The sequence below is a fragment of the Dermacentor variabilis genome, chromosome 3 (assembly GCF_050947875.1).
Source record: "Dermacentor variabilis isolate Ectoservices chromosome 3, ASM5094787v1, whole genome shotgun sequence".
In the NCBI taxonomy this organism is placed as follows: domain Eukaryota; kingdom Metazoa; phylum Arthropoda; class Arachnida; order Ixodida; family Ixodidae; genus Dermacentor; species Dermacentor variabilis.
In genome coordinates, this window is record NC_134570.1 from 88,642,443 (window position 1) to 88,780,931 (window position 138,489).

At 47.7% G+C, this 138,489-nt stretch overlaps 2 protein-coding genes, 1 non-coding gene and 1 pseudogene across 5 annotated transcripts; 2 read left to right on the top strand and 2 right to left on the bottom strand.

The window, feature by feature from the left end:
• Positions 1 to 46,947: 46,947 nt before the first annotated feature.
• Positions 46,948 to 47,766, bottom strand: LOC142574605 (ubiquitin-conjugating enzyme E2 Z pseudogene; annotated as a pseudogene).
• Positions 47,767 to 60,360: 12,594 nt separating this feature from the next.
• On the bottom strand, positions 60,361 to 60,433 carry TRNAK-CUU (transfer RNA lysine (anticodon CUU)). The gene has a single exon. It is a non-coding gene; the product is annotated as a tRNA-Lys (tRNA).
• Positions 60,434 to 60,948: 515 nt separating this feature from the next.
• On the top strand, positions 60,949 to 64,502 carry LOC142576011 (uncharacterized). 3 transcript variants are annotated; one of them, XM_075685887.1, is made up of 2 exons: positions 60,949 to 61,104; positions 62,308 to 64,502. In XM_075685887.1, exon 2 carries the CDS (start codon positions 62,314 to 62,316, stop codon positions 64,231 to 64,233), a length of 1,920 nt encoding a protein of 639 aa, XP_075542002.1. In that variant the 5' UTR covers positions 60,949 to 61,104; positions 62,308 to 62,313; the 3' UTR covers positions 64,234 to 64,502. The 3 variants fall into 3 exon arrangements, with proteins under 3 accessions (XP_075542002.1, XP_075542003.1, XP_075542001.1); XM_075685888.1 differs by lacking the exon at positions 60,949 to 61,104 and adding an exon at positions 61,188 to 61,475; XM_075685886.1 differs by lacking the exon at positions 60,949 to 61,104 and adding an exon at positions 61,572 to 62,238.
• Positions 64,503 to 65,543: 1,041 nt separating this feature from the next.
• On the top strand, positions 65,544 to 116,839 carry LOC142576012 (peptidyl-prolyl cis-trans isomerase FKBP8-like). Its single transcript, XM_075685889.1, has 12 exons — positions 65,544 to 65,652; positions 65,945 to 66,326; positions 70,012 to 70,159; positions 78,487 to 78,574; positions 82,274 to 82,384; positions 83,269 to 83,343; positions 84,151 to 84,181; positions 88,698 to 88,784; positions 92,537 to 92,626; positions 93,911 to 93,988; positions 104,011 to 104,151; positions 114,740 to 116,839. The coding sequence occupies exons 2-12, from the start codon at positions 65,961 to 65,963 to the stop codon at positions 114,827 to 114,829; spliced, it is 1,305 nt and encodes a 434-aa protein (XP_075542004.1). The 5' UTR covers positions 65,544 to 65,652; positions 65,945 to 65,960; the 3' UTR covers positions 114,830 to 116,839.
• Positions 116,840 to 138,489: the final 21,650 nt, after the last annotated feature.

Below are 138,489 nucleotides of genomic sequence, written 5' to 3' on the forward strand. Positions count from 1 at the left end.
TACGTTTCGCGCTATTAACCCCAGGATAATGTATTGTGTCATCACAGAAACTTGCTAACGTTAAGAATACTGGGACATGAACATTGTTTTATATTAATTGGGATAACTGCTATTCATTATGCGAAGGCTATTCGAAAAGCATTCGACATTCGATTCTATTCACTTCTGGCACTATTTGATTCGTATTCGCTTCGGTCTCAAAAATCACTGTTTGCACTTCCCTTCTTATAAGCTATACGCGGTGTTATTTTTATTGGTATAGTTTGTGTAAAATTGTCTTTCCTTGATTGCTTGATTTATTAATAGATTCATTCATTCATTCGTTCATTCATTCACTCTCATTCATTCGTTCATTGATTCATTCAATTCATTCATTCATGCATGCATTCATTGTGTCACTGTGCTGGTCCATTAGGTCCTTCGCTGACAACAAGAAAAAACAAAGGCAGTCAAAGAAAAGAAAAAGTAGGGCTTGTGTGTTCGCATATAGCGCTATTCTGACACGTTGGAGAAATTGCGGCGTAGCTAAACATCAAACATAATGTTTGTTTGCTAATTATTTATCTCAGACAAAGTCTGGAAGTAATGACGCCATGCACATCCATGATGAATCCTTGAACTTGCAGGCGTTTCACTACACACATATCTGATGAACACTGTCTACACCGTCTGATGAACCATTTCGACGCTCCCCTTAGTTTCGCCCCGGAGTTGGCTAAGGAACCGTTTTCAAAATATGCAAACGTCAATGCATTTTTTTTTTTCGCGGCTGATTCTAGCCTCACGTCTATTTCACCTGATGAAACGTCTTAAGCAGAGACCTTCTTCAGTCCTGCAATTTAGGCATGAGCTGTAATGGCGCTAATTGAATGTTAAAGTGCTATTTTATGAATTAGTTGATAACACGTCGCAACGACGTGAAAGTAATTTTTCTCCTTTTCAAGTAGACGGACTGAACGAGCGGATTGTGTTGTCCGTGATATGACATAAAATTGCGAGTCATGGCAAGTGGAAATGGCTATGAAGGACCAGCACGCGGGGTAAATTGCGCAGTGTTATATAAAAATTGCGCAGAAACCATCGACGATGATGATGAGCGTGAGCGAATAGCCGAACTCATCTAGGAAGCTATTCGCTTTATTGATGCGCCTGAAGGCGTACGTTCGTCGCAGTGAGAACATTTAGGTAGCGTTCTTTCATTGCGTGATCCCCGACGGATCCGTTAACGAGCACACCTGTATAGCACTTGTGTATAGCCTATTATAAGCCTATTCATCTAATATGCGCTGTCTCCAGCGAAGCGAACCGCGTGAGCGCTCCTATAGACAGCATGCAAGCTTTGAGAAGTGCCAATGCAATCGCGCCGCACAGCTCGTGTTTCTCAAAGCGCAATAACATAGCCGGCGTTGCGCGACGAAATGCACCCCTGCAACTCAACTGCGCGTTAGCACGCGCCGTTTGCATCGGCACATTTGTGTCGGCGCTGAAATCCCGAACACCGCCTACCAGAAAAAAACACCGCAAAAACTGGCCAAAGAGAGCGGGAAAGCCATAAGCTTGAAGAAGCGAGAGAGAAAGGGACGTATAGTGGCGAACTTCGCTAACCCGTTCATGACGCTTTTTTTTTTTATAGCGAAACCTCTTCTCCCCGAGGTACCACTCTCAAGATCAATCTCAACGCGCGTTTGACCTTCAGCCGCCGGCGCGCAAGCATGCACTAGTGGGAATTTGTGACGTCATGTCACATTATCCGCTGCGGAGAGGCGTCGCAGCTGCGGTCGCCCCAGCCTCGCTGCTGTGTAACACGTGACTAGGCGAGGGTTTACCAGCTGCTTCGCCGGTGTGTGGCCGCTCAGTCCAGTCTCGCCATGGACGAAGCACTCGCCGGTGCGAGCGCCTCAACTCTTGGCCGCAGGCGCCAATGAAGCCTTTGATGAGCAACAAAATATTCAAAGAAGCAAAACCGCGCCGTACCACGCTTAAGAGAGCTTTCGCTCGCATAATTAGGTTCCAGCCGCGTTGAACCCCAGCCACTTTTTTTTTCTGACTGTGGCCGTACTGTTTTCTAAAAGAGAGAGAGAAAATGATAAATGAGAGGTAGGGAGGTTAACCAGGACTGAGCCCGGTTGGCTACCCTACATTGGGGAAAGGGAAAGGGGGCGGAAAGATTAAAAGAAGAGAAAGTCCACTGGGGATATCAGTCGGTCACTCAGTCCGGATCACAGACGCTGACTCAATCCGGTATCTTTCAAATATCGCAGCAGCGCTTTCGTGGCCTTTTGTAGCTGTGATATGCGAGGCCATGGTCCCAAGATCTTGTTCAAGGTGAACGGCTTTCCATCTAGCTAATTGAGAGCTGTGCTGAGGTCTTGCCTTTCATCTTCAAAAGATGGGCAGTAGCACAGTAGGTGTTCTATGGTTTCCTCGACACCGCAGGCATTGCACTCGGCGCTATCAGCCATTCCAATCAAAAATGCATATGCATTGGTGAATGCGACGCCCAAACGTAAGCGGCTCAGCACTCTTTCCTAATTTCGCGGAAGACCTGGTAACAGCCGCAGTTGCATAGAGTGATCTAGGGAATGCAATCGATGTTGAGTGAATTCAGGTGTGTGCCACTTCTCCAATGTCAAAGAGTGCGCTAGCTTGCCTAAGTGTTGGGCTGCGTCGGTCCGCGATAAAGGTATAGAAACAAGGGTTGCTCCTTCGTGTGCTTTCCTAGCAGGTTCGTCAGCGAGGTTGTTGTCGGAGATACTGAAATGACCAGGCAGCCACTGAAACACGACGTCGTGTCCTTTCGTGATCATGTGATGGTGCATTTCTCGTATCTCCGACACGAGTTGTTCATATGACCCGCGACGAAGAGATGACAGAACACATTGTAAGGCCGCCTTTGAATCGCAGAATATTGCCCACCGATTAGCCGGTTGGTTATTAATTTAATCAACGGCACCTCGGAGGGCAACAAGCTCCGAACCGGTCGATGTTGTAAAGTGAGAAATCTTGTATTGGATGCTTAGTGATCGTGATGGTATAACCACTGCGCTGGTGGAGCTGGTCTGAGTGGAAGAACCATCCGTATATATGTGGACTCGATAAAAGTAGAAAGTGTGCAAACAATCCAGAGCTGCTTGCTTCAAGGCCAAGGTAGGCAGGTCGGTCTTCTTTCTTATCCCTGGAACCGTGAGACGCACTTGAGGTTGTTTTAAACACCACAAAGCTAAGGTTGAACGTGCTGAGGGTGTGAAGCCCGATGGTAAGGAGGCACGATGGATGCCGACGTTGTTGGAGAAGGACGCCTGTGGTCGTCGTTCTGGAAGGCACGCAAGAGAGTTTGACTGCATCCGTGAAACATGACGAATATGGGCTTTAAGCGTTTCGGTGCTAATGTAAGTTGTGATCGCGTGGTCTTGAGCCATTATAATGGTTCCTGCTGTTGAGGCGCTCCGCGGAAGGCCTAGGCAAACACGTAGTGCCTGCGCCTGCACGTTCTGAAGTTCTCGAGGATTTGACTTGCATGTTTTAGCAAGCACGGGAGAGCTATAGCGTAGGAATCCGATGAAAAGTGCTCGATATAACTGTAGCATGGAGCCCACTGATGATCCCCATGTTTTGCCGGCGATGAACTTGAAGACGTGAACAATAGATGTGAGCTTCTTCTTTAATTGGGCAACCTGAGGGCTCCAAGTGAGGTCCCGGTCTACAATGACGCCCAAAAAGCGGTGATTTCACTTGTAGGAGATAGGCTGACCATTGATGCATACTGGATAACGAGTCATCGCTTTTCGCGTAAAAGCGACTAAGGCGCATTTTTCTGATGAGATGGTAAGGCCTTGTGTGTGAAGGTAGTCAGATGCCTGTGTTGCTGCTTTCTGTAGCCGTGCGCGAACCTGCAGGCGAGTGACCGCTGATGTCCAGATGCAGATGTCGTCGGCGTAGATTGAGACACTCACTATTTCTGGTAAGGATTCGGCCAGCCGAAGAAGCGCGAGGTTGAAAAAATGGGATCAGAACACCGCCTTGGGGAACGCTTCGGCGTGTGTAGTGGTCGGTAGTCGGACCATCTTCCGTACTTACGAACAAGGACCTTTGTGTCAAGTAGTTTCTGATCCATCGATATACTCGCCCTCCTAGTTCAATTGTCAAGAGTGCGTCTAGAATGGTTTGATGGGAAACGTTGTCGTAAGCGCCTTTCACGTCAAGAAAGAGTGCTACTGATAATCGCTTCCGAGATTTTTGTTGTTCTACAGATGATACTAGATCAATGACACTGTCAATCGATGAACGACCGCGTCGAAATCCCGCCATAGAGTCAGGGTAAATTTTGTGGTGTTCAAGGTACCATTCGAGACGCATGAGGATCATACGTTCTATGAGCTTCCCGACGCAGCTGGCAAGAGCTATAGTTCGATACGATGCCAGTTCGAGTGGCGACTTTCCTGCTTTTAGAAGCGGTACCAGGTGGCTGCGTTTCCATTCCTGTGGGACGACACCACTCTGCCATGAACTATTAAAAAGGCTGAGAAGTTCTGTTCGCGCTTCTCGACCTAGGTGGCGCAAAGCAGTATATGTTATGCCATCGGGCCCTGGTGAAGACGAACATCTACAGAGCGTCATAGCAGCTTCTAACTTTTCCATAGAGAATGGAGCGTCCATACCTGCACCTCGTGGGCCGGGGGTGTTGCCTAAAGTCATGTCAGGGACCAAAACTGTGCCGCCGGTGACTTTCGCACAAAATTCCTCTGCGACGTCTATCTCACGGCGGTTTTGATAGAGAGCAAGGGCGTTGAAAAGGTGTCGTTGCTGGGGACTTGAGCAAAGGCCCCGTAGGGTACGCGACACACGGGACAATGGCTTGCGGGGGTCCAGTGAGTCGCAAAAGCATTTCCATCTTTGATCCGCTAGCTTATCCATTTGGCGTTTGATCTTCTTTTGCATGCGCCGAGCTTCTCTAAGGTCAAGAATTAACTTCGTGCGCCTGTATCTCCTTTCAGCTCGGCGACGTAGAGCATGAAGCCTTTCCAATTCAATGTCATTCTCTGTACGCTTTCATGAATGTATGAAGCAGCGTGTACAATCTTGCATAGCGTCTGCAATAATGTCTTCTAATCTGCGTGTGATATGCGTCTTGCATGTGTCTTCTACACGACCTTGAAAGACTGACCAGTCGATTTGGCGGGAGACAAACCGTAATGCGGCGTCTAGGCCATCGATTCTCACATAGGTCGGAATATGATCACTTCCATGGGTTTCAATATCAGTGAACCACTGCACGCTCAATGTCAGGCAACGTGACACCAGAGTCAAGTCAAGGCAGCTGCTGTACGTAGTTCCTGGCAGAAATGTCGGGCTTCCGTCATTTAGAAGACACAGGTTGTGGCCTGATGCAAAGGATATTAGTGACCTGCCCCTCGAATTTATCCTGGAGCTTCCCCCCTGTTTTCTAAAGAGCTTCCCTTCGCCTACTACGTGCAGGTCAATCCGGCGCCTCATCAATTATGAGTCCTTCGCGCCCTGTCGCCGATGTCTACAGGAAAGCCGAAGAGAAGCTGCGGGCTAGTCTTGTCGGGTGAGTCTTCGGGTGCCTATTAAAAAAAAAGAAAGCCCCGTTGGCATCCACGAGCATGACCTCTGGGAAAAGTATGGAAGCCAGCGATCGCCACTGAGGAGCGCTGTAGTACTCCAACGTGAATTGAAATTTTCGACCGAGTCATCAATTTAATTATTAAAAAAATACGAAATGCATCTTTGCTGTGAGAGGGTACCCGCCGCGGTGGCTCAGTGGCTATGGTGATGCGCTGCTAAGCACGTGGTCGCGGGATCGAATCCCGGCCGCGCCGGTTCCGTATCGTCGGGGGTGAAGTGCCAAGAAGGCCTGTGTCCCGTGCACTGGGGACATGTCAAAGATCCCCTGGTGCTAAAAATTAATTAGGAGTCCCGCCACTACCGCGTGCCTCAAAATCGAATGCCGATTTTGGCCCGTAGAACCCCAGAATTCGATTCAATCTTTGGTGTCACAGGTCTTCCCCATAATTTGCACTCATCCGTAGCTCCCAAAGTCGAACGCTGGTCTCGCCATGCGAAGAAACTGGCGCGAGATGACGCTGCTTATTTTTAGGAGACCAAAGAATGGGGAAAAAACGTACGCTATACCGTGAGTACGTTTTTGTTCGTGTTCGTTTTTCGCGCCGTCCTGTCTCCTACAACTACGCACCTCTATTTGGCACCAATACTATTCTAACTTGTCCAAGCGCAAGCCTCAACGAATCAACTGCTCCGGCGTTACAGGTGTATGCGTTTATGTTCGAGACTTTCGGCGAATTCCGGCTGGCGCTCACAGTTGGAAGCCTGAAGACGAGTTTTCTTTGTGTATTTTGCCTTAAAGCCTGTAAAGGTGAAGCAGCAGTTATCGCCACGCGATGACGTTTCTGACAGGCGTGACTGTTCACGCGGTGTTCTTAGAGAAAGAGCGGCGCAGGCTTCCCACGTTGACGCACATAAATGGAGTGGGTCGGGCTTGGCGTCCTCGCACCAGCGCGCTCGCTTGCGGCATGTGACAATGAGGGCCCAATGTTGCTCGGCCAACGCTTGGTGGCGACTGCCTGCATCGAAGACAAATTTGTTTAATGTTGTTGAGTTCGTTTCATATGGCGTGCACTCTCCGCGACGGTTTGTAAAGCTCGGTTGCGAAAGTTATTGCGCTTCGTTCTCGCCAACAGTTCTTGCTGCCCGCTTCTCCCGGTGCACGCTGCATTACGCCCTGCAAAAAGCCAAGTCGGGTCAGACTTGAATAATTATCCACTTTAATGATTCACTTAAAAATGCCTTACATGGCCTCTTAGCATTGAATAAGGGGACATCGAGCAGGTTACACATAAGAACAAAAATGATTTTAAACACAATTCAGTAGACATGTGTCATGAGGTGGAGAAAATATAAAAAATAGGAGTAGTGTACTAGGCAATCTTTCTCATTTAAAACACGCACCTGTATTTGCTAACTAAGACCTGTATACCCTCCACAAAATTCTGCCTTGAACCCTACGGTCCATATTAGAAGACATTGATAGAGCCGCTATATGTATATATTAGTCCAAGTCAAAATGTAGGCAAGGCACCTCTTTGACGGCTGACGAAGCCCGAAGAGGAAAAAAGTTCAGATGGAATCGCTACAGTGTGCTGGCCTGTATCCTATAGGGGCCGCTGTCCATACATAGTGCACGGACGTATTATGACCAAGAAGAGAAGTATTTAAGAGGACAAAGACACCCTTTAAAGCCTAAATATATTTTTGAGATGTGGCATACCGAGCGGTTCTACATTTCTTCCCGTCTGCGGAATGCGTTCTCTCAGAAGAAGGATATTTCGCAAGCCTGTACAAAATTTCTGGAAACTTCATCAGTCAAACTGAACGCATTAGTGGATGTGGGCAATATGCAGACTTATGGCCGCGGACATTTAAGTAATTAATCAACTGACACATAACTGCCTAGAGGATGTCACGTAAATGAAGGAATGTTAAGTGAAAAGGCGAAGTAATCTGTAGACTCTCCAATATCCTTTATCTATATAATCGTGAAACCTGTCTGCACGATACTAACGTAGGTATTTTTGCTGTCCTGAAACTTCAAAATGTGTAAGGACTCTGGGGCACCGGCTTCGTTAATGCTAATCTTTAAACCTTCTGGTATAGATACATGGCCACGCACTCCAGATCACTTTCACTGTTTCAATTCGCGCATCACGTTTGGTGAACTTCAATCTGTCCAGCTCTGATTAGCGACGCATGCGCGACAACGTCTTTGAACGAAGTGTTCAGCCAAGGGTCTTGACGAACGCTCTCTTGCGTTGCGTCCACGGCAGGCTGGGTCACGACTCCTTGATCAAACTGCGGCGGGAGATGATGGTGTCCGTGGCCTACGCGTCCAGCATCGGAGGAACTGGTGCCCTCATGGGAACGCCGAGCAACAGCATAATGATGCGGCTGTACGAAAAGTATGGCACCAGTAATTCACCGGCAATAGAGACGACACCGGTTGTAAACGCCCCACTGCAACGAAATTTCCCGTTACCATTTTGGTTGTAAATTAATAGCGTGTAGCATTAAAACAATCCCATCAGAGCCGTGGGGCGGGTAGTTACCCTCGTAGTCACATTATGGTAGTTACATTACGCAGTTGCCGGCAGCAACTGCGTAACTAGGAAATCGACGAGGAGGAGCCGCACGTTCAGTCTCATGCGTCAATTCCAACGAGCAGCAGTGCGGCATTTCTTGTTTTTATGCTTCAGTATCAGAAACGCCCCTTTTTGTTGCGAGCTTCTCGTGACGCATCCACTCGTACTTCAAATGTAACATCTTGGGTGGAGGCCCTGCGCGTAATCTATAGATTATCTGAAACTAAAATATTTCTCGCTGACTAGAATTTTGTTGTAATTGGCGTTTAAAAGTGTTTGACAGTGACAGTTTCTGATTATCTCGTGTAATATTTTTTTTTAAGAAGTACTGGCTTTGTATGTCCAATTTCCAATCGAAATGTTCTCGCTTATAGACGTAGAAAATAGAGCATGAATGTGAAAGGTGGCCATAAAAAAATATTCTGCGCCGAATTCGCAAAGCTATTCGTTCGTATGACATGTTTTTCCGATATCAGGCAGCTTTTGTTAATATCTCGAGAATTACGATTGGCTGGCACTTGGGGGGCTTGTTCTGTAAGTGTCCACCCACAGGGCTGGACATTTCGGCTGCTCTTGAAATGCTGATTGGGTGGACTGGGGCACGACGAGAACGAGGCAGGCTCCTCCAGCTTGCCTCCTTCTCGATCATAAAGCTCCAGCGAATCAGTGCCGACCCAAAATAGATAGCCCAATAGGTGGACACTTACAAAATACCTCGCCCTCCACTCGTCTTCTAAAAATTATGGGGTTTTACTGGCCAAAACCACGATCTAATAATGAGGCATGTCGTAGGGGGGGACTACGGAAATTTCGACCACCTGGGATTCTTTAGAGTGCACTTAAATGAAAGTACATGGGTGTTTTCGCCTTTCGCGCCATCAAAATGGCGGCCGCCGTGGCATGGATTCGATCGATCCCGCGACCTCGTGCTTAGCAGCCTAACACCATAGCCACTAAGCAACCACGGTGGCTGCCCCCCCCCCCTCTTTTTCTTATACGGTTCTAGCACAAGGACAGCGTGGTGAATGGCCCCCAACTTACTTCCTTTAACAAACGCAATGGCGCTTGCAAGTTCGTTGAACTAGACGGCTCTTAAATTAACAAAAAGTGAAAAGTCACCAGAGCGCCTTTCTGGGTCGCACTGATGACTTCAGATAGCTGGCAGACCATGCTCTTGAGCTCTATAGCAGGAGACAGTAATATCGTGTATTCCGCCACAATAGGACGCTCTAAGAAATCGTATGCCTAATTCTCGAATCAAATCGATATGAAACAGGAGCACCCAATTCCTATCAGAAAACACGTATGCCCACGTGGTCCTCCTATACCCGGCCTACATTCGCAATGTGCGGAAAGCTTCAGCTCTCGTTGTCTGCGCAAACCTGCGCAGTTGCGGTGATTGGCATTAGAAAGTAATGACCGTGCCATACTATAAATACCTACTTGAAGGCACAGGCGTGGTGCTCAGGGGAACGAGATGCACGAATGAAGAAAATATTGAATTTTGCTGTATAGACTGGTATAGACAGGTGGGGTAACTCCCTTGCTATAGTCTGTGCTAACTCCTTTCAACACTCCAAGGGAGCGAGCACAAACTGGTAGCTCGAGAAACCGGTGTGGCTAAAGGCTGTTGTTCTTTCTTTTATTTTTCTTTCGATGATCTCTGTATCGAAAAAAATGGACTGAAAACGTAATGCCCTGAAAAAGTAATTGTGGCTGTGACCATTCATTACTCAATGCCCAAAAGCTTGCAGGCGTGACTTTGTCGTGCTCAAGTACGAGTAACTTTCTTGGCGTTTTTAAATATACAACTTATTAGCCTAGGCCAGGAATTGCTATATTCTGAGTTTACAAAATGTTTTTCTTACGAACCTAACGATATGTTGCCACCCTTCTTTGCCATTTCCAACGTTAAGAAGCACACCAAATCTACCGCAACATTAAATGTTAACTCACATCCCCCATCCACCTTTACTAACAGTACTAGTTTTAATAGTTTTAATTATTAGTTTAATAGGTTTCGAGACTGCGCTTTTTGATACCGTCGCCAAAGTGTTGTTGTTGTTTCTCGCCAGCAACTTGGCCTGTTGTAGAATTTGAGTGCCCTTCAATACTGTATGAATAAAGAAATGTGTACGCTACTACGAATACCTGCAACGACTGGTTCAGCTGCTGGTCAATACATCTGCTTTCCTTCATATCAGTCAATATCGGCATGCAATTCATGACGGAATGGCCAGCCGGAGTTTTGTGCAATTCGCGCTGGAAATGTGTACGCAGACAAGAGCTCCCTTTAGAAAAAAGCGCACACACGCACGCACGCACACATGGTTGCCTCAGTGCATGCTCTATCAATCATTTAGGGCTGTTGTGGTCGCACCGCTGGCGCGAGTTGTTGGGAACTCGGCGCTGACGCCCGTGGTTGCACCTGGGTCGCAAGCCCCAAGGGTAGCGTTGGCCTGGCGGCCTGGGGTACAACTGGAAGCATCCGAAGGTCCCGGAAAAGCATGAGTCGACTGGTAACAACAAAACAACTTGTTTATTCTAACATCGCAAAGAGTTGGCGGTCAGGTTGACCGAAGTAGAGAGACGGGAGTGCACTTTACTCAACAGAAGAAATCGGAGCCCTCCTTTTTCGTCCGGGGGCAGCTGCTTTTATACTCTCGCAGTTGAGGGCAAGAAGGAACCCCTCAATAGACGAGCACGTGACTGTGCCTGCTCGGGCACAATGGGATAAGGTGACGCATACTGTCGTGTCGCCGCCGGTCGGGCACAACGGGGAGGAGAAGGTGACGCATACTGTCGTGTCGCCGCCGGTCGGGCACAATGGGGAGGAGAAGGTGGCTCACACTGTCGTGTCGCCGCCGGTCGGGCACAATGGGGAGGAGAAGGTGACGCATACTGTCGTGTCGCCGCCGGTCGGGCACCCTCGCTTCACAGTTGTTGGGAGCTCCTCTCCCCGGCTGCCGCGCTTCGACAAGCGTGGGCACCAATATGCACATACACTCACACACGCACATGAAGACACGTGGCATCGGAACATGCCTGGACGCGCTTGGCGGGGAGTCGTAGCGGCGACGCCGAACGGGCCAAAATGTCTGCCGCTTTGCTCCAGCCGCGCCGGCTAAACCGCGCGTCGTAGGCGAAACGTAACAGACCGCCCCGCCGGGGGAAGGAGATCCCGATGGACAGGGGACTGCATCCGCTGTCCGGAAGGATGTCGCTCGATGATGCTCATAACCGAAGTCGGGCGTCCCTCGACGTTTCTTGAGCGCAGCGCACAGAGAGGGCCTCGTTCTCTCGTTCAGGTTCGCACAGGACACTGCAAAGTGACTTCGGGAGAGTTCACATTTTTGGTTCTCGTTCCCGGCAAGCGTTAGAACTACGCTGAAACTCAACCGCTCAGTCAGCAAGCACGGCACAACCCTCACTAAGCCCTGCCAGGCTCTTTCCCCTTCTATACCACTGCCTAGTTCCTTACAGTAGTCTAGCAGCACTTAGAACGCGTCCACAAATTGGAAAATTACACTAGAAAGCATGTCATCACTTTGAAACACTAAACGAAAGCAATATGTTAAAAATCCTGCCTCAGGAAGAAAAACATCAGTAACAAACAATTTTGAGGCTGATTCCTACGTTAGGGGCTTCGACTTAAGCCATCGGCGTTACCGTTGAGACTCCCCTTTTTGTAACGCACCTCAAAGGAATATTGTTGCAAAGCGAGGCTCCAGCGCAGGAGGCGGCCATTTTTGGGAGAGATGGTCTGCAGCCATTGGAGAGGGCAGTGATCCGTCTCAATGATAAACCTCGAGCCGGCTAGATAGCATGACAATTTCTGAACGGCCCACACGAGACATGCACACTCTTTCTCGGTGGCGCTATACGCCTGCTCACGACTGGTCAGCTTACGACTAGCATACAGGACGGGGTGTTCTACTTCTCCATTTTCCCGTTGGCACAGTACAACGCCCATGCCTCGCTCACTAGCATCGCACTGAACAACGAACCCTTTTTGTATAGTCTGGCGATCGTAGCACAGGCTGGCTTGTTAGGGCACTCTTTAGGGCGCTAAAAGCTCTTTCCTTTGTCTCGTCCCAGACGACTGTTTGAGGCTCTGTTTTTCTTAGAGCATCCGTCAGGGGAGCCGCGATAACAGAGTACCTGGGGATGTACCTCTGATAGTAGCCGGCGACACCTAAGAACGACCGAATATCGGTCTTCGTGCGCGGTTGCGGGAAGTCTCGCACAGCGGCCACCTTCATTTCAGAGGGGCGGCGACGACCCTGACCAATCACGTGACCGAGGTAGACAACCTCGGCCTGTGCTAACTGGCACTTAGGAGCCTTGACTGTCAAGCCCGCTTCGCGCAGGCGGGTTAGCACTGCCCGCAAGTGTGCCATATGCTCAGACCAGGATGCGGAGAATATCGCTACGTCGTCTAGATACGGTAAAGCGAATTCTTGCTGTCCCCGCAACACTTTATCCATGAGGCTTGAAAAACAGTATGGCGCGTTCTTCAAACCAAAACTCGACACTTTAGGACGGAATGTTCCCATTGGTGAAATGAACGCCGCATACCTACTAGCCTCTTCTGTAAGTGGAACCTGCCAATAACCCCTGACAAGATCTAGGGTGGAAATAAACTGAGCGCTACTAACTTTCTCAAGGCGCTCCTCGATGTTAGGGATCGCATAAATTTGATCCTTAGTGATGGAATTAAGCCTGCGGTAGTCGACGCAAGGACGAGGTTCCTTGCCCGGTACCTCAACTAAAATCAAAGGGGAGGTATAATCACTCTCACCTGCCTCAATAACACCGAGCTGTAGCATTTTCTTTACCTCAGCCTCCATAATATCGCTCTGGCGGGGTGACACCCGATACGCCTTGGATCGTACTGGCTCTGGGGAGGTAAGTTCTATATCATGAGTAAGTACAGAAGTCCTACCAGGCCTCTCAGAGAACAGACCTTGAAACTCTTGTAAGAGCTGGTGTAGTTCGGTTTTCTGCTCAGGCGACAGCGGTGCTTTACTGATAAGGTCACTAATGACTTGACCGGTGTCTTCCCTGTTCGTCACTGAGCCTAGTCCCGGAAGCTCGACCGGAAGCTCTTCAGGAACGTTTACCATCATGCACACCACTGCTTCCCGTTGTTTATAGGGTTTGAGCAGATTACAGTGGTAAACTTGCTGTGCTTTCCGCTTTCCTGGCAGACTCACCACGTAGTTAACGTCCGACAGTTTCTGAACAATTCGTGCTGGGCCCTCCCACTGCACGTCTAGTTTGTTGTTTAGCGATGTGCGCAAAATCATGACCTCATCGCCCACCTCAAAACGACGGGCCCTGGCGGTCCGATCATAATAAACCTTGGCCCTCTGCTGGGCCTTTGTCATTGCTTCACCTGACAACTCCTGTGCCCTTCTTAAGCGTTCGAGGAGCTTAAGCACGTACTCCACCACGACTGGGTCGTCGCCCCTGCCTTCCCACGATTCTCGAAGCATGCGAAGCGGAGACCGAAGCGAGCGACCGTACACCAGCTCAGCTGGCGAAAACCCCGTAGCCGCATGCGGCGCGGTCCTTAATGCAAACATCACCCCAGGCAGACACAGCTCCCAGTCAGTTTGATGTTCAAAACACAATGCTCTCAACACGCGCTTCATGACGGAGTGGAGCTTCTCAACGGAATTCGACTGTGGGTGGTACACTGAGCTGTGTAACAGCTTTACCCCACACCTTTCGAGAAAAGTTGTCGTCAAAGCGCTAGTAAACACTGTGCCCTGATCTGATTGGATTTCCGCAGGGAAACCAACTCGCGCAAATATGGACAGTAGTGCATTGACTATCTCAACTGAGCTGAGTTCTTTAAGCGGTACTGCTTCAGGGAACTTTGTCGCTGGGCAGATCACAGTCAAAATGTGTCTGTACCCCGTGGCTGTTACCGGCAGAGGTCCCACTGTATCAATAACGAGCCGTCTGAAAGGCTCCGTAATGATAGGTACCAATTTCAACGGCGCCCTCGATTTGTCCCCTGGTTTGCCCACCCGCTGACAGGTGTCACATGTCCTCACGAAATGGTCTGCGTCCCGAAAACACCCTGGCCAATAGTACTCTTGCAAGAGACGGTCCTTAGTTTTCTTAACTCCTAGGTGTCCGGACCACGAACCCCCATGCGACAAGCGCAACAGATCCTGACGATAGCATTGAGCAACGATCAGCTGATCGAACTCCACTCCCCTGCGGTCTAGATACTTCCGGTACAGGACTCCACCTCGTTCCGCAAAACGCGCATTTTTCCTGGCGATACCTTCCTTGACATTGCAGCGCACGTTTTCTAGGCTGCCATCCTACTTTTGCTCGGCTATCAAAGCCGACCGGCTGACTTTTAGCAACCTATTAAGTCCGTCTGACGTAGGCGCGATGAGCAAATCTGCAGATAGCTCTTCTAACTTTCCCGCATCGGGAATTTCCTCTGCAGTATCTGGTGCCTTTAACGTTACAGACTCAATTTTATTCAGTTCAGGCGTGCTCTGAATATCAGCTTGCTGCGCCTCTGACCCTTTTTCATTGTTTGACAACGTCGGCCCCGCAACTACCGCCTTTGCAGCGAGCTCCCGAACCTTCGACCTGGTTAAGGCCTGAACGCTAGCCTCACCAAACAAAAGCCCCTTCTCGCGCAGGAGGTGATCGGACCTGTTCGAAAATAGGTACGGGTACTGGGGGGGCAGCATAGATGACACTGCCGCCTCCGTCTCAAGCGCTCCGAAAGGTCCTTCAATAAGCACTTTTGCTACCGGCAGACACACGCTATGAGCTTCCACGGCTTGCTTGATCCATGCGCACTCGCCCGTGAACATATGGGGTTCTACGTAAGACGGGTGAACTACATCCATTGTAGCTGCGGAATCGCGAAGCACTCGGCACTCTTTCCCGTTCACGAGGAGGTCTCGCATGTAAGGCTCGAGAAGCTTCATGTTCTCGTCAGTGCTGCATAATGAAAAAAACACAACTTTTGGTGTTGTTTCCGGAGACAGCGCCGAAAAGTGACCCGGCTTCTGGCACGTATAACAAACGCGCGCTTGCCTCATCTCGAACCGCTTTCTGCGTTCGGCTTCGGCTGCCGCCGTCTCCTTAGGTTCGGTCGCACTGCTTTCACTCGCATCCGCACTACGTGTGTTCCCCTTTGCTCTCATGGGTGTGAACTTCGGCCTCTCAAACTTCGAGCCAAATTCACCCTTTTGACCGTCCTTAGCTCCGCGAGCCCGACGCGTCACAAACTCCTCGGCTAGCTCAGCGGCTTTAGCCACCGTACAAACGTCTGGCCTATCCAAGACCCAGTACCTCACGTTCTCAGGTAACCGACTATAAAACTGTTCTAGCCCGAAACACTGCAGAACTTTATCGTGGTCACCAAACGCTTTCTCTTCTTTGAGCCACTCCTGCATGTTTGACATAAGCCTGTACGCAAACTCTGTATATGACTCACTTTTGCCTTTCTCATTTTCCCGAAACTTCCGACGGAACGCCTCCGCTGACAGCCTGTACTTTTTTAGCAGACTCGATTTCACTTTGTCGAAATCCTCTGCCTCCTCTCTATCCAAGCGAGCGACTACGTCGGCCGCCTCGCCGGGTAACAAAGTGAGCAAGCGCTGTGGCCACGTTTCCCGAGAGAACCCCTGCTTCTCGCACGTTCGCTCAAAGTTAACCAGGAACAAACCAATGTCCTCTCCAAGCTTAAACGGCCGCATCAGGTCAGTCATTTTGAACAATACGCGTTCTCCTGCACCGTGTGCCTGACTTCCATTACGAGCGCGTTCCATCTCTACCTCAAGACGCTTCATTTCCAAAGCGTGTTGACGGTCGCGCTCTTGTTGCTCTCGCTCTTTCTGTTCTTTACGTTCACGCTCTTCTTTTTCTTTCTGTTCTTTACGTTCACGCTCTTCTTTTTCTTTCTGTTCTTTAAGTTCGCGCTCCTGTCTTTTTGCAGTCTCCCTCTCCTCAATGGTCTCAAGGCATTCCGACAGCTCGTCATCCTCAGCTTCTAACTCAAGAATAGCCTTTAGCAGTTCAGGTTTTCTGAGTTTGTCTGAGACATCCAGACCCAACTCTCTTGCAAGCTCCAACAATTTCGGTTTGCGCAACGACTTCAAATCCATGGCTGCTCTGAATGCTGCTTTCTCTACTGCCTAATATTGTCTTGCCGCAAACTAACCCGGCAGCAACGACAACCACAATTACCAGCTCTGTTTCTGACACTAACAAAAGCCTGGCAAAGCTCAGAAGAAGAAAGTCCCGCACTCACCAAACCTCGCAGCCAAGAGTTCAGCGCAGTCGTTCCGCTGCAGGCAACCAGTCATCACACAGGGCTCGTTGCACTGCTCCCGGATCGTCGATGAGCTGCTCAGCATACAGTCAACTGCATATCTTTGCTGCTGGCCTCCGTTGTCGCGATCTCACCGCTGGCAGACAGTTGTTGTGGTCGCACCGCTGGCGCGAGTTGTTGGGAACTCGGCGCTGACGCCCGTGGTTGCACCTGGGTCGCAAGCCCCAAGGGTAGCGTTGGCCTGGCGGCCTGGGGTACAACTGGAAGCATCCGAAGGTCCCGGAAAAGCATGAGTCGACTGGTAACAACAAAACAACTTGTTTATTCTAACATCGCAAAGAGTTGGCGGTCAGGTTGACCGAAGTAGAGAGACGGGAGTGCACTTTACTCAACAGAAGAAATCGGAGCCCTCCTTTTTCGTCCGGGGGCAGCTGCTTTTATACTCTCGCAGTTGAGGGCAAGAAGGAACCCCTCAATAGACGAGCACGTGACTGTGCCTGCTCGGGCACAATGGGATAAGGTGACGCATACTGTCGTGTCGCCGCCGGTCGGGCACAACGGGGAGGAGAAGGTGACGCATACTGTCGTGTCGCCGCCGGTCGGGCACAATGGGGAGGAGAAGGTGGCTCACACTGTCGTGTCGCCGCCGGTCGGGCACAATGGGGAGGAGAAGGTGACGCATACTGTCGTGTCGCCGCCGGTCGGGCACCCTCGCTTCACAGTTGTTGGGAGCTCCTCTCCCCGGCTGCCGCGCTTCGACAAGCGTGGGCACCAATATGCACATACACTCACACACGCACATGAAGACACGTGGCATCGGAACATGCCTGGACGCGCTTGGCGGGGAGTCGTAGCGGCGACGCCGAACGGGCCAAAATGTCTGCCGCTTTGTTGCAGCCGCGCCGGCTAAACCGCGCGTCGTAGGCGAAACGTAACAGGGCACATAAACATAAAGCTTGGCGAGTACTTACAAAGTGAAAGCACCGCGCGCAATAAATAGCGGAAGCATTAAGCATCAAAGGTTGTTTATTTGCGAAAAAAGTGGAATGGCTATAACGCCTGTGGGCTTAGATTTAAGTGAGCCCCGTATGGTCAGATTGAATATGCGCGTAGCATTCTACCACCATGGTAATTATAGCTCCAGTGTTGTTTATAAGGAACGCTATCAAATTACAGTACTAAGTTGAACGATATCAGGACTATAAAGAAGAAGGCTATATAAAAGTGAAGGTTCTTCGGGCGTTCCAGCACTTTCTTTTTTACTTCCCCTTAGCCATACCTATTGTAAAACCCCTGCCGCGCTTGCTTCTAAATGTCGAAAAGCGCAACAACCACTACAACCCGAATATTCGATACTATAGTGGTTATTCAGTCAAGAATACATTTCTGTATGCGAAGTTCCACAGAACGTCGAATACGCTGAGATGCAATGGCTAAGCATACGTTCATTCTTCTTTCTTTTTACTCGTGTATTGCAGTCGGTTCCCCAGTGCTCCCAAGTTAACACCAGTGACTTGGATGTCGGTCAACGTGCCAACGATGATCACCTGCCTGCTTGGTGCTTGGTTTTGTTCCTATCGGCGCCTGAAACACATAATGTAAGCACGAAGACAGAGGAAGGCCCTGAAAGGAATTGTGTGAGCAAGTCACCAATATTTCGTAAATAATCAGCTTAGGTTTACCTCAGCGTTCGGGTCTGGTTGTCTGCGTTTTTGCGAGACCATCGATGTTTATGGAGCTTGAACATTACTGAGTTCAGTACCAGCCACTACAGCGGTAGGAGTATGCAGAAGGAAAAGCAGCATAAAAAGCATAAGTACAGAAGAAACCAGAAACACGCGCTAAACAGCTTTAGGTCAGGTTTACGCCCAATTTCACTATTGAAACACAACGGCAAAACACAGAAATGCTCTTAATAAACAACCGCTGGAAACATTTGAATAGAATTTGGCGCATTCAAAAGAAAAAATTTGCGTTTTCTTTATTGCAGAGCGAGACTTCTTATTTAAGGTGTCATGGCCACTAACAAAAATTGCCGTAAATCAGCAAGTCAAAAAAAAATCGAAGCTTCAAGTTGTGTGAAATGAAGTTTGGTCGCAATTCTCTAAACTGCATCTGTTAAAGCACCTAAATTTGAAACAGGTGCTTGAGATGAGCATAGCGCTAGTGCGATATTTTCACCATGTTTACAAGGGTCTTGCAAAAGTGGTACTCACAAATTAATCGTAAAATTCAGAGCGGTGTATAACGCATTGATTATGTCCGCTTTAGTTTCTCCATCTAGAACTAGAGCTTGCCGAACTGTGATAATAATTTTGTTGGTGATTGAGCTGTAAACTTGAGGTTTAGTTTTTCTTTCTTTTTCTTCTTGTGTTGCAATTTTCAATGATTCATGTAGAGATATTCATGGCCTTAATAGAATATATGGTCCCTATATTAAGTAGTTTTTTTAACATTTTCTTTGAAATGAAACAAACCTCGTCAAATATTATATAATGAACGCCGAGCAGAAGGACTGCTTCTTCACGTATTTAGATAGGAGCTCCAGTGGTAATGTTTCCTCTGAGGCTCACCTCATTTGCATTTTTTTCCTCTTCTTTCTTGCGATACACAAAAAACTACCTTGACGATACTTGACGATTGATGTGGATACTCACCCGTTCACTCTTATTCGCACCAATTCCCTATTCTCTACACCATGAGATAGGCTTTAGCGCATTGATGTTGTTTCAACATGTTACTGGCTGTCATTACATGCGTCATGACCATTGCATTATCGCATTCTGAAAAGGTACTTTTCCTTCATGCGTATATTTCTGTTTCCAGAAATTTCTGCTTAAACCGGGGGGTGTCTTTCGCCAGTCACCCTTTTTTTTTATCCCACTGTTCTTCAGATACGACAAAGCTGAGCAGTATGAGACGACGCAGGGAAAGACTCAACGGGAAGTGGCACGCCGGAATGAGGAGCTCGGTAGAATCAGGTAAGAAGAGCGGTTTACACCCCTCGTGGTCTGTTGTCTCTTTCTCACGTACAGGGAGTGCACGTGAAGCAGTTCGAAAGCTATACACTGCTGTAGCTGCTGACAACTCACGGCCACTGTGGGGCTCCCTGTTGTACTCAACGAGAGCATTGACGTGGACTAGCTGGTACATGACGGAGTCAAAACAGCGCAAAAGGGCGGGAAGAAAAACAAAATTGAAAATGATGAATCCCCATTTTCTTATATTTTTGCTCTTAGCCAACACATTTTGTAGCTTAAGAAATTTATCCGGCAAGTCATGTGCCCGTTTTGCACGTTGTGTGTGCTTCCCATGAATCTGCAATATTAAGCTAAAATCTCATGTTCTTTAAAACCTTTAGCACTGCTGTCACATTCAGAGCTGTTCTGTTGGTGAACGGGCTGTCTGTTAGAATCGTCAGGCTGCAGGTAATCTTATCTGCATCACTCAGTTACTGCGGATAGAGCCAGACACTTATCCCTTCTGGGTGGGCGCGTTGTCTACGTTCTGGATGCTTGTCTTGCCCATGTCATCCCGGTCCAGGGTTCGATCCCCGGACTGGGACAAACTTTGCTTCAACTGCAAAAGTTGTTGTTTTTTTTTTTCTCGGAAACCCGAATGCGTTTTCTTTGCAGCTTGCTGTTACTCCCCAATGGACGATTCACCCTGATAGCTTTATGCTCATGCACACTGTAGGGGCGGCCGCAGTATACGTACACGTCTTTGGAACATGCGGCAGCTGCCGTCTGCATAGCAGTATTATTTATCCACGCTACCTATGAATTACTGCAATGTTCGCGCTGCTCCAACAGTACTATACTTCTCCCGTTCGCCGCTTTGCCTGCAGAGGCGCTGAGCTCGTCATGGCGCTGCTGCTCGTGCTCCTGGTCTACCTCTGGTTTTTCAACTCACGCGACTCCACCTTCGGCTGGCTGAGGCTTCTTCCCTCGGACGCGTAAGTGTAGGCGTTTGGTGGAACAAGTGACCGAGAGTTCAGAGATCGGAAACACGGCTCATTGGGAGTGCATAGTGCCGAGCGTGCTCCGAAGTAAATTGGGTCATCGGCCACGTACGTCACGCTTAGTCGGCTACGTGCCGTCGTATCACCGGTTCTAAGCAACGCTGGCCGCGGTCTGACGAGTGATGCCGTTTCGGAAGGCCGGCCGCAGATTAGGGCACGCAAAATTGTCCGTGCACCTCCATACCTTGAGGCGGGTTAGTACGTTTCCTGACAAGAATTTTCTCTCCGACGCTCTCACCCCTTCAGTCCCGCCACAACAAGCTATCAAACCGCTACTGTGGCACTCTGGCGGTGGAGTACGGCTGCTGGCCGCGGAGGCACCATTCGACACTGGGTTCAATGCAAAAAAAAAAAAGCACAGATCTGCCGAAATTTCTCTAAGCAGTTAAAAAAAATGGCTGTGGCTTAGCTAAGGTTAAGCCCAGGATGCGAAGCATACTAGCCTTTATTTTAGTTGTTGAACCACTGTTTAGCCTGGTGAACTGCTGTTGCTTGGCTATATTTGGTTCGGCTAGACGCAGAAACAACTCATGCAGGCGAGCGCACGAGCTGAGACCCGGCTATGTAGCTACGCGGCCGCAAGCGAGCGCACGAGTTGAGCCTTCGCTTTTGCAGCTGTTATAACGTCATATGGTAGCTACGCGGCCGCGCGCGGCGCAGCAAGAAAGAGCGTGGTTGTGCGGCTAGTATGCTTCGCATAAAAAAAACAGGTGGCCAAAATGAGTCGTCAGCTTTACACCATACGCGGCCTCTCATATCTCTCGTGCTGCATTGAGACGTTAAGCCCAGACATTGTAGGGGAATGCTGCAAATATGAGACGTACTGGTGTAAACACGTTAATTATGCGAATAAGAGTCTAAGCTACGATGTGACGGAAAATATGTAGAATGCGTTTTGAAATGAGAGATCAACTCCTATGTATGATTCACACTGAGCCCGCGCAAACAATGAATCAAAGAAGCGAATGATGTAAGTTTGCTTACACTGTTCTTGGCGCCCTGTATCTGTCTCGCGATTGGTATAAACGAGAGGGTGAATCAAGGGGGTCCCTTATTATTAGTTCTCAACCATATGAAGCCTACAAATAATGAAGCCAACGTTGGCTGGAAGGGCATGTTGGTAGTGTTGCTTCATTTGGCAGCAGCGCGACGATCTACATGGGAAGCACGATAAGTGACAGGAAAGAGCGCTCATTTACAACAATTTTCATTCCGCACATAAACCAGACTTGAACTGGGCTACTAACCACATAACCACATAAATCAGTCTGCTAGCCAAAGAAGCCAAGAAAGGTGTAGGATGGATTGACGAGCACAGTTAGACACATCTAATGCGCGACGTTTTTTTTTTTTCGATTGCAGAATGCCCGGTGCTGTCACAACCGTCCTCATGGTGGTAATACCTCTGTTCGCTATCCCGAGCTCTCAACAGCGCTCAACCGGCTACCATCCGTCGAAGCCGTACGAACCCATCTTGTCGTGGCAGGATATGGCTTCCACATGCCACTGGAGCCTCGTTTTTCTTATCTCTGGCAGCCTGGCGTTTTCCAAGGCGTCGCAGGTAAGTCCCAAGACTTGCCTATAGCTCCACACCCGCCGTGGTTGCTCAGTGGCTATGGTGTTGGGCTGCTGAGCACGAGGTCGCGGGATCGAATCCCGGCCACGGCGGCCGCATTTCGATCGGGGCGAAATGCGAAAACACCCGTGTGCTTAGATTTAGGTGCACGTTAAAGAACCCCAGGTGGTCAAAATTTCCGGAGTCCTCCACTACGGCGTGCCACATAATCAGAAAGTGGTTTTGGCACGTAAAACCCCAAATATTATTATTATTATTATAGCTCCAGCTCCAACTACCATTTCGCGCCGCTAGATGGGTTCTCTCCATAGAGAAAAAGAACACGCTAACGTGGTAGATATCGCCAAAGAAAAAAAAAAAAGATTGCAGTTTCTCCCGGAAGGCGAAGCACCAATTGCGATAGCATATTAGTAAACAGCTATACAAAGTATAGCTGTCTATACTGTATAGCTGGATAGTGGCGTTGTCGGTCGCATAAATAAGTAAACATTCACTTACAGAATAAATTAACAAGCATGGTGCCACGCGCGCGTAGGACAACATAAACACATCATCATCGTCGTCATCATCACCATCATTATTTATTCCCTTAAAGGCCCATGCTTGGGGTATTATGTAAGAGATCTACATAATACAGTAAAATTGGTTAGCAATACAAAGTGGGGAGAAACGTGAGAAGTCATTGACTCAATAAAAAGAAGTTAAAAAACAGGATACGCATGGTCAAACATGGATCACTAAGACATACTAGAAAAATAATATTACACAGCATACAGACGCTGGAGCGAAAGACAATACAAGAACGCTTGCTACAGGGAAGCAAAATTGAGAAGCAAAGCATGGTTGAAACAAATTAAAAGAAAGGTGAACTGTAGTTGATACAAGGTTTGCATAGATTCTGTGGATAATAAATCACAAAATTTTACATAATCGCGTTCGATGAGGACCAATTCGGGTAGTTTATTTCATTTCACTATAGAAATAGGCAATAACGAGTTGTTAAAGCGTTAGTAGAACCGCGAAGACGCTGAATGCTTAATTAATTGAAAAGACAACGAGAAGTGCGGATCGGTGGAAAAAGGGGCATTCCATGCAAACGTGCAAATGTGGAGTATGGAGGAGGAGGAATAAACTTTATTAGTTGAAATGAGCTGACGGTAAAATCGTCCGAGGTGGGCGGCGTCCCTAGTCCAGGATGCCGTGGGCTTGAGCTGATAGCTTGGCCCTGCTCACCAGGCGATGCTGGTCTTCAGGGCTCGAGCTTATCAGTTGGGCCTCCCACTGCTCGACGGTTGGTCTGGTGATGGGCGGTGTCGATGGATTTTGTTGACATTCCCATACCATGTGGTAGAGGGTATTAAGCGTAGAGCAGAAGGCGCATTTGTGAGTATAGGTCGTAGGGTACATTGCGTGTAGCAGGGTGCCGTGCGGGAATGTGCCGGTCTGTAGTTTTCGGAAGATCACCGCCTCTTCTCTTGTCAGCTGGGGATGCGGGGGTGGATAGATCCTTCTACCCAGTCTGTAGTGGCTCAGGATATCGGCGTATCTTTTCGGGACGCTATGTTGTTGGTCTACCGGTGCTCGTGAACCTGGTGGGATAGCCCGGAGAATGTGATCTCGGGCAGCGGCATTAGCCGCTACATTACCCGCCAGGGACTCGTGTCCCGGGGCCAAGACAATGTACACCTCTGGAAAATTGTCTCGCTTTTCGAGGATGCTCAGGGCTTGTTTGGAAATGCAGCCCTTTTGGTAATTTCTACATGCTGTTTGTGAGTCGGTGATGATCGTGATTAGATCTTCCTCTCGCTGGCCCGTAGTGGCCGCCAGGGCTATCGCCGTTTCTTCCGCGCAGTCGATGTCTGGAGTGCTTACCGAGGCCGCTGCTACCTCTTGTCCTTGGCCGTTGATCACGCTGATAGCGTGGGCCGCTCTGTTCTTGTACTTCGCCGCGTCGGTGTATCGGACTTCTCCTTGTTTTGGTCCTTCGTAGGCCTTACGCAGAGCTTTCACTCTCGCGCGCCTCCTTTCTCTGTGGTATTCAGGGTGCATGTTTCTCGGGATGCTGGCCACCGTGATCTTCTCCCTCAGGGGTAGAGGAACCCGCTGTTTTCTGGACTCATATTCGACTGGGTAGCCCAGTCTTATTAGCGTGTCCCTACCCGTGCTGGTGAGCTTGAGTCGCTCTATCTGGCTCGTCTTGTGGGCCTCTACTAGTTCCTCCCAAGTGTTGTGGATGCCCAGGCTGAGTAGCTTCTCCGTCGACGTCGTCGGTGGAAGCCCCAGTGCCAGCTTGTAGGTCTTTCGTATTAGGGTGTTCAATTTGTCTCTCTCGCTGTTCTTGAGACCCAGGTACGGGGTGCCGTAAGTGACTCTGCTGATTACCAGGGCTTGTATTAATCTGATTGTGTCCAGCTCTTTCAGGCCGTGCTTTTTGTTTGTCACTCTTCGCACAAAGTGCGCGACTTGGGTAACTGTCGCTTGCAGTTTTTTAATGGCGGCGAGACCGGCACCGTCCTTCTGGAGAGTGAGGCCCAGAATACAGAGTTCGCAGTTGGTATGTTGTAGGCTGTTTAGCACTGCTTCGTGTGAGACGTTGTCGAAGGCTCCCTTCACGTCGAGTGCCAGGATGGCACTCTTGTGGAATGTGCTGAGGCCGTCGATGACTTCTTCTTTCAGCTGAAGTAGAATGTCCTGGGTGGAGAGGTTAGGCCGGAAACCGAACATAGTGTTCGGCAGGTGCCCACCTTCTTCCAGATAGGGCGAGAGACGATTGTGGACCATGTGCTCGAAGAGTTTTCCCGCGCATGACGTGAGAGAGATCGGACGCAGGTTCTGTAGGTTGATGGGCTTGCCGGGTTTCGGGATCATGGTTACGTCCGCGTGTTTCCAGGAAGCCGGTATACTGCCGTTCTCCCAGCTTTCATTGATAAACTTTAGTAAACTCTCCGTTGCCCCGTCGTCCAGGTTACGGAGGGTCTTGTTGTTAATTTTATCCCTGCCGGGCGTCGTGTTTCTTGTCAGATTTCTTAAGGCTGCCACGATCTCCGACTTGGTGAAAGGTTGGTCTAAATCCGGATTGGGTTCCCCCTCGTACTCCGGGTGAATGACCGGCTGCGTCTTCCGTTGTTGCTCGTCGCCGATGTATTTCTCGGTGATGGCTTCGAGCGCTTCTTCTTCAGTTCCCTGGAAGTTGTGTATAAGTCTTTGTATGTGTTGCCCCGTGACAGTTTTTGATTCCGTCTTCGCTAGAAGGGTCTTTAGAATGGCCCAGGTCTTTCGGTTGCTGAGGGTTCCCTGTAACTGGTCGCACATTTGATTCCAGTTCTGACGTCCGAGTTTTTCAGCATACTCCTCCGCCTGCCGTGAGACTGCGGCAATGCGGATCTTGAGTTTGCGGTTTATCTTCTGCTTCTTCCATCTCTTCAAAAGTCCTCGCCTGGCCTCCCAGAGGTGAAGTAGGTGTGGGTCGACTTCGGGATTGTCCGCAGTGAGTTGGATGGTCTTTGTGTACTTGGTAACCAAGTCCATCACGTTCTTGGTCCACTCCTCGATGTCCTCTAGGCTTCTGGGGTGTTCGTCTTTCCGGAAAGCAGGCCAGTCCGTAATTTTGGCCTGACCTAATCTCACAGGGGTTTTGTGGTGCATGATTTCAGTCTGGATGATATGATGGTCGCTGCCCAGAGTCTCGTCCAGTCTCGACCATTCGACTTGCCTTAAGCCAGTGGAGAAGGTCAGGTCTGGGCTGGTGTCTCTGGAGACACTGTTGCCGATTCTAGTTGGTATTAGAGGATCGGTCCACAACGTCAGCTGGTGGTGTTGCGCCGCGTTGTGCACGTCCATACCTTTCTTGTTGGTTGATCGGTAGCCCCAAGCCACATGTGGAGCGTTAAAGTCACCCACCACGAGAAGTTTTTGACCGTTGGTGACTTTCTTCACTTCTCTCAGGAACTTGTCCAAGTCCTTTAGTGTGTCGCGCGGAGGACTGTATACATTCAGGATGTAGAGGCTCTGCAGGGTTTTCTTGGGAGGAACCAGCTCAATCAGAGTGTGTTCGATTCTGTGGTTGATTTGGTGCTGCTGCGTCGTGTAGTGCTTCTTGATGAGGACGGCGGTCCGGGTCCTTCCTTGGGCAATGTACGTTTTGTAGCCGCGCATCGTAATATTATTTGTTTCTGTTTCCTGTAACGCGATGACGTCAGGTTGGTGTAGGGTGCATAGCTGAAGTAAATTTTGCCGTTTCCGATTTATTCCTCTGCAATTCCACTGCCAAATTTTGAGGGTTTCGGTCGCTTCTTTCTTCTTTGCTATCTTATTCGCCATCTTGGCTTCCCAGAGCTTCGTTCATCTGGGCTTCTCTGATGGGGTATTTTGGCTTTTTCCTTGCCTGCTCTTTTTCCCTTTCTAGAATGGAGATGCGTTGGTTGAGTTCGTTGCCCATCTGGGTGATCTCCTGGCGGAGCGTTTGTACGGCTGCTTGGACGGTGGCTGCCACAGATTTGCTTATGGTGTCGACGGCCTGAGCCAGTTCGGCTCGGAACTCATTTCTCAGTTCGGCCTTGTCTTCGGTTCGGGCCTTGTTCATCTTGTACTCTATTCCCGAATCGAGGTCCTCCATCGGGGGAGTATGTTCCCTCGGCGGCGTTGGTGTTGTGGTCAGTTTCTGCTGTTTTTGCAATTCGTCAAAGAGATGTTGGAGCTTCCTCTCCAGGGCTTGTTCCCTGGCCTGAGCTCTTCTGTCGCGTTCCTCCTGGCGACCTTCTTGCTCTTCTAGACGTTTCATGAGCACTTCATTCCGCTTGATCAGGTCGGCGTTTTGCCTTCTAAGAGAGGAGATGGTTTCCTCGTATCTCGAATTTCGCTCTTGTGTCGGCTGTGAGGGAAATGAGTCGGTTGTCGACTTGGAACTGGCTATCACTTCCGCCCAGGTGATCTTCTGCTGTTGTTGCTGTGGCTTACTTGTTCCATATTGCGAGGAGCTTGAACTTGTCTCCCTTGTTATAGGTGGTTGTCGGCCTCTTGATTGACTTCTCTCCCTCACGTACAAGGGTGGGGGTCTTGGCTTGAGCCTTTTCTCGCACTCCTTGCTTGCCGTCTCGTGAGGTAGTCCACATAGTTTGCACTGCAACTGGCAATCATGATCTGCTTGTGGGTTCTGCACCCCGCACCGGTTGCAGATATGTTTGTCTGGGTTGGGGCATACGTCCTGCCGGTGGCCGATTTCTCCGCAGGCCTTGCAATACTGTACCGATCTGCGGTATGGGCGACAACGTGTGTACGAGCCGGCCACCTTCACATAGAAAGGGATGTGCGGACCTTCGAAGGTGATAACTGCTGAGGTGGATTTGCCGAGCATCCTCGCATGCAGGATGCCACAGTTGTTGGCTGCCAGTAGTTCCGCAAGTCGTTTCTCCGTCGTACACGCAGTGATACCGTGCACGACTCCACGTACTGTTCCTGGGAGCGGTTTGATGTACGGCGTCATCTCGTATGTGGCCGCCCCAAGTTCGATGCTGCTGATGGAACCGAGCTTCAGTGCGTAGTCCTCGTCTGCGGTGCTGGCAATTATCAGGTTCTGCTTCCACTGCGTTTGGATGGTTACGTTCGCGCAAAATTCTTTGAAAGGAGAACCACTTGCCCTTGCAAGTCCTTCGGCGATCTTCTCGTCCGGCCAGCTGGACAGTTTCATGCCGGTTCTTGGTCGGTAAACCACCTTGTAATCATTCTCTGGCAGCGGCGGCGTCACGCGTCGCGGCGGTGGCTTGCCGTTGGTTCGGCTTCCCTGATCTTGCTGCCGTTGGTGGTTGCTGTTGGCTTGCATGCTTGCTTCCACTCTCGGGTTGCTCCTCGCGTTCAGTCCTCCTTGCTGGTTCTGGGGGTTTTCTTGCTTTCCTCCCTCTTGTATGCGGTCCTCGTTCAGCGCCTTCTTGTTTTTTCTTGCCTTGATTGCTTGGAACCATGGGCCAGCTTGACTCAGCGTCTTGCCGCTGTTCTCGTCGAATTCCATGTTGCTCTGGACCGCTGTGGAGTCTTGGCTATTGTTCTCTATGTCCATTTCGTGAGCACTGCCGTTCGTTTCCCCTGCCATTCTCGGTGCTCGCGAGGCCACGCGGGCCCGCTCCTGGGGCGCGCGCGGCGTTCGGAGAACGGTGTTCGAATATGTCGAGGTGCTCGTTGCTCGGTGTCTCAAGGTAAACAAATCCACTCACCGCGGTAATTCTGGCGACTTTCGATGCCGATTGCCTTGTCGAGTTCAATGACACAAAATCGTGAAGTTTGGTTAAGGTTAACTGCAATAACTCGCGATAAAAGCAGCAGCCCATGCGAAGCACGTCCGCTCCACTCGGCCCCCTGGTGGCTTTTTTCAATGTGGAGTATATCCTGTGAAATAAAAGAGAGTAGGGGAATTCGACGTCGGTATGCTAGAAAAGAGATACTAAGGTTGTCTTTTTTACTGTTTTACTGGTGTTGTGCTTGTAGTGAAATTTAAAACATGTAAATTGTGAGGCGCGGTTCTGGACTGCTTCAATGATCTTAATTAAGTAAATTTGATGGGGGTTCCAAGAACACGCAGCATACTCAAGCTTTGTGCGTACATAAGTTTCGTAGGCCAGTTGTCTAACAGAGGGCGGTGACAAAAATGGATTTCTTCTGGTGAATGCCGGTACCCTCGACGCATTTGCTGCGACCTTCATTATGTGTTCTGCCCAGGTTAGTTTTGTAGTAATTAAGCCGCCAAGCTAACGATATTCCTGTACTTGCGATACCAGTGTCAAGTGCAACGAGTGCGTATAAATTGAGTTAAAGCATTTTAGTTAAAGCACAAGTTTACATTTCGAAAAATTAAGCTTCATCATCCACTTCGAGCACCAGCTTTCAATTAGGTTTAGGTCATTTTGCAGATGTATGTGATCTTGGTAGTTATTGATGCGGCGGCAAAGTACGCTGCCATCTGCAAATAGACGGATTTTAGATGAATTTCCGTTAGGTATGTCGTTGACGAATATTAAGAAGAGCAGCGGGCCATGAACCGAGCCTTGGAGGATACCGGATGTTACTTTTGTTGTTGGAAGAATGCTGACCTCCTATGACAGTAAACTGCACTCGGTCTGTTAAGAAGCAGTTTATTTACGATAAGATTATTGGCTCGAGGCTCACTCGGTGAGCGCGGACACTCGCTGTCCAAACGGTGGCGGGAGGCAGCAGCAGCGAGAGAAGTGACCTTCGTGCTGCCTCCCGCTTCAGCGCGTACTGAAGGGCGAGAAAACAGCGCAGACTAAGCTATGAGCGCCCGGCGCACGGAGTCTCTGTGCTCATTGCAGATCGCTGTCAAGACAGGGCCCGCGCGGCTGCGCCATATACGCAGCAGCCGACGGAATAAAACACTAAACCCTCCCCCCAGTGCCTTGCGCGCGACGGACGACAGCGTGCTTCCTTCCCGCTTTCACCCCCGTTTACGAGCGAGATTTAGCCGCCATCGTAAGCTCACCCTCTCTCGCTTTGACTCACGCATACAGCATACAGCACCCCGCGAGGATGTCATCGCACTAATACTTTATCAGGAACTTCACACTGACGGCGATGGCATCAATGTGCCTGGAGCGCCCATAAAATTGCTAACTCAATAAATGACTTGTTCTGCGTACGTAAAGTAACGTGTGCGGAACCATTATACTTCGTAGGCAAATGGAGATGAAGCAAGGCTATAGCTGCAGAACTATATTTAAAAGCGGCGAAAAAATGACGCCAGACTTGAGTGACCTTGGAGAATCTCAATCCGATTGACAGCGAAGCTGATTCCTTCGAGCAGGTGCAATAAATATCTATGTTCCTGGAATAAACCACGTAATTTAAAGCACTGCCCGCATTTGACTGTTTAGTTCCAAACCATGCCCACATATAACGCTTTCGACAACTTGCTAAGGAATTTTTATTGCGATAGCAATTATATGGACTGTCCAGGCGTATTTCTGCCGTTGGTACCGTCGCCGTCGCCGTGAGGTTGCGTATAATGTCAAGGGCGACAAAGCCATCGCTGCGCGCCGTATGCTGTATGTGTGAATGAAAGCGTGTGAGGGTGAGCCGGCGAAGGCGGTTCAATCACGTCTGCGCGAGCGAGGAACGCAGCCCGGATGCGTGCCTTCTCCTGTCGCGCGCGAGGCAGGGGGGTCAGGCATGTGAGGAGAGGTGCTTTTCTCCGGTGGCTGCTAGGGTGCCTCGATGTCCTCCTCGCCCACCACTCCGTACAGAATGGAGACAACCGCGGCGTCTAGTGCGGTGTTGGTCACGCGAAGCGCGGACGCCATAGTAGAAGCGTTTGGCGGAACCCGCAGCGACGCGTTGCCGGCGCTCGTGTGTCTTGAAAGCGATCTGCGACGTGGCCAAAGTGCGCGCCCACGCGGGCCTCATCTTCGATGCGATCTTCGATGTTGCCAGAGTGCGCGTAGTGCCGGTAGCTTCGTGTGCGCTGAGCTTTCGACGTTTCTTTCGAGTTGAAGTGAGAGGAGCACGAAGGTCAGTTCGCTTGCTGCTGCCGCGATTCCTCACTCCAGAATTGGGACAGCGAATTTCCGTGCTCATCGAGCGAGTTGTGTTCATGTTTGCATCCGCGCGCGTGACACCACGCTGGTTAATTAGTTATTTACTTGAACGTTTCTGAATCACGTGCTATATCATCTGTTGCTGTATATTTATTGTACAAAATATTGATCCAATACATGGAGCGCCTTGATATGTATTAGTGCTTCTGCCTTGTTCGTTATTTGAAACAAACTGCATCATCAAATTATCGTTTCAAACAGAAATATCACGTTAGCAATACGGGCTAAAGAAATTCCTAATCTCGCTGCATCCTGCTTGTATTGGGCCAAACTAGTGCCCATGGTCCATTTTGATTGAATTTGTCTCGAATGGTTTCCTTCCAGGCTTCCGGATTGTCCAACGTCATACAGGACGGTTTCCTTCTTCTTGGAGGGCTTCCTCAGACACTGACTATGGCGATTTTATGCTTGTTCGGGGCTGCTATGACACAAGTGATTGCCAACGCGGCTGTCACTGAGATGTTGACGCCTGTTGTTTTGGAGACAGTACGTAATTATTCCTGACTCGGCTAATTTGATGCATAATTTGTTGACTGTATCGCAGATACGAAATGCCTTATCTAGGCTATCCCTACGCAAATGCCATAGAGCGTGAGAAGTGAGAACTTCGCGTAGTTAGCCTAAACTCGTTATGGACATATTATTGAACAGCAAGAAATTGCAATGGATTCGTGAGCAGCGCTTGTATGTGCAGCTTTACAAATGCTTGAAATGTGCTCTGCGACGCAGGTTCGGGGCCGTTAGCTGATCCCGTATGAAATGAATTAAAATTTGAGTGGCACTGCTTGATGTTAAGATGATCATCCTTATCTATAGCCTTCTTATGTGACAGCCTGGCCGGCGGATATTTTTTAGTGCTTGCTTCGCATCCTTGATTTTTTGCCTCAAACAAGGCCGTGACAGACCGTTGAAATTTGCTTATATTTCCTGCGTTGTAGAGAGCTTACGTGTATATCTCCTGTCAAGGAGATATCAAGAAATCAATCTGACCTTACCTAATTTGTTGTGTGTCCAAACGAAACTTTATCGGAAAGCGTCGCACGCAATTGAGCGGACGCCGTGAAGAAGAGTCTTACACTATCTGCCTCTCCAACAATCACTACAAGGTTAAGTTGCCAGAGCGTATCGCTGTGACACTGGAGTGCCGAGCACGATATGAGCCAGCCTTTAGCGCAGGCCGCAGCGAAAGAATTCGCGTAAAATTGTCAACGCTGCGACCTATGACGAATAGGCCTGGCTAGCGCTACACGATCCGTAGTGTAGCGCCACTCTGAAATGGAAGCTGCAGTGTGCGCGAGCCAGTCAGAGCACCACTATGCGAACGAAGCGCAATGTGCGACGGTAGTGCCGCCCTAGCGGACATGCCGTCGTGTCTCGGTCGTGTCAAGTATGTGACGTGTCGATTCGCTTAACTTTAATGGGCCGCGTGCATATTCAAGCTGAGGCCTGTGCCGCGAAGTATATGCAGTGGTCGTGTAGCGCTCGTTACGATATTGCAGGCTGTGCAGCTCAGGGTGCACCCGATGTCGCTGGCGATGCCATTAACCTTGTCCTCTTCGTTCGCCTTCATGCTGCCGGCGTCCACCTCACCGAACGCGATCGTCCAAAACATGGCGCGAATGGGCGTCCGCGACATGGTGCGTCACTTCGCGCGATGGGAGAGCCGAGCTCCCCGTAACTGTCCTAACCTAACTTAACCCGACCGTATGTGCGGAAGGTATCCAGCGACGCGCACATAGAAGGCTTTCAATGAAAATCGCACATTTTTGCCGTCATGTGTCTAACTGTGTGCACGATACTCCGCATGGCGAAGGTGTGAGGGAGAGAAAGACCCCAGTAGAGAGAGGGAGAAGATAAAATTCAAGAACCAAGGAATACAAAGAAAATTAAACAAAACAAAATGAAGCGGACGAGACCAAATATGATGGGCGTGGTATTTACAAACGGCGCTACGGAAATACAGTGTGTACAAATATTTCTCTTTTAAGTTGTGGATTACTGTCTAAAAATGAGAACTGCACTCACTGTGATGAGATAACCATGTCTTTCAGAGTTTGTGAAACAAACCACCGCTCCGAATATGAGCAAGCAAAATCGACGTTCAATGTCTGATGGTGTCTAGAAGGACAAGGCCTGGTACCTAAAGTGATTTTAACCGTTAGCGGACTTTGATAATTTGTGTCCAATTATTTGACATGGAAGTGACAGGTGCTGGCATTGCCCGTCCTACCAATCCATAGTGCCGTTTATGCATGTTGCTATTACCTATGTTAGGCAAGCTGAGTCCCTCAAGAATTGTACTTTTAATTTCGTTGCATCGATGTCAACTTTCTGCCTTCACGTGTGACTTGTCTGAACCACTTTCTTCGTTCTTATGAGCTACGAGCACGGCTAAGGCAAGACGTTAACACTCAATAGCTGAAGCAAACGATACTTGGTTGGCCTACCATAATTTTACTAATGCAGCCTGCACACAGTGCAGAAGGGAGCTTCACGCAGCTTGAAGAGCGGCGGCCAACACTTTTTTTTTTTAGAGTTTCTCCAATTCCATTTTATAAGAGTAGGTGGCGCGAACATTTCACGACTAAGTCAAACAATAGGCTTGACGAACTGTCGCATTCAACAATATAAACTCCAGCAGGAAATTCACTTTACTCGACCATATGGCATTCAGCTCGTCAGTTCATGTTGTCTGAAGAGGCAGCTTTATTCAAATACATGAAAAACGCAGAAATTCTTTTCTGCGATAACAAGTGGGGCGATTTTAAGTACATTTGTTGCGTTTTAGAGAGAAAGTCAAATTCGAGGGACAGTAGAAGCGGAATATTGATTTAGTGCCTGCAATGTTTTACAAGAATTTTTTTTTAATTTGTTTCAAAAAATTGGAAGCCCGAAGTTTACAAAATGCTCCGTAACTGCATCCGTTATCGCATGTAAGGCGGACAAATTTTATATATGAATTCATAAGTGTATTTGTTACAATGTTTACAAGGGTTTTGCAAAAGTCATACTCACATAAGAACGGTGAGTATTCTGCACAGCGGTGTATAATACACCAATTTTGTCCTGTTTAGATATACTGTTATAAGCAATTTGCATAATTGTGATATCATTTGCCATTGCTAAGTTACAGAGTTGTAAACCTGATAGTTTCATTTTCTGAAAACAATCTTTATTAAAAAATTGATGGCATAAATGATAAATCCGCTTCCAACGGTCAGTAGATTTCAAGTTTTTCTTTTAAATTGAACGAACCTTTCTAAATTTCGTATGCTGGTTGCCGAAAGAACGATTTCACATTTACCATGTACTTAGATAGAGCCCCCAAGCTAAACCTTCCTCTTAATGCAGGAAACTAGCCTGAAATTATGCACTGATCCAACATACCAGCTGTATAACGAAAATTTTCACCAAACGTTGCGATGAGTAGCACGATTAAAAGCAGAGACGAAATGAAAGCTAAAGCGTAGGTGACACAAATATTTTTATTTGGAAGTGATGAAGCACTTATGCAAACATATATGTTCAGTCGAATAAGAAATATGACTGAAATGAGCGTTTGTGGGACAAGCCTATTTGTGGTTCGTGCAGCCCTCTCAGGATACGTTACGACTGTCCTTGGTTATCGTTCTTTTTGTCTCTAATTACTTATGGCAACGGCTTTAATGAATATGTACCAACCCAACTTGTGTTGACTTTTCGTACAAAAAATTGCGTGAGCTTCTGCAGAAGTTCATTGGCGGACCAACCTTTATTGCGTGTTTTTCAACCATTCGTATATCAAGCCAACAGACGGCATGCGCGTTTGTTTCTTCATCGTGATCTTTTTTTTTTTTTTTGAAATGACTGCAACTGTCTTCCTCCAAGTTGACGATTCCTTTGTCTTAACGTTCATCGTGCTCTTTCTGATATGTTTTGCTGATCAGGCCGGGCACGGTTTTTTCCTGGCTCTCATCTGCGTCGCCGTGGCTATCCTGATGACGCTCACTTGGGGGCGCTTCCTGCTACAGCTTGGAGAGTTTCCGGAGTGGGCCGCTGACAATGCGACGACAACGGCTGAGCTCAGTGGACTGTAACCGAGAACTGGTCATACGGGACGCCTCCTAGTGCCAGTAAAGCCAGTTGATTCGTCCGTACATGCACCACTCATAAGCTAGCGAGACGACATTTATTATTATCCTTCTTTAATATGCATTGCTTCGTCTTGTACTTACTTGATAAAACACGATGAAAATCCTCAGACAGGATGCTCACTCCATTTCTTCAATATGAATATTTCGCGCTTAGCCCATAGTAATTGTATTCTTCAAAGCCTCAATGTTAGCCACTATAATCATTATCACATTACCGTATGCATCGAGCAGCACACACAGATAAAACGTCCTCGTAATCGTGGTAGGTTAGTACGGAACGGTAATGCCGTACCGTATACCGCTTTTACCGTACAGTAATACGGCTCTGCTAAAACTCTCTATTCACTACTTTCGCGACTGCGTCGGTTCTGGCTATTCTCTGCCTCCTCTCTATCATTCTGCCTCCCCTCTGGACTTGCACGTTAGTGGAAAAGTAAGTGCTGCAATTTCTGCAATGCTTTTGCGTGGCATCACGGATAATTACAGCTGTCAAGATAAGTACAGCAAATCTGGCGACGCCCAAGGAGCTCCAGTGGGAATTGCGCACATGCAATGCGACGGGAAAGTCCAAAGGAGTTTCTCGCGTCGCCTTCCCTCTCTGCCATGCTCCTGCCATGTATATGCAGGCTCTCAACCACCCGACGACGCATCGTGCAAGACAGCCACTGCAGCAGCAGCAGCAGTGGAAAAGTTGAAGGAAGAGGCAAAGGAAGCTTCGCTTTAAAATTGCAAATGAGTAGCGTCTTCTAGTGAAATGCATTGTGGGCACTATTGTAAAACGTCGCCAAGCCACATGAAAGATGTCAAAATTACTTCTGATACGCCATCCAGTTGCCCCTCTTGAATTGTTAGAATAGTTGCTAAAACGATTACATTTTCTCAATGAAATATTAAATTAAATATGTGCCCCATTATGTAACGGCTGCTTCTGTTCGCTTTACCACAACTCATTTTACTATAGGTACGTTCCATTCACCTGCACCACCTGAACCAGTTCACTAGGTGTGGCACTTTGCCATTCGTTTCAGTTGTGTAGCAGTTGCGCCCTCTGAACCGCGCCGTTTGTGACAAAAGGTGCCGGTAAGGTGCAGGCTCACGATTTTGCTGCACCCTCTCTACAATAGGTCTATTCGATTCAGCCAAGTGTGTCTGCACCTTCTGCACCTCTTCACGGTGCTTTGTACCTATTCCTTTGATTCCTCAAGGTGCAGCGGTGCACCCTGCACCACGGTGCTCGATTGAACGGGGTGAAAGACAAGGTGCCGCCGCGGCGCAGTGCACCATTGAAGCTTGGAGTTAGTGGGTGCAGCCCGGCACACCATAACTGGCACCTCTTGCACCTTTTCGTTTGTTGTGCCGTGCACCTTTTTTCTGAATCGAACAAACCCAGTTGGTGCCGACTTGGTACAGAGTACAGGTACGAAGCAGCACCGCAGCAGACGACACAGCACACATGTGCAAGCGCCGTTAAAACCCCGCTTACTTGCGCCTGCTGTGTTTAAACAAGCGCGGGTGTACTTATACCTCAGGAGCCGATTAGACAATCAGTTCAGGATTTCTCACACTTACGCAATCTGTGCACATTACTCGGACAAAGCATAACGTCTGCACCGCGTCGGCCCCTTGATGTTCATTTTGAGTGATACGCTAGGTCTGCACCGCAGAGATCGTACTGCTCAATTTATGAACTCGTGAACCGCAGTAAACTGGTTCTCAGTGGTGCAGGCGAATCGAACATACTTTGTGTCCAACTTTTGTTCGTGTCTGTCACGAACATGTCCACGTGACTAGTGCAGTGCAGTGCAGTGCAGTGAATGCAGCCTGTCCCCTTTGTAGCAGCATAGTAAAAATACATCTTGCAGTTCATCCCCGTCGATAGCTAATTTGCTAGAGCGGTGGACTGTAGAGGTTTCGTGCTATAGGCCTGTATATATCGCTGGTTCGAATGCGGCTAGACAGTGGAGCGTTCTGTTTTTCTTCTTTGCCTCACCATGTGCATTCTTAAAACAACAGTTATCGTGTTCGCGGCTGGGAAAGGGCGGAGGGAGGCAGTGATGTTGTCTTATAGTGGGCGAGCAGTATGTCTATTGCCAAGACGTTTGCTACGTCAAAACCGATCAAATTGGTAATGTGGGTGTCTGCTCACTAACCTTTAGGTGGGGGCTTGTCTCCCTGACCGTTCAACATTGGTCCTTTAAAAAAGTACACGAAGTCAGTTTTGACGCTGACGAAATATTATTTAAATCTCTGTTTACATTACATTGTTGGCAAAAATGCTGATTATTGCTGTGGAAAATGAAAGGCATACTTTCGTTTGCTAGGATTTTCTGCCGAAACCAATCAGCACTTTTATACGTCAAGTATAACGTCACGCATGTCATCGTAGTCTCTCGTGTCCGGGCAGTTTTGGCGCAGGAGGAGAGAGAGAGAGAGAGAAGAAACTTTATCACAAAGTGAAAGGATTTATGTGGTTGGGGCCCTTAGTCCTGGGCCCCAATGGCTGTCGCTACCGCTCGTGCTCGTCGTATCAGGGCCAGCCGGACCTGAGGCTCGGAGCGACGGAGGATCGCCTCCCACTGCGCATATGTTGGTTGGGGGGATTGTAGAACAAGGATATCCTTTGGTAGTTTTTGGCACTCAGTCGTGACGTGGAACGTGGTCGATGGTGCACCGCAGCCTGGGCAGGTGGCACGATATAATTTTGGGGAGGACTTGTTGAGATGGAGGAGGTTCGGATATGAGTTAATGCTTTGAAGCCGTCTCAGAGATACGGCTTCATTCCGGGAGAAGGATTTGGATGGAGGGTGATATCGCAAGAGCCCTAGTGTGTAGAAGTCTAGAGTGCCGCAGTATGTGTTGGGAAAATTCTGGGAGGCTTCATACGGGTTGCTCGCTGCCCGGCAGGTTAGCTGTCGGGCAGCCGCATGAGCGTGGTCATTTCCCGACAATGAGGCATGAGAAGGTGTCTAAATCAGCCTGATGCGTGATATTGAGGGATCTGGAATGGCGGGGAGTTTACGTTTGCTGCTGAGAGCGCGATCAGCTTTCTGAGATATATGACCCCTGAGGTAGGCTCGAAATGCGTCTTGGGAGTCTGTAATGATGCTGTGGTCATGTTTTGCCGATCTCTTCATGTCACTGACGATGTGGTTGATGGCGAGTGCTATGGCCAACGTCTCCCCTGTGAGCGTAGCCTTGGTTTGGATGCTACACGAGGTGACGATATTACTCTGATCGCCCGCCACCACCGACACTTGTCTTTGTTTCTGATCGCAAGAGCATAGTGGGCAGCGTCGGTATAGATGGTGCCCTGCGGCTGGGCGTTGAGGAGTTTCCGAAGGTATCTAACACGTGCATCCCGGCGACCATTATGACGCTCTGGATGCATATTGCGCGGTATGGGCGCTATGGTGAGTAAGGTTCGGATGTTTGAGGGGACTGGGACATGCTCTCGCGTAGAGGGTGAATGCTGTGAGTAGCCCAGCCGTGATAGCAAATGCCTGCCTGTGGAGGTCAGTCTCAATCGTTCGAGTTGCGCCATTATGTGTGCTTCCATGTGTTTCTCGATGGTATTGTGTACGCCGACAGCAAGTAGTCGTTCCGTGAAAGCATTTACAGAAATTCCGAGTGCTTCTTTAACGGCAGTTCTAATCATTGTGTTTATACGGTTGGTCTGGGAGAGCGTCAGGTTGTGGTATGGGAGGTGATAGGTTAGCCGGCTTATAATGCATGCCTTGACAAACCGCAGCATATCGGTTTCCTTGAATCTTGAGCGGCGGTCACTAACACGCCTCGCCATACCGATGATTCGCTCGCATTGTCGTCCAAGGAGATCTACCGTGAAGTGAGCTTCGGCATTGGATTGTAGGTAATAACCAAGGATTCGTCCCCTTTGTGCAGTGGGAATTGGTATGCCTTGTATTTTCACTTCAACGACTGGAATTCGCATTTCAGAGCTGCTTCGGGGTCGGATTAGTAATAGTTCTGATTTATGTGGCGCACATTCGAGGTCACCAGTCGCGAGGTACGCCTGCACTATATCCACCGCCGTCTGTAGGCGGTCCTGAATGTCTCCATCCGAGCCGGTGCTCGTCCAGAGAGTCGAATCGTCAGCATATATCGCGTGGTATAGCCCTTCGACCTTCTCCAGTAACTGAGGTAGTCTCGCCATAGCTATGTTGAACAGCGTCAGCGGGAGCACCGACCCCTGAGGTGTCCCCGCTCCGGTAACTTTAATGTCTGATGACCAATATGGGCTCATTCCCACTGTGGCTACATGGTCCTTGAGCCACAGTGGGAGTGGGCCAGGTTCTCAAGGATGAGACCATGGGAAACGTTATCGAAAGCTCCCTTGACATCAAGTGCCAAAAGAGCTCTCGTCTGCGCCCTGATGGGGGGTCAACGAGATCCTCTTTTATCTGAAGAACATCGCGAGGGGGAAAATGGGGGATAAATTCAAACTGTATGTGGGAGAAGGAATTTTTCATCTCCAAGAAAGGTTGAAGACGTTTTAGGATTACGTACTCAAGCAGCTTTCCAATGCAGTATGTGAGGGAAATTGGCCGTAAATTCTGGATCGTCAGAGGTTTTCCGGGCTTGAGCATGAAAGTGATCTCGGTACATCGCCATTCCAGAGGGAGAGTGCCGGCGTGCCAGTGCTGATTGTAGATAGCACAGAGCGTTTCCAGGTCCTCATCCGGGAGATTTCGCAATAGAGTATACCGTATCCCGGCCGCTCCGGGTGCCGCGTTCCTATGAATGTCTGAGAGTGCACTTTTGATTTCGTGGACAGTTATGCCTGTGCCTAGCGGGTCCCTTTCTTCTCTATACGGATATTCCGAATAGCTTGGCTTAGAGCCACGGGAGAGATACGTTTGTTCAAGGTCCCTCGGGAGCTGGTCTCCGTCTCCTCCGTACTGGTGGAGGAATATTTGAAGCTGCCTATTTTTATGGGATTTCGTATTTCGATTTCGGATTTCGTATTAGCAAGCGAAGGATGGCCTAGGTTCTCGCGGTGCCCAGCGTACCACTTAGCTTACCACAAAACGTTTGTCAGTTAGCAATGGTTAGCTGGTCTGTGTATTCCTTGGCTGCTCCCGTAATTTGGGATATTCTGTAGCGAAATTTTCTATTGAACTCTTGCCGCTTCCATCGCTTCGTGAGACCTCGGCGCGCGTCCCACAGATGTAGGAGATGCGCCTCAACCTCGGGGGTCTCCGTCGTCGTGGTTATGCGGCGTGTGGTTTTGTTTAGATCGTTGCGTAAATCACTGAGCCAACTGGCATAATTTTGGGGGCTTTCATCTCCTGTGGCTCGATCCCTGCGGATGTTGCGGAGTTTGTTCCAATTTGTAATGCAAGTTTTCTTTTCAGGGCGTTTGTAACTTGCGCGATTTATGCTGATGATGAGAATGTGGTGATCGCTACCCAGCGTCTCACCAGTATTGCAGCCATTCGCCTTGGACCCCCCTCGTGAAAGTGAGATCCGGGCAAGTGTCTCTCTCGACACTATTTGCCTGGCGACTAGGCTGGGTAGAATCTGTTATGAGGGTGAATCGGTGATTATGCGTGAGGTCCCAAAGTCGGGTGCCCTTTGGTGTGTTACTGCGATAGCTCCAGGCCACTTGTGCGGCATTGAAGTCACCGCACACTACGTACACTGGGCCCATCTTGATTTCCAAGAGTAGGTATTGAAAGTTGTCCCACCAAGCACGAGGTGCGCTGTATACATTTAAAGTGTACAGGCTATTTTGCCGCGTGTCCACGGGGACAATCTCAATGATTCGATGAGGGATGTCTGACGTGAGAGTAGCATGGGTATAGGTGAGTTTCCTGTACACGAGCGCGCACACTTTCGCCTCGTATGAGCCCCTCATGGTCTCGTAGCCACTGATAGGAACAAGTGTGGCGCCCAGCTCTTGCAGAAGTATGATTTCCGGCGGTTCTGACACTGCGGCCACGTACTGCTGCAGCGAGCCCCGTTTATATCAGTACCCCCTGCAATTCCATTGCCACAGCGTCAATCTCACAGTTCTAGTTTGCATTTGCATTGCAGGAGCCATCATTATGTAGCTGGACTGAGCTAACGTACCGGTGAGTGCGCTCGCTTGTCGCTAGTGACGGCGCTGAGGTTGGTGTAGCGCGTGCGACTAGTGAGGATGAGGAGGAGGATTTAGAGGGTAAGGGTGGTGCCGTGAGCTCTCTCACGCTCTGCTTGAGTTCGTTGGTAATTTCATGTAGCATTGATTTCAGCACGTAGGTTTGGAAGTCTACAATGGCGGCTTCGATCATTTCCTAGACCTCCGTGAGAATGCTTTCTCGCATCTCCTGTATAGCTCGGCGCAATTCTCGTCGAAGCTCATGCTGGAGGTCGCGGCACAATGCAGTTGTGGACTGAAGAGGAACCTTGGCGCGAGGCGCCTGTGATTTGGATTGGGTTTGTGGTAGGGACTGAGGTTCGGATGAGAGTGAGGGAGATTTGCACAGTGAAGGTGGCGGGCCCTCCGCCCAACTTATCCCTTTAGTAATTGGAAACGTTGGTTGCGCTTTTTAGACAATCACAAGGAAGGGAGACAGGACAGGCGCGAACTAACAACTGAGGATTATTCAAGAAAAACACTTAAATATCAGACCAAGCCAGCGCAGGCGCTTCAGGGTATCAGCAGCATAAAAAGAAGAAAAACCCAAAATCAGAAAAAACCAATAGCGTGGCTCACCTAAACATACTATCTAGAAAACGTGCCTCCCTATTGTAAAGTATGACCGATGTGTCGCTGATACATGCTTGTCCCTTCTTTTTTATATAGTATGACTCAAGAAGTTCTCGTGCTTTTTCATTATTGCACTTGCGCAGGATCTTAACCTGGTTGAGCAGAGGCCTGCATTTATGGTCTAAGCAATGCATGGGTAAATGACGTTGCTCCCAGTTTATAATTGATCTTTCAATCCCTTTAGGTCCGGCTGGCCCTTCGGGCGCTGCTAATGGTAGCCGTAACGGTAGTGGTGGCGGCTTCTTCTTGGCCGGTGGTGGTGCTACTGGTGGTGGTGACGACGGTGGCGATAAGGATGATGATGAATATGGTGGTGGTACCCGCTCGCGGGTCTTAGAACAGTTGTCAGGGCCTCGGCCCCGAGATCGTGACCGGTATCTGGACCGGTATCGGGACCGCGATCGGCGTCGTCGCTCTCTAGATTGGGCCAGAGTACGATGCTGTTGCTGTTTTTGTTTCTCGAGTTCCTGGCGCACTCGTTTCTTGTTGGGTGACTTTCGTGTCCTGCCCGGACAGCTGGGATCGGTTGTCGGGTGATCCACTTTGCTCGTCAGGCGCCGGGGCTGGCACTGGTGAGGTTCGGTGGTGGATCGGTTTTCAGTCCCACATGTGGTGCAGCGCTTGATGCTTGGCGTGGGGCAGACGTCCGCACGGTGGCCCGCTGTAAGGCACATGCTGCACACCTGGGCCCTCCGGGTGTGTATGTAGCATCGGTACTCGGCCCCATAATACCTCACGTAACGCGATACCTTGAGGCCAGCAAATGTAACGATGGCCGTGGTTGTTCGCCCCATCATGCGAGCATTGAGGATTTCCTCCCCAGGTGCCAACAGGTGATCTAAACGCTCGGTTGGTGTAGTCCCTGTGTCGGGACCCGTGATGATTCCTTTGCAGTAATTATTGGGGGAGGCGATTTATGTTGAGATGGGGTAGCGATGCGGGCCAAGTGTAAGCGATGTCATCTTGTTAAGGCTGGTCGCGATTCTTTCGCTTGGCGAACTGATGAGGGCGATGTTTTGAGCGCGTTGAACACGTAGGTGAAGTTCTTCGACCTCTTGTTCCTTGAGGCTCACCTCGATGCCGACGGCGCAAGTCAGATAGCGGCGAGGCCACTCAGGATGACTTTAAAATCATTGATGGGCGCAGGATGACTTTAAAATCATCGATGAGTAGAGGTGGGGGCCTCCGGGGTGGTCTTGGTACAGCTTGGTTCGAATGCTGCGTCTCTTGGCGGAGGGCTGTTGGGTCAGACTTAGCGTCGGCGCGGCGTCCCCGCCGGCCGCGACCGGTGAGCCATGAGCCATCCGCCGGGTCTTCTGGATATCCTCCTGTTGCTGGATCATCGCCGTTGGTAGCTTCCACCCCCATGAACACTTCCATGGGTGTTCGCGGTGTTGGACAAGTTCGGCAGTCCCTGGAAGCCGATCCTGACCACCGGCGCAGGAGCAGTTATTCAGTCGAGTGTCTGTGTGTTTTTTATTTGTGAAGAAAGCTGTGTTCCGTATTACCCATAAACAATGAACCATACTGAAGCAGATGTTATGAAAATCAAGAACATCGCGAAGAGCTGATGCGTATATAAACTTCTAGTCACCGTAGTCATCTGTCTTTGAAATTGTTTGCAGCATTCTTTTCTACCTTACCAAGCTTTTCCATTGCATGTAAGTGGCCCCTGTACTATTTCTGGGACATAATTTACTAGAGTATCCGAATTTAGTATAACTTTTCAATTCTCCTTTTAATTCCTCCAATGTTTTAGAAAAGTTGACCAACGCCTTAAAATTTCAATGCACTGAAACGAGTGGCGACACCGCTTTGGTGTTTCCGCAACAGCCAGCCGCGACGTCGCAGATTTTGACGTCGTCTGCTCTGGCCTAGTTACGTTCTTCTCGGTAAAGGTCGTCTGCATCGCGTCGCATAAGAGCCAAATACTTCACAGGTTTGGAGAACACTTGCAATGCCACAACGGCAGAAATAAAACAGATATGCTTTGAAATTCATGACGTCGCACGGACCTGCAGAAGATGGGGTTTCGTCGCGAAATTCAATCTTTTTTTAAACTTTGGCGGTAATTTTTATTCTAATATTCAACACACCACTGTGAAATTAAGCGAAATACGATAAATAGTTTATCCGTTTCAATTGCTCCATTTTCACCGTTTAGTGCCTTTTTAATCTAATGTGTGGGGAGACCTAAATTTTCCTGGCTGAATTATGAGCATTGCAAATAATTATTGAACCCTGCTTTTCTCGCCACTTGCACGTGTTATTTCAAGTGTTCGCAGTGTCCTTCGTGATCTAAACAAGACACCTTGCTTACATTTCGTGGAAACACGTACTTGGCAGCTTATAGGTAATATATTGGCAACGTTCAACACTTGCAGGTCCATTGCGACCTTTGCATTAAATAACGTATGTAAGTCCTTCGCAGTGTTCTGAGAGCGCTTCAGGAATGCCCTATAGGCGGCGTGCACGTCGATGGCCGCGCCACTGGTGGCGGCCTTGCGCGGAACGCATGGGAGAGGAGCGAGCCGCGCGCCGTAGCACGCCGTAGTTTGTTGCGTCGCTGATAGTGCTTCTCCGTCTTGTTTGTGTTTTGAGAGCAAAATAGGCAACACCCTTCGCATGTGTGGGATGGCCAAAGCTTCCGAAGAATGTCGAAGAAGAATTGTTGCAGGGTGGGGGGCTCAAATACCGGCGAAAACGTGCCGGCGATAGGGTTCTAATTATTCCCCGCAAAGCCTCATCAGCAGGAGCAATGGTGGCAATGGATCGTCGCTTCGGCGCGAAATTTCTTGTTCTCATCCTTTCCTTCGTCGCTTCGTTTTTTTTTTCTTTTTTATTATTATTTTTTTACTCGATTGTAGTTAGACGCGTAAGCGATGAGTCCTTCTGCAGTGCGGCATGTGGTTTAAAGGAATTTCGCTAAAGTTCGGAATGCCGTTTGCCGCTTATATTGTTTTCCGCTTCTTTACCGCGTTGGGCTAGCTATAGGCAGCACGACTGAATGAGTGCATTGTGTTGTATGTTAAAGCTACAGAAGTTTGCATGAACTGAAATTGTTAGTTTTATGTGGCCCGGTAAATCCTCGCACCAGCTGTCGCGCGCTTCATGTTTTTACATCTATTTTATGCGTGGCTTCGCACATGTTTAACTGTTGCTAGTTGCTTCATGCATACCCGCCGTGGTTGCTCAGTGGCTATAGTGTTGGGCTGCTGAGCACGAGGTCGCGGGATCGAATCCCGGCCACGGCGGCCGCATTTCGATGGGGGCGAAATGCGAAAACACCCGTGTGCTTAGATTTAGGTGCACGTTAAAGAACCCCAGGTGGTCAAAATTTCCGGAGTCCTCCACTACGGCGTGCCTCATAATCAGAAAGTGGTTTTGGCACGTAAAACCCCAAATATTATTATTATTAGTTGCTTCATGCATAACTCTTGATTCTTTTGAGCTGCGAGGTTTTCACCCTGCCTCGTTTGTAAAGGGTATAAATCACGCTGTGTCTTATCGGAATGACACCAAGCAAGTGCTTCTTTAACAGCTTTATTCATTTCGCCCGAGGGCATCTTAGATATCGTGGTTTTTTGGGAAATGTGTTTAGAAAATAGGTAGCTCAGGGCGAGAATTGCTAATAGTTGCTGCATATGGTATTTTGTTCCATTTTTCGCTGATCCATTTTTCGCTGAATAGTTCGCGTCACGTTTGGTAAGTCATCACACCTTGATGCTGTCTGAGCAGACTTAACACGCCGAGTGATTTGTTTGTTTCACAACGTAGTCGCTTCTTGCAAGTGAATTTTTTACTCAATTAAATTATTTCTTATTATTATGCTTACGCCGCATAGGACTAAACCTGGCCTTGCCGCCAGCGCTGGATCTAATTGGACTGGCGCTGCTCTGCCTTTAAATATATCATGTGGCACCTCTCTCTAGTAACATTTAAAAAAAGTACTGCAACGTTAGACTATAACTTTGTACGTTTCCAAGCAGCTCCCTTAGGGAATTTAAAATTGCAAAAACTGCAGCGCGAACGGCAGTTCTCGGCGGTACAGCGCTAACACGCGCTTTTATTAACCCGTGCGTTTGGTGGCTTCGTTGACTATAGTGTACGCGTTTCTATCAATAAATTCGCAATTATTCTTCTTCAGGCGACTTTCACTACACTTATTCGGCGGCGTCACATGTATCCATCGGCAGAAAAATCACAACGGCATATATGCAGACATCGCACCGTGCGGATTTGTTATCTAAGCCTGCACTAACGACGGGTGCTTATTATTGAGGTACAGAAGCAGCATTACGGCAAGGGTAGAATTAAAAAAAGAACACGGTCGAGACATCGCATTAGTCAACAAAATTTGTCGGCTAGTTTACATGAGCTCCACTTCATGTAAATGGTCTTCATGGCGTTTGTCTGCGGGACGCACTTGGCGCGCGTGTGGACCATGTTGCCCCCAACACCGGTAACATCTTGTTCATACCCGCCCCCACAGAGGTCTGCGTCTTCCCTACCGCTGTCACCGCAGAAGTAGCAGTCTGGCGCCCGAACAAAGGACAAATCGCAGCCGCGAGCTTCAGTCAACCTTGCTGCAAAGCGTTGTCGTCTGCTACTGCTCTCGCGCGTATTGTTGGAAGCGCCCGCTAGGTGGCTATCAGTGGCGCCTCTATAGGCGGTGCACGAGGCCTATAGTTCAAGTGGCTGCACTGGAAGAACTATACCAGCCACCGAAATAATATTTCTCGGAAAAGTGCGTGCGTGCGTGCGTGCGTGCGTGCGGAGGGTGGGAGAAAGGGCAAGGGTGACGGTACGACGTATGTGCACGGGAATTTAAACGTGTGTGGGCGAACAGCGTCCTTTGCTGTAAATTCCTTCAAGAATTGATCTAAAGCGCTTTATTCCGCCAAAGTTTCAAAGGGTGATTATTATGCGGAAGCGTTTTAAAGTGAGGGAATTAAATAAAAGCAGCTGAAATGCTGAATGTAACTGCTCGCAAAAGCCAGCTTCGCTCAAAATTGAGCTCTGATTCTGCAACGTCGCACAAGTCTGGCGTCTTCTCTTTTCTCATATTCGCATTCTTTTGTTCCTAAATTAAGAACTTGCTATGTGGGGGGGGGGGGGGGAGGTATACATGTGCACCAATTGGAAAGCTCCAGCAAAATGAAGACTTTATCAATCATCGTCTCGCTAGTTTATTTGTTTGAACACATGCTTGCATCAGCCTTTCGCACTGCCGCAGCTCTTTAGTTTCGCTACGAATTGTTTTCAATGAGCTCCTTTGCACCGTTTTGTTCAAAGTTAAACGGCTCTGTCGAACATGTCATAGAGTCAACTGTTGAAGTACCATTATACTGGTTTTGACTCTACTCATAAACAGCCGCTGCAGAAGCCACACAGGCAGCCGCAGCAGTTTCGGCCGCCTTTCTCTCCTGCACCTTCTCCTTGAGGCTCCGCAATCGGAGCAGCAGCGTATCGTACTGCGCGGTCGTGTACTTGTAGCCGAGCGGGTCCCACAACTGCCAGCCCGTCTGATGGAGCCGAGCCTTGACCGCGTTCTCGTGCTTTCCAGATAACTCGAGGAACGACTCGAGTATGACCTTCCGGAAGGTCGGTGGGCACTGGGGGTGCTCCCCGAGAGCCGCGTCCACTTGGTCGCACACGGCCACCCGGATCGCCTCGTGCTGGATGAAGACGTCGTAGTTCGCCGCGTCGCCCACCCTCGCTTCCCGCATGAAATCGTAGAGAGGGCGCTCGCCCAACAGTTGCTGTATGGATACGAGCGTGCTAGAGAGCGACTGGGCGGGATTCCAACCCGGTCCGGCGTTCCCCGTGCCCAGGGCGCCGAGGCACACCATGCCGATGGTGCAGAGGTGCGGGTGAAATCGAACTCGGCCTTCGTCCGTGGTCAGGAACCGCACTCGGGGCGGGCTCACCGGGTAGTCCGGCGGGCACTTGACAAAAAACTGGAAGGCGCCTCCTTCGTACGGTGAACCCGGTGCGCCAAGCATTAGCACGTTAATCCTCGTGATGTCGCTTTCCTCAGGGGCGATGAATATCCTCGGCGGTCGATTCGTGACGAAGTCGAAGATGTCCCTCTTCAGCCTTTGGAGGCAAGCCGGGGTCGGCTGCTCCTCAAGGTGCTTCAACGGGTCCCAGACGCTGACCTCCTTCGTCGGCAGCATAATGAAGCGTTTTTGGGCACGGGCAAAGCAAGCCGCAGAATTTTCTGAAGCGAGACCAGTCCGCGATGTGCCCGTCCTACGGCGGAGCGCTCAACTTGTTGATGTCGATGTGGATTCCTTCTCTTCTTCTTCTTGTTCCTCAGTGAAATGACGCAACCCACTCTGGGGGATCGGACATGAGTCGGGTGGTGAGGAAACTGTGATTATTATGTTTCCTTTAGAATAAAGTGAAATGAAGTAGGTAACCGTAAATGCTAAATAAAGTGTCAACTGTTACAGAGATGAATGATCAAATATCTAAGTACTACAGTAAAATTATGTGATCATATGAAGCAAAGGAACGATTTTAGCATGCAATTCTTTTTGTTTCGCGCAGAAAGTTGCAAAGGGCTTCACAAACGTTCCTATGGCTATAACGCAGTACCCTAGCGCCAAAGGAAAGAATTAACGGAAGAGTCAAATTCAGGCTAAAGTTTTGGAACGGTTCCAAAAATCTTTCACTTTGAGTGATGAAGCGGCGACAGGTCAAGAAAGAAGTGTTGCAGAGATTCAATTTCATTGCACAAAGGACACAAAGCTAAAATCACAATACCACACCTGTGGTGGTTAAAGTTCATTGGGGGGACTCGGCACCCTAGCCTCGTAATCCTTACTTCGATTTTTCTTCTCTTTCAAATTTTGGCACGTACCCATAATGGGGTATTGGCCATAGTTATTCGTGGAAACATAATATGAACTTCTTGCTTCCTGTTGATTTATTGATCTGTACTATTCATACTTAATTAATAGTAAATACAAATTATTTTGTTTCCGCATCTTGAATAGTGGTCATGCCGATTATGACGAAGACGCTATATTATGAAAATACCGCGACTGAGCGTTAATAATGAGGAAAATGTGCTTAACATAATAGTCTCCTAGTTGCAATGACTTACTCACATACTATCTGACACACTTCCTTTCGGGTTCGGCCAAGGGTACTTGCCCCAAAAGATGAAATGTTAATCACTGAGAGAGGAAGGCCCATACGCGATAGGGGCTGCTCTAAGCAGGTCTTTCTTTCGGAATTATATTTTCGGCAACATAGGAGGAAATAGTCAAGTGATTCTATATCGCCGCATGATGCACAAATGTTCGATGGTGTGAAGCCACATCTACTGATCAGGGGCAAATAATGCCCGGGGGGGGGGGGGGGGCGATTCTCGGCCTTCAACCTCCCCCCTCCCCCCCCCCCGAAATTTTATCGTGCTGTCATGCACCACCGACCGAAACAACCCTCGGCACTGGAGATCATTCTGGATTTTGTCTAGGATGTCTTTTTCACGCTCGAAAAGACATTTCAGCGCGAACATTGCGAACTCGGGCTGGATTTCGCGGCAACGCCCATGCACCTGAGTCACATAACGCAATGAGCCCCGTCCGAGCACAAAGTTTCCAGGGCGTTTTGACGGCCAGTGGGCTCGTCGCGGCATCCGGCTGAGGCCGTGGAATATACGGAGTGCATGGATTTCAATTCCGAAACATTATGGGTGTAAAGATCTTATAAACTTTTGATGCGAAATGTGCACTGATATTTCCAAAGTCGTGCTCTAGATTTCAGTTCCGAAACTTTGCGGGTTTATTGTTATAATCATTTGACGCCAAAGGTGCATTGCGTTTTCTTCCGATTATGGTTGCTCAGTCTTGTGTGTGCAAGGGGGAAAAGCGGGAGGAAGCGCGCCTCCTTCCGTCGCGCGCGATACAACAGGGGGAATGGAGAGAGGGGGGGGGGCGAGCCTTAGGATATTGTGATCTGTGAATCTGTGATTGAGCAACATGTTTATTTGCATTGTTTGACGCGTCATATACAGTGACTTTTCCTTGTATATACGTACATTAATCGGAGACTTATACGCATATTTAAATATCTTGTTGCGACGTTTTGAGTATACGCCCAGTGAACGTGGTTGCCAGTGACCCTTTTTTGCCGTTTATCAAGTTATATCTTCGCATTTGTATATTCCATTGTATCTGCACATTTGTAATGTACGAGGGCGAGTAAAATGAAAGTGAGCCAACCCACCCCGCGCAATGATGGTTCGGTTCGTTATCTGCGAGGCATGCGCGTAGCACACAGACATCTCTCATTTACAAAAGTGACACGCAGGTGTCAGGATAAATGTTCTTTAATGCTCTCGTACACGTGATTGAACATGGTTGCGTGAAATACTGGACGCTTCAAAAGTTGAACAGCAAGGTGCCGTGAGGTTTTTGACCAGCTCAAGGTGTTTCACAAAAATATTTGTCGCCGTATGGCTGCCGTGTACGGCGAACCTTGCATTTCATTGGCCACTGTGAAGCGTTAGAGCAAACGGTTCCTAGAAAAACGTGAAAGTTGCAAAGATGATCCAAGACCGGGTCAAAGCCACCGTGCAATCACCCCTAACACAATTGCAAAAAATGATGAGCTGATTAGACAAGAACGGAGGATGAGTATCGATGAACTGGTAGAGCGTGTGAACAACAGTCACGGTTTGGTTCACACCATAATTCATGAACATCTCGGTTATCGGATCTTGTGTGCGCAATGGATGCCCAAGATTTTGAACCACCGCCTGAAGACTGAGAGGTCCGGCGCTGTCTTGACTCATCTGATCCGGTATCACGATAAGGGTGACGGCTTCTCTGCAGTTGTGATAGGGGACGAATCATGGTGCCACTACTACGAGCCTGAAACACGACGGCAAAGCTTACAGTGGAAACATTCGAATTTGCCACCCCCAAAGAAAGTAAAGGCAACCATTTCCGCCGGAAAGTTCTTCTTGACTTTCCTTTTTCCGATCGTCAGAAGCCATTACTGATCGAATTTGCTAAACCTGGAGAGACTATCAATCATTTCCGATATTGTGAAACGCCTGTTTGGCTATGTGTCGTCATCAAGAACAAACGAGGTGGAAAACTGAAGAATGGGGTCATCTTGCTCCACTACAATGCTCGCCCCACGTCTCTGATGTGGTTAATAGAAAATTGGCAAAGTTCAAGTGAGAAACGCTGCAACATGCGCCATACAGCCTGGACATGTCGCCGAGCGACTTCTACATTTTGGGGGAATTGAATGAACCACTACGCAATGCCTCATGACCTCGAGCGTACCCGAATCTTGGAACAACGCTAACATAATCCTAATCCATAAGATAGGGGACGCCAATGACTTGAAAAATTAAAGACCGATCAGCTTACTGTCCGTTTCCTACAAAGTATTTACTAAGGTAATCGCAAATAGAATCAGGAACACCTTAGACTTCTGTCATCCAAAGGACCAGGCAGGATTCCGTAAAGGCTACTCAACAATAGACCATATTCACACTATCATTCAGGTGATAGACAAATGTGCGGAGTATAACCAACCCTTATATCTAGCTTTCATTGATTACGAGAAAGCGTTTGGTTCAGTCGAAACCTCAGCAGTCATGGAGACATTACGGAATCAGGGTGTACACGAGCCGTATGTAAAATTACTGAAAAATATCTATAGCGGCTCCACAGCCACCGTAGTCCTCCATAAGGAAAGCAACAAAATCTCCATGAAGAAAGGCGTCAGGCAGGCACATACGATCTCTCCAATGCTATTCACAGCGTGTTTACAGGAGGTATTCAGAGACCTGGATTGGGAAGAATTTGGGATAAGAGCTAATGGAGAATACCTTAGTAACTTGAGATTCGCTGATGATATTGCCTTGCTTAGTAACTCAGGGGACCAACTGCAATGCATGCTCACTGACCTGGAGAGGCAAAGCCGAAGGGTGGGTCTAAAAATTAATCTGCAGAAAACTAAAGTAATGTTTAACAGTCTCGGAAGAGAACAGCAGTTTACGATAGGTAGCGAGGCACTGGAAGTGGTAAGGGAATACATCTACTTAGGGCAGGTAGTGACGGCGGATCCGGATGATGAGACGGAAATAATCAGAAGAATAAGAATGGGCTGCGGTACGTTTGGCAGGCATTCTCAGATCATGAACAGCAGGTTGCCATTATCCCTCAAGAGAAAAGTGTGTAACAGCTGTGTCTTAGCAGTACTCACGTACGGGGCAGAAACCTGGAGGCTTACGAAAAGGGTTCTACTTAAATTGAGGACGACGCAACGACCTATGGAAAGAATAATTATGGGTGTGACGCTAAGGGATAAGAAAAGAGCAGATTGGGTGAGGGAAAAAACGCGAGTTAATGGCATCTTAGTTGAAATCAAGAAAAATAAATGGGCATGGGCAGGACATGTAATCAGGAGGGAAGATAACCGATGGTCATTAAGGGTTACGGACTGGATTCCAAGGGAAGGGAAGCGTAGCAGGGGACGGCAGAAAGTTAGGTGGGCGGATGAGATTAAGAAGTTTGCAGGGACGACATGGGCACAATTAGTACATGACCGGGGTAGTTGGAGAAGTATGGGAGAGGCCTTTGCCCTGCAGTGGGTGTAACCAGGTTGATTATTATTATTATTATTATTATTATTATTATTATTATTATTATTATTATTATTATTATTATTATTATTATTATTATTATTATTATTATTATTATTATTATTATTATTATTATTATTATTAAACAGCTCAAGGGAACCAGATTCGTGTCGGACGATGACGTGAAAGAGTCAGAATTTTTGAAGCAGCAACCCAAGGAGTTTTATGAGACGGGAACCATGAGACTCGTTAGTCAGTGGGATAAATGTTTAAATGCTCATGGAGACTACTTTTAAATTAAATACCCCATTTTGTCATATATTCGCATTGGCTCACTCTCGCTTGACTCGCCCTCGTATATTTTGATGAAATCCTTCTTTTTATATGTGCTCTCTCTTGCGACTATAATTTCGGTGCAGTTATAGTACACGACCGGTGACAGCTGCTCCTGCGCAATACATTGTAACAAAGGACAGCGTCATTGAGCTTTTCCCCTGGCCGTTGCATATGTACAAAAATGTAAACAAGGTTCTTGAATGACAAAGTTTCATTAAATTATTTGTCCTCAACTTGTTCATGCCATGGCCTTTGCATTGTTTTTATATCAGCGGCACGCATTTCATTGCTGGTTTTGAACTGATATTGTCCTAAAGTTCGTGTGATATTTTTGTTTACTCGTTAATAGACAAAACACATGGAAGCATTGATATAAGTTATTTCGGGCACAATTTTTAGTGACATACGAGTATATTCTATTATGAAAAAATGCATATTTTACTTGTCTTGACAGTGCGTAGCGTTCAAGAATTCGTTTGCAGCATCTTTCGCAATGGCAATGCAGTTATTATTCATGTATTTCATACCTTGACAAATTTTACAAGGAGGAGGTCGAGCTGTAGCGTGAGCCCCCCTCCCCCAAACGAAATTTATGGCTACGCCACTGCTACTCATGTACAGATTTTGTTGTGGTATTCGACATAGTAATAGCGTATTGGAAACTTCGCATTGTTGAAAGGGACAAGACCGGACATTCCAGGGGAACGCTTAATGTTAGTAATCCGGTGCAGCAAGCAGGACATCCTTTTTTCTACCTGGACATCTTGTCGCCTTCGAAATCTTGTTACCGCTTACAGAGTAAGGCTGGGTATAAAGAAACTCCCTGGACCACCAAACGCTGTCTTTCGCAAGTGGTCTGCCATCTCATTAAGTGCTAGTCCACAATGTCCAGGTATCCACAAAAACTGAATTTCTTTAACATGATGTGGAATAACAAAGTGTACCGATCGCTGCAATAGTGAATTATTTGTTCTTTCCGGTGACATAAGAACTGACAGGCAGTCTGCCAGCAATATCATGCGTGACATATTTTTCGAAATTTTGTGTACGGCCATGAATTCAGCCACATAAATTGGAATGTAATCGGGAAGACGGATGGGGAATCTACTTGTTAGTGTTTGAGAGCAAATGGCAATTACTGATTTCTAATCTTTTAGTGAGGCGTCCGTGGACGCAACATTGTATGGCGGAAACTGTTCCAGATACTCATTCAAGAGTACGAGTAGTGCCTGTTTAGCTACGAATTTATCACCCTTTGGAAATACGTTATCAAACTTACAAGCATTACATGCTATTATTGAAGTGAAACATTGAACTGATCGTAGGTTAACGTTTATATTTGCTAAACGACTCTGCGTAAACACGACTTGGGTGAGCTTGTATCTTGGCCACATAGAATAAAAAGAAAGAGTGCCGGTTGTGCGACAAACACCGGGCAACTTGTCCCGGGAACATGTTCATATGCTCTAAGAAAAGTTTTTACCGTTAGCAGCTGAAATCTCGATGCTAAATCTGGCATGTTTGCTTCTATATACAGCACAGAGTTCACAACATACTTGAGAACTCGAAGACACTGACGTAGGGTCCGTCTCTCTATCATAAATAAAGGCTACCATCTATCATTTGGAGAGCCAGATATCAGCACAACGAAATTCCAGAACAGGTTTTACATAAGCGCGATAAATGTAGAGTATCCCTACGCATACCAAACTTCCTGTTGCATTTTCTCGTCAACCGATCAAGAGCGATTTCAGTTTTTCTCACAACGTTTTTTACATGAAGACGCCAATCTAGGTCAGGATCGTAAATGACTCCCAGGTACCTTACACTGTCTACCTGCAGAATCAGTTGATTCTGATACACAAGGGATAAGGAAACCGATTGATGCGTAGGGAATACAAGAAGGGCACTTTTGTTAATATTAAGCACCAAGCGCAAATTATCCAGCCAGACCACAAGGAGATTTAAATACGCTTGCAACTTTTAGTAAAACATGTGAATTTCCTTAGCGCAAGTAGAGAAAACATTGTCATCCGCATACACATACACCGTGACATCCTGCATTATTGGAATATCATGTAATAGTATATTAAACAATAGTGGGGAAAGCATTGAACCCTGAGGAACACCTGTGGTCTGGGAGAACCACTCGAATGTTGCTTTCCATTTGTGCAGAAAAATGTTCTTCCGTGCAAGAAGTCATTGATCCAAGCGATGGTATACGATGGAGGGTTTAAGGTAGCAAGTTTATTCAGGAGAATGCTATACTCTACGCTGTCGAAAGCTTTTCCAACATCTAATGTTACGAGGGCCGAAACTTCCATGTTTCTTTCATCTAACCGTCTCTTGCTTGCTAGATTAATATGCACGAACCAAATAAAACAACTGCTGCGAAGTCCAATCTGAGCGGGGCTTAATGCAATAATTTTATAAAAGTGCTGTAATAAACGATAAACTCCGGCCGCACAACCGATTTCACTCACCCAGGCACCCGCACTCGCACCCGAGAAACTCCCTCACAATTCTTGCACCAAACAGCAAGTGTGCGAAGCGAAATGGTAGAGGAAATGGCGACTGCTTTGAGAGCGGAGATGCAAAAAGCGAAGGAAGGTATCATGGCCGTTGGCAAGCACATGCTGTAACAGATCATACAACAAGCCATGACTGACATGAAACAATTCATCAGCGCAACCTTCAGCGCAATTTTCAGCTATCAAAACGACTCCCTCCCACATGACACTAACGCCACTCGAGGCCCACGAAGGTCACACCCTTATACCCGTCCGGCTCGCACAACACCACCTGCCCTCACCAGCGAGGCGGTGTCAACTAATCATGGCCAGCAAACCTAAGAGACGCGCTACCAACCCCTTCCGAGTTGGCAATGGAACTGTAGAGGGTACCGAAGGAAGAGGGGCTCCCTCACACAGTTCTTAGCCACACAGCCTCACCCACCAGACGTATAGCACTTCAAGAAGTACATTGCGCTCCCGCACTCACTAGATACAATGCATACAGCGACAAGCATGACACTACCAAACCACCACTAGCTACCACCCTTGTGTCCAAACAAATCACAGTGATCGAGCACACGCTCGACAGCTCCCATATTCCCCATGTGCCCTTAGAAATTGTACCCAGGAATCGATATCAAACCAGCTTGCTTTTACTTAATATCTACAGTGCACCTAAATCGCCACGAGACGACTTCGGACGACATTTTTCGGCCGCCAGCAAACAAGCCAAAAAAATTTATTATTCTGGGAGATTTCAATGCGTCCCACCCAGCCTGGGCGCACCAAACAAGAACTCCAGAAGGCAGGCGTCTAGCCCACGCCATGAGCCTTCATCGATTCCCTCTGCTGACAGAACCTGACACACCAACCAGAATGGGTAACAGCGTAGGCAGGGATACCAGCCCTGACCTAACAAAGATCAAGGGCTTGTTGACTCGATGCTCCTTGAACAACCTAATGGAGAATCTAAGCACTGACCAAAGCATTCTAGCCACAGAAGTCTAACTGGTGGTCATACGCACCCCAAAACGTGCAATTAGGATAACGAAGTGGGGCGCCTTCCGGTGCAACAGATCCAAGTCTATGCAACACAACGCACCATCTCTACACGAATGGACACAACAGCTACAAGCAGATTTTAAAGCTCCTGCTAAGCAACTTACTGCAACAGCGGAGACTCCGGATGTGGACTGACATCTGCTTCACCTTTGAGATTCTTGAAGAGGCCTGACCAAACGATGAAAGAGGCAATGGCACAGCCGTAGGCTGAAACAAAGAATCGCCCGGATCACAGCAGAAACGGAAGAATACACCACCAGCCTCACTAATAACAATTGGCACAACCTCTGCGAGCGCCTTAATGGCACACTAAGTGCTTCGAAAACGTGGTCCGCCCTCAGAGCACTACTCAACCCAACGCACCCAACCAAAACCGTCCGCACCATCATCCACAAAGAACAAATGGATGATGACGCTCTCCTCGAAACATTGCAACAGAGATGCAATGCTACAGTTCACCGACCAGAGTACAAAGACTATCCACCCGAGGAAGAACCCCAATTGTACGGCGATATTATAGAGACAGAAGTGAGGGCAGCCCTACACGGCATAAGACACAACACGGCGCCCGGAGCAGACGGCATTCACTATGCACTACTACGCAACCTCGACGATCAGGCCATACGGCAACTCGATGCATACTACAACGACAACTGCAAAAACGGAATGCTTCCACAGGAATGGCGACACGCCGATATTACTTTAATTCCGAAACCCTGCGAACAATTCTCCTTCCAAAATCTCAGACCCATTTCCCTGATTTCGTGTATCGGCAAACTCTTCGCGCGTGTAGTTCTAATGCGCCTCCAGCCTCACTTCGAAGCGAACCACTTCTTCCCCAATACCTTATTCGGCTATCAGCCAGGTCTGTCTGTGCAGGACATACTCCTACAACTTAAGGAGGATGTTGTTTATGGTCCAAGTAAAGCTCAAACAAGAGTAATTCTGGTGGTGGACCTCAAGGGGGCTTCGACAACGTCTCAAATGACCTCATTCTAAACAATTTTGCATCCTCCCGATGCGGAAAACACATCTTTGATTATGTTCGAACCTTTTTATCTGACCGTACGGCCACCATCGGCCTAGGTGATGTTCGGTCAGATATCATGAAACATTCCGGCAGAGGTACTCCCCAGGGTTCGGTTCTCTCACCCACCATGTTCAGCGTGGCGATGGCAAAGCTACCACCACTCCTCGACAAACTTCCGAACGTGCAGCACGCCCTGAGCGCCGGTGATGCAACAGTCTGGGTGACCAAAGGGTCGGACGGCGCCATTTAAGACGCACTACAGGAAGCAGTAAGTATAGTACAAGAGTATGCAACAGCCGGAGGACTCACCTGCGCAGCTGAGAAGTCGGAGCTCCTGCTTGTATTCAAAAAACGCAATAAGGTCGATATTCCACCAGCCATCACATTGCATCACATGGCAAGATTATTCCAAGGGTAGACAGACTACGTGTACTAGGCCTTCACATGCAACACAACGGAAAGGCCACACATACGCTACACATGCTCCACCAACAAATTACCCAAGTAACGCACATAATAAAGCGCATTACAAACAATCGACAAGAACTCCAAGAAAAAGATGCACTCTGAATCGTGCAAGCCCTCATAATTAGCAGATTAACCTACCACGTACCTCCCCTATCATAAGCTGGCTCAGACCGGGATGCACCAGATGGACACCCTCCTCCGTACGGCACTAAAGGCAGCGCTGGCACTACCCCAATATGCGTTCACGCAACTCCTGCTACGACTCGTGGTGCACAACACCATCCGCGAACTAATAGAAGGTCATCTTAACAGCTGATTGCAACGTCTCCAACGAACATTGCAGGGGTACCTCATTCTATCCCGGCTAGGATACCAAACAGCAAGAAAACCGCAACAGGAAGACAGCACGCTTCTTGCACTTAGATTTCGCAACGAAACTCACGTGGCCCCAATTCCCCGGAATATGTACTCTGACCGTCATAAAGGCCGAAGAAAGGCAAGAGCACAAGCCCTGGCTCGACTCTTTGACGATTATACATCGAACACACCGGTGCTACACACCGACGCGGCCCACTACCCACAGAGGCGTGCTCTATGTCTAGTCGTATTATTAGTACAGGCAGTCTGAGGGCTTCGGCCACTCTCACCAGTGTGGACAGTGGCACGACGGAAGAGGCTGCCATCGCCCCAGCCATCGTACATGCTTCAACCATACCGGCACCGGGTGGACCCCTCAAAGTGGTCACTGATTCACAGACCGCCTGCAGGGCTTTGGCACAAGGGAGGGTGACACCCTACATACACCGCATCATTACATCATTACACCCACAGCATTACGCAGTGAGCGTATCGTCTGGGCGCCTGGACATGGCTCTCTCCATGATAATGAACGCGCTAATGTGGTAGCCCGAGAGCTCGCTAACCGGGTGCCATTGAAAAAGCTGTCCAACTCAGACGACGCACCGACAGAACCACTGAACTACACTGAAACTCTACAACATTACAGAGATAGCAGGAGGCACTTCCCCCCACCACATGTTTCCCTTAACCGAGAAGATGCCATCGCGTGGCGACCGCTTCAAGCTAACTCATTTCCCTGTCTCTTTTATCTTCATCTCTTTCACCCCACACAATATCCCTCATACTGTCCCTACTGTGGAGCAAAGCCGAAAGTATATTATTGCACCTGGGAATGCCCACACCCTCCGGTTTACTCCCACATTCCTTCACTTTCACCATCCTCCCGGGAGGCTGTGCTGACCAGCCCACAAGAGCAACGACGGCTCATCCGGCGGGCACGCGGAGTAGCGCGAGCCAATGGGGCTCCGAGGCTCCACCCTACGAGGAAGTCACCCCACCAGACTAAAGGAGTTTTACACCAGACCCCACCGGTGTTCTGTCACCCCACCTCATAAGGATTAAATGTCTTTCTCTCTCTCTCTCTCTCTCTCTTGTACAAATATGGATGGATGGAGGATGGATGGATGTTATGAGCGTCCCCTTTCGAAAGGGTGGGTTGGGCCACCAAGCTCTTGCCTATATAATGTCCTACCTAGGTTAAACAAGAAAAAAAAAACACTATGAACTCGCACAAGTAAATTTGCTGATCCCTTATTCCTTATTGCGAACTGTGCTTTTGTACGTCTCCGTTTTTGTCGTTTCCCTACTTTTCTTCCACCAATCCCCTCTTATTAATCCCTATTGCGGACATGTTTATTTTTCCACTGCTCTCGCTGAACCCAAGGGTTTCAAGGAGGCCAGTGGTGCCTAAATCGACCGCTAGGTAGACGTTTCACATTCTAATAAAACATGCTCCATAGTTTCCCTAGCTTTACCGCAGCAAGCACATGTTTATTCTTCCTTCTTATATCTCGCTTTATAGGTGTGTGTTCTAAGGCACCCTGATCCCGCTTCTAAAAGTAATGATTCTCCCTTTGAGTTATCATAAATTGTTTCTTTCCCGATTCCGTCTTTTTTTTTTTTTTTCTTCCGAGATGCCATTGCCACCTATTGGCAAAGTCAGGAGATAGGCACGACGACCTCCTAGGGCCTCTGAGATGACAAGATTTTGTAAGCTACGCTAGAAAGCTTGGACACCGATGTATACATATAATATTTATAGATCGGCGCACATGGAAAGCAAAAGTACAAATGCAACGCGCTCCTGGCGCCCGTTGCGCTGCCTCTTTAACTTCCCGGATGCACACAGAGACAGAATCAGCACTATATATGCGAAATTCAAAGCGTAATTCAATAGCGTCCCGCACGTAAACTACGTTATCACGCTATACTAAAACTCGCTTTCCGCAAAGTTCGTTTGCAGAACGGTTGCGCTATTTCTCTTAACCCCACTATTACGCTAACGTTAAACTAAAACTGTCTACTGCCTATCGCTGGTTCAAATCCGCTGAGCACCGGCCAAATTTAAAATTTTTGTTTTTTGTCATTAAAGAGCGGCACATACCAATGTGGCACACATCCAGTTACCCAACTTTGCGTCAAAAGGGTTAATTAAAGAGAGGAATATGCCCAGTCACACAAGTTAGGCCGACGGTTTCCAACCCTGTTCCTTCGGCACATCAGCCTGATGTGTTCTACCCAGTGAATCAGTCATCCAAGTAGGCCGGAAAACAGTTATGCTGCCAAATATGTAGAAAGATAGATCCGCGAAGTTCCCAAAGAATACTAATCACATAAAAGGGGAAAAAAGGAAGGAAAGAAAACAAAATGCGGTATGAAAAAGTGACGCCCAACGTGGGGCTCGAACCCACGACCCTGAGATTAAGAGTCTCATGCTCTACCGACTGAGCTAGCCGGGCACAGGAAACCGGGGCTCAAATTGTCTATTAAATATCAAATGTTGCTTATTTTGTGTTGAGCTCATTTTTTTTTATTAATTTGTGGCACCACGTTACCAACTGAAAGTTGTCCGAAATGTTGTTATTGCTTGTATTTATGTTATGACTCCGTTTTACTCAGACCAATCGGTTCATTCACGCACTGCGGTTGGTTGTTTACAACAAAAGCGAGCATGCTGTAGAAACAGAAATCGTAATCAGTATCCCGCTTTCAGGAATGAAAGCGAGGCGATCGGCACCTACATGCGGCCCTGTTCCGTCAGCACCGTTAACAAACGTGGTAAAAGTGCCTTAACATTTTGTCGTAGGACAGCAGCGGCCTGGCTTTCTACCGGTGCTGAGAAGGCCAAACGCAAACAATGGTAGTTTTTCACTACAAATATATTTGTTTCGATTCGTTCTTTCGTTTCGGTCGTCCAAAATAGTGCAAACCTCCGAACGGTGGTATAAAGCACTTTCAACAGATGGCGTATGCCTCGTCCCAGCGTCACGCAGGCCGCCGTCACGTGAGGGCGAAAGAAAAAAAAATGCCCAAAACAGCACCGGGAATTAGGCTTATCGTGCGTTGCTGATGTTGCCGACGCGTTCGGCAAACTAAAATAGCTTTAGTTAGTAATCTCCTTCACACAAAGGTAAGAAAATGCCGTATTTGCCCAATGTCCTAGATTTCTGGGAACTCCGGTCTCTCACTCTGAACCACGCGTGCCTGCAGCGCCGAAATGGGGCGATGGCAATGCGCTTGCTGAAATCAAGTCGGCATTGCCCTTGCGAATGTAGTTGTGGGCGCAAGCAAACTGTAGCGTTGTTACTATACATGCCGGTGTCTGAAAATTATTGACGCGTTTATTTTGCTTCGGGAGCGGTTTTGCTAGGTTTTACGAAACGGCATGGTACTGGCCATCAATTTTGTTGGTGAATCGTCGTCTTCGCTCTGCGCAACAAGAACCGAACGCACCTTTGCAAGGCGACAGCGCTGGTCCCGAAAATGTGATAAGTATCCTATGTACGCACACGTCAATTTCCTAACAATTTAGGAAAGGCTGGTCAGCTGTCACGTTGTAGTAGCAGGTCATCATTCCGCACAGAGGCACAGTAACGGCGTGGTCAGATCGCTGAAAAATTCATCGACACCACGATATATTGGTAGCACTGGCGATTCTTGCGGGGCGGTCGAATTGACATCGAGGAACGCTTCTGGCGCTGTACAGAAACACCGGTCGGCCCTTGCCGTCTGTGCGGCGTTAGCGGGAGTCCGACGTACTCGTTGCCCAAGCTGCATATTGCGAATGGCTTCCTTGTCCCCTTTGCCGTTTTCACGCTGTTGCCAAAGGCGTCAGCGTCGTTGGTCCTTTAGCCAAGCGATAGAAATTCGACATCGTGATGCCTTCCCACTGATTAAGCCCACACAGGCGAAACGATAAAACGAGCGTTGAATGCAGCTAAAATTTTTGTTCCAAATACATGATAACGCTTTCTGCATTATTTTCGCAACGTGTGCAGATTTTTAGTATTGTCTAATCGTTTGTATTGTGTGTAGTAGTATTCAGTATTGTGTGGATTTTTAGTAGGCGTTTAGTAGTAAACACAGCTTTCGGTTTGCGTTTCTCTCGCCTGCATTTGATTGGCTCACGCTGTGTCGTGTGACATGATGGTGGTTCTGAAATTTCAGATGCTTGGCCATTGCAATGTTGGCCATTTCATCGCAGCCATGTAAAGATTTGCTGCTAACAAGGCTGTTCTTTGGCTTCAGCCTGCTTTTAGATCCTGTATGGCTTTCGAACATTCGTGCCCGCGTTTCTTACCAAGAATGATGCCATATTCATTCCCTTCTGCAGGTCGTCATGGAAGAAGAGCAGCTAGATTACGACACGGTTGTCTACCAGTGTGGTGCCTGTGACGAGCAGTTCTCCTCTCTGGAAGAGATAGAGCAGCACCACAGTGCTGATGGAGGAAACATGTGTCCATTCATGGTGGCTGCTGCCATTCAGCCTCAAGTAGATGGCAACAAGTCTGAAGTTGTGGTTGTCTCCGAAGGTGTAGCTATCCCCGAGAGTGTGGTTGTCTCGGGAGACATTATAGTTCCAGAAGATGTGGCTCTTTCTGAAGATGTTGACGATCCAGAGCCCATGGTTGTCGAAGCGCACCCTGTGACTGTTCACGGGCATGCTTGCACAATATGTGGGTGCAGCTTCAGTTCAAAGTTCCTCTTGGAGGCGCATGTGCAGTCACACCGGAACAACGAGCAGAAGGTCTACTCTTGTGAGCTGTGCAAGCAGAAGTTCTGCGACTCGAGCGAATATGTCACGCACCTTGTGTCAAGCCATGCCAAGAAGGACCACTGCTGCACCATCTGCAACAAGTGGTACACATCGCGCAGCAACCTAAAGACGCACATGATGATCCACGCTGGGCGTAAGCCCCACCAGTGCGACATTTGCGGCCGCCAGTTCACTGTGTCGAGCAACCTGAAGGCTCACCGGCGCATTCATACAGGTGAGCGCAAATATGTCTGCCAAGTGTGCAACAAGGGATTCATCACGTCCACCCACCTCAAGACACACATGGCAGTGCATACTGGTGAAAAGCCATACCAGTGTGAAATATGTTTTCGCGAGTTTGCTGTCAACAGCAATATGCGTGCTCACATGCTTACACACACAGGTGAGAAGCGACATGAGTGCCAGATCTGCGGCAAGCAATTTGCCACCTCGAGTCATGTCAAGACTCATTTGCTGTCCCACACGGGCCAGCGGGATCACAAGTGCTCAACATGTGGCAAGTCCTTCACGGTAGCCTCCAACTTGAAGGCGCACATGAAGATCCACTTGGGCCAGCGAGACCATGCGTGCGACCTCTGCAACAAGCGCTTCTACACCAACAGCGATCTCCGGTCTCACAAGATGATCCATACAGGGGAAAGGCCGTACCAGTGTGATGTGTGCCTCGAGCGCTTCACCAAGATGTCCAACCTCAACTCGCATCGAACTACCCACACAGGTGAGCGGCCCTACCAGTGCGACGTCTGCCTTAAGCGTTTCCGAAAGGCCGTCAACCTGCGAACGCATCTGCAGACGCACCAGTCGGACCGCGCTCACCCGTGCACTTTGTGTGAAGAAGCTTTCCCAAACATCACGAGGCTAAAGGCACATACAAAGAAATGTCATCAGGAGGTCTTTGGCTGTGAGCAGTGCAATCGCAGGTTTCAGTCACGCTCAGCGCTAGAAGCACACCAGAAGCTCCACTCCGATGCATACTCCTTCTTCTGCAATGTGTGTGAGCGGTCGTTTGCCAAAGAGCAGCACTTGTTGAAACACATGGAAGGGCACGCAACAAAGAAGAATGAGTGTCCCACCTGTAACCTGCGGTGCACTTCAACGAATCAGCTAGAGATTCACATGCGGACGCACACTGGAGAAAGGCCATACGCTTGCAACGTGTGTCCGCGGCGCTTCACAAAGCAGGTCAACCTCAAACGTCACTTGCAGGTTCACACAAAAATCAAATTTGAGTGCCAAGTGTGCCTGAAGAACTACATTTCAGAGAAAACATTGCATTCACACTATCGAAACTCTCACCCAGGCTTTGCTTCCAACCCCGATTTCGCAGGTGCCACGAACGAAATCCATATTGTGGTCAAGCAGGAGCCTGGAGTTGAAAATTCCTCGCATGATGGAGACTACATTGTGGACAACGAAGGTGAAGTGGAAGGTTTGGAAGAGGAAGATGAGGAGCAGGAAGTCAAAAGTGAAGATGAGGCTTAAATGCAGCATGAACTGGAAGCACAAGAGAATGAAGTTAGTGAATCAGTGTAACTGCAACAGAGAAGTGGCTTATACCAAACAACAGGGAGCTCTGTTAAACACAGAGGAGGTGGCTTTAGGAACAAACCAAAGGTTTCCTTGGGACTTCATTGTGGCAAGTGTTGGGTAGAACATGTTAAATAATAAAAAAAAATTATAACAGCTGCTGAAAATGCATATTATAATGTTTGTATATTGCAGCTGGCGGAATGAACTATTGAAACATTGTACAGCACTTGTCTGAGTTTGGTTCATCTCGGAATTCCACACTGTCACCACACACCAATATGTGCTTTTAAAAGCTATGCCTTTGCAAATGTTGAGGCACATTTCTTGTCACTTTAAATTTTGTGCTCATAGAGAACAATGTATCACTTCAAAACATCTACATTCCGCAGCTTGCAACAGTTACAAACTGAGACGCGAATCACATCAAACAGCAGCCACGCTACTTCCAGGTTAACTGCTGAGGTGTTGCCAGAACTGCCAGAAAACCTTTGCAGTATAACCTTTGCAATGCCGTTTCCTTTTTTCAGAAATGCTTCCACAGCCTTGATGTTATGTTAGAATCCCCCTCTTCATTTATCATTTAATTAATCTCTTGTTGTGGGGGTGGAACACTAATCATGCAGTAGAAGTGTGCAAACAAGTAAACGGCAAGCTGCTGACCTTAGGTATCACTGGACGTTATTCGTGATGGTCGACCCAGTACTAACGAAAGCGTATACCGGCTAGTGATAACTATGAAAACGTAGATTAAGCAGGGCATGACAGAAGGCTAAGCCATGCACGTTATTCCAGGTTAATTATTCCGCGTGGTCTTAACTGGTTGCCATAATATGGTGGAATGGTACGCACATCGTCATTTCGATTTGTGCAGTGTCTTCGCGGGCCGCCACTGAAGCTCCCTGTAGGAGCACACGAAAAATTATACCCTCAGTGACGTTCCCATGACGAGCAATGCGCTCAATATAAAAGCCCTAAACCCGCAGGTTTATCTTCATCAGCCTATTTTATCTCAACTGCAGGACAAAAAGGCCTCTCGCAGCCTTTTTCCCTGTCTGGCGTCAGCTGACAGTGATCTACGATCAAATGCCTCAAAATTTTCCCGGTTCTGTAACTCGAATAGACCAACGGTTACTACGTAATACATGGCCTGCCCAACAACATTTCTTCCTCTTATTCTCAACCAGACATTGGCTACCCCACAGAATCCGTAAAATCCGTAAAAGTTCGAAGCTGTGAACACTGCAGAGAACACAGAAAACGACAGGCCGCCGGCGCGCCGATCGCGACACCAAACCGTGCGGTCATTGGCCCATTTGGCTGCGTGCGCTCCGCGCGGCGGAACACGCCGGTCTGCTGCGACGAAGAAAACGTGTGAGTTTCGGACGGTCCGGCTTTCGGACGCGTCACGCCCCTTGTTTTTTCTGTAGCACCATCACCACCAGACGCTCAGAGCTCTGGGTTAACCGTTTCTAGCCGTAGGATCGTAAGTGCATCCGCCTTAGGTTGTCCTTAAAACACAGCGCCTCGAAATCCAAAGTTTCGAAAAGTTCTAGAACGGCAGGCCGCCGACCCCGTCGTATATGTGCCGCGTAGGGAACGTTTCCTTCGTGACTCCGCGTCGAAACTCCGCACCGGCGGTTTATGATACACTCTTCTGTTCCAGAAGAAAATAAGAAGTTATGCCTGTGATCACGGAGGTGACTGGTAACGAAGACGTCCCGCTTCGAGTCGGCCCAATGGGAGACGGCCCTGACGTGCCTGCTGCAGAGGTCGGCAAAGGCGATGGCAGTAGCGAAGAGCCTTCGCAAATACCCGGAGGATCGCGCGCGCTGAAAGTTGACGGCTCTGGGGACGATGACGACGACGGTGACTCTTCAAGCGCGGATATGCCGCCGCTGGAGAGCTTCGATGTCGACGAGAAGTCGTCCGCTGACAAGAAAGCTAAGAAGGAAAAGAAAATAGTCATCGAAGACGAAGAGCCGGAGAAGGAGGTTGACGAGGACGGCTGGCTCGACGTCCTCGGAAGCGGCGAACTCAAAAAGCGGGTGAGTATATAGGATACTACGAGCGGCGCATAGGAACTTGAGCGAATACGTTGGGTTCGTTTCACTAAGGGTAATTGTGAAAGAGCACTCTAAGTGCTCTTTCACGCCAGCTATAAAACACGCACCTTTGTAGTCAGACGTCTGCGTAGAACTTTCCTATGCCTTTCGGAAATCGGCTTTTGAAACGCACCTGAGGCTGCACTTCATGAGCCAGCCGATCTCGTGTCGTTTGTGGTTGCACAGAGATATATGTAAGTTGCGCAACATTTTTACCTTTGGAGGTGGCTGTTTTTCTAACCGTTTTGACTTAAAACATATCTTCAGACACCCACTTCTGTCTAGAGCATTCAAACAGTATGTTTAAAGAAAGCGTAATGTAACAGCATATAAGCGAGCTCCAGGCTCCATGGCTTGGGTTCACATGGCTGCCACTTCATATAAGCATGACGTTTTTGTCACATAAAGAACACTGGGTCCAGGTCAACACAAATACACATAAATACGCACCATAAAAACCAAGGAGATCTGAACACTGCATTTGGCTCTCTTTGATCTGAACATGTTCAGGTCTATATGGCACTTTTGGTGTACATTTCATCTAAAGCATAATGCAACAGCATATAAGCCAGCGTGGCGCTCTTTGGCTTGTGTTCACACGGCTTCCACTTCACATAAGCATAACATTTTTGTCATAGAGAGAACACTGTAGAAGGATCGACATTTGGGCGAGTTGGTACTGGTTGAACATCTTGAAGGGGCAGCGCGAAAAAACGACGACAGAAGGCCTGTGTCCTGTGCCTGTGTCCTGTCCTGTGTGTTCCTGCCTTCTGTCGTCGTTTTTTCGCGCTGCCCCTTCAAGAGAACACTGTGTTCAGGTCAACACAAAAACACATAAATGTGCACCATAAGAGCCAAGGCGATCTGAGCACTGCGTTCGGCTCTCTTTGACCTGAACACAGTACAGTATTCAGGTCTCTATGGCGCTTGTGGTATACATTTCACGTAAAGTGTAATGCAACAGCATATAAGCGAGCTCGAGGCTCCGTGGCTTGTGTTTACATGGCTGCCACTTCACATAAGCATAATGTTTTTGTCACAGAGAACACCGTGTTCAGGCCAACACGAATATGCATAAATGTGTGCCGTAAGAGCCAAGGAGATCTGAACACTGCATTTGGCTCTCTTTGATCCGAACACAGTGTCCAGGCCTCTATGGCGCTTGTGGTATACATTTCATGTGTCTCTGTCCTTGTCTTTTTCACGCCATTGCGTCAAGATTAAACATGAGAGAGACTGATTCACTAAAATGCCAGCTCAAGCCCATGTAACCTTTATCAGTCTTATTAAGGAAAGAGGTTATAGAAAGCCTGGCAAGAAGATGCTGGCCTTTTTTGTGTCCTACATTACTAGCTTTGCGAGCTGCACATGTTCTTTGCCCTGCACTGCTTAGTCCACAGAGCTCGGAACTGTTAATGAAATGTCCGCCTCTTGTCAGCACTTATTGAGGTCTCTCTGCTTTTAGCCATCTCTTATAGATCATTTGCCCATTCTCAAGGGGGAATTAACTGTTCATGTTAAAAAGTAAAGTACATAACAAAAACAGCATGCATGCTCAAAACTAGGTTCACATGAAGCACTGTCGCAATTTATTTAACATATTAATTTAACAGAACGAGTGCTGCACAACTCACTTGATACTGGATCATAAGGCAAGCCTGCCACACTCCATGCATGGCAGAGTTCCATGCCACTGAGTCACATGACCAATGGCTCTGCTAACTGCATGTCAGTTCGATCCACTGGGCCAGTCGATCTTTGACACCACACATATTAGTAGCTGAAAGTATCTAGGTTTGTTATTCTTGAGGGTGTATAACAGAGCAGAGATGTCTGGCATTAAGAAAAGGCTGTTTTGTATGGTAACAATAAACACTCAGCCTCAGTTTAGGCCGCAGAAAGGTGGAGCGAGGTTATTAGTAACATAATGGAATAAACTTGATAAAGGGATGTACCTATGGGGAGGGGACTCTTAGCAAGAATACTGGGCATAAACTAAGCTGCAGTGAAGGGAGCACAAATGTGTGAATGAGTTGCTTGCCAGGGATTTATTTAGGTTTGTGGCCTCGGTGCTGAGGTTTGCACAGTGCCGTCCACTGCTGTGTAGAGCGCGCGAACGGCCGGCTTTGCTCTGCGGGACGGCACCTGGGGCAGGTAGCTGGACCCGAGATAGCATGCCCAGGAGCATGTGTGGCCTAATAAACGTGCAAACTTGCGCATGTTGCATTTAACCAGCGGTCATGTTCGTAAGCGCCTTTGTTATCTTGAACAGTCCGGGACCGTGGTTCATTTGTTGCGCCCTCAGACCAAGTGCAGATTAAAGTAAACAAAAAAGCTGTTCAATGTCGCCACTTGTCAATAGCAGTTCTACAGGTTCTGCATGTCTGTTAGGCCGCGCATGCTCCTGGGCACACTATCTTGGACCCAGCAACTGCCACCAGGTGTCGCCCTGCAGAGCAAAGCCGGCCGCTCGCGTGCTCTACACAGCACTGGATGGCACTGTACATGCTGCTTATGCAAAAACAATGCGGTAGTAAGCAGAAGTTACGCAGTACTAAGCATTGAAACAACATTTCTGCCCTAACTTATCAGAATGTAGTACGGTTTGCCATTGCCACTGGCACAGGAGGGAAGAAGGTTGACTCATAATACCACTCTGCTGTTTGCTTAACATTAATTCAAATGCTGAAAAGGTAGTCTGACTTGTTTTGCTTGGTCTACCATAGCAAACATCTTAAGGATAACATTTGCAGGCAGAGAGTGCATCTCACTTGGCAAGCCAATATTCTACGTAATGAAGCAAGCACAGAAAAAAAAGGTATAAAGACAATATAGTTCTTGTGGAGGGTATTTCCATTTCCTGCAAAACGCAAGTAAGCAAGCAGTATTTTACAGCGGTAGCTGTTGTGAAGAAAATCTGTTGAAAATGCTTAGTAGCTTTGCAATGTACATGTGATCCAGTTGCAATAGGTTCTTTGAGCTCTTAATCTGCACGCCCATCAGTAGGTTATGCCACAAGTCTGGCCGCCTTACACCACCTCTTCATATTTTCAGGTATACATGTGGTAGTTGTCTGTATCATTAACACTCAGTAACACTCGCAAAACACTAACAGTCGCAATAAAATTTCTAGTGCAAGCATATTTCTTTTTGTGCAAGTCCTGTTAGTCTGTTTTACTGCACTTTCAAAAGCATATCAGTTCACGACAAGGTGCTTGTACAGTGTGGCTCATTTTTAAAAGGAGCACCCCGCCGTCTGGGCCTCCCTTTGCTGGCTCTCTAGCTGTTATTGCCAGCTGAAGCTATGTCAATGCATCGTGCAGGGATGTACAAAGATGCCAGTGCCACTAACCACAAGTCATCTGCAGGCAAAGCTGGATAATTGTACACTTGCCAGAAGGGAAAAATCACGCATGCTCTGCAATCATGTGTTCACTTTAACACTGGATCACTCTCTGTACGTTGCTAATGACCTCATTACCATCACTAGCCATGTCCATGCTGCTAATGTCTGCACCATATCCAGATTAGCAGCCAGTCATCACTCAACCTAACTTGTGCTTCTGAGATTCTCTTAGTTGCTGATTCCTAGTTTGTAAAAAGAAGCTTGTGATACTGTGGGCCACAGGTGATCAAGCCAGGCCTGGGTAAGGACTCAAGGCCGCAGAGGTCCAACTGGGTTGTGCTAAACGTGAAGGGCACGCTAGACGATGGCACTGTGTTTGAGGAACACAAGGACTGGCGCATCATTTTGGGCGACATGGAAACTGTCTGCGGTGAGTACTGTCAACGCATGTTTATCTGACACTGTTTGACAGACAGCTTTGTTACTTTCGCTGATGCACTGCTTTGAACTTACCTAAGACAAATGAATCCTGTACATTGCAGCCATGACTTGCCACATTGCACCGCCATCTTAAAGGAGGATGTTGTCGCTTCATCTTCCTTCTGCCTGCAGCAGTTGGGTGCATGGTGACCAAAATGTTTGCCATGTTGCTTGGTGGCTATCGCAGGTTCCTGCCAAACCTAATGCAGCAGGTCCAGTTTTTCATCTTTGTGGCCACTTCTCAGCATAGGAAAAATGCTAGAACATGTGTGTGCAGTTACAGAAAGCCTTCCGAGTATTGAAATTAATCTGTAATCCTTTGCTATGGCGTTTGTGATAGCTGATAGTAGGCTGGACTTGCATTACCTCTTTTTTTTTTTTTTTTTTTTACTGGCCATGAAGCCTTTTTGTAATATTTTATAACAAGTATGCAAGCTGCTGCCTTATGAATTGCTTTAAAACAGTGGCAATTAGTCTGAGAGAAACATTTTCCTCTTGCATACCTTTATTACATCCCTTTTCACCCAGCTATGTTTCTTGGTAAGGAACCGCTTTTTAACACCAAGGCACTCCTCGGTTTCTTAAATGATGTTCTCTTACATGTTATAAGTCCACTAAATTCGTAGAGCATCCTTGTTTCAGGGGATGCCGCTGCGATAACTGTTTTGCATAGCACATGCCTCCAGGCCCTTGTGTTTCAAGGGCTCTGACGAGGCAATAGTGCTCTAGCCAATCTTAGAATCTTATATATATTATACATCGTATCATTTTTTGAAATGCATCGTAATGTTCATAGTACACGTCATATGTCATCGCCACAATCTTACTATACAGATTTTACTCACTTTAGAGCAACTATTTTTGGGCCCTTTTACAACCACATCACTTCAACTTCATGGAATCCGCCACTACACTGCGAAGACACTAAAACTGGCATGGCGCTCTTTGGCCATACCTGGCCCTTGCGCCAATAAAAACCACACACAGTGACAATTAGTGACCATTTCTTTCATAATTCCTGAAAAATGATTGCCATGATAAATAAGTGCAATCTCTTCACTATGAACAAAACAACTGCATTAGGCAATTTTATTGATTATACATACCATGCTTTGCCGGGTTGGAAGAAGAAGAAGCCGAGGTGCGGACGTTCCTCACATCGGCTCCGTCGTTTTTGAATGTTTGTGCAGCCTTCTTTGCCACCATCACGGATTCAAGCACATCACTGGATTTGTGAAGTCACCGGGAATTTGCGGACACCTTTCTTTAAGGTGGGACTTTCATTTTTGGACTGTTACTGGCCTTTCTTGGTGCAAGACCCGAGTAGGCCTACTGGCCCCGCCGTGCCGCGATGGCGGAAACGCGCATGGAAGATGAAGACGCTACCGGATTAGAAGAGAATGAGGAAGATCTAGGTTGGCAAATTGTGACAAGCCGAAAATTTCGCTCCACCACAAGGATTACTGGCGATGGGAAAACATCGCCGCAGAGCCAGCGAGAGCAAGGCAACAGCAGCAAGAACAAGGGACCTACAACCACTATGTTCAAAAACCGGATTGTCAAGGCATCAAGGATGCCCCAATTGCCCGAGGAGCACAGCAAAATCATCATCCGCCCACGAGGAGGTCTCAACTTGAGCAAAGTGAGCACCACAGCGATAGGCGTGGCGGTTATTGAAGCATCGGGCCTGACTCCGCAACAAGCCCGAGAGGATGTCGTTTGCCCTAACTTCACGCAAAACATCGTGGTGGTTAGTACACCAGATCCCAGCCATGCTGCCAGGTATGTGCGAATCAGGTCAATCATTATAGTGGAAACCGAATACGAAGTGAACGCCTACGAGACAGCTCCGCATACCACGTGTAAAGGAGTGATTCGGAGAGTTGACCTCAGAGACAATCAGGCCACGATAACGAAGAACATTGTGCATGACTTTAACCCACTGGCATTGGCAGCCAAACGTATTAAATCCACGGGTTCGGTTATTGTTTTGTTTGATGGGCTCAAGGTACCCAATTATGTAAGATACGGGTCGACCCTCGTCAAGTGCTACCTGTATAGGAAGCAGTTTGATGTCTGCTATGCCTGCGGAAAGATTGGACATCGATCAGATGTATGTCCAACACCGGACGTGGTACAGTGCAGAGGATGTGGAACTAAAAACCCGGAGGACAATCACATGTGTGTGCCTAAGTGCAAATTCTGTGGAGGGGACCACCCAACTGGGGACAAGACTTGCCGACAGCGGTACCAAATTCCATACGTGGTACGAGTTCGACGACGAGAACGCAACAGATCTGCATCGGAGGCGACATCAGCACAGCTGCAATGGGATGCCCAAACGGGCACCAGGGGGCGCACGTGCTCAAGGAGCCCCACACGGTCAAGACGCCGCTCGCCGTCGAAGGGCAGAAGCCGCTCCAGATCACGCGAAGTGCAGGTGCGCTTCGAAGGAGGAGGGCAGACGCCTGTCGACAAGACGACATCTGGAACAACCTGGGCCGACAAAGTGAAAGGTACTGTGAGGGCTGCGGAGAGCGGTGCGGAGCGGCTGGTCGGAGATAATGATGCCAGGGTAGAACAGCTAATTAAAGAAGTAACGTATCTGAGAAAGGCAAATGAAGAACTTACTAAGCAGGTTGTAGAACTTCGCAAGAACTCGCAGACTAACTCCACAAAAGTAGCAATAGCCAAACCGGTGAATAATGACAACAGCCAGGATGAAGAAAACACACCAGCTCCAAAGAAGCGGGCAATAAGCCCAGTAGAAACGACAGTGTGCTCTGCTTTGGAAGAGATCAAGGAGGCGATTAAACAACTTAGAGATGCCATAGATAAAACTACCTTCAAAGTTGATAAGTTATGGAAATGGAGACTGACGGCTGAAAAGAGGCTCACCAAAGTAGAAGCACAGGGCGATGACGACGAATACCTACCCTCAGAAGCAGAAAGCGTCAGATCGCTCCCTAGCGTGTCGGGGGGTTCTACGAAGCGTACTCTAGCGGGTAGCAGTAAGGCGGGTTCTATTAGCAATGGCTAGCAGGGGGAGCTTTACCGTGTGGCAATGGAATTGCCGAGGATTTTATCACAAAAAAGCACCTCTTATGCAGTTAATAAAAGCCTCTCCAGACAAACCGAAAATAATTATGCTGCAGGAAACCTTGGCGGATGAGATCAGCCTATCCGGATACAAAGCGACATGCAGGGGCAAAGAGCCGGGTAGGGGGCTAGCCACGCTCGTAGATAAGAAAATACCTTACATAGAACATGATTTGCGCCTTGGACTAAACAAATTAGAATACTTACTAGTGGAAATCATTTTGAAAAGGAATAGAAGCAAACCGCAAAGCCTCTTTTGTCTTAATGTTTATAGCAGCCCTAGCGACATGAAACAGAGTTTCAGGGCACTTCTTAATAAGACTATGGCTGTTACTAAGCACGCTCCACTCATTATTGGAGGGGATTTCAACGCCCCACATCAAACCTGGGGATATCGCTGGAATACTAAGAAAGGGGATGGACTCTGGCACCTAGCTACAGATCTTAATCTCTCCCTCATCACAGACCCAGCTTATCCCACTAGGTGTGGTACATCTACATGCAGGGACTCCACCCCAGACCTTACTTTTGTATCAAACTTAGCGAACGCTGGCTGGAATAATTCCAATATTGACCTGGGTAGTGATCATTACATATTACAAATACTATTGGAAACACCAAGTAATCAGATAAAGCACTTTAACTACATTGACTGGGATCTTTTTCGGAAAGCAAGGAAAATCAGAGCTGAGACAGAGGAAGGACAAAAGAAAACACTCCAAACTTGGACCACTCAGCTCAGGGAAGATGTAAAGGCGGCAACGAAGGATATTACCACAGAGGAGGATATCGAAATCATGGACAGTAGGCTGGCGCACTTGATTGAAGCGAAACAATCTATGTTAAATAGATGGAAAACGCAACGGCTGAACAGGAGACTCAGGAAGCGCATAGCATTGTTGAATAGGGAGATTGAAGAACACTCCAGAAATTTACAGAAACAACAATGGGATGAGCTTTGTAATTCCATAGATGGTCGAATCAGACGTGGTGGGAATTGGAACTTACTTAGACATTTGCTTCATGAGAACGACACGAAATCTAATAGGAGAACAGCAGTAGCACGACTCGTCCATCGTGAGAGTCAGGACACAACGGAGGAGGCCATTCTGGATCGGCTCGCAGCTAAGTATTTACCACTTAAGGATAGCGATGAGAGTACAGACCTGCCTGAATATACAGGGGAAGAGTGTGAGCCTATGGATCAAGACTTCACAGAAAGCGAAGTTCGTGCAGCCCTGTACGACCTCAACAGTAGATCTGCTGCCGGTCCAGATGGCATTTCCAATAGGCTGTTGAAAAATTTGGACGATCATTCCATAAAATATTTAACAGAGTATTTCAACGAACTCTGGAAAAACGGTGATTATCCGAAGGAATGGAGAATTGCTAACACAATTCTTATTCCCAAACCAGGCAAGCAACTCAATCTAGATAACCTAAGACCCATATCATTAACATCATGTCTGGGCAAAACCATGGAGCATGTCATACTCAATAGACTGACTAAGTATGTAGAAAACAGAAATATTCTTCCGCATAACCTGATCGGTTTCCGTCCTGGACTTTCGACTCAAGATGCAATGCTTTTAATCAAGCATCACCTTATTCTTGCTAGCCCGCTACATACGAGAGCTATTCTAGGCCTAGATGTAGAAAAGGCCTTTGATCGCATCAAGCACAGGGCCATATTGGATATCCTCTCGGAGATGGGATTGGGTAAGCGATTGCACAATATCGTCAAAGCGTTTCTCGGTGGCCGTTCTGCTTGTCTCAGGTTAGGCGAACTCCAATCGACAACCCTGGAACTTGGGAATCGTGGGACACCACAAGGGTCTGTCCTATCTCCCATGTTATTTAATTTGGCAATGTCAAAAGTGGCTCGAGGTCTCGCGCAGATTGAGGGTATCCACTTTGCTATATATGCAGATGATGTAACAATCTGGAGTGCCGAAGGTAATATGGGACAAAGAGAGATCAAACTACAGGAAAGCATTTATGTGGTAGAAACAACACTTGAGGGTATGGGACTGAACTGCTCTGCTAAAAAATCAGAACTATTGGTATTACGGAGCAGTAAGCGTGGGCGCAGGCCGAAAGGATATATCCCAGAGGAAGAACCCCGCATTGACATATGCGCCAAGAATGGAGAACCAATCAGGCAGGTGGAGACTATTAGAGTGTTAGGACTTCTCCTGCAAGCGAACGGATCTAATTGCAGGATGATAGAATACATCTCTAACAAGTCAGAAGAAGTCATTAGGCTTCTGCGTAGAGTTACCAACAAGCATAAGGGGCTAGGAGAAGACAGTGCCATAAGATTGGTACATGCATTCGCCTTTTGCCACTTCTCGTACGTGGCTGGCATGCTCCAATGGACACAGGCTGATAAGAACAAGCTAAACGCTTTAATCAGACGACTTATAAAGACTGCACTAGGACTTCCCATCAGCACGGCCAATGATAGCTTATTGCGCCTAGGGCTGCATAACACACTAGAGGAGATAGCTGAGGCTCAACAGGTGGCCCACCAGGAGAGACTAATGGGGACACGCCCTGGGAGGGCGCTACTTGAAGAAATTGGCGTAGAAATTAACCACACCAACGAAGGAGAATTATTAACACAATTGCAAGCGGGACTACGGGAAACAATAAAGACGACCCCGTTCCCTAGGAACATGCACCCGACACATAACCTCGAGAGACGGAAGGCAAGGGCGAAGGCACTCCTTCAAGACATAGATCAACATAAGCAGCAGGCGGTGTTCGTTGACGCTGCCTGGGTTAAAAATAAGGATGCGTATACCTCCGTTGTCGTAGACACTCAAGGTAACATACAGGATGCCATCACCGTCTATACCAAGGACCCCACAGTAGCAGAACAAGTAGCAATCGCCTTAGCCATCCGGGCTAATCGGTGGACACATATTTACAGCGACTCTAGAACAGCCATACGCAACTTTACCAACGGATATGTGACACGGATAGCAACAAAATTATTAGAGAAGGTCAAGAGTGAGAGGATCGAAATCCGCTGGTTTCCTGCACATCTGGGGGTGGTGGACGGAGCTCGGAGAAACCTCAATGAGGTGGCAAATGAAGCAGCACGAGGACTTTCTAGCCGTGCTCTTCAAGACCGAGCAACTTACACTTCACCCGGGGAACACAGGGATCGATTATTAACATATAACGAAATCACGAAGCATTATTATTTAAGCAGAAGGGAATACCCATTGCCACACGGTAAGCTTTGCAGAGCCCAAGCGGTCACATTACGTTTGCTACAGACAAGAACATACCCAAGTCCATATTTTATTAACAGGATCTATCCGGAGAGGGAAATTCAAACCAACTGTAATAAGTGCAATGGCATCATTACTCTTGACCACATGCTTTGGCAGTGCCCCGCGGTCTTCACAGACCGTGACAAGGAACAAGAATGGTGGCGGCAAATGCTACACAGTGAATCACTCTCTGACCAATTACGGGCAGTCCAGAAGGCCCGCGATGTGGCTGAAGGGCTCGGCCTGACAGTCCCAACGTGGGAGCGGCCCGCGTCAACGTATGGTTGACCTTCAGGACCCAATAAAGTTCTCCATACCATACCATGCTTTGCCACATTTAACTTAAGTGCTCAAGTGAGTTGTGCAAGTTTTCCTTCTAAGTATTTCCCTGGAATTACTGGAGGTACCAGGCATATAGTCATTGCAAATGCTAGTACATAAGGAAGTCAGCACTGACATATTTAGCAGTGTTTAATTCTTCACTGTTAGTAGTATATATTTCGTTCTTGAGTAGCTATTCAGTGAATCTCTGCACTTAACCCTTTGTGTGCCTAGATCAAGTCTCGCACGCCCAGGAATTTTCTTTTGTCTACTGACTGCCATCCTTTTATCATTATGATGGGAATGCTCCCTAGCTGGCGCCAACTCCTCCCCCTCCCCCGTTCCTCCCCCCTTTTTTTTCTATTCTTGTGGGCACGGCTGGCTCCCCGGGGTTTTTTTAAAAGTTCGTGGGGCTGCAACATTCATATGGAGGCGGATTGCCAGCAAAGCTGCTTAGGCTACATGCATGGGCTGCATACATGGGCTGCACACATCGTGAAATCATACATTGTTTTCGTACGGCACCACACTGCGGCAACACAAGCGCCGCCGAGGTCACTACACCTCCCATGCATCTGCTGCAAACACTTTTGCAGCCGTGCTGGCACCTCCAACATGTGTGGCATTATAACCGCAGAAGCGCAGGCCACATGCACAGGTGCCATCACCATACTCTTTCCTCCTCTCCTCTACCCGTCTCCATTCTAGGAGTGCCGGCACCTCTGACGCACGTGACTTTATAAACACAGAAGTGCTGGCCACAGGCACAGGCACCACTGCCGCACTCTTTCCCTTCTCCCCCACATGATAGGCTGCGTGCACATTCCTGTCCACGTGCTGGGTCCCCAATGCAGACGCAAGCCGCCCAGGGTATCCCGCCTCGAAACGCATGTGGGTGATGCATACAGGGTCTAAAGGTAAACAGCTTCGCTGTGAAATGGCAGCGTGGAATCTGGTGACTGCAGAGATGATGGCCACCTTTTTCAATGCCAGATTTGTGGTTTTCTTTTTGACGTTTCTTCACCTAAGGTAAACAATTAGACCTGGAGAGCTTTAGTGAGCCATGTTCAGGGCTGCTAATTAGTACTGACGATTGCAAAGAAGCATTCGATCCTCTGGCTGCCTCACTCGCATGAGCCTGGCCTGATAAAAGCCCTTTGCCACTGGTGCCTCTGCAATTTCGTTTCCTCGCTGTGCGAGGAATGATGCATTGCTTGGAGGATGCAAAAGCATGCTTGAGTTTTGCTCCAAGAAATGTCAGGCTTCATATAATAGCACTTCTGCCATGCCTATCTGTAATTCAAAAGCATGAAAAGTTTGACAGTAACAGACTACAAAAAAGAACAAATGAACTCCTGATATTGCAGCTACAAAAGCTGTCTACAATAGATAAGTTATGAAAGAAATTTGGGAAATTTAGATAGTTACCTAGAAAACTAAAGTTGGTACGGAAAAGGTTAATGGCAGAATCTGCAGCCTGTGTTGCTTGTGCTAGTAGCATTCAGCATGATCTTGTCTGCTTGCCTTGTTGGGGCGCCCTGTCAATCTTGTCCTGTGCTGTGTTTTTGTGCAGGTTTGGACATCACGCTCGCCCTTATGGAGAAAGGCGAGGTTGCCGAAATTGTGGTCCCTGCCAGGCTGGGCTATGGGGACCAGGGAAGGTGAGGCTGAAATGCTAACACACAGCTTACACTTATGTTGGACCGCAGTTTTCTGGGCGTTCGGCAAGCCACCATTCACGACAGTTTCTTTGGTAATGCTGTTACGTGCTGTAAAATCCTGATCGATCAATTGAGCCTGCCCTGTCAACCTTCTCAGCCCCCCACCCCTCCCCCTCTCGCCTCGTTATAAGCTATTGCCAATCTTGTAGTGCTTTTCTTCACAGTGGAATCTCTCATAGAAGCAGTGAACAAGCATAGCAACATAACTACCACAGTGGTGTTGTTTTACTCAAGCATGAACCACTACAGCAATGTGAGTGACAAGTGATAGACAATGACTTAGTAGTTTGCGCCATTTATTACTGGTGTCCGTCTTTTCCTGTGAGGCTAATTGCACCACAGCAATCTATACTATAGTGAAGGTTGGCGGTGTAAACAAGATTGCATTGTCATTAGCTAACATGAGGTAGCTGACGGAAACTTTTGTGATATGTAGAGTGCTCGTCTTCAATTAGTAGTTACTTCTAAGTGGCAGCGCCATGTGGCCAGAGCCTCCTGCTTTAAATTTTGCGGCAACTGAATGGTGGGCCCTTTGATGGGCCAGTACCTTGTTACAGGTGCTCTGTATGCTGTTCAAACGATGAAGAAAAAGGCAGTTTTGATGCTCCTGGTCAGTCTAGTGCAGGGGTTCCCAGATGAGGTTCCACGGAACCGAGGCATTTAATGAATAGCATTTGAGGGTTCCTTGAGCGGCCAAAATGAACCCGACCCCATCCCTTCTTCAGGGGATTTTTATATTACAGTTTAACGATTAAAAGCATAAACATATCTGTAGGAAAAAGAAGCAAGGGCGAGGGAGTTTCCACACCACTTTGGGAAGGCTGGTGGGGTTCCCCAACTCCAGAAAGTTCGGGGACCTCTACCCTAGTAAATAATTACTGAAAGCAAAATTTGCAAAACGGTCTTCAGGGCAGCCGCATTACAAACCACATAACAGAGTGTAGACTCCACTCTTAGTGTGTTAGGCGTCTCTTATTCTTTAGTTGTTATTTTGTAATATAACATTGTATCCAGCCACACGAGGCGTCTTTTAAGCGTTAGCTACTTGGCGTCACGCATAAGGGTATTGAATCCAACAAAGGAAGGGCTTCAGTCCTGCCCGAGTGCTGACGTCAAGTCCCAAGAAACAAAGGGGCTTCTTGGGGACACCTTTTTTAGCTCTGTAGGTGCAGGGGAAGTTTTGTAACTAGCCTACAAGAACGCCCAGTTTGTGTATTGGCAACAGGCTGTCCAAGGCATGTGCCCATTGCATTCGCAGGTATAATGTGTTTAAATAAATTCAGCAATCGCACAGCGTTTGCATGACTGCTTCTAGGAATAAGTGGAAGCTGGCCATCATATTGTATCTATACAAGCTTTCGGTTGGACTAAAGAAAGTGACCAGTCAGGTCACTTTTTTTAGCCACCAGAAAAGTTAAATCATCTATATTTGGTCACTGACCCCTACCATGAAATGTCCAAAGGGTGCCAGTCCAAGTACTCGAGCTCATTGATTTCTTCGAAAATGGAGCGGCGTAGTACAACATGCCACTTTCATTGGGCTGAAAATGTCAGACAGACCAGCCACTGTATAAAAGACTGTATGTGAACCTCTAAAAGATGCATTGAAGGGTTCAAAATCGCAGAATGATGGTGAGGGGAACTTAAAAGGAAGCTGAAGGGTTTTCCAGAAAAAATGAGTGAAGAGCTGTATGTAATGGTTTTGAACCCTCCGAATTCGAATATTGCATCGAAATTGAGCGAAAGAAAGCGCAAACAGATTTTATTTCGATGGAAAGTGCAGCAGCAGACTCGGGGCAGCTCGCACGCCTCGCTTCTGCCTGTGATTGGTCAGGCGTCTCGTCAGGCGCCTTGCCCACATGCAAACTTTACACTTGCACTGCGTTATGGTAGCTGCATGTAGGCTGTTTCACAACACACATGCAAATAGAAAATTAACGGCGGTTTGCGACGAAACCTGCGTCAAGGGTGGGAGGTAAACATGCACCTTCCGTTCAACGTGCTAACACGAAGGAGCTAGCAGTAAATTAAAATTCAGGTTTGGAGGAGTTCTTGTATATAAAGGATATTCCAAGACCAAATACCATCCATCCGCCCGCACCCGTCCCGTCTTTGCGTGTTCGTTGCCCCAACCTTCTCGCACTGCGTTTAGAAAGCCTGCTAGCAGCGAGTCGTACTCTCACTCATTCAAGCATTATCGATAAACTCTGGTAGTAATCGTCCTCACGGAAGTGATTTAGAGCACAGCACCATTGTACTTGAGTGCTTGAAATTCTTTCGATTCGCAGCTGCCTCCCACTTAGCTGAAAGCTTCTTGTTTTACGAGAAGTAATGGAACATCGGAACGTCGTCGCAGCCGCTGTTGTTAGTGCAACTGTAGGCTGCACACAACGCCGGCATGATCGGCCCACCACTTCAGTTGATGCTGCGCATGTCAACTTGCACTCTACATACACACAAACAAGGGAATGCAGGGTCGAGCAAAGCAGATTATGACGGCATGCACGCAGAAGCGAGCACGGTCAGGCACGCTCACGGGGACTGCGAAGGAACGGAACACCAGTGCTGATGTCACTACGCTGCGATTTCCGGTCTCCGCTCTCCTCGTCAGTGTCAGCAGCAGCGCGTGACAGGGGCGGAGCGACAGCGCAATTTTAACCGACGATTACGTCGCTCCTAAGTGAAAAACCCCCCCCCAAAATTTTACCTGCATGGTTTATAAGGTTCCTGCATCCGTATATGAGCGTCTTATTGAATTCAACAGACTTTTCAGTTTCACTTTAAGTGGCACTGTAATTCATGCTCCGGGCACAGGAGCACTTCTTTTTGCCAATTTAATTCAACATTAATCGCACCAGCACTGGAAGTGTGTTGAAAAGAGTAATGATTACTTATACAAATGAAATTTCTCTTGTGCACTTGTTTGCAATGTTTGTCTTAACATTGTGATGAGGTAGTGATGTTGGTCAGGTTGAAGCACTAGCCGAGAGAATGGATGGGAAGAACAGAACTGTTTATTGGGGGAACTCTTGCCAGGGATGAAAAGCAGCACCCTGAGAACAACAATATTGGTGAGCACACTCAGCGATTATCGAATTAAATTGCACTGCTCGACTCCAACCACCATCTATACATCCGTCATGGTGCAGTCTGGAGCAGTCGGTAGTGCTTGTATCAGTTAGAGACTGTATTCCAATGTTTGCAACGGGCACACAATATGAATAATACCGGTGTCACAATGGTGCCTTTGATTGCGATTGAGCCTGATCAGGATAACATTTTTCTGTGGTAATTGGCTCCCTTCTGTGAAAGGTTAGCCAAGCCCGTCTAGCTATTAAGTGATGACAACATTCACTAATGTCCTGGCACTGCAAGATCATCTTGCACGAGAATGATAATGCAGTAGTAAAGACACTTCAGTGAAAGGGAACACGGTCCAAAAGTAAATAAAACGTATAGTATGTGGCAATATATCAGATTTTCCATTGCCCCTTGAGTCACGCTTGTGTGCTTAGTTGAAGCTTTTATGCCTTGCCGTCTTATGGGCTCGTATATATTGTGCTGTACGACACATTGCCAGCCTTTGCCAAGTGAGAATTTGTTGGATAGACAGTTGAGGCCTCTTCTTCACCATCTCAGGGAACCGGACGTACCCCCCAAGGCAAGGCTGCATTTCCATGTGGAACTGCTGGACACCTATCCTGCCAAGGAGGAGACTGACCTGCCCTTCCAGGAGCGCCTCTCCATTGGGTGCGTGTGTACGTTGCAGAACTCCCAGGGTTTGCTGACAGTACGCAGATTGTCACATTAGTGGTTCAATGGGCCACGTGGCCTATGCACATCCAATGCCTCCTCTACCAGATGCCTGCCGCGTCGCTGGTTTTCCCATTAGAGCGGAGGTTCCTGTAGTTCGGGGTAGTCGCGGAGAGATGGCGCTCGCAGCCGACCCTATTTCCTGTTGCGGAGGAAGTGACAATCATTAGGCTGGCGCGTGCTCGACCAATGGCTTGATGAGAGTCCTCGGGTCCTGCCTCCGGGATTGCAACAGACGCCGCTAAAATTTCGGAGGCAAGGAAACGTGATTCAAGTTTAGAGCAGCTGCCGCAACTAGCGCTTGCAGCCGACCCTGGTGGAGAGGAGGAAAGAGGAGAGGGGCCGGAACCTGCTTCTCAGCTCATGCAGCAGGCATCTTCTAACGGAGGCATTGGCTCATCCCATGCCTGATGTATTGCCCAGTTTACTGGTTGAAGATGATTAATCCTCTTAATTAACTCTTTGAAGTATTGCGTTTGTCACAGGTATTGAATGACCATATTGTGCCAGATGTTCCGGCGACAACTGTCTATATTTAAAAAGAAAAGGAGGTGGGCAATCTTTACAGTAGTCGCCAATATGACTGTGAAGAAAGCCTGCACATAGAACTTGTAATCTTGTGCTAAAAGCTCTCCGGGAAGTGCTGGTTTGAAGAAAAATGCGGACCTAAAATCAGTGCTAAACGTATTCATTTTCCACTATCGCAAGAGTTCCTCTTCTTTGTCTTCTGTATCTTGTGCAGTTTCTGTCTGGCCACATTTCTATGAACGTGACTTTGCAATATCTACAAGCTTTCACTGACATGATGTTTTTGGTTGCAGTGATGCAAAGCGTGAAAGGGGAAACTTCTGGTACAGCCGCGGTGACTACTCGAATGCAGCCCATTGCTACAGGAGGTAAGAGACCTTTCGTTTATGATACGAGTGGTATAATTATGATACAAGTATGGGTATTCTTTTTCTAGTGTACTGAAAAAAAAGGGGAAGATTGTATAGTTACTATAAAATTCCCGCTCTTTGCTGACCTCTGTATAGTCACTGACATAGCTTCTACGCCATATTGCAGGGGTGGCCAGGTGGACGGGTTCAAAGGACCACAACCTGAGCTTACCATGTTTTGCAGAAGCTGTAGCAAAAAATTTAAGTTAGAGATGCAAGTGACGTAGCTCTTCTATATTGCTGTGGGCCACATGTCATCTTCCATGCAATACTTTTGATATCCCACATTTCTTGGAACTACTACGTAACCATCGCCATTGGGATGCTTTCCCACACCTAGACTAATTTGCTTTTTCATTCTGCAACACACACGAGGTGCCTACACACCAAAATGTGATGAAACACGCTAGCTTAGCACATAAAATTGGTTCTTTTTTCTAATGAACTTTCATAATAGAAGCAGCACGCCATTGCCAACCTACGCAAAAACTTGTTCACAGTTTGAACACCCCGAGAAGTTGGATATTTGGTTTGTTTCTTTTTCTAGCTTTTTTGAAGGCTGCAGATTTATGTGCATTCAGAGTCGTCTGCCACACCTGACAAGTGGAAAGGCCCGTTTTGAAATATTTGATTTCGTAATCAAGCATTTTTGTGCTCTTTGAGTTCTTTTAAACATCTAGATCTAGTTCTAATTGAACTGGTTACACTGTTATTCCGTTTGCCGCTTTTATCTGATTTCTTTTCCCCCTCTTCTTTGCATTGCAGGGCACTGGATTTTCTTGATGACATGGGTCTGGTAAGGGTGAATTTAGCTCATTTACAATGCTCTGAGTAACAACTAGCGTCCGCAAACATTTGTGCTCGTTCCAATAATTGTATTACCAGAACTTGTGCACGAACATTTGTTATTAGTAAACACAGATCGCCTATGTCAATTAAGTGGGTGCAGAAGAGAAAAATGCAAATTAAAACTTTGTAGACGAACTACTCTTGTTGAATGATAAAGCTGCTGTTTCTGCCGAGATTTATATGGGGTAAATGAGCGAGCAGCTTAGCAGCTGCTCAAAATATTTGTGACGGCACTAATTTCAGGTTAGTACGCCGCATTCTTGTAGCAGCCTAATCATTCTGTGAACTCTTTCTTTGTTTGTTTCTCCTTTATCATTTGTGAAAATTTGTGCCTGTATTTTCTGGCTCTGGTGATTCAAGTGTGACACCCGCACATACAGTGAAAAAGCAGCGGAATTTTTGATTATGCAATACAGCTTGAAACATGTGGTGCATTTCTTTGTTGCTGGTATCTTCTACTGTTACCAGTGGCACCCACTGATCTACCGAGAATGGCGTAAATGGCATAGTCCCGGCATTTGATTACTTGTGCCTTATCTTGCGCATGCCACAGATTTTAAAATGAAACTTGTGGAATTGCAGTTTTTCTTTTTCTTTTTTGTTAATACATGTAGCAGTCTTTTATCATAATAACTGCCAATGACTTTCCATTGTAAAAGCACAGAGCATTCTGAAAAATCAATACAATGGAATCCTGTTGACTTCGACAAGAAAAAATAAAAATGTATGATATGAATTGTGAAATCAATACAGAGAACTCTCGAGGTTCTCTATCAAGAAGGTACTAACAACAAAATTGCGTGGACCAGGAACATGACACCAAGATTTTCTCTGGATTCTAACCCACGTTGTAGTCCCACAGTTAGCATATGTTGTCAGTCCCACCTACGTAAACAGCTAAAGCCAAACCTGAGTTCCGAATGTTTGCTCTGTCACTGACGCTTCTTTTTGGGTACAGCGAGCTTTTTTTTTTTTCGAGCGCTTCAATGCTTGGGCTTGTTTATGTGTGCTAGGGCAATATCATCTGCTTCAAAAATACTTTGTAGTGCGGCAACATTACACTCTGAAAGAAAAGTTTGCACCTTTTAGGGCATATCTTGTCCCCAAAGAATAATTGCCTGTCTTGTATGCCGTTCCTTTCTTTAACACTCGCCACCCGGTATTTTCAGGTCACAAATGGCATGTGCGTTGTCAACGTCACGTAGCATTCTTGACAGGAAAGTAGCGAGCACAGAGTTTTCAAGAATGGAAAATGCAATCCAGACAGACGGCAACCATTGCTTGGGGGCAAAATATATCTCCAGTGGCGTCAGCTTTTTTAGTGTATTCTTTACTGGGACCGCATAGATGTTGTTCAGTACAGAAATACGAAAATTACAAATAAGTGAAAAACCGTCAGCTAGCTGAGTGTCAACCACCTAGCGCACAAACGCTACAAATGAAACCCAAGCAGGTTCCTTGGAAAGGAAGCTTCGAAGTTCAAGAAAAATACATTCTGGTCCGGGGATTCCACCCGGGACAAATGCCTTACCAGAGCAGTCATTCTACCATTTCAGCCGACTTGTTTATCCAAGAGACTAGCTGATCATAGAGTGAGGCTAAATTAGTCAACTGGAAGCATAGGGACTCTGAATGCAGTTCAGTCAAGGACCTGGACAAATTTTTCTTGAACTGCCAAGCTTTCTGAAAAACCAGTACAGTCGAACACACTTATAACAACATTCAAGCACCATGAAAATTTCATTGTTATAACCGATAATTGTTATAACCAGGTTGCATGAAAAAATCAAAATAGGGGGATGGCAGAGTTGGTGTGAGAAAACTGTAATGGTAAGGAGGTTAGAGCACCTCCCCACCACCTTCCTTCATTTGTCTGCTGATTGTGCTTGCTCGTTTAACTGCTTCCTGGGGGCTCTGATCGCGTGTAACAAGCCGCGGCTGTAGGTGTTAAAGAATGGCTCTGCCATAACAACTGCAAAGAGGGGTCATGGGCAGCAAGCAATGCATCACTTTTAGCAACACTTTAGTGGCCCCAAAAGGGGCCTTTTAAAGTATGCGAAAAGGTTGCCATGGCAGCCTGTCAGCTTGAGAAATCCAGAAGAAACGCCAAGGAGAGATCGCCACAACCATCTCGCCATGTACTTCTAATTGGCTTGCATGAAAAAACCCTATGTCCATCAGCCTTGCATGCTTTATGCGAAGCTTGCCAACATCCTCCTCCAAGGCATCCAGGCACTCCACATAATTCAGCTAAAGGTTCCTCGTGAAAATGAAGCCCCGGAGGGACTGAACCATCTGCCAGGCCTCCTGTGAGGGCAATGTTGAAGCAGCCTGCCCTACCGTGTCATCACTACCGTCGTCGCCGTTGCTATCCAATGCAAGCACATTCGCGACGAGCGCCTCATAGTTTAGAAGCACTTAGTGTCCAAATCTATAGCCATGCGTTTTCTTTTCACCGGCAACGTGCGCTGCCAATAATCAGCGGGCAGATCAGCCTTCTGTTTCGGCCGCGAGTCAAATGAGGCTGAGAAACCGCATGGCCAGGAGTGATTTCGACCGAACCAACAAAGACAAACACAAGCAATTAAGCTGTTTGCTGAAGTGAGCAATCTGGGAGCAGCACAGTTGGCGCGGTCCATTTGTGTTTCGGAAGGTGGCATAGAACTATGAGCACAGCCCATTCATGTTCGGAGGGGTGGAAAGGCGACGGGAGAGAGGCGCGCAGGGAAAGCTAGAAAATGACGGCTGTTGGGGCAGTGGGCCTTCGTTCAGCAGCTCAAATTTCTCGTTTTCTTTCTTTATTTTCAAAGATTTCGCATTTGACTACCTTTCGGCACAAACACCCAGCAGCCAGACTTCATCATTATAACCCATAATGTGGCATCGGGGCATTGTAGTGAGCAGGTCATTTCACCATGGAAAACATACGCAAGTTTATGGGGCAGCAGCTTCTCGTTGTTATAACCAATATGTTGTTAAACTAGTATCTTTGTAAGTGGGTTCGACTGCGTTGCTTTCCTTTGTAGCTTTGTGCTACTGTAGGGGGGACGGCATGATTTTCATTAGTGCAAGTTCTTGGGCCAGTTGGCGCATGATGAACTTGAAAAAGGGGGTACCAGCGATTCTCCGTGTCCAATGCCTTTTCCTGGAATGCCCTGGAACAAGGAATGTCACTGGAGCCAACAAGGAACCAGGGAAGACGACGCGCTGTTGTGGAAATCTTGGCTCCAGCAACGTTCCGTGTTCAACCACTGTTAAGGCACGTTCACACCTGAAGCGGAGTGGCCAAAGCGGGCCGGCGGAAAGCAGGCAAACCTCCTTTCCAGGCTAGTAAAAGCGGGCGGAAAATGAGGCGGCGAGCCCGATCGCTCGCGGACCAATTTTTTTTCTGCCCCCGGAGCTCTCCGCTTTCCCGCGGCCAATCAAAACGCCAGACAACAGTGGCGCGGTGACGATGCTCGCGTGCGCGCATAAAGGACGGACGACCGGTGCCACGAGATATCGCCACGAAAACGCTAGATGCTCCACGTCCTCGGCGGCGCAGGCCGCCAGGCAAGCCGTCCGGTCTGCACAGGCACGCGCGCTCACCTCTTCGCCGCATTAAAAATCCGCTTGGCCACTTAGATGCTCCGCTTTCGGTGTGAATGTGCCTCTAATCACTGTTTGGCGGTCTCGTCTGCTAATTTTGCACCTGGGTGCATGCGTACATTTTAGGGCTAAAAGTTTAGCATGTTGCCGGCACAGAAGTGTGCATGACACTTTTGGGTAGGAAAAAGTACAGCATAGGAAGTTTGCATTGCTGTGAATGCTTTTCCAGCAAGGAGGGAAGAGTACAAAGCCACAGAGTGCCATAAGAGGCCTTACAATGTTTGGTTGATCACTTGCACAGCATCACAATGTGTCTGCACCAGTGCTGCTGTTTGGGGTACTGTCCCCTGGTATTCCACTAAAGCAGTAGCACTGCAGCATCTACCATCATCAAAAATTGAAATTCGAACAGGAAGTAACTGGTCGGAATCCTTGTTACACTTAAATACATGAAAGTGCTCTGTAGCCAGTTTCTAAGCTCAAAGTATTCCCAGGCGTATGTATTGGCATCTAAATTAAGCCACTGCTACAAATGCAGATGAACATGGAAACAGAAAAATGCATTGAAGTAGATTTAGAAGTATTCAGGTTTGAATCTATGCCCCTCTGGATAAACACCACACTACTAAGAGATATGTACATGATGACTACATTTGCTGTTAATGTGTTATACTGAGCCCTTCTTTCCTGATTGTTTTGCATTCCACTCGTGCACACTCGTTTATGTTAATTAGGATGAAGTAATCAACTTGCTCCTGTATGTACTTGCATGTGTGAACATGTACATGAGTGCATGCTAGCCTGGTTAGCCAAAGAAATACTGCAGCAGTGTAACTCCATGGCACAGTGAGTGAAGCTGAAATTGTATTTCACAGAACCTTTCAGAGTCGCCTGCTGACCTGCAGTTGCTGCTGGACACCCGGTTAAAAGTCTATAATAACCTCACAGCAACGCAGATGAAGGTGCGTGACTGCGTTCCAAGATTTCCTTATTCTAGTGCCTCCATGAACACCTTGCCATATATATTTTGCGTGTGTGTGTGTGTGTGTGTGTGTGTGTGTGTGTGTGTGTGTGTGTGTTTTGACCGGAATGCATAGAGTATCTTACAAAAATTGCTTGAGGAAAATTTGGTGCTGTCATCATACAGGTGCCATAGGAATCATGGGTACTACAGTTAAACCCTGATATAGCGATGTATTTAACTTTTAACTTCTTGTCAATGGAACACTATGTGTTTCCAACCTCAATATAACAGAGTGTGTTTATACAAGATTTCAATATAACGAAATTTCACTGCCGCTGAGAAGGAATACCGAGACAATAAATGGAAGCTTCCGTGGACAAAGATATCAAATATATAAATCTCAGGCTCAGCCTCTGCCACTTGCTTAGGAATTAAACTTTGGCCACCCTGCTTATCAGTGCCGTAGCCGTTGGGTCTCACTAATTTCGATTAGTTTTGCACACTGAATTAGCCTCAAACCACACGAAACTTAAGGTCAGACCACGCGCAGGCTTGCCAGTGCGCTCTCACTCCTGGTCACTCGTGATTAGATGCCTTACCAGACTTCACTTCGTATTGAGCTGTTGATAACACTTCAAATTGCACTGGTTGGACGTGGCTACTATCATCGGTCGAGCTGGTGCAGGAGAAAGCCGGTCCGCACCATCTAGCATGGCCAGGCTGGAGCATATGAGTGCGAGCACGCACTCGAGCCCTCTCGTGCACAAAGTGGATGCCTTGCATACTCTAGACAGTTGCATGTAGCTGCGATATGCTATGTAGTGTAGATACCATGGCCGCTGCAGGGCTCCGCGACGAGTCCACTGGCTGAGCACACTGCGGCTCACTAAGGACAACTGCGTCTGGCTTACATTTGGCATGTCGTAGGCGCCAAAATCGGAAGCAGTGGCATCTGCGTGAACATCAAAAATCAAATGTGAACTGCTTGCCACAGTGACGTTCAGCAGGCGGAGTGTTGCGGGTACGTCCCACACCGCTGTAGCCTTCGCAGTACAAGGCATTGAAGGACTGGAAACACCGTGAAGGAGGTGTTCGATTGCCAATAACTCCGCTTCTGCTGAATTCATTGAAGTACTCTTTGTGGCAAAGTATTTCTGAAGTAGCCTGTCCTAACTTCAAATGCATTTCTCCACTTCAATAAAAGGTGTTCAGGGCCCCTTTAACAAAGCAAATTGCCGATTTTACTGACTTAGTTATATTGAGGTTTAACTGTACGTGGATTTTACTATGTGCTTTGCTTGTGGCTTCACACCTTCTTTTTGCATTATTTATTAAGCTTTATCTTGCTAAATTTCCAAGCAATTGTATTTGTATAAAATTCTAAATGCACAAAGGTGGCAAATTTCTGTGCACATGCATAATCTGCTTTTACAGCAATATTTTGTTGGGGATGATCAGTTTTCAGAGCTGCAAAGTTGTATGAAGCCAGAAGGACGAAGCTTAGGGCAATCTACTTATGTATTATTTGATTCAAAAATTCATTATTGGAAATTGTAAAATACAGTCGAACCTCGATAGGTGCAGAAAGACGTTGTGCACCTCGCACCGTACATAACAAACCTCAATTTAACGAACTAGTTTTGTTTTTCAATCTTAGGTCTACTCAGAACCATTTTTTTTCTCGATTTAATAAAGCAATTTCTTGACATGGTTTCAACTTCGCAAAGTTTTCAGGCATTTCTAGCATGTACTTGGGAGCCTGTATGGCTGGTAAACCTAGCAAAAAAATATAGAAGTGTCGGCCAAGGCAGAAGTTGTTTCTGCACGTCCTTTTGCATGAAAAGTGTGAGCGAGAGAAACACCATAGAAGCACAAGTGCTGTGAGTGCGGTATGCAAGAAATGCCGCTGGTGCCATCTGTCATGTTGGTAAAGGACTTGCTGAAGCTGCAGGGCACAAAGTCAGGTGCAAAGCCCGATAAGATGAACTTTAGCCTGTAGTAACATGAGAGCTGATGATTCCTTCAGCGCAAGGGGGTTGGGAAGAGGAAAAAACGCACGCCCATCGCCTCCCCCCCCCCCTAGTACTCAGGTCTCATACTCTACCCTGGCTGTAGTGCGTGCATGGCTTTGTGCATGATTCAACGCGCCGTATCTTGGAGGTAATCTGCAGCTTGTGCAAAGGGCGAGGCAAGATGGCTGGTGCCTTGATGTGTGCTGTGTTGCTGCAAGTCTAGTGTTAGAGGTTGCGTAATCTCACGTTTCCAAGACACGGTGAAGCGAGAGGCAGCACAAAGCATTCTTTGCTCACTACCCATTGCTGGTGCTCTTCACCATGCTAACTTGGCAGCGAGTGTATCGTGGTCATCAAGTGAGATCTGTTCATGACGTCGTGCTTGTTAATTTACTTAGTAAGCGAACTTTACTGCAATTTAAACGGCCGATAAGGCTATCAATGTTCACGTAGTCTCTTTGCTTTCACCGTCAATTCTTTGCCTATCGGGCAAAACTACTTTTTTTTTTTTCTCAAGGAAAACAAGCGTCCGTTTATTTTTACACTTTTACACTTTTGTTTTTATTTTGCGGGCACCACCGGGTGACAGCCATGGGCACTAAGCGCAGTCAGTCATGGTGTCCAAGATTTATCACGCCGCATGACGCAACCCACACAAATGTTGGATGCCGTGAGCAACGCCGCTGCATTGCTCTCGTTGCAGTATACCCTGCAGGCACCGGCGCTCATAAGCACGTCATTATGGCCCAACCTTCTTGCAATTTGTTTGAGTGTCCGCTGGCAAGAAACTGTCCACCAGGGATGTTGTGGGAATCGGTGAAATTGTTTTGACTGCTGTAACAATAAAACCTTGAATTAATGTAATTCGCAAGTTTTCCGCTCTAAGTATGAATTCACTATATCGAGGCTTGACTGTATTCTTTTCTGTTCGAATGTAAGGAAAAACAGTGCTTATTGGAGTCTCGAGGGAGAGAGACTGATGCAAGTGTGGGCCATTCTAAATGATACTGGTACAAGAGAGTCGTGGTTGCAGCACAGGGGCGCCAGTTCCTGAGCAAACTCGGAGCAGGTGGCTTCTGCATGATAATTTCCAGCCATTCAATAAGAATGTCTCGGTTTTAGGCGGCCTATGTGCAAACTTGCTGTTTCAGTTTAGGTGCCGCAATTTATTCTTGGGCCAGTCTCGCCATCTCATTCCTATAAACAATGGGTGGTGCTGTAGTGTCACACCTCTCACCATCGACCAAAACAATGCCGTACCCTTGTTTCATTACTGTCACTGTCATGGAGCACCAGATAACGGATAGCAGTTTTCCGATTTACGAGCTCCTCAGTTGACTGCATGCATGTGTCAAATAATAACAATAAGCACCCCCCCCCCCCTTTTTTTTTTTCTAGTAGCCATATGGATTCCCCATATGCCCCATTTTTCTCTCTGTTTAGAAATGGAAAAAATATTAGGTATTGAATTATATATTGGGGTTCATGTTTACTGAATATTCATATTTAATTTATTTGGAAATATTACTATTCGAACTCTGTGATTAATAAAATTTTTGTTGGAAAAAGAAAGAAGCGTGAACTGCCATCATAATTTATTGCTTTTATGCTTTGCACCATTCCTGCATGGTATGCAAAGGTTGGCGTTTTAGAACACAGACCTTTCCATACCACATATCCTTATAAACTTGCTCAACTCTTACAACTGGCACATTTGCTACGTTTCTGTTGCGGCCAGATGGAGGCCTATGAGGCAGCACTGAAGTCAGTGGACTTTGTTCTCAAGGTTCAGCCCAACAATTTCAAGGCTCTGTATCGGAAGGGAAAGGTCAGTATTGCTTTGTTCATTGTAGTTACTGGTCTGTAGGAAATCCTTCAGACACTTTTTCAACAAACTTTTGAGATAAATTAAGCTTGTCTGACCAGCGTCTTTAGGAAAAAGTGTCTTTAGCACATCCTTCAGACACTTTTTCAACAAACTTTTGAGATAAATTAAGCTTGTCTGACCAGTTTCACTAGATTTTGCAGTTAGGCTGGAATGTCTACAGCACTGAAACTTTGTGTTCGTTAGATACAGGATGACCCAAAAATTAAGCTTGAGTATTTATTGAATTGACCTGCTACCACTACTTGGCATAGTTTTTTTTTTTTTTTTTTTTGCTGAAAGAAATTATGCCATACAAATTACAGTGATTGGAACATTCAATACAGGAAGCAGGTATTGCAAAAATGATTTGGGGGACCAAATCTATAGGGAAAAAAAGCAATGAGAAAATATACAGGGTGATCCAAAAGTAACGAATGAAAATTTAATTTAATAACTTGAAAAGCGCAGACTACAGTACAATACAGTTACCTCTTGTAATGCTTCTCACTTATGTTGCTGCTTCAACACTTGCTGTCAAACCTGAACTTTTCTATGTGTGTCAGTCATGCAAAATAATTCCTTTATGCTCTAGACAATGCCAACTTGCAGGTCAGTTTCTTTTTTTTTTTCTTGTGCATACAAAATAATTCTGTGCATGTCATATTGCACTACAGTCCACAGGGCCTCGCTGCCTAATTTGATTTCACCTCGCAGATGAGGATGTTGTCTTCATCCAAATAAGCATACTACTGTTCGCAACCAAGTCAATTTGCGATGCTTTCACTAGTGAGCCAAACCACCAGCGCATACCCTTCCATTAAGGTGTCATTGGCACTTATAGCATTAGTGTGGCAGATAGTAGTGGAATGACTTTACCCTGTCGGTTTCTGCTGCATCTGTCAACAGGCGGCCTCGCATTGAGCAGAAAGGGAAATAATTATGCACGTGGCATCATCTACCTTGCAGAAACAGAGCCTCGATAACTGGTTACCCTCGACCGGAAATTCTATCACTTTACGTTGATGAAACCAGAGATTGTGTGTGGCCATTTTGTTTAGCCTACTGGTGGCTAGATTATGTAACCTGTTGTTGCCAAATGGCTATCCCTGACTGCATTAAAGGTGGCGCCTCATACCACCAAACACCCACCCTTGTGCACTTCTGGACTTCCATGCAAAAGATAGGTTGTTCATTACTTTCAATACAACCCTCGTACAACACAACCCGTCCTTGCTTTCCTTGCAGATACTGGCGGGCCAAGGCAATGTCTCTGAGGCTGTGTCAACTTTCAAGAAAGCCTTGAAGCTGGAACCAGACAACAAGGTTGATCTCTTTTTATTTTATTTAATGACAGCTGTTACGCTAACACACAATGAAAACTTATTAAGTCTGATTCCCTAGGATTTAAATAATGTGTTCAAACTATACTAGAAGGGGAACCAAGGAGCCTGATTTTCATTAGTCGCAACCATATGAAGTCAACAGATAATGAAGCCGAGGCAATCTCAGCGGAAATTATTTGTACTCTTTCATTGAAATTTAAAAATGATAAGCTAAATGGAAACATGAAAGCGGACGAGAAATCAGCTTGCCGTCAGTGGGAGCCGAACCCACAAACCCCCCTCATTATGCCTGCTTTGCACTACCAGTTATGCTGCAGCAGCGACTGTTCCCATATTCTCGTTCTTGGCTGTTTATGTACATGTAGATTATGCAGGGTGTCCCACATAACTTGAGCCAAAGTTCTAAAAATGAAAGGCACTCCGGACGCAAGTTGAACCAAATGCATAGTGTTGGCACTGGCCTAGAGTTACTCAGGCTATCTTTTATTTTCCCCTTAACTATCGGATTGCTTATGTTTAGTCGGTTAACTTTTCAAGTATTGGCTACAGACCCCAAGTGTGATAGGTAAAGTTGTAGAGCACCTTGAAAAACCTCTCAATAAATTGTTTCCAACACAATATATCTCACATGGTCCTTTCTTCCGCGTTACAGAGAAATCCCGCGAAATATGAAAAAATACCACATGAAAGGGCACTTGTGCACTGTTATGCTGCTCCCAAGCATGCGATGGATGGACAAGGTCGGCTGCAGCGAGACTGGCCCGCGACAGGGCATTATGCTTGGTGTAGGTGTCTGGGCATACGGCTCTTATCGAATGACTGTGCAAATGCATGCTGCCGGCCGAGCGTTGCCGACCTCGTTCATGCCGCTTCACAGCTCTCTCATGCTCCAGGTCCATCGACTGGTCCGCGGTATCATGCATGCTACCGAAAGCCAGCTTAGTGGCGAACCACACATGATCGGCCAATCTGTTCTGCCTGCCGGTGTATCGGTCACATTGCTTGCCATTGCAACAATCGTACTGTCTCCCCTCCTCTGCAACCGCCATTGACCAGTTATTATTGCCCTGAATAGAACGAGCGTTGTTACCAGCCTCCATTGACATTGCAACAGCCAAACAATGACATGCGTATTCCTTAGAATAGTCCCTCATTGTCAATCCGACGTCACCACTCCTGTTCGCCACCAGCTCGTCAACCACCATCCCTATCGCCGCAGGCTTGTCACCCACCGTCCCCTGATGCAGCCCCGCCGCCCGTCTCCAGAAAACTAAGCAATGCAGCTCCCAAAGGTGACGCTGCATTTACGACACGACCACAAAACCCCCTGATCACTTTGCTGACCAAGCAACTTGATGGACGTTTTAGTCGATGGCGTCAGTGTCCCAACATTCATTGATACTGGCACGCATGTATCTGTGATGAGTGCCCAATTGTGCAAGTGCCTGAACAAAGTTCTCACACCTGCTGCATCACACACCCTCCGCATTGCCGACGGAGGAACGCCTACCATGCTTGGCATGTGCACCGCTCGCATTGGCATCGCAGAGAGCCTAACGACTGTTTTGTTTGCCATTTTGGATCCATGCCCTTGCAACGTTATACTCGGCTTAGACTTCTTATCATGCCATTCAGCCCTCTTTGATTGTGCGTCTAGTGTCATTTAGCCTGAACTGCCCCATGGCTGCTATAGTCCACCAGTCACACAACCATGGTTATGCTCTCCCAAAGACATCCGCCTGTCGCCTCAAGCCACTACGTACGTCACTCTACTGTCGATCCCATTTTTTCCTGGCGTTGTCTATGTACTATGTCCCACCGCTGACATACTGCTTGAAAGAAATTTGGCCATTCCCTTTATCGCGCTCATTGTTACAGGCAATCAGACTTGGCTCCCTCTCCTTAATTTTAACTGCTCAACTCAAGTTCTTCTCAGAGGAATGTCTTTCGGCAGCATCTCGCCTGTGAACGATTGCGGGATATCGGCGCTTGACATCGAAGTTCCGTAGCCCTCTACAGGAACCTTCGATTCACCAACCCTCACAGATGAACTTAGCAAGATGATTTCATCTGATCTTGTTCCAGCTCAAGCTGCTGACCTCCGCCGTCTCTTGGAGACTTACCGTGACATTTTTTACCTTGACAGCCGCTCTTTAGCCCAGACATCGGTGGTCACCCATCATATTTACACCGAAGACTGCAATCCGATACGCCGCCGACCATACCGTGTTCCACATGCTGAATGACAAGTGATACAAGAAGTTGATAAGATGTTAGCTGTAAATATTATCGAGCCATCTTGCAGTCCGTAGGCATCCCCTGTTGTCCTTGTCAAGAAGGACGGCAGTTGGCACTTTTGTGTGGATTACAGAAACCTCAACAAAATCACACGCAAGGATTTCTACCACTTGCTGCATATTGATAACACCTTGGACTACTTGCACGGAGCCAAATACTTTTCATCAATAGACCTTCTAGCAGGCTATTGGCAAATCTCGGTAGATAACATGGACCGTGAGAAAGCTGCCTTTGCAACACTTGATGGCCTCTACCAATTCAATGTTATGCTGTTCAGCCTTTGTAATGCTCCGGCAATCTTTGAAAGAATGGTGGACTCCTTACTTTGTGGCTATAAATGGCCCACATGTCTGTGTTATCTAGATGTCATAGTCTTTTCACCAATTTTAATGAGTCATCAATGCGCCTATTGGCTATTCTTGCTGTGTTCCGATGCGCCGGCCTGCAGTTGAACTCATTCAAGTGCCACTTTGGACGTCATCAAATTGCTGTTCTTGGCCATCTTGTCAGTGCCACTGGCATTTAACCCGACCCTGACAAGATTTGCACTGTCTAGAACTTTCCTTTTCCATCTTCCGCTGCAGAAGTAAGAAGCTTTGTTGGGCTATGCTCATATTTCCGTCGCTTTATCAAGAATTTCGCCAAAACCGCTCACCCACTCACCGGCTTACTTACGAAGGACGTTCCTTTCACATGGGGCCTTGCTCAAACCAAAGCCGTCTCCACCCTCGTATGCTTGCCCACAGCCTCCCCATTGCTGTCTCATTATGATCCACATGCCGCCACTGGACTTCACATGAATGCCAGTGGCCAAGGAATTGGCGCTGCACATGTTCAATGGCAGCATAACGCAGAGTGCGTAATTGCATACCAGCCACCTCCTGTCACCCGCCGAGAGGAATTTTTCAATTACCGAACAGGAGCGCCTGGCATTAGTTTGGGCAGCTGCCAAATTCAGCCCCTACTTGTTTGGCCGCACATTTTTCTTGGTTACTGATCACCACGCCTTGTGCTGGCTCTCCTCACTTAGACCCCGCTGGACGATTGGGTAGATGGGCGATACAGCTCCAAGAATATTCATTTGCCGTTTCATACAAGCCAGGCCATTTGCACAGTGACACTGACTGCCTCTCCTGTCATCCTGTCGACTGCCTTGAATACGATGCGCATGACGCCGACTTATGCGTCCTGGCCATTTCTGATCAGCACGACATCTTCACTGAACAACAGCGTGATGACTGCTTCTCAATCTGGACCGTCTCAATCGTCTCAATCTCAATCGTCTCAATTCTGGACATTCGGAGCCCACACTGCGCATGTTCATGCTCCGGGACGACATTCTCTACGGTGGCAGCTTACACGCTTAATGATCAGAATTTTCACCATCTCCGGACATCGGTCCTTGAGCTCCTACTGCAGGCCACCTCGGCGTTTCACGCACTTACGAAGGCCTACGGCACTGCTTCTATTGGCCAAGCCTGTACCGCTCTGTGCACCACTACATTGCAGCCTGTGCACTCTGTCAGTGCCGCAAAAAACCTGCTGTGCTGTCCGCTAGATGCCTTCACCCCATTGATGTGCCCTCAGAACCATTCTTTCACGTCTGTCTCAATCTTCTCGGCCCTTTTCCAATGTCGAAATGTGGCAATAAGCAGGTTCTTGTCCCGACGGATTACACAACCCATCTTGTTTATGCATCGTTGTCTCTCGTGTAAATACTGTAAATGCATCTTTATATGTGACTTCTGCAACATAACAATACGGACACTCCAGGCACATTTTCGCCGTCGCCGTGATGTTCCATATAAAGTCCAAGGACGATAACACCGTCACCGTGCGCCATATGCTGTGTGCGCAAGTGAAAGCACGCAAGGTTAGCTGACGAACATGGCTCAGTCTGGCGCATGCGAGGGAGGAAGGTGGAGAGGAAACGTGCAGTCTTCCGTTGCACGAAAGGCGGTGGGGGGATGGCAGGGAGGGAAGGGGGGCTGGCATTGGGCTCTGGCAGCAACTCCGTATGTTGAGACCGGGCGTAAGGGGAACTGACAAGGCTCACTCTGGCGAGCAAAACAGAGCCAAGTGAGGAGGCAGCACGGGAGGGAGGGGAGGGGGCTTCTACTCCCCCAGCAATTGCGTACCTTGAGCACCAGCACGCACTCGCACGTATCGCATCTTGAAAGCGATCTGCAGATGGCTCATACCTGTGTGTGTGCTGTTTTCTTGCCGCTGTTCACATTGAAGCGATAGAGGTGACTTCGGCAAGAAGGTGACTTTGCTCGCAACCCACTGAATATGACAGCCAATCAAGAAGCACAAACACACGCGCAGACGGAATATCGGACCGGCGGCCCCACCAAGTTTCAGCGGGTGCAAAGGCGGAGAGAGGGAGAGGGAATGGGAGAGATCTTTCACTCCCAATTTGTCTTCTCTACTACCTCTCAGTATAGGGCAGGCACCAGTTCAGGGCGACTTTCTTCTGCAAAACGTCCATGAGCCCTCCATAAGCGTTGTCTCGGCCTCCCCCAGAGTAGTAACTCTTTCTTTCCTTTGTGGCGCTTCTTCTCTGACGAGGGGAGCTTGTTAAGGGAAAATTTTGCAGCACCCATTATCACATTGGAACTGTCCTCCGATGACCTGCCCAGCGTAGTTCTCACATTCTACTCTTGCGGATGACAAACAGCATGTTGTCTACTGTACTCATAACGGCACAGAAAAGCAGTGTTTCTCAGAAATGTACTAACTGGTTAAAAAAAGAAGCATAACCGTATTAGGTCATATTTTTGGTTCTCGATCGCAAGCGTTGTTGTCGGGAGATCATACGAAATGGGATTGTATGATTGAGGTTCTACTGCATTGCAGTAAAATAGAATAACCATAATGAATACATTTGACTTGCGTTAATTTGGCCCTGACGGGACTGACACAAATTGTCGAATTATCCGATGGGTCGAATTAAACAAGATGCTGGAATAAAAAAAACTAAGAACACACCGCTGATTCATTTGGCATTATTTGCCCATTCAGGCATGCTTCCAAATCAAACGTGCACCTGCTTTCTACTTGTCCAAAGTATTAAACTCGCATAGAACTGACATTAAAGCTCTTAAACAAAGTATAAATCTAACATCTGATTTTATGGCAAGAAAAATGAGCAAGGGTCTGCTGGTGGCCGGTTTCCTAAAGTCAGCTTTGCCTTATTTTAGTGGCGGCTTCGCCGCAATGACGCCGTGTTATGCGGCAAAGCATACGAAGCACCGCGATCATGGTTTCGGTTTCGTATCTGATTGCACAGCTTAGGCAATTCTCGGCCCTATTTTCATGAAAGAAAAGAATGGTGCACGTTAGAATAGTGGTAAGCATTATAATCGGACATTGTTAGCTACTGTTAATGCTTAAAAATCTTCCTAGAGCAAGCCGAAAATAGGCATTTTTGACAGGAAATGATATGTTCAGTGCGTTCACCATCTCCTAAGCTCTGACGAGACACTGCACTAAAGGGGTCGTTATTAGGGTCACCATAGGTATCGTGCTTGTGCATGCTGACTAGTATAGTTCGAATTAGCCACTCAACGCCAATTTTATGATCGAAGTAACAAAACTTCAGGCCAATTGAAGTGGATAAACGCCAGTTGGGACCTTCGGTTGGGATAGAATTAACCAGAGTCGAATTAACGGAAGTGTACTGTCTAACAAAGCAATGGATATAATAAAGTAATTTGACTCCCCCCTCAACTAAGTTACAACAAGGTACGAGTGTACTTGGAAATAATGTGTAGTTAATAAATCAGTTGGTTGTGTATTCTTCAGGCCCATGGGCATTGAGAGGAGTGGTATTCGGTATTGTTGCAATGGAATTGTTGAATGTGACAACGTTCACTGTAGCAGTGATGAAAGCTTAGAATGTGGTTCCGCTTGCCTAGTTCATGAGATAAAGGAGTCAAATCAGGCATTGGTATGACACATGTCAACACCTTCTTTAAACAATGATCACTGCAGGACACATTGAAAATTTCAGCCTGTTTGCTTTAGAAATTTGCTGTGCATAATGCACAGCAAATTTCTAAAGCAAACAGGCTGAAATTTAATATAAATTTAATTAAATAAAAATTAATATAAATTTCCGTAGGAGCCTTTACTTTCTTAAAAAAAACTGAAAATATTTATTACAGTAAAATTTCGTTACAAAGAACTTTGCGAGACCGCTGAATTTAATTTGTTAATGCAGTACTGAAAAACCTATATTTTCATGGCAGTAGTGTAACACAACGAAAATTACATACCTTTGCAGCAGATGCACGTGTTCGTACATAAATAATAAACGAGAACGCTGGGCACAGTTTAACTACAATTTATTGCTTGAAGAAGTCTGTAATCTTCTTCTGGCGAGTAGACAGCAAGCACTGCAGGACGAACACCTCCACATCCTTGACCTTCCTCTGAACGTCATCGGGGACATCCTTATAGCGCCCAAGAAATGCGCGCGTCTTTTCTAGAAAAACTAAAACATACGAACTGGAAACAGTATCTGCCTCTTCGTGTGTTGATCCAGTGTTGGCATCATCTTCGTCACTACTGCAATCTTCTTGCTCACGCACTTTATTCACGATGTCTTCTTTGGTGAGCTCCACGGATGTAGCCGCCACGCTGTCGCTGTCACTGTAATCATCGAAGGTCACCGCGAAGGTGTCGATGGGGAGCTTCTCGGTAAGCTCATTCCACAGTTCTGGGTTGAGCTCCTCTGTGTCCTCGCAGTCTTGTGGCGTAGGTGAAGCCTTTAAACAGCCTGCTTTTCGCCAGCAGTTGCTGATCGTGCTTGCCTTCACGTTCCACCACGGCCCTGTAAGCATTTTTGCACCTTGACAGATGTTTACCTGTGTGGGCAGCTTCAGTCGAAAATTGATCAGGAGGTGCTGCGCAAGACGCTTCAGAAATTTGGCCTTCACACTTCTGATGAAGCCCTGGTCCAAAGGTTGGAGCAAAGAAGTACAATTCGGTAGCATAAATTCAAGTTGCACATTGCTCAATCGCACGTTCACGATATGCGCCAGGCAATCGTCAACGATGATAATTTTTCTGTCTTCTTCTTTGTGTCGTCGAGCTTCAGCAGCCACTGAGTGAACAATTCTCGCCTCATCCACGCTTTCTTGTTGGCTCGATAGTCGCAACGCAACGAGACGTTTTTCAAGCAGCGCGGCTTAGCAGACTTGGCAACAACTAGAGGCTTGAGTTTTTCCGTGCCCGTGGAGTTGCAACAGAACAGAACCGATATGCGGAGACGTGATTTCTTTCCGCCCTTGCACCTGTCACCTTCGAAGTTCATTGTTTTATCAGGCAACAAGTGATAAAAGAACGCTGTTTCATCACTGTTGAAAACATCGCCTGGAGAGAAAGACTCGATGATCTCTTGAAAGCGCTCGTTCCACCAGGCAACCGCACTCTCAGTATCTGCTGCCTTTTCTTCGCCACAAGCAACCTGCCACGCAACGCCATTCCTTTGCCGGAAGCAGTAAAGCCATCCAGCACTTGCATCGAAACCGGAGACGTCGAAGGTGACCGTGAACTGTAGCGCCTTCTCTTGAATAATCGGGCCTGACAAGGGCACATCGTTTGGTCTGGCATCCTTAAACCACGCGAGGACAGCGTCGTCTACGTTCTGGTAGTTGCCAAGCCACAAGCGTTTTCTTGAGGGAGCCAGCTGTGACTCTCGATGCAATTTCATGATCTTTTCCCGATCCTTGAGCATCGTTGCCATTGTTGACCGGGGAATATGACGCTCCCTGCACAGGTCGACTTGGTTTCTTCCAGCATTCAGCTGTGTCAAAATGTCTACTTTTTCTTTGAGTGAAAACTGGCATCGCTTCTTTTTAACGCGGGGGCCAGGAGAACTCATTATCAGCAAAGCGAACGTCACAGCACAATCACAGCACCGATAACTTCGCAGCTCCTGCCTATCACACTATCAGCGTGGTGACACTAGGCCTGCGACGTAGTAGGAGAGTCCGAACATGACCATATGCGACGCTCGCGCTCATGCTGCTGCTGCTGCAGATGATGATGATAGGTGTAAGCCTCAGGGATTCGGTACCGAAACTTCAGCAGAACTTCGTAATAACATAATCTGTAATCCCGTAATCATTTAATCCCGTAATCTTGGTGATTACGGGATTCAATTACGTACGTTATTCTGAAATATTTTGTAATCTGAAATTCGTAGTACTGAAAGTTTTTTACATTGAAAATATAGGCATTTTGGCAGGATTATAAAGAAATTGTAAATCTGAAAAGTTCGTTAATGTGGTGTTTGTAGTAACGAGATTTTACTTTAGTTGTACATCTGGCACTGAGCAATGGACATAGCTATGTAATGGCTGTTCTTGTTTCCAATGAGAATTGTAGGTCTTAAATATAAATTTTATTAGAAGTTACAGGTTTGTTTAAAATCCAGCCACCAGCAAGTACAAGTACTAATATATATGTCTTCAGTGCTAACATACCAAAAAAAACTGCTACAATTGGATATTCACAAGCAACACGGTGAAAGCATAAGCATAAATCAACCTAAATAACTTGACTGCTCCCCACTGATGCTCATGCAGTTAATACAGTCATGAAAGTCAACACATAGGCAGTTGATTGCAGTCACCAGCCAGGAATCATAAGTGCTGTCACACACATACGCGTGCACACATGCGCGCACACACACACTTTTATTGCCCTTACAGATGTTGTAAACCCTCCTTACAGTAAAATCACTTTATCCCTAATATTGCTTTATACGAAGCTGTTGAAATCACGATCACAGTGCCTGTCATTTAGGTTCCATTATTTGAAGAGCAGTGGTGCCGGACTGCACCTAATACGAAGTGCAAAACAGGATATTCACACAGGGCTGCACGGTGAAGTGTACACGGCAACCATGTACATTTCATCGTATGGACATGTAGAGGCCAAGAGTGTTACAAAGGTCACTTCAGCTATGATGGATTTTTTTTTGGACCTTACTGTGCCACACGATGACAACCGACAGACGAGGCCGCTGCTAATGGGCACAACCCGAATTTCTCCCCTGTCATGTAACTATCAAGCGAGGATGTTTTTCAGTATATGTTTTAGAAGCTTCTGCACTTTTGGAGTGCACATTCCATCATACTATGGCTTTTCTGGAGCCTCTCAGCTTTTAACGAAATACCAGTTATAACAATGTATATTTACTGTCATTGACTTCATTATAACGAGTGTTTACTGTACCTTGCTCACAATACAGGGCAGTCATCACGAAAGCACTCTTAAATTGCTTTACTGGTGGCTGGCTCCATTTAGTCTACAAATTTTTAGAAGTAGCTGGTCTGGTTTGTGAATGCCACTGAAGCAGCTACAGTGTTTCATTGGTATTTATGCATCAGGGGTATTAACTGCAGTACTTATTCATAATTCGCTTCAGTTGTGACAGACCCATCTTGGGAAAGATGCTGTCCACAGGGACATAATAATTACAAGTGTTTCTAATATTTTACAATCAGTAGCGAGATTTGTCATTGCTAGAACAATTCTACCTGGCCATATTGCATTCTGTAAAACCCATAACTAAATGAGCCCATTGCGTTTTGTATGAATTTAAAGTTTTCTTTTGTGTCTCACTTTTCCTGGTGTGCGTGCAGTCTAGGGCACGTCAATCAACGCACTCATCTGTTCTTTTGGCCGCAGGTCATCCAGCAGGAGCTCTCACGACTCATGGTGCGCAAAGAAAAAGAAGACCGCGCTGAAAAAGCCATGTACAAGCGTATGTTTGGCGGCAGCAACACTACCAATGCCAAGGAACCAAGCAAGGGGTCTCGCTTTGGCAAGGTACCAACTCCAGCACCTTAGCCGAACGTATCTTTTATATATATATATATATATATATATATATATATATATATATATATATATATATATATATATATATAGATATACATACACACACACACACACGCACACTTAAATGCAGTTATAACGAAATAATGGATATAACAAAAGAATTGTAATTCCCCTTGAAAGTCCCCATAGAAACCCACCTGTTTAAAATTTCGTTTTAACAAGAAAAGATTCATTGATCAACGGATATAACAAAAAATCGTCATTCTAAAATCGCACCTAACAAGCCACTTTGTACGCAACATATAGATTTCTTAAATTAAGCGAGGCGTTGCGGCCCTCCAATGCGGCAGGTCAAACCTCTCACGGCGGCCCCTCATCATCCGGCAACGCTCCAAGCCAAGCCAAGCAGCCAAGCCACTCCCTCCGTTGCATGCAGTGTGCACTGCCAGCCGAGCGCTGCGCACCTTTGTTTGCATTGTTCCATACGCTGTCTGACAGTGCTTTTTCCGCCGTGTCGCCAGTTTCACAATAGAGAAATGAATGGCAGCAGCAGCAGCAGCTTGAAGCTAAAATGGAAAGTTATCGCCTTGGATTAGAAGGCAGCCATAATTATGGCTGTTGCATCAGGCACGAAGAAAACTCGTGGCCAAGGAGTGCGGCATCACGCCGAGTACCCTTTCTATAATCCTCAGCAGCAAAGAAGTCATCGCTGGCACTGGCGCACGTGGCGTGAAAGGTAGCCGGAAGAAGCTGCGGTCTCCTGCCTTTGAAGCCGTGGAAGAGGCGCTGTTCAAGTGGTTTTTGAATGCAAGGGCTGCTAATTTGCCTGTGAGTGGGGCACTGCTCCGAAGAAAAGCAAGGTACTTTGCTTGCATCATGGGCTGCGACAGCTTCGTTGCAAGCGATGGCTGGCTGCAGTGTGTTAAGGACCGCCGCAATATCGTTAGCAGGGTCGTCACTGGCGAGTCCCAGGCCGTTGACAATGTAACTGCAACGGCGTGGGTGAAAGCTAATGTTGGTCCTCTCCTTGAAAAGTATGAAGAGAAGGATGTGTTCAACGCTGACAAAACAGCTTTCTTCTACCAAATGTTACCACAGAAGATTCTATCGTTAAAGGGTGAGCTCTGTCGCGGCGAGAAACATAGTAACGTCCGCGTCACTGTGCTCCTTTGTACGAATATAGACGGATCGGAGAAGATGCCACCTTTGGTGATAGGAAGAAGCACGTCGCCACGATGTTTTAAAGGAAAGAGGCGACTTCAACCGCAGTACTTATCAAACCGGAAAGCCTGGATGACAAGGAAAGTTTTTGCGGGATGGCTGTGTAACTGGGATGAGAAGTTGAAGAAGCAGAATCGCAAGACATGCCTTTTCTTGGACAACTGTGTTGCCCACCACACCACTGCTGCGCTGATGAACATCGAACTTCGGTTCTTGCCCCCAAACTGCACGGCAGTGATACAGCCCCTTGATCAAGGCGTGATAATGTAATTTAAGGCTGGATACCAGAAGCAGGTGATAGACCGACTTGTGTTAAACATGCAGTTGAACCGTGACACGAAGGTCGATTTGTGTGTGGCAGTAGAGATGCTTAATGCGGCATGGATGGACGTGACAGCCAGCACCATCGCCAACTGCTTTCGACATGCATAATTTGCTGCCAGCGAAAGCAACCCTCACACCGACGACTCAGTGGGCCAAATAGCCTTACGAAGTGGTGCCGCTGTATCAGACGAAGCTTTAGCGTCATGGAGGGTGCTCCACGATGCTGGTGTCGTGTGTGAAGGTGAAACCTTCTGCAACTACATGAGTGTGGATGCCGACGTTCTGGCAACGGAGGAGCTGACAGACGGCGACTTTGTGCTTGCTGCCCGGGAGCACGAAGGAAGCGATGATGAACGTGCTGCAGGGAACAACGACACTCCGCCCTGTGCTTATGATGTACTGACATCGTCCCAGGCGCTAGACGCGGTGGACCTGCTGCACCGCTACTTCGGCGGCCAGGAAGACTGTGCAGATGACTTATGCTAGCTGCTGCTGCCGAGAAGGCCGTCCTTCGGTTAAGGATAACACAGCAGCGAAGCATAACCGATTATTTTGCGCCGTCAACATGAAAGGTTCGTGCCATCTTATGTGTTCTTATGTGTTTGATTCCAGTTTCTCCCTGTGTGCGATATCGGTAAGGACGATTAGCACTAGCCGCAGACGCAGCCACTCGGCCGCGACGGGAGCTGATGCCTCAGCGATGACTTACCTGTAGTAAGTGCACGCTCGTGCGCAATAAATTAGTCTCAAATTATTGCATGCTCGTGTGCAATAAATTAGTCTCAAATTATTAGTCAGTGGCTATAACGAACTAACACTTATAACGAACAATATTTAGTGCCCTTTCGATTTCGTTATGAGATTTAAGTGTACACAAACACACACACACACACACACACACACACACACACACACACACACACACACACACAGCAACTATGAAAGGCCATCATCCACACATCCACGCCTCAGTTATCATGCAATTGGTGCGAGGGGTGGAGAGGGTGGTGGGATGTGAAATAGTTCTGTGTGTGATGACTCCAGTACTAGTTGATAAAGAATCTGAGTGTGGGTTAAAGATAGTTTAAGGCCACTATTACCATATGTAAGTGTTTAATTAATTTATTTATTTATTTATTTATTCACGGACATTCATTAAGAGAGCAGTGGTTACCATCATTGCGAAAAGGAACATGCGAACAGTGGTTTCCATTAAGATGGCTTCACTTTACACTGTTAGCTAAGTGATTATTGGAATGTTCCTGGTCAACTGTGGTGGCAATATGTGCAGGAATGTGATTCCATCCTTCGAATGTTCAATGTAGGAATGCCTTGGTTCTGCACAATGAAATTTCCAACCTTATGAGTAAACGCATTTGTAAGTCAGCGCCGTGTGTGTCCCATTCTCTATTCTGTTGTCCGGTGTGCATCTTTAGCATTGTTTTTAAACGTTATGGGAAACCACCAACTCGCCCAATCTGCCGTTCTTCTTGCGAGGCTGTTCTGGCTAATTTGCAACAGCCTTATCATCCTGAGCAACAAAAGTTTACTTACAGCAGGCCACACTTGCCTTTTGACATGTGGACAAACACTAAATCGCACAATCATACATGCTGAACTGCAACTGAAGGTGTACCGCTGTGCGAGAAGCATTTATGCTCTTGCTTGAATGCAACACGTTTGCGGCTGCATTGAAGAGGAAGAAAAGGGGGAGGTGTCGAGGGGCCCATCGAAAAGATAGAAAGAAAAGCAGGAAACATGGAAAATCTTAGGAGGGATATCCTTGTGATAAGGGACACAAGATGATTACTACACATCTGCTTGCCCTAAAGTCTGACTTGGTTGTGACTTTTGGCTTTTTTTGCTTATTGTCTCTTGCAGTTAATGTTTTGGCCTTATGATGTTATCTGCTTGATGTCCCCCATCAACACCCCCCCCCCTCCCACCCCCTTTTCTTTTCATTTCAACTGCCCATGCGTTGTACTCAAGCATGGACATAAATGGTTCTCATGCTTCTCACACAGCAGTAAACATTTGATTGCAGTTCAGTGCTCATGTTTGTGTGATTTAGTGTTTGTCCATGTGTTGGCAAGTGTACTACCTTCAGAACAATAATGGCCAACCAACTAGCCCGCCATTACCCCCTTCAATGCAGTGCCATTAGTGCCTACACTGTGTTGCTATATGCACGCTAAACAACACGCACTAAGCACCTGGGAGAAACAGAAAGCGTGCAAGTATGAGCTTGCCATTTTAATGGTTTGGTTGGGCATGCCCCATAGCTTGGATGCAGCTGGTGGCTACTGGCTTGACTGGGCAAGAACGCTGACGTCCTTTCCCTGCTTCTGTTGCCATGGAGGCGTTGTGTATCGAAACAATGTAGTCACCGATTCTACTCATTGCAGTAGCCAAGCTAGTGCACCGTCATGCAGGCAGAATCTGGCAAATAAAGCGCTACACTATGAGGCATTTGGCATCTCAAGCGGTGAGTGCCGGTTGCCTTGAAGATGTTTGAATAGTTTAGCATGTCCAGAAAAAAAAAAAGACTGGCTCCTGTATGTGGGCCCATGCTGTCATGTTGCAAGATGCATTGTTTCACAGAAAACTGCAAATTGGGTGCCTTGCAAGCACCAACCAATCAGTGACATTCCATTTGTTACAGCGAAGAAGAACTGTTCTTGTACGGTGAGGTTTCAGCTACAGATGCAGTGTGTACAGATGATGTGTATTTTGGATCTTAAATATCTCGAACACTTTTCTGCTTTCCAGTTTGAATTCAATATATTTTACAGTACCAGTAGTCACTGTATCCCCACTTTGAATTTTATATTGTGTTCAGCAGCGTGGGTAATCACTGAAGTATCCCTCTTCAAACTCTGTATATCAGTGTTTAAGGTAATCACTTGTATTTTAGCAGTACTGAGCAATGAGACTGAGACTGAAACGTAAAGAGATACAAACGTGAATGAAACCTAAAAATTGTGCAAATAACTATGAGAATGAGAGATGACAGGTATAGCGTAAAGGGGGGGGGGGAGACAGGAATACAGCGGCGAGGATTATAGAGTAAGCATGGGTAGCTGATATTCTAGTTGAGTCAAATTAAGAGGAACAAGTAGAGAGTACGTAAGACAGATAATTGGTGGTCTGTTAGCCACATCTTGTGGCCCTTGCAGCAGCTGTTGGCACACACTAGATGGGCTACTGGGAAAGAAGCAGTTCAATATGTGTGATAATGCCATATATTGTCGCGCATGTGGCTGTTAACCAGTTATCGCTCGGCACAAGATGCACCTACTGTACCCAACATTTCTTTTATGTAATCAGTGATTCTGTAGTTAAAATAGCCTTGTCTAATCATATTGGCGTTGCGCACGGAACACAAATACTGTTGTAGAATTCTTGTATGTAAGCAAGAGCGAGTGATTACTCTGGAATGTACAGTGATTCACGTAGAAACAGTGTACCAACTTGACCTGTGAGCTCAGGTTCAATGACTGATGACTGTGCTTGCCACTATCGTTGCAATGTTTAGGTTGCGCGACTTGGGCACAGTTTTGTCCAGCAATGTCTTCATAACTCACACTTTTGGCATTGTGCAATTCTTTAACATCACAACAATGGGGCAATAAGGTTATGTTGGTTGTAGAAGGACAAAGGTAATTAAAGATCTGTGAGGGAGGCATTCCTGCTGTTGACCTGAGCTGGCCGGCAAAATGCAGAGCTCAGTTTTCTCGGAAAGTCTCGTTTTCTTGTTGGTGGGAACCAAAAAGCACATGTTTATTGGTGGTCTGTCACAGTTATCTGAAGCGATTACCTTTAATGGCTTGCGCTTGAATTGTCCTATTGATGTTTTGGTCTCAATGTAATGGTGGCTTCTTTCAATAGAAACGGTTCTTGTGTGTTGCTAGGAAGCCCTCCCCTTGCACTTCCTTGTTGCATCAGCATGGTGTAACTGTCATTGCCACTTCCCTCATATCCGTAATTGTTGGCATGCGCTGTGGCATGCTAGCACTTGCTCATTGGTTACGTTATGTTTGGTGCTTGCATGGGCGCAACTGTTGTAGCAACTTATCTGTTGCCTGCATTTATGGAACATGTCATAAAATCGGGTTCTAATGACTGCTTGTGGAAGCAGCTTTAATTGGACACACAGGACCACTTTTTTTTTTTTTTTTTCACGGCCTACTGTCACTCAATTTCATTATTATGATGATCACTCATGGAGCCAGTGTGTAATTGTACTGATTTTCTAGCCCTTTTGCTGAAAAGAGCAATTAGTTGAAATTGATCAGTGCCATGTCGATATCAAACCTCCATTATTTAATTTTTACCTACCATTTTATTGTTGTCATTGCAGGATATGTGAAGTCGAGTTGAATTTGTCGAAACTTTTGGCAAGCACAACTGCATATCAGCCAAACGTTCCACAAAAATTACACGCTTGTTGGTGCAAAATTCTTAGCCACCGGTGAATCTAGTTGTCACTTCTGTTTGCAGGTAGAATCCTTGCACCTAAGTAACAGTTAGTATGTGCAAACTAAGGTTGAATACAATGGAGCGTGACTGCAAAATTCCGTTACAAGCAACATTTTCATATTATCTGCTCAATCATACCAGATTCCAAAGTGATTTGACACAGTGCAGCATTCTACCTCATACAATGCGTAATACTCGTGCTGTATCTGAGCAAAGATAGTAGCATTGTCTAAGTCTTCCAGTGCCATGTGCCCATGATTAGCATTGTGTCCCAAGATAATAATCAGGATTCTAGACTACTGTTACATATTCGGTGGCAGAATGACCGCCAGTAGTCGAGGAATGGATGTCCAGCACAGAAGTCTGGAAAACTGTCCGCTTTATTTTTGTGAAACATGCTTTTTGTGTGTTTCCTGACCAATCGCATAGGAGCAAACATGAAAAGAAAACGAAGTATCGGCAAGCGTGGATATATTATCTGAAGATGGAAGTATGAACAAAAGGAAAGCACTGGATACATAATAGTATTAGAAATTTTTTATTGCCACATAAAATTGACACAGTGGCAATATCACTAATGTGGTTGAGACGTAGTATATATACAAATTATGTTGCAAGGAATGGCACCATTCTTGCGTGGCAAGTTCTAAATGTCACCATCATCATTTATTATACACTTAAAGGCCATTGCGGGTATTACAAGGGGGTTTTGAGGGGGACAACGTTGGAAGAATGTTGGCATACATCAGTCATGTAAGCCATCACAGAAATGAAACAGAAATAATAAACCTCTGACCCAGTAAATCATTATTAACAATAAATAAAATATACAAAAACATTACATATAGTAAGCTCTGACATGTTGGATAGGCATAATGGGTGGACAACGTTCAATAAATGTTGAAGTACATCATACATGTTGAGTTGTTACAAGAAGGATTCACTAATATAAAAGATATAACTCTGTAAATTGTGCAGTTAGCAACAATTAAATGAATGGTAAGAAGAATACATGTGTTTTGTTAACACCTCTCAAAATTCTTTTAGATTTCATTGATTGACAGTGAGATCAGGCAAACAATTCCATGATTCAATTACAGAGTGTAGGAGTGATTTATTGAAAGCCTTAGCCGATTAAAGAACTCGTGAGACAACACATCGTTAAAACAGCTGTGAAATGTTGGTCTCTGTTCAAAGGACACAATTTTTTTTTTATTGAGCAGGCTATATATAGAAACAAAGCACAGCAGGAACTTGCCTACCTACACCACAAAGTGTTGTGTACGAGGTAAAGAATGCTTCACATTAAAGAAACTGTTGACAATAGCATTCCTGGAAATACCTGGCTATTACATGGATGTCAGTAATTTTTCTCAAGAGGTATTGTCTGAAATTTGCGCTGTTCAGGAGAAGCATACCCCACAGCAGCTTGACTAAATACTTCACATTAATTTGTTCCTTTGTGGCTACTACTACCAGTGGAGATATGTTTCATTTAATTCATGAAAAAGTGGGTGAGGTGCAGTCAAAATGCCGTACCAGATGGAATAAAATCCTTTGTCACTTTTTGATCTAAACTTACAGGAACAACTTTGCGAGCAGAAAAAGCACAAGCATTAAGATTGATCGGAAGGCTCTGGGAGCACTGATCATAACTTTGTGAAAATTGTGGAAGAGATCATTATGCGCACAGACAAAGGGGATTTCTTTTGAAGAGATAAAGTTTTTAAATATAAAAAGAAAGCAAAACTTATGTCGACCTCTCACTTTCCATGACAATACTATATATATGCCATGGTGGCTCACTCACTGTGGCATTCTGCTGCCAAGTACAAGGTCGTGGGTTCAGTTCCCGGCTGTGGCAACCACAATTCGATGAAGGCGAAATGCAAGAACACTCGCTTACTTAGATCTAGGGGCACACTAAAGAGCACCAGATCAAGATAATCTAGAGTCCTCCACTAGAGCACCCATCATGAAACCAGTGTTGCTTTGGCATGTTAAGCCAAAAATCGCCCATAATGTTGCTATGTTGCCCTCATTTTACCTTAGAGTTATAAGGAGTAAGGGTGCACGAATAGTCATTTTTGACATAATCGAGTAGGAATCTGATAGTTCCAAAAGTGTATCGAGTCTAATCGAATATTGAATAATTCTTTAATAGTCTTCGAATAATGAGCAGCCATTTTCACAAGTGGAGAACAGTGTTGACATCCTAGTATTCACAACGTTAACAAGTTTTTGTCATAACACTACACATTATAATGTGCTTCCTATTAACCCTTTCAGAGTCTATTTTTTTCACCATATGCTACCGCCCATGGTTGCAGATTTAAATTCTTCACAGGGACCCATTTCGAAAATAAATTGTTGTAACTTTTCAGGGTGACTGTAAAGTGAGAAAAAAATATGTTGCATTGGTATATGTGTACTGTTTATTCATGAATAATGACAATAAAAAAAGGAAATAAACTTATAAGAATAAAAAATTTGATGCATTGTTATATACATAGTTCAAGGCTTAGAACATGCGCACACAAGAATATTTCGCAAGTCTCAAACGTTCCTGCTCTTCACTAATATTTAGGTGAGCGCACTCAATAAAACTGCATGGTTGGGTACCCATCAAAAAAGCAAAACGTGTGACAAACTTCCGCTAATCTTCATCTTATCTAACCAGAGGCAATTGGTTTTCACGAGTCTCAAAAAAAGAAAGGGAAACGCATGCATCGCGACATCCTTCTTATGTGTGGCCCTGTGAGCAATAAACGAGAGAGTAACAGGCGGTCGCTCTTTGAGCAAATTGTGAAAAGATGGCCATCAGTTTTGCGAGCGCAACAAGCCAAAACCGCCCGCAGAACAAAACCCAAACTAACCGCCGCTGGCCCGCGCACGCCACTGCACGAGTGGTAGTATATAGATGCGCCGGAGCAAACAAACTGGCTTTAAAACAAACCATGCAACGAAAACAGAGAAAGGGAGGTGCAAGAAAAAAATTCCCTGTCTTTCCGCACCGTGGCAGCACATGCCAGGAAAGAAAAAGAAAATTGGCACGCTTTTTGAACGTACAGACGACGCCGTTAAATATACGGCATCGACCATTTTGGAGTTGTTCGGGACGCCATATATTTGTCATTGGCCCTGACAGGTTAAAAAGAACAAATGGAGCATTGGGAAAAATGAAGCAGTTTGCATACACAGCACTCTTCAAAAAGTGTGAATGATCACTAGAAAGCCAGTCAAGTCTGAAAGACGTAGCTTGCTCCATTACATAGGTTCTCAAGTTTCGTGTCTACATACGATGCCCGCGAGGATGAAAACTTATTGTACGTTGTTAGCTGCAATTTTATGTTTGATTGTACATAGTGGATGATGTAAAATATTTGAAAACTTTTTGAAAAATATTTGTATTTATAAATAGTGGCTATTCGACTAGGACACCATTTGATTCCTTATTCGGAAGTTTCGAATACTCACGCGCCCCTAGCAAGAAACTTATTTTGTACAGGCACTCCTTGCTCTGCTAGCATAATGTGCGTGCAAGGTTCAAGGGACAATAAAGGGAAGGATAGGTTGAGGTTGCATTGTAGTAAGTTAGCCTTCAGCAATACTACTAAAAAGTCCATTCTTACCATTAGAGGAGACTTAATAATCAAGCTTCGACTCTAAAGCGGAAGATGGGAGGCAACGCTGCTTTTAAGTGCCTGCGCCAGTTTTCCATAATGTCATGAAATTGTATGATCTCTGTGTAATGGCTATGGAAACAATGGAATACCAACTAGCCTGTACCCATACTGTGCTTGGGGCCTGGTTATTATTTGTCAGTAAAGATGGACTGTATTTTATTCTAAAGGTGCCAGATATTTAACTTGCCAAGTTTGAGAAAACCTTTACTACGTCACGCTATCCTAAATACAATACGATAACTTGAAATTCCTCGTCACTTTGACATATTAGGACTAGCATTACAGCACTAAATTAAGGATATAGAAATTTCGCTTTGATTTTCTCATCTAATAATCACCCTCTTACTGCGAAATTAAAGAAAAGTTTTGAAGGAATGCCTCATTGGCGTAGGCTTATTGTCTTTCAGCATCCTCTTTGTGCCGTGTTTGTGTAGCAGGGGAATAACAGGGAGCCAGTTAAGGCGCCAGGCCAATTTGTCTTGGATAATGGACGGTTTCAGCCATGACGTCACACCGGAAGACAAGCGAGCATGTGTCTCAGTGGGAAATACAGGTCATGTTTAGTGCCCTTGTGCAAGATGTCGTGGCTGACAGTGCACAGCCCTCCTGTCATCTAGAAGGTGCTGACTTGGCAGTTCAAACGGGGGGCAGGCAGCTGCACATGGCTTGCAAACTATTCTCGCCACAAAAAACCACCACAAGAGAGGCACCACACGAATGCTCGTCTGGTGTCTTGTCTCGGTCCTCGTTTTCTGCGCCTTCCCACGCCTTCTAAGATAAACTAACTAGCCCAACGTTACACTCTGTCACAGACTGTGTCACATTACCTGGTCTCAAAAGCATGGGTGGCCGTTCTGTGCATGCAGATTCGTAACTGGACGTTGGTCGTGGGCAGCGCGGTGGTGGCAGCTGCGGCCATTGGCGTTGCCGCCTATCGCCACCTGGGGGCCGTATGACAGCTGGCGCCTGGTGGAATGCCTCGCTTGTGAAAAGAGAGGCACACCGGCCTTGAAGCATGCATCTCCTCTCCATGCCGTGCACGCAGTCGAACTGTGGTTGGTTTTGCGACAGGGTTGGTGCGACTTGTGGGATGACATGACCACTGGCCTCTTCCAGCTGTCATGGCACGACTTGTGGTGGTGACTGGTGCTTGTTGCGCGATTGCTGCTTTGTTCTTTTCTGCTGTCTGTTTTCTTCTTTAGATTTCCAGCTTGTTGTTGTATGGTCCTGGGCCCATGTAGTTTTCCTGTTGTTTCTTTTTTCTTCTTTTGCTGCTGCTTTCGTTTTTCTTGTTTTGCACCATGTTTAGTGTCTCGCCTTGCCTGAATTGTGACCGACTGGTTGATTTTATGCAAAAGGTTTGGCACTGCTGTTTGAGCTAAAAATCCCTGCTAATGCATCATTGTTCAAGCATGTAGCATTTGCTGTAGCAGAACCTTCCTTTCTTTCATATTTTGCTATTCAGCCTGTTGTTATAGCAATATACCTATGTTATGTTTTCTGTAAAAGGTTTTTTAATAAAATGTTGAAAAAGAACCTTCAAGCAACTTGAGCAGCTTTAGCCCTTTGTGTTTGAACTGTGCTCTAGCCTTCACAGTATGCCAGCTGTTTCATGTGATCCCATTCTAATTGCTAGCTCTTATAACTGTGGTACACATCATGTATACTGTGTGTGCCAGTTTTGAGGTTTTGTATGTGACTTGGGTAACCCTGCTCTCCCTCTTTTTTTTTTTAACATTGAATACAGTTCGGACTCGCAGCTTTAAAGTAGTGTGCAGCTATTACTTATCCGCTGTAATGCAGAGATTTCTGATACTCTCCGAGGTTGCCTTTCTGACACAGTTTTAATGTTTTCTCCACAAGACATGTCACTACATCCCTGTACATAAACATGATGAGCTGCCAAAGTGTTGTTTATCTGTGACCACGTACTTGGTGCAGAATTTGGCTGTTTTTATGGTCGTAGTGCTTGAGCGAAATGCCTGTCGGTCCTCTTCACTTGGGCACAGTATGACAAGTGAGTATTTGTTTTTGTACTTGCACCAGACCTATAACAGAATAGTGTCTATTGAAGTTGTTGTTTTAGAAAAGATGTTAAATAAAAAGGTAGTTTGTTTGAAGTACAAGTGCAACTTCAGTACAGATAACATCATACAAGTTGCCAACATGCGCCAAGCTGCAAAATGATTGAGAGCCTTTTTCTGTAAGTGTTCGAGTAGTAGCGTATAGAAAGTTACGAACTTTTGTGTTTGCAAATTAAGCCAAAATTGTTGATCTTAGGAGAAAGCTTGTGCTAATTATGCTTGCACAGGTTACATAGAAAGCTGCTACTGCCAGCTTTGAATAGTAAGCATATACTTAATGCAGTGCAACTTTATTGTGCTCTGCTGTAGTATCTCTGGTACCAGCACTAAATATAGCCCCAACCAAGGAACAGTTACTGGGCATCCAGTTTTTTCAAGAGCTTGTGTACAGCATAGCCCAGGGAACTTTTTCCATTCTTTTTTATCCGCTTTCTTGCTACTTTTCTGCAATCATTGTTTGGAATTCTTTGCCATTACGTGATACAGTCCATTTCTTTGTCTATCGGTCTGATGTCAATTCAGGACAGTGATATCCTTGTGGAGCATTTAAGAAAGCATCTTTTTATATGTGCCTCTACGTTTGAGCAAATGAAGTGGCTGCTTAGTATTCAACTTTTGGTGATCCCCATATGTTGATGAGCATTCCATTGAGTGTTAGTACACGAGCGATCACCGTTTTGCTTTACTATTCTTATTTGTTTTATGGGAAAAGGAGCTCAGTGTGATGTCTTATTATGATGTGAATATATGTACAGTGGTGGTTTACCACATGTTGTATTTGGTGGTGAACACTTGGACAAAGCACTTGCACGGGTGTCATCGAATACTTGTTCATAAAGTTTGTTTGTCAGAACTGTTCAAATAAAATGTTTGATTTCTGCACTGAAAGCTACTCTTCTTCAACGGCTGAGTGAAAAATATGTTATAGCACAAACATTCTCCACACTATCACCTGAGAAATGCAACACATTAGCCAGGGCCTTTGACACTGATATTTTCTGCAGCTTTGCTGTGGCTATGGCAAAGCGCTGCTGAGGGCAAGGGTTGCAGGTTTGGTCTCGTACATGGCAGCCACATTCTGATGGGGCAGAATGTGAAAACACTCGTGTACCGTGTGTTTTGTGCACATTAAAGAACCCCGGGTGGTGTAAATTAACCTGGAGGTCCCCACTATGGGGTGCCGCTTAATCAGACTGGGGTTTTGGCACATAACACTCCACAATGTAAATTTGATGCAACTGTACTTAAAGGGAATGTTGCTAGAGCAGATGTTTTGACAATGGGACTTGTCTGAATTAGGGCCTGTGATGAAAGTTGGAGGCATTTTTTATTCGACCACAGTTGATCACTTCATTCGAGCTCTCTGTGATCATCTGCCCTGTTTGGAGGGACACAGCTTTTTGCATCGCGAAAATGGGCAAAAATTCGATCTTTTTAACATATTTTCAGTTTCTAGTTTTCTAATTTCAAAATGGCCATTAGGAACTTCAGACGTAGAAGCGCGCTAAAAAATTCACCAGTGATTACGATACTCCTTAATGCAAAATTTCAGTGCAGCTCTATACGTGTTTTCATTTGTTGATATATTTGCTTACGCGGCCAGTCTCTCGTACGGCACATTGCAAACGGAGCGAAGTGTGGCGCGACTGCCTTGCTGATCGGGTGATCGCTAGAGGCAGTGCGTGGGTGCAATTCACAGCAGCCGCTGCAGAGACCTTCGCTCATGCGGCGCTGTTTCCATATGTGGTATCGTGAACAGACGACGACGCGCTGCTCTGGCGCCATCTCGTAGCGGTCGTCTTTCATCCCCTGCTGCGCTCCGCGTTCGATCTTTCATCCTTCGTTGCGCAAGGTGACGCGGTGCTCGGTTACGCCGACGAATGCAGTAAGAGCTACGCTCTAAAAGTTGTATCAGAGAACGTGGCGAAAGACTTCGCGGAAGTCGCAAATAAACGGCGTTTTTCAAGCCGCAATATCTCCTGAACGGCGCAGCCGAGCGCCACCACCTTGGTCATGTCAGGAAGTGCATTTCTCATTTTCACAAAAAGATCAAATGATTGAAGGTCATTCCGAAATCACTGATTGGCTGCGCTCGCCACGTGAGTTCGTCACGCTTCGTCGTTGGTCCGGCGCTCCATAGGGGGGTCGCCTGCTCTATGCGCCTCGCCTGCTGTTTGCACCTCGCGAGCTCCCGACTTCTGGACCAAAACGTGTCAAAACGGGTGCTACGCGCACATCGCAGATGCGTGGCCGATCCCTCCGTTTGTGGACGTCAGCATCGGTGCTTCGGAATTCGCGACCAAGCATAACCACGCAATCCTCGGACCCGCGGGTAGGCATTTCGCGCGCCTCGGACTGCGTGCTATGTACATCGAGCGCCCGACTCCTCGGACCAGCGGCTAGGCATTTCGCGCTGTTAGGGTTGGCGTCTGATACCAAGTGGCGAGAGGTCACTCACCCTAACACCTGAGCCGGAGCCCACGGGCGCCGGAGAGGTCATTCACCCTAACGCCTGAGCCGGAGCCCACGGGCGACCTCTTCCCCTCCTGTCATGGTCGTGCCATCGTGTGTGCTTACCTCATCCCCTTCACCTGAGCCGGAGCCCACGGGGGCCCTCTCTCCGTGCCTGTCACGTGTCATTCGACGGGAGCAAGATCCCGCCCACACTTGTAGAGAGCCTATTTAAGGGGCTCCGAAATGTACTTTGATATACTTCATACTTGAGACTTCAGACTTGATACTTCATGCTTTTCTTATTTTCTTTCAACTACCTTTGAATAAACAGTGCAAGTTTCGCGCTAGCAAATCGTCTCGCCCCTGCTTGGTCGCCATGATCTACCGGATGCCTGCAGCCCGCCGACAACGCCACGCTACCTAATAAGTAATGTCGGTCGAGCTTCGATAGGCAGGCGCCGCTACTTCTCGGCAGCAGTACGGTACGCTACCCTGGAGTACGCAACAGCGCATCGGCACCTCGGACAGCGCGACTAAGCAGATCGAGTGTCGACATCCTCGGACCCGCTGCTAGACATTTCGCGCATTGGAACCTCGGACAGCGCGACTAAGCAGATCGCGCGTCGAATCCTCAGACCAGCGGCTATGCATTTCGCGCATCGTCACCTCGGTCTGCGCAACTAGGTAGATCGCGCGTCGACTCCTCAGACCTGCCTTCGCCTTGGCATTTCGCGCATCGGAACCTCGGACAGCGTCACTAAGCAGATCGCGCGTCGACTCCTTAGACCCGCGGCTAGGCATTTCGCGCATCGGTACCTCGGACTGTGCGACTAAGCAGATCGCGCGTCGACTCCTCAGACCAGCGGCTAGGCACTTCGCGCATCGGCACCTCGGTCTGCGCGACTAAGCAGAGCGAGCGTCGACTCCTCAGACCCGCTGCTAGGCATTTCGCACATCTACGCCTCTTACAGCGCGACTAAGCAGATACACGACTGCAGGTACAACACTGGAACTGTATTCATGTCCACACAGAATTCTGCGCCTCATGCACAGTTTGAAACCCAGGTAACATGCTCTTTGTAGAACAGCAATGAAGAATGCCATACGGAGAAAAAAGTGGGGGGGAGTGGAGGGACAAAGGCACACGAGACCATAAGTCACATGTCCAAGAAGTCCCGCATTACAAAACACACCAAAGAATACAAACTTGGCGCCTTTTATAGAGCTGAAGCGAAGGTGAAATCCATGAAGAAATAAAAAAGTTAATTTCGAAAGCCACGTCCCCACTTAAAGAAAGGCTGCCACTTAAGCGGAACTTAAGGGAGAAAAATGTGTTTTGTTTATCCGAAGACTCGTTTAAGCGAAGGACACGAAAATGACTAAAAACTATTCTGATTGAAAGAAAGTCGCAGCCCAGGCGAAGCGTCGACTGCGATAGCTAATTAACAGACATCTCTACGAAGTAAGGATAGTAGTGTTGTCGGCCGTATAAGCTTGTAAACGTTCGCTTACTAATTAAATTAACAAGCATGATGTCACGCGCGCACCAGCGAACGTGAACACATATCCCTCGATGACCGCGCATACTCGCTGTCAAAACGCTGGAGTGATGAAGCGCGGCAGCAGCAGCGGTGACGAATTGACAAACACCTGCCGGACACCATGTTCGGTTTCCGCGCAGGCATGTCCACACAAGATGTGCTACTCCAAATCAAGGAAGAAGTCCTCAGTAACGTTTCCCGCAGCGGCGAACACGTCCTCGATCCTAGCAATCGGCATCAAAGGGGCTTTCGACAATGTCAGCCATCAAGGAATCCTAGAAGGGCTGGCCAACACCAACTGCGGCGAGCGAAAGTACAAGTATGTTCAGAGCTTCCTGAGCCACCGCACGGCGGAAGATGGGAAAGATCCAGACTCCAGTGTACCACCCTCCCAACAAGGGCACACCACAAGGTGCTGTCATCTCTCCCACGCTGTTCAACGTCGCCATGATCGGTCTCGCAAGCAAACTGCAGGACGTAGCAGGTCTTCGGCACGCAATCTACGCAGACGATATAACACTCTGGACCACAACAGGGTCCCTCGTTGAAAAAGAAGAAGGGCTGCAAACTGCAGCAAATCTCATCCAAGAATACGTCAGCCAACGGGGACTACAATGCTCCCCCGAGAAATCTGAGCTCCTACGAGTCTGGCGAGGTCGGGGTAACCACACAGTCCCCACAGACCCAACAAGAAGACTCGAGGTACGCCTCAACGAGGGCCTCATACCAGAGAAGTCATTGCTGGGGGTGCTGGGCATGTGGCTGCAGTCCAACCAGCGGGCCACAAACACCCTTACACTCCTTAAAACCAGTGTCAAGGCGATATCACGCATGATCTGCCGCGTAACATCCAAGAACAGAGGCATGAAGGAAAGGGACACCCTCCGACTGGACAGTAGCCTGGTGGTGAGCAGAATCACATACAGCCTGCCTTACTACCACCACCTCACACAGTCCGAGACGAAGCAGGCCGACAAACTTTTGAGGATGGCTTTGAAGACCGCTCTCCGCCTGCCGATGAGTACATCGACTGAAAAAGTATTGGCGCTAGGGTTGCACAACACCCTCAGCGAAATGACAGAAGCCCATTACGTCTCGCAACATCAGAGACTTGCGCGGACTCGCACGGGCCGGCAGGTCCTAAAAACCTTGGGGTTACCAGCAATAACACGAACCCAAGAAACCTGCTTGATACCTCGTCACGTCCAGGACAGGTTTCACGTTGCCCCGATACCACGCAACATGGACCGTAACCTACACTCCGGCGGGAGGAGAGCAAGGGCCCAGTACATGGAGAAAGCGTTCAGGTTCAATACCACGGCCCGTTTTACGGACGCCGCCATGTATGGGACGAACAACAAGGGCGCAGTTGCAGTGGCATGCGACCGAGGCCACGTTACCTCCGCTGCATCGACCCGCTCCTGCATGATTACGGAAGCCGAAGAGCTGGCCATCGCGTTAGCCATACGCGAGGGCCTACACGCAAACCAACCACTGACGATTCTCACGGATTCCCAGCAGGCCTGCCGCAACTTCCTACAGGGAAGAATTGGAAGACCTGCTGCACAAGTCCTAGCCGGACTACTCAAGGAGGACCCTGAGGACTTCACCACCCAAACCATCATCTGGATACCGGGCCACACTGGCATCACGGGCAACCTGCAGGCCGACAGACAGTGGCGTAGCTAGGTCGTCTGGCACCCGGGGCCCATAGGTCTTCTGTCACCCCCCTCCCCGGGTGTAGCTGGCGGAAAGAGGGGTGTCTTCGGACGCATATGACAACCCCCCCTCTCTGGCCCCTTGCACCCGGGGCCCACGGCCCCCCGGCCCCCCCCTGTTGCTACGCCACTGCCGACAGAGCAGCTCGAGGATTCGTACATAACCGAGCACTCATCACGCCGGCTGCAGAAGACCTGGACCCTGTCGACCTCGAGTATTCAGCCATCGTGAACTACCACAGAGGGCGTCGCTTGCGATATCCACCACCCCACAGAAATCTAAAGACAGAGGATGCCGCTGCCTGGCGTAGGCTCCAGACAGGCATTACACGAACCTGCACATATTACATCGGATACACCCCACAGCCTACAGGGACGGATGGCCATGGTGTGGGGCCACACCAACCCTATGCCACATTACGTGGGAGTGCACACTACACAACATAGAACACCCAGGCACGAAGACCACGAGGGAGCAATGGGAGGCACTGCTGTCCAGCTCGGCCCTCGACGACCAGCTCAAGCTGACAAAGAAAGCTGAGAAGATGGCAAGAGCCAGCGGAGCCCTGGACTAAGGGCACCGACCATTAGCGGTTTTTCTGATTATTCTTTTAATAAAGTTTATCTATCTATCTATCTTGCTCCAACGCGAACTAAGCGGCGAGAACACAGCGCACACCAAGCTCTCAGCACTCGGTGGACTCTGTCCCCATCGCAGATCGCTCGCTTTCAACATAGGGCCCGCGCGGCCGCGCTATACGCAGCCGCCACCGGTATAGTGTACTAGAATAATGTCCTAGTGGCGCGAGCAAGAGGGAGGGACAATGCGCCGGCTGAAGCAAATGCCAGTAGCCGCCGTCGATGGCGCTGCTGTGCTTTTTTCTAGCTGCTGGCGCGCGGTCGAGCCGGCTCAGACACGCTCTGCGGCTGTTTGCTCCGTGTGTTTTCCGAGCCGTGTTACGTTCAACGTGGCCATGCTTGTGAAAAACACTGGATGATTTGAAAAAAGAAGGCATATCCCTGCATCTACTGCAGCACAGGAGGTTCGATGCCAAAAAGAAAGACGGACACCCATTTATACGCTCCGGGCTGCCACAGCGATTATCAGGGCGCTCCGAAAGCGTCATTGTTCGCCGCACCAACGGAAAATGAACTTGGGAAGAAATGGGAGAGCGCAATCTGCGAACTGCAGGCAAGCAACTCACTGAATCTTCAGCGGTATTTCATTAAAACTTCTTTCTGGGCGAGTTGGTGCATACTTGACATAAGAATTCCGTGCTTGTGTCTCGTCCTTGTTACTTTGTGGTTGCATGTGTTTGCGTTGTTACAATTTTTTATGTTCAGTGGTATGTGAGCGCCACTTTGAGCCTCGATACATTTGGAGGGATTACGTCCGCATCATCAATAGCACCGAAGTGCGACTTCCACGTGGGAAGCTGTCGCTGGCGCCTGGCGCGGTGCCTACCCTTCTGGCCGACTGTACGTCCTACCTTTCTGTCGCACCTGTTGAAGAGAGGCCAGCCGTAGAAAGTGCACCGATGGTAAGCACGAAGCCACGTAAGAGCGCACGGACCGCACAAAATGAAGAAAGAGCGGGAGATTGTCAGCTCCGCCAACCACTTCGCGAGATCCTGGTCGAGACTGCGCAAGATGAAAACGGACAGTTTGCGGAGAATGAACCATTCGCAATTAGCTCGCTCCAAGTAGTGAATGTTCCCTCAAGCTCTGGTGCCACTTTAACTGTGGCAACGACTCAACCGTAGTTTTCGCGACAACGTAGGTACAAAAGCAAGAAGGGCTCGAGATATTGCATGAGAAAGTTCTGCATTTCAGTGGGCATGAAGACGAAGTGTCTGCTCAACTGTACTTTAGAGGTGGGCTGTGCCAAGACATAGTTGTACGCTCCCTTGCCGCTGCGAACCATTTGCTACAATACTCTGAGAGCCGCATCATCTGCTAAAGAATAATGCCTGAAAGTGACTTTCATGACCTTTCACGTGTTTTAACTCGAGGTTGCAGCCTGCTGCTGTGGTATTTGGGACTCCAGCATCCAGTGACAGCCGCCTAATTTTCTATATCGCTGGTTGTGGCGAGAAAGTGCATTTTAAAGACAGGTTGTGAAGCCTGCCTGAACTTACTACTGATCACAAAATGGGCAGCAGGAAATTTCAGGCTTGCAGAGTTTGCCATATGAAAGACAATGGTGGTTTGTCATATCCTGCCTCCCCTATATACAAGTTTATGATCAACTTGGACAAAGACTTCATAGTTTGTTTTAGTCTTCTTGAGTTACACGCAGACAGTGTTTTAGATGTTTTAGCTAGGTGCTGTTAAAGCCAGGCTGCAGCATCAACTTGGCTGCCCTGATCACTTCGAATCCATCACAGCAGAACTCACTGCTTTCTACATCACAACCAGGCTATATTTCTTAACAAAAAGCGTGAAGAAGTGTAATGAAAGAAGACGCCCTGCAGGCATCAAAATATATTAAGCTCAGTTGATGTTCCTAGAACTCCATGCTACAAGGTGTTCTTTGGTCATGTGTTTTAACAGTAATAGTTACTTATAATGGGATTTGATGCTCGGTGTCTAGGGAAGGTACACTTTAGGGTTCCATTATAGCTGTGCTATTTTTATTGTGAATAATTAAAAAAATACTAACCTGGATTTCTTTCGAGCGTCACTCTGACAGTATGTGCTGAAGATGCGGCGGATTTCTTAGGAGCTAAAATTTCGGGAAAAATTGTGAGTTTGTATGTGCGCAATTGCATAGTCAAAAATGAATTCATTCCGGGGTTTAATGTGTAAAACACACTAAGATCTAATTATTAGGCACGCAGTAAAGAGGGGGGGGGGGTGGAGGGACACATGAATAATTTTGACCAACTGGGGTTTTATAACCGGCAACACGGACATGTTTGCATTTTCCTGCTATGAAAATGCAGCCAACGAGTCCATTATTTAATCCTACGCCCTCGGGGTTAGCAGCGCAACGCCGAAGTCGCTCACTTTCCTGTGATTTGCGATAAGCACGCGATTTAAATGGAGTGGTAAATATAGCTCCATAGAAGCAAGGCAGGCCCAGATATACTGGCTTTCGAGCAGTAGATGAGCAACAAGAAGCTCCGTGAATTGCCAGCAGGCACATGCGATACGACGAGCGCAATGAAAGCGCCGGACTGTGCGAGAATACGCTAGCAGACGACATTGTCGATACTATGGTCTCGATGTGGCCTTCAAAATCTTCCTTTACACTATACTTTGTTAAATACAATCCTGTTGTGTTATAAAGAAAGAACCATGTCCGTAAAGAACCCTTAATAACACGGACCGCCTCAAAAGCAACGAATATGAGAGCAGCCGGTCTGCTGGAAAAGGTCGCAGTGGCGACACCTGGTGGCGTCAACGGAAAGAGGCACGCGCGCCCCTTTCCGGTCGTGTCACTAGGACATTATTCTAGTACACTATAGCCACCGGAGTTGACCTCCATTAAGATTGCTCCATCTGGTGGCGATGAGTGGAGTAGAACGGCTTCTTCTCCCCTCCGCTCGGTGCCTTGCGCACAAAGAAGACAGACGGTGTGCTTCCTCCTCGCTATCATCCCATGCGCGCGCAAGACAGCCACCATCGTGGGCTCACCCACGGCCGCTCAATGGAAACGCACTTGTGCGTTCCATTGAGCGGCCGTGGCTCACCCCTCGCACGCTTTCACTTGCACACACAGCATACGGCGCGCGGCGACGATGTTATCGCCCTTGGACTTCATACGGAAAATCACGGCGACGATGGCGGCAGAAATGCACTAGGAGTGTCCATATAACTGCTATCGCAATAAAACGTCGAGTCTTTTACCCTTATTTTTGTGAAAAGTAAGTGGTCTCCTCTTATTATCGCAGCTTCTTTTCCACATGGTGCATGTTTTCATGAGTGATCGCGTTTTCCAGAATTCTATCCAGCCCTTTCATTTGAAAATCTCAACTGCGTTTCTTTTCATATGGTTCGAAACGCTAATGTGAACTGAAAGTAATATCTACATCGCCGTCAATAGAATCACGATCTTAACCGTCAAATTGTGCGATAATATCTTGAGCGGGAGGCAAACAGCAGGTGACAAGTGATGCCATTGTTCCTGACATTCTTGCAGAGCCCATTTGTATTCCTGCATCGCGAAGGAACCAGAGCAGTCTGAAAACAACGTTCCCTTTCAGTACTGTTCTTTTCCTCCTCAGTGATCAGTTTTGTTATACGCACAATGAAATGTGAAATTTATGTACCGTGAACGTCACAGAACAGCTGTTGCCACTGCAATGCAAGCGCCCGAAGGATTCGGTTGGTCTTACTGTATAACATCGCGCTTTGACATTTGTTGGTCTGCTTCTGTTTAATTGGGTGCGGGCCTTTACAGGTGGGTAAAGGCCCTATGTAAAGGCCTTAATTTCGGTTCTAGTTCCCTTTATTTGGAGTTCGCAAGAAGCTTTTCGTTTGTTCGAATTTTCTTAACAGCGTGTCTATGGGTGGCTAATGACATATGGTAGATTCGTACTGTTTATCCGGCATTTCCGTTAAGCGAATTTAGTTTATCTGCACTACTTTCATCTGATGTATATGTATATATACATGTATATAAAGATGTATATAAAGAGAAAGTTGAAATAATTTTCTGAAATCATTCAGTTCTAAAAGTATTGAATCTATAAAAAGTAGATGCACAAGTTGTATATGTTGCATCATATTAGCTCCTCGTGTTTGCACATAAAGAAAAATAGTTACAGTGACGTTTCACTTCGTAAACGCGGGTGACGCGCAAGCTAATACGACGCTCAGCCCTCGGTGCGTCTAGACACCTACACTCCCCGCATTGCAAATTGTATTCAAGACAGGGATCGCGCGGCCGCGCCATACGCAGTAGCCGCCAGAGTAGAACGCCCCATTGTAAACATTCGCTTACTATCTAAATTACCTAGCATGGTGTCACCACGTACAGAAAAGTACGTACACTTCACAGTCGATGCCGCTTTTAGCGCCACGCCACGCTGCAGCGCGGCGAGTGCAGCAGATGGGCAGCAAATTCAATTTCTCAGAATTCCTAATGCGATGCGATCGCGTTTACATGCACTGCGAACGTCTCAATACAGCCCTGCCTGGCGCATTAATGTGACGCGCTTTCCTAGTGCATTATCCCCGTTTACATGGATGCGATGCGCCAGTTGTCGCATTCGTGTAAACGCGGCTTGCCTCCATAGCAGATCGCTTTCAATATGAAGTCGGAACTACAACGCCTGTCCGGTGACATGCGCGCGACAGAATACAGAGCACTTCCTACACTTGCGCACGCGAGATTGAGCCGCCATCGTCGGCTCATCGCCGCACGCCTTCACTCGCACACACAGCATGCGGCGTGCGAGGACGATGGTATTTCGAGACGAACCCGATACGTACGCATCGCAAAGAAAACCTGTAAAGGCCGCCCCACATTCAGCGTTTTCCCGGCGTTTTCTGGCGTTTTGTCACCCGGCGTCGCTCGGCGTCGACGCTGAGGCTGGCGCCAAGCCAAAACGTCGTGCTCAAGGGACACCAGATCTCGCCGCCGCCGTCGGAAGCGGCTCGACAGCGCCGACCAATCAGCGCATGGCAGGGCGTGGCCGCGCTGCTGGCAACTCTTGCAAGAAACTTCCGCAGATTCGCAGTTCGCGCCGCCATTGCTGTTTGTTTGGTTGCTTCAATCATGCTACCGGCGAACATCGATAACGAGCTTCTCATAGCCATTGTAGAAGCAAGGCCGATATTGTGGCAGACCAAACACAAGGAACACAAGAATCGTGTTAAAAAAAAACGTTTTGTGGATTGAAGTCGCCGCCATCGTCCTGCCGGGTGTACCAAATGAGAAGCAGGAGCTTCTTTTTTAGCAGCAAAAGCTGCTGCCTTCTTTCCGTGATGTGGCGTATGGCGTCTAGCAATAAAAAGCACCTACTTCCCCCTCTATCATAGAATAAAGAACCCTCGATGCTCAGCTTCGCACGCCGACGCGCCGACCGCTCGTGATGTTCACGCCGATATTGCTGCCAGTTTTCTGAAGCTTAGCCTTGTGTAATTTTTCTACACAGCCCTGAATATTTTATTTAGCGTAAAACTATGCAAAAGGCATAAGTATTGCATTGAAGAATACTTATGACAGCTCTTTTCATTGATATTACGCAATTAGCTTAGGAGGTATCTGGTAAAATAAATCTGGTCACATTGTGCGACGCTGCGCTGGCGCTGGTCCGCGTGCCGCTCGTGTGGCTGGACGCCCTCTCTGGCGCCGTTCATGCGACCACGCCGGGAGACGCAACGCCAAAAAACGCCGGTAGAAACGCTGAATGTGGGGCGGCCTTAACAGCTGCCAGAGGAGGTCAAGGCAGCGCCGCGGCGCGCCTCCGCCTACCTTTCTCCTCTGCGACCACGTATGCGACGCTTCGCCTCGTTTCTCCGCCTCCACTTCGCTCAACGTTACCTACGCATTCCTCTAGGTAGCGTTACTTTACCGCGCTGCATGAAACACCTTAAATTTCGTAAAGTAGCGACACTCTCCTCCTCCGACTTCACTCCTCCTCGTTTCTCCTCTCTTTCACGCTCCTCGTCGACCGTGGCGCCGCCTACACTGCTCGAGCGTAGCAACGGCGCCAACAGCTAGGTGCTCTTCGCATGGCTCCTCGCCACTCCGTAGACGCTTCTCGAGCAAAAATGGCGCCGATGGACGGCGCGAGAGCCCACGTGATGCTATTAGGCCAATAGCGACGCAGAGTCGGCCTTGACAAGAGTGCGCGAGGAGGAGGCGGCATTCTTTAAAGCGTGGCACTACTTTACGAAGTTTAAGGGGTTTTAGCGCTGTACAGTCTAGCGCGCTGAGCGCGTTCCTTCGTACTGTCACCGGCGCACGATTTTCTTCGCCTCCAGGCGCATGAATTGCTCCTTCGCTTGCTTCGCGGCTTCAGACAGACCCCGCCGATTTGATGAGCTGGACAGTTACGCTTACGCGTAAAACAAGACGGCCGAATAATATGCACTGGACTGCCTCTTTGATAATGAACGTTGAGAGGCTGGCTCAAATAATTTTGCGCGCCTGCCAACGCTCGTGAATTTTTTGTAATGTTTACGGTTTTTTGCCCGTTTTACAATTTCATCAATGTTGCGTCAAGTTTAAAAAAAAATTCTGCTGCCAGAGATGAGATTGTGAGCAGTTGCAAGAGGGTTACTTGCTTCGAGAAAGCTGATACAAACAAGCAGGTGAAGTTGTCACTGAAAAAGTCAGTGTGATCTAAAAAACTTGTCAGTTTTGCTTATAGTGACCAGATTTCGCTGGCGCCGAAGCGGCTAGGGAGGGGAGGTTCGGAGAACGATCGAGATTCAACATCTATTTCAAGTTTTGTTTAACCGGGCACATATCCTCCCGAATAAAATTTCTCGCTACGCCACTGGTATGCGTTGGTTAGCGTCCAAAGAAAGGATTACACAAATTTAGCGTGTCGTTCACAACGGTGTGGTTGCTCAGCGGGAAGCTAGGACCGCTAATGTGCAAGCGCACAAGGTTCATAAGACAGGAGTAGAAGTCGGAACGCTGGCTCCGGCCCTCCGGCAGAGCCTACCACGCTCCCCGCGCGGTGCGCTACTGCTTTGAGCCGGAACAAGTGGCGCCATCTACGGCGAGCGGCGGGCCACGGCGTCTGTCCAAGGCGCGGACGCAGTCGAGACCACCGTGGAAGAGGATTCTGCACAGCGCGACGCAATGAAATTTACAACATACGGCCCGAAAGGGTCATATCGGTGTGCTGCTGTGTGAACCACAACAGCACACCAGAACAGAACAGCTACGGAAACACCGCCGGAAAGTCGTCAAAGGTGGAATTCTACCGATTTCCGTGGGAAGTGGTACGGCAGTGACAAGAGGAAACGCTGGCGCAGGGCTGTACGGCGTATACAAGGTAAACAGTTCTCTTCCTTCGCGAACACTCTGGGGTGGTTTTGTAGCGACGCCTTTTCCTATGCGAATGACGTTTCGCGCATTTTGCGCTACGTCAGTGATCAGGGCTACGCCCAGCCCGCGTTATCTACGGGATCAGCTGGCCGTAAGACGGCTTCGAGCGGAAGGTATCGCTACGAAATAATAACGCTCTTTTGTTTCTTCAGATAAATTTCGTGACATAATCACGTGCCTTGCTTTCTTTTACGCCCGAAGGGGAGTTGTGGCAACCTATGCGAGGCTGGACATGCATATCTTTAGAAACAACGATAACATCACACTTGCTGCCGCGCAGTGGCCACAAGTTCACGCGCGAGGCCCAGGCTGAGGCGACGTTGTTAATTGTAGCCGTATGGGTTGGGGTCATTTCGGTGTCACCCACGATGTAATGTCACCACTTCCTTCACTCACGTAATCGAGTTACTGCGTCGTCAAACGCCGAGTCGAAGACGTCGATCACGGAAGGACGCCGTCTGCCGTAAGGGTGAGGCGATCTTTTCACGCGCGTTGGGAGCGGCAGTGGAAAAGCGCTCAGATCACCGAGGCAGCTGTCACCTCATCAACGGCACCAACGTAAGAAAATATTCGTGAACGCAAGAGTCACTGACCTACATGCGGCGAGCGTGTAAGAACAAATTAATCGTCAAAATGTCCGAGCCTCCGAGGTAATCGAACGAACTCGCGCACGACAAAGAATGCTGCCGATTGTGCCGTTACTCCAGCGTTACCCAAGGGCCCGAACTCAGAGTTAAAGGACAAGCGCGCAAACCGAACGTGTGACTCGCTTTTGGAGGAGGAAATGGGCATGGTTTCGTCCGTGGTTTCGCTATTCTATACCCGGACAACCTTTCGTGCATATGAAGGGAAAGTTACGGAGGCAGAGCGCGCACAACTACAGAACGCTCCTGAAAAGAGCCCCACGTTTTCGTCCACGTTAGTTTAAGCTCGGGAAGAGAACAAATAAAAAGTCATATTAGCAGCAGTTAAAGGTAATGTAATGTAGTTAAAGGTAAAGTTAATGTAAAGATTTACTTATTTTGCGGATTTTCCCTTCCGCGTCTGAGGAAACGCGAAACCGTCCCACGTGGAAGCTGCGTCGATTCAGCGTCTGTTCCGAGCAACCAAAAGCACTGAAAAACGCTGCCGGACTACTTGGCGCCGTAACACATGCGCAGAAGCTCCGCCCCCTAGCTTTCCCTTCATAGATAGCTTTCCTTGAAGCAGAGCTATTAATTTGTAAACTTCGTGCTTCTATTTTTTTCGAACTTTTATGTTTTTGAAAATTCTTTTTAAAATATCCATGCCTTAAATTGGAGTTCCGCTTCAAACAGCCACTAGAAGTTAGCTTTCTCTCTCAAATTCAACAAATTTCATTTATATCAGTCTAGTGGTTACTTCAGAAGAGCGTTTCTGCGTTTTACATGTATTTGAATAGAACGCATCGGAGTTGGGCCAGAGCTAAAGCTTCCTCTTAAGGGCAATGTCTTTCTTAGTAAGTTATTCCCACCTTTAAATTATGTAATAAAATTGTGGGGTTTTACATGCCAAAACCATGATCTGATTATGAGGCACGCCGTAGTTGAGGTGAGTGAGTGAGTGAATAAACTTTTATTTGGTCCAGCAAAACCCGATAAAACGCGCACCCGGCTAATCCCACGACGGGACTGACAGATCTAGTCTGCCGGCCCGATCGCGGGCGCGCTGGACGGCCAGGATTTGGTCCTCAAAGACGGGACTTCGCAGGAGCGCGTCCCACTCTTCCTTGGTGAACTTCAGGCCCAGCGACCCGCACTGCCAGAGCATATGAGGCAAAGTAGCAGCCTCACCACAGGCCACGCAAAAACAATTCGGATCTCGGGATGTATATATATACTGTTAAGGGACGCCGGATTTGGATAGGAGTTCGTTTGCAGGAGTCTGAGTGTGACCGCCTGCGGCCTGCTTAGCTTGGAGTGAGGCGGGGGGGAAACCCTTCTCTCTAAGTAAAAGAATTTAGTGATTTCGTTGTGCGTGATAGGAGCGTCTCTGTGCCCGGGGAGAGAGTTGCCCGATCCGGGGGCAGCGCGGTCGGTAAAGCCACGCGCAGCCTCGTGGGCAGACTCGTTGAGGTTCAGAGGAACCGCCTCAGTCGCCCCGACGTGTGCAGGGAACCAAAGGATGGAGTCTATGGAGGTGTTGCCGTGTTTGGCGCATTTCAGAATTTGAATTGCCTGCCGGGCTACCCGACCTTTCTGGAATGCACGACGGCCGTAGTTGAGGTCTCCGGATTAATTTTCACTATCTGGGGTTCTTTAATATCGACTGAAAACTAAGTGCACGGGTGTTTTTGCATTTTGCCCCCATCGGAATGCGGCCGCCGTGACCGGGGTTTGATCCCGCGACCTCGTGCTTAGCAGCGCAACACAAAAGCCACTGAGCAACAACGGCGGGTATTTCCACTTTTCCGTATCGGGCATCTTTCTGGGCCGATCTAGGAGATAGTGATGCCTAGAGATGCGCGCTAATGCCGAAGACAGGCCTGGTCCCAGTGCTCCCGGTTGCAATTAGCGGTACTGGTGGTACCATGTATAGAAGAATCGACATCTGGGCGAGTTGGTACCGGTTGAACATCTTGAAGGGGCAGCGCAAGACGACAAAGACAGAAGGCAAAAAACGCACACGACAGCGCTGTCCTGTGTGTTTCTTGCCTTTTCTCTTTATCGTCTTGCGTGCCCCACCGTACAGTACCACCGTGTGATATTACCGCTGGTAAGAGGAGTGTTCTGTCATTCTTCCCTCTTGAAAGCTACCTTTTTTGATGCTCTGTCGTGTGGATGCTGCGCTTCTGGTCGAAGGCGCAGACGATGTCGTCCGAGACGCTGCTGGGCTCACTACACGTACTCCATACACTCGTACAACCCATTCTCACCCTCAACACGCTCAGGAATACTTTGTTTAGCGCAAAAAGACAGACACAAGAAAGACGACAGGACAAGGCGCTACTCTCAACTGATGTCAGTTGAGAGTAGCGCCTTGTTCTGTCGTCTTTCTTGTGTCTGTCTTTTTGCGCTAAACAAAGTATTCATGGATTCGCACCAACTAGCCCGCCAACGCATTGTGCTGAACGCTCAGGAAGATGAAGGTATAGTCTTTCATCGACCTCGACTACAGAGCTTGGATCGCCTTTAAACTCTTTCGCCTTACCGCGGCTCACTTAGAATTGCAAAAGCGACGCGGAATATCAACCAGGGGCGTAACCATGGGAGGGAGGGGGGGGGGGGTGAATAAGGCACACCGAGCACGTGCTCTCCCGTCCTCGCCCCCGAAATTTCTCTGTACGGACCAGCCGGGATAAGGGGCATAAAACGACGTGCGAGATCACCTACCTGCCCAACCTCCGCTCCTGGTCAAGTACGCACTCCCCCTCTCCCCCCTCCCCTTAAACAAAGAGAGAGAAAACTGACTACGCGACTCATGTCAAATACTCCCGAAGCTGGCAGAACGTATATAGTAGCAATTTACACGGAGTAATACGGTAGAAACAACTACTCGTGCAAGTTTACTGTCACTGCATCGGGTCGAACGCAATGACTCTACCAGACCTATACTGTCCGTGCATGGCAGGGCGGCCCAACTAACGTTAGCCAAACGAATTCTTGGGTTTTACGTGCCAAAATAAACGCGATCCGATTATGAGGCATATCGTACCTATAGTGAGGAGCTTCGACTTAGTTTTGACCACCTGAGGGGTTCTTTAAAGTGCACCCAACGCAGCGTTTTGATGCGAAAGCATCAAATGGCCCATTTAGCGAAAACGCCGGCGGCGTCTGCAGCAGCGAAACGGCACCTAACTACCCATTAGCTGCGACTCCACGTCACGAACGCGTCTCGTGACGCTGGCTCGCGCTTGCTGGCTCGGACCACGGCGGAGCAGAGCGGGCGAAACGGAACACCTGCTGCCTCGGCGTTGCCTGAGGGGAGAGGGCATCGCCGCGAAGCCACGCCACCCAGCGCGCCTCGATAGAGCAGGTACGGCGACGCAACGCCGCGTCTATGTTGGTGGCCGCCGCTGCTTCCTCGGTCTCTAGTCGCACGGTACGTCGGTGGCATGCGGCGTGCTTGATTTCTCAGCAGTATCGTTCGGTTCCGGTATACAGCCAAGATGCTAACGTGCGAACTGTAGGAAGAAAAAAAAAGCAACACATACCAGTTTAATCGCAACAACTCGATAACATGCCCCTCAGCAGAACCCGAAAACATTACTCGCAGCGCAAAACTCGAAGGACCGCTCAGCGGCGTTCAGTTGGACATTTAATGCTTTCGCATTGAGAATTCATAGGAAGTGCCCTCGAATTTTTTTGCGTTTCGCCCCCATGGAAATGCCGCCGCCGCCGCGGCCGGGTATCGAACCCGCGTCCTCGTGCCCAACCATCGGACCTCTTCCAGCAGCGGGATAATTGTTTCTCTTCTAGTTACCTGGCTAAGCGGACAATATTATATAAACAGTTGTTCAGTCACCCTGAGTCACATTCAGTCACCCATGTTCTGCGCAGCCACTTTTTCCAAGCTTTACTCGTTAGCACACGAGATAGGAAAAGTGCCGCGCGATTGCGCCGTCGCACACCCTGACACTAGTGGCCCTGTAAAGGATTTGAAAATAAAAGAAAGAAATTAAAAAATACAGAATAACCTCGCTCATTCATGGTTTCCGCGATAGCAGCGGCGCACAAGCGCTGGTGCCCCTGGTGCCACGGCTCGTCGCACTCGGCAGCCGCTTGGTCATTGCGCAGGTTGCGATCGTCACGTGGTATACACGCAGCTGGCGGTCAGCGGAAGCCGATACCGACAGCCACTCGCGGGCTTTTGCAAAGTCACGGAATGAGCGGAGTTTGTTGAAATCGCTTTTAGGACGGTTGGTGTCGTGGAACGCTGGCGAATAATCAAGCGGCACTTTTCGCATTTTGCGAGCTACGTGCTAGTTACGCGAGACATGGCGGGCCGCGGATACATTTGAACGGGATGCTTTAGGACGCAATATACAGCTTTTCCATCGGAATTCGTGTCGCTCAATTCAACAATTAAAATACTTGCGTAAACAATCTCCTTATTAGACGTTATCATTAGTAGTAGATCAAATTATACCCTGGTTGGAAAAAGAACTCATGACCGTAGACCATTGGTCCCAGAAGCGTAAATGGTATCAGTTCTTCTTTATTTTTATCCGTTTTCTTTAACAGCTTGACTAACGTCAGCTGGGCAGGGACACCAGGCAGACCGGCTCTGGACTGGCCATGACGGGAATGCTACTGCCCGGCAGGCACCAGCAACGTAGGTGGCACGCTCCATTCCGCAGCCCGTAGAGAATCTGAGACTATCGATCACTTCTTCTCCTCCTGCCGTCGATTTTCTAATCAAAGAAAAATTCTCATGCACGCCCAGCTTCGCCCAGCTAGAACTTCGTCCATTATTATACTTTGTACTTTCCTCGGGGTTTGGACCCTGTGCGTCAGCCGAGGGTCAGTTGTTTGCCGTGCCACCTGCGATTTCCTTAGGAATTTTGCTACCCGCCGTGGTGGCTTAGTGGCTGTGGCGTTGCGCTGCTGAGCGTGACGTCGCAATATAAAATCCCGGCCGCGGCAGCCGCATTTCGGTGGAGACGAATACCCCAGAATTTAAATTATTAATGGGTTTGCTGCGCCATAATACTAGAGCGACGTCTCATTTTCCTTCCTTGAATTCCCCACGGAAATTTCGAATTTAATTTCATTTATCTTCTAGTAATTCTGGTGTCTCACCTTTTTTATTTCTATTTGTCATTTTTCCCATAGTAGACCGACTTCTGAACGAAAATGCCTCTATATCAAGATTAATGAACAATAATTGTAACCGTTAATATTGTTACGGAATTATGAAAGAAGAGAGGAAGAAGATCGCGGGACGCTGGCTGCTGCGTGTTGTTGGTGGTCCGCCATCTTAACTACTGTGACTCTTTTTGTGAATATATATATATATATATATATATATATATATATATATATATATATATATATATATATATATATATATATATATATATATATATCTTCTATTCTCCCAACATCCCCGTTACATATTGGTGGCGCCGGAAGAAACCTTCCTCGCCACCTGTCGGACGACTCCATCCAATTGAAGTTCCCTCTGAACCGTTCTTTCGCATAGGCCTTGACCTTATTGGCCCTTTTCCGACGACGACTAGATGGAATAAGTGGATCGCCGTCGCTACTAATTACGCGACACGCTACGCGATAACAAAGGCGTTGCCGACTAGTTGCGCAAATGACGTCGCCGATTTTCTCCTCCACGACGTCATTATCCACCACGGTGCACCTCGACAGTTACTTACAGACCGCGGCCGCTCGTTCTTGTCTCGAGTTGTCGACTGCCTCCTCCGCTCTAGTGCCACTGAGCACAAGCTTTCCTCCGCCTACCACCCACAAACGAACGGTCTTACGGAACGTCTCAACCGAAAAATCACAGAGATGCTGTCCATGTACGTCTCCAACGGTCACCGCTACTGGGGCGCCACGCTGGCCTACGTGACGTTCGCGTGTAACTCATCCAGACATGACACCACAGGATATTCACCCTTTTATCTTTTGTATGGTCGCGACCCGACATTGCCGTTTGACACCATCCTTCCTTCTGTGCCACGTGCTGCAACTGAGTACGCTCGTGAAGTCATCGATCGCGCTCACATGGCACGTCAAGTCGCCCGATCTCGTTCATTAGCCTCGCAGCATATGCAAAAAGAGCGTTAGCACCGGTGCCGTCTTGATGTTAAGTTCGCGTCAGGTGCTTGGGTGCTCCTTTGGTCACCATGTCGTCGGGTTGGCCTCTCCCAGAAGCAAGGACGACGAGAGGCGCACCGCGCGAGCCAAAGCCCTAGCCCGGAAGCTGGAAGAGATCCCCAGGGTCCTCTACGCGGGCGTCTCACTCAGAAAACACAGTGACCGTGCGGCGGTGGTGGTTAGATCAAAAGACAAGCTGATCGTCAGCGCGTCCCTGGAGACAACATACCCCGCATTGCCGAAGAAGCGGCCGTGGCCCTCGCACTCGCACAGCCGAGTGTGGACACCGCAGTCACTGACTCAAAGACAGCCTACAGAAGCTTCCGCAGGGGGGAAATCTCCTCCGCAGCCCAAGCCATTCTAGCCAAGCACAAGCCTCTGGGAAGAGCCATAGAGCTCGTGTGGGTCCCGGCTCATTCGCAGGTAGCAGGCAACACCATCGCCGACTACCATGCCCGAGAAATGTCAATCCGGGCCGAGCACAAGCCGGAAGAGCTACCGCACCCGGTTACCAGCTTTCGGGACATTACCCGGATGTACCGAGAGGAAAGGTGCAGACTGCCAGAACCGCACCCCAAACTCACCAGGCAACAACAGACGATCCTGCGTCGAGCGCAGGCGGGATCGCTTGCCCATCCCGTACTGACGAACCGCATGTACCCTGCGGAATACGATATGCTCTGTCCTTTTTGTAGAAGAGAAAAGGGCACCCTGCCGCACGTCTTGGCAAAGTGCACAGAACTCAAGAACCTCCCTCCTCCCCTTCCCACCAACATCCACCAATCCCCAACCCCTTGAGCGATGGGAGACCTTGTTATCCAGCCCCGCCCTACCGATTCAGCTCGCACTGACGGACAGGGGCCAGGAGCTGCTGGGAACATATGGGTCCCGTAGCTGGAGAACCACCCCGTCTGGTGCCTGCGTGCACCACCGATTTATTTCGGGCCCAGTAAATGTTGCTCCATCATCATCATCCCAGAAGTTTCTATCTCGCTATACAGGGCCTTATGAAGCCCAACGTCAAGTTAATGACGCAAATTACGAGATTGCGCCGCCACAGTTTGATGCATCCGCCAGTCCGACGCCTGTTGACGTCGTCCACGTTTCGCGGCTGAAGCCATATTTCGCTCGCAATCCTTAGCGTATACCATGCGCCGAGACGGCGCTTCACCACCGGGGTCCTGTTACGGAAGGATGAAAGAAGAGAGGAAGAAGATCGCGGGACGCTGGCTGCTGCGTGTTGTTGGTGGTGGTCAGCCATCTTAATTATATACTTTGACTCATTTTGACCTGCTTCGGCTCATCAACGCCTTTGTGCTGTGTCACTTCACCTACACGGTGGCCATGCACAACTGGCCCAGAGCCGAGCGGGAAAAGCTTAATGCCCTCATTAGAAAATTTTTCAACGGAGCCCTCGGGCTGCCCGTCAGAACGCATACAGAGGACCTCCTTCGGCTCGGCATACACAACACCATGGAGGAGATAGCCGAGGCTCAGGAACGGGCCCAGCTAACTCGGCTGTCCACCACGCCGGCAGGCAGGCGTATCCTCGAGTAGATCGGACTCGCACCCACCAAGAACTTTGCTGAAGACACCCAAATCCCCAGAAAAATAGGGGAGAAGATCGTGGTCGCCTCTTTGCCCCGCAACGTGCATCCCGTTCACAACGCAGGTCGTCGCAAGGCAAGAGCATTGAATATACTAAAGCAAATAAACAAGAACAAGATCGAAGCAAGCTTCGTGGACGCAGCTGCATACCGAGACGGCAAGGCTTTTGCGGTTTCCGTCGTTTACACGTTGGGCAAAGTCATCAACTGTGCTTCCGTCCGGACGACGAACCCAGAGGTGGCCGAGCAAGTGGCCATTGCACTCGCCATGCAAGACGGTCGAAGAGAAAGGGTGTATAGCGATTCTAAAGTGGCCGTCAGTGCATTCCAGAAAGGCCGGGTAGCCCAGCAGGCAATTCAAATTCTGAAAGGCGCCAAACACGGCAACACCTCCATACACTCGATCC

Excerpts from the sequence above, each read along its gene's own strand:
- LOC142576011 (XM_075685886.1), top strand. The coding sequence starts at position 62,158 with ATGTTGGCCATTTCATCGCAGCCATGTAAAGATTTGCTGCTAACAAGG. Across the intron at positions 62,239-62,307 it reads TCAGCCTGCTTTTAGATCCT|GTCGTCATGGAAGAAGAGCA; the intron begins GTATGGCTTTCG and ends TCCCTTCTGCAG.
- LOC142576012 (XM_075685889.1), top strand. The coding sequence starts at position 65,961 with ATGCCTGTGATCACGGAGGTGACTGGTAACGAAGACGTCCCGCTTCGA. Across the intron at positions 83,344-84,150 it reads GCAGCCCATTGCTACAGGAG|GGCACTGGATTTTCTTGATG; the intron begins GTAAGAGACCTT and ends TTTGCATTGCAG. Across the intron at positions 92,627-93,910 it reads CTCTGTATCGGAAGGGAAAG|ATACTGGCGGGCCAAGGCAA; the intron begins GTCAGTATTGCT and ends CTTTCCTTGCAG.